At 38.4% G+C, this 121,896-nt stretch overlaps 7 protein-coding genes and 1 pseudogene across 12 annotated transcripts in view; 1 reads left to right on the top strand and 7 right to left on the bottom strand.

Annotated features, from left to right (window-relative positions):
* Positions 1 to 13,604: 13,604 nt before the first annotated feature.
* Positions 13,605 to 15,391, bottom strand: LOC144633570 (adenosine receptor A2a-like). Its single transcript, XM_078492415.1, has 2 exons — positions 15,119 to 15,391; positions 13,605 to 14,297 (listed from the first exon to the last, which is right to left on the bottom strand). The coding sequence occupies exons 1-2, from the start codon at positions 15,389 to 15,391 to the stop codon at positions 13,635 to 13,637; spliced, it is 936 nt and encodes a 311-aa protein (XP_078348541.1). The 3' UTR covers positions 13,605 to 13,634.
* Positions 15,392 to 15,821: 430 nt separating this feature from the next.
* On the bottom strand, positions 15,822 to 19,425 carry LOC144631660 (E3 ubiquitin-protein ligase TRIM45-like). The gene is made up of 2 exons (XM_078490145.1): positions 17,102 to 19,425; positions 15,822 to 16,596 (listed from the first exon to the last, which is right to left on the bottom strand). Exons 1-2 carry the CDS (start codon positions 19,147 to 19,149, stop codon positions 16,428 to 16,430), a joined length of 2,217 nt encoding a protein of 738 aa, XP_078346271.1. The 5' UTR covers positions 19,150 to 19,425; the 3' UTR covers positions 15,822 to 16,427.
* Positions 19,426 to 19,496: 71 nt separating this feature from the next.
* LOC144631652 (putative thiopurine S-methyltransferase) lies at positions 19,497 to 21,172 on the top strand. The gene has a single exon (XM_078490135.1). It carries the CDS (start codon positions 19,759 to 19,761, stop codon positions 20,545 to 20,547), a length of 789 nt encoding a protein of 262 aa, XP_078346261.1. The 5' UTR covers positions 19,497 to 19,758; the 3' UTR covers positions 20,548 to 21,172.
* Positions 21,173 to 23,065: 1,893 nt separating this feature from the next.
* Positions 23,066 to 77,512, bottom strand: LOC144631639 (zinc finger ZZ-type and EF-hand domain-containing protein 1-like). 3 transcript variants are annotated; one of them, XM_078490120.1, is made up of 88 exons: positions 77,381 to 77,512; positions 75,717 to 75,747; positions 75,042 to 75,120; positions 74,754 to 74,835; positions 74,032 to 74,103; positions 73,523 to 73,582; positions 69,479 to 69,566; positions 68,930 to 68,994; positions 68,664 to 68,787; positions 68,361 to 68,469; positions 61,492 to 61,557; positions 61,248 to 61,394; positions 60,755 to 60,807; positions 60,374 to 60,452; positions 59,801 to 59,932; positions 59,296 to 59,412; positions 58,948 to 59,051; positions 58,667 to 58,747; positions 58,114 to 58,212; positions 57,782 to 57,873; positions 57,578 to 57,639; positions 57,327 to 57,428; positions 56,790 to 56,855; positions 56,366 to 56,408; positions 55,965 to 56,087; positions 54,880 to 54,975; positions 54,725 to 54,772; positions 54,540 to 54,610; positions 54,012 to 54,144; positions 53,304 to 53,415; positions 53,006 to 53,184; positions 52,675 to 52,740; positions 52,126 to 52,291; positions 51,831 to 51,952; positions 51,149 to 51,271; positions 50,476 to 50,577; positions 50,159 to 50,226; positions 49,497 to 49,578; positions 49,239 to 49,322; positions 48,959 to 49,070; positions 48,224 to 48,351; positions 47,978 to 48,072; positions 47,436 to 47,557; positions 46,471 to 46,550; positions 46,175 to 46,265; positions 45,985 to 46,061; positions 45,682 to 45,780; positions 45,216 to 45,313; positions 44,643 to 44,751; positions 44,335 to 44,390; positions 43,386 to 43,514; positions 42,840 to 42,906; positions 42,692 to 42,755; positions 42,265 to 42,422; positions 41,482 to 41,623; positions 41,065 to 41,116; positions 40,621 to 40,734; positions 40,117 to 40,160; positions 35,079 to 35,210; positions 34,737 to 34,838; positions 33,982 to 34,427; positions 33,570 to 33,652; positions 33,416 to 33,494; positions 32,915 to 33,051; positions 32,213 to 32,339; positions 32,041 to 32,094; positions 31,721 to 31,852; positions 31,507 to 31,618; positions 31,247 to 31,317; positions 30,716 to 30,833; positions 30,244 to 30,470; positions 30,000 to 30,100; positions 29,619 to 29,675; positions 29,256 to 29,430; positions 28,924 to 29,019; positions 28,337 to 28,510; positions 27,726 to 27,869; positions 27,576 to 27,628; positions 27,049 to 27,164; positions 26,222 to 26,309; positions 25,983 to 26,042; positions 25,679 to 25,795; positions 25,452 to 25,570; positions 25,180 to 25,262; positions 24,776 to 24,847; positions 24,464 to 24,577; positions 24,213 to 24,241; positions 23,066 to 23,836 (listed from the first exon to the last, which is right to left on the bottom strand). In XM_078490120.1, the coding sequence occupies exons 1-88, from the start codon at positions 77,441 to 77,443 to the stop codon at positions 23,710 to 23,712; spliced, it is 8,973 nt and encodes a 2,990-aa protein (XP_078346246.1). In that variant the 5' UTR covers positions 77,444 to 77,512; the 3' UTR covers positions 23,066 to 23,709. The 3 variants fall into 3 exon arrangements, with proteins under 3 accessions (XP_078346246.1, XP_078346248.1, XP_078346247.1); XM_078490122.1 differs by having other exon boundaries at positions 35,079 to 35,198; XM_078490121.1 differs by having other exon boundaries at positions 75,720 to 75,747.
* A 2,252-nt stretch (positions 77,513 to 79,764) lies between these two features.
* On the bottom strand, positions 79,765 to 88,775 carry LOC144631648 (ribosome biogenesis regulatory protein homolog). Its single transcript, XM_078490132.1, is given in 15 exon segments — positions 79,765 to 80,398; positions 80,763 to 80,797; positions 81,747 to 81,842; positions 83,393 to 83,434; positions 83,671 to 83,736; positions 84,408 to 84,457; positions 84,693 to 84,777; positions 84,779 to 84,801; positions 85,097 to 85,175; positions 85,564 to 85,614; positions 85,806 to 85,856; positions 86,230 to 86,268; positions 86,618 to 86,656; positions 87,977 to 88,049; positions 88,586 to 88,775. Coding segments are annotated over 15 exon segments (1,029 nt in total). The 5' UTR covers positions 88,753 to 88,775; the 3' UTR covers positions 79,765 to 80,265.
* An 8,522-nt stretch (positions 88,776 to 97,297) lies between these two features.
* LOC144631641 (uncharacterized) lies at positions 97,298 to 105,278 on the bottom strand. Of its 2 annotated transcripts, none has more exons than XM_078490124.1 (8): positions 105,089 to 105,278; positions 102,908 to 103,248; positions 102,096 to 102,190; positions 101,442 to 101,595; positions 101,018 to 101,081; positions 100,266 to 100,534; positions 99,037 to 99,217; positions 97,298 to 98,222 (listed from the first exon to the last, which is right to left on the bottom strand). In XM_078490124.1, exons 1-8 carry the CDS (start codon positions 105,273 to 105,275, stop codon positions 97,897 to 97,899), a joined length of 1,617 nt encoding a protein of 538 aa, XP_078346250.1. In that variant the 5' UTR covers positions 105,276 to 105,278; the 3' UTR covers positions 97,298 to 97,896. The 2 variants fall into 2 exon arrangements, with proteins under 2 accessions (XP_078346250.1, XP_078346251.1); XM_078490125.1 differs by having other exon boundaries at positions 97,298 to 98,219.
* An 8,255-nt stretch (positions 105,279 to 113,533) lies between these two features.
* LOC144633569 (uncharacterized) lies at positions 113,534 to 115,556 on the bottom strand (annotated as a pseudogene). Its single transcript, XR_013567071.1, has 2 exons — positions 114,707 to 115,556; positions 113,534 to 113,941 (listed from the first exon to the last, which is right to left on the bottom strand). The product of XR_013567071.1 is annotated as an uncharacterized LOC144633569 (transcript).
* Positions 115,557 to 116,485: 929 nt separating this feature from the next.
* Positions 116,486 to 121,896, bottom strand: part of LOC144631644 (neuronal-specific septin-3-like) — an 8,904-nt gene continuing 3,493 nt past the window's right edge. For both annotated transcript variants that reach the window (XM_078490127.1, XM_078490128.1), the window contains 8 exons: positions 121,468 to 121,593; positions 120,616 to 120,697; positions 119,889 to 120,026; positions 119,027 to 119,144; positions 118,531 to 118,629; positions 118,323 to 118,419; positions 117,902 to 117,953; positions 116,486 to 117,727 (listed from right to left, as the gene is read on the bottom strand). In XM_078490127.1, coding sequence (XP_078346253.1) covers positions 117,574 to 117,727; positions 117,902 to 117,953; positions 118,323 to 118,419; positions 118,531 to 118,629; positions 119,027 to 119,144; positions 119,889 to 120,026; positions 120,616 to 120,697; positions 121,468 to 121,593 — 866 coding nt within the window. In that variant the 3' untranslated portion in view covers positions 116,486 to 117,573. The remainder of the gene's footprint in view (positions 117,728 to 117,901; positions 117,954 to 118,322; positions 118,420 to 118,530; positions 118,630 to 119,026; positions 119,145 to 119,888; positions 120,027 to 120,615; positions 120,698 to 121,467; positions 121,594 to 121,896) is intronic.

The following is a 121,896-nucleotide window of genomic DNA, read 5'->3' as shown; positions in this document are numbered from 1 at the left end:
AGAAGCCTTGCTTACCAGTCGCTCGGCTGCAATAGACAAATAGAAACTGTTATTAGCTACACGGATGAAGAGAAAGAGATTCATATGCGAAGATAATTTCACCATCAGTGGTGTTTGATTATACCGTCACACACAAAAAATGCCTCATCATCTCAAATATTCATTGTGCCAATGAAAGTGCCCGACATACTGGAATTGACAAGCCTTGTCCAAATATAAGTTATAAGGTTGAAGTAATATCCCTAATTTTGTGAACGGAAATGTTTTGGTTTTCGGATCTTCCCGTAATTTGTTTGATGGTACTCAACTTTGATCAGTCTTCCGGTCGTTTGACATGTTATTTTTGGGCAAAGAAAACGTTCTTTTTATTTGACGATTTTACTACTTGTAAATATCTTTGGTAAAAATGTCTTGTCGCGATAAAAAAAATGTAAACATATTGCCTTTCTATTTTTTATATAAGGTGAACTCCGGTTTTCATTGTTATGCGCAGAGTTTGTGAGCCAATCAAACTAGAAATGCATAAAATGAGGTTGGGACAAATTATATACGAGTAGTAAGAGGTAAAATTATTTCCTGAAGTACTGTATAGCAAACAGTCATTCCTGGTTTTCAGACATCTCACAGGATTATGTTTTCAGTGATTGTCTGGATTTGTTTTAAAAAAACACTGGAAGTCTTTCTTTCCCTTAAGCTATTATAGGTTAAATCAGCGTGCATATCTAAGAATTCGAGACCTAATATAAATCTTATTTCTCAGATTCCAGTAATAAAATGCTGTTGAAAACGAATTGCCCGAATAAAAATTTCGATGTTCCCTCTAACTTTAATTTTCCGATCTTATTACTGTCAGCATGGCCTACAAGCATTTTTACCTTTCTTAGAAAAGTGTAGACGCTTTCATGAAGAATGATTAGTGTAATTCTTTTTTTTTGTTCTATGTTTACAGAAACGGGGAATTCGTTAAATTAACTCAGTATACAGTCGAATCACGATAACTCGAACCTTCAAGGGAAATCGAAAAAGTTCGAGTTATCGAGAGTAAAATTAGTAAGAAAACAACCAGAAGGGGAATCGGAAAAGGTTCGAGTTAGCGGGAGCTCGAGTTACTGAGGGTTCGAGTTATCGGGATTCAACTGTACCTCAAACCAGAGAACTGAAATTTAATTTAAGGATTTAAACGTATGATGGAGACCCTCCTGTAGTGGAACAGTTATCGACTGGTCATAGAAAACGCTAAATAATGAAAAGGTGAATCCAAACTGGAACACAAAACATCCCCCAAAACGTTTATTATAAATTAAACAATGTTTAGAGAAAAATTGGAATTTATGGCATAAGTACAATATCCTATTGCGAGATTTTAATGGCCGTGAATGGATATTGTTATATCCATGTTTTTAAATTCAAGACTCGACAAGGATGACGATCTTTTATCTCCAGGCTTAATACATACACAGATTTATAAGAATACCATAACAATATCACTCGAAACTCTTTTGAACACCAGGCTTACGCATCCCCTGGTAGATGAATAGTTAGGAGCAGAAGTTGAACTTTTGTTACAGGTCATATTTTTTCATAAAAGAACGGTTCCGTCAATTCTTCATTTCCTTCAGGTTCAGTATCATAAAGTGTGGATACAAGAATGCACATTTTGTCGAATGAGTTTTAGATATTTTTTTTAGTCAAAAACAAACAAAAAATAACTAACGACCACCAATAAAATAGCATCAACTGTATACAAACGTCATATAAGCTGATCATGAAATTTGTAACAGTTCGCTGTGTCACTGAGTATTACATAACCGGTTTAATAGTTCGCCTCAGTAACGACTTAGTTTCTTTTGGAAATATATTTTCGCAGTATGTCTATGATAGCGTGTCGAATGTGTCGCATCTTCCAACAGTAAATAACAGGATTTAAAGATGAATTAGTAAAAACCAGCGTCTGAAAGTAAAGTGAAAGACTCGCATTAACCGTTGTTGTTCCATATATCAAAATGAACATAATATTAAAACCATGTGGCATATAACAAAATAAAAACAACAGATAGACGTAAAATGTTCCGAGCGCAGATTTCTTGATGCTCGCAAAGTTTGCCATTTCACCATTCTGTGCTGTTTGTTCTTGCAGCTGGAAGGCTTGAATTTGATTTGTGTGGCGTCGTATGGCAAAGAAGATCTTGTAATTAAACAGTGTTGTACTTAAGAGACAAAAAAATGCACCACAGGCCATTAACACTCGACTTATGTTCTTTGGGATCCACGTTGTAAAAAGTATTAACGAAAGAAACGGACTGACAAACCATATTAAAATCACCATGGCAACAGCACGCTTGTGAGTCACAAGTTCCTGATATCTGAGATGAAGATGAATAGCTAAGAATCTGTCTACACTCAGGGCCATAACGCCAAAGAACGAAGGAAAGAAGAACACACTTATGGCGATCTTCAAAGCCTTGTCGGTGGAACAATTTGTGTTGTTATGCTGTGACCAGTTGCCTAGTGTTGCGATGTACAAAGGTTGAACCAGTAAACCAACACCAAGATCAGAAACAGCAAGACTCACGAGCAATGTTTTCAAAGGTTTTGGCAAGGACGGAGTTTTTCTCATCGCGTGGATTGTTAAAATATTCAACATGATTGCAGTATACGATAAGAAAGCGTTCAAAACACAATTAGTGACGTATGACCAGTACAAGTCCTCGATATTTGACCCGGTTGACTCGTTTTTCAGCAATTCCTCACAAAATGAATCTTCCATGTCGATTTAACGTGCGAAAGAAGCACTGAACAGATATTGCGTAAAAAAGTAAAAGGTATGAAGCAAACTTTCTGTCCTTTCCCTAATATGTATTCTTCAGTTGAACTAGCACAGCTTCTCAGGTTAGCGAATCAAGATTATGTGTGTTTGGTACTATTCACAATCAGTATGCTGGATACAAAGACAGAAAGGAAGTGATATTCACAAGTGGAGAATGATCTTTTGGGGAAATTTTCTTCCAGAATTGTATGTTTAACAAAAGACAGAACTGTTTGTTTTAAATAGCTGTTATAGGCGCACATTGTTGAAGACGCTAAAGACGAAGACGAAGCTTTTGTTGGTTAAGTTTTAATTATAGCACAATGTTTAGAAAAGAAGAGAATTCGTAGAATTAAGACAATATTTCTTTGCGATGATGTAATTGTCACAAGGCTTCTGTTTACTTCAAAACCGATAGCTTGGATTGAAATATGATTTTTTAATTTAAAGCTAAGCCTAACAAAAACATTTTTTATTTTTAGAAAGTAACAAGTTGACCTCATGCAGTCGAACAGCTACCCATTCAGTGCCCATTATACAGCCTGTGAGGCAAAAAACTTGTAATTACTGCATCTTTTGCAGCTGTCGCCTTTTGAAAGAAAAAACTCGGCTATGATGTCTCCTAAGATACCGCGAATCCACCTCCCTGAAATAACTCTCTTTTAAACCACATTTTCATGATTAAATTTTTGGCACATGCGACAGTTTTGCAAAAAGAAGACTTTATACATATAGAAAAGGCCCTGGTATGTTAGTATTTTAATACTATTTTAGTGCTACCCTCGTTATATAAAGTCTTTACTTACTTACTTACTTGCTTGCTTGCTTTCTTGCTTACTTGCTTGCTTATTTACTTACTTACTTACTTTCAAGTTTAAGACTTGACAAAGACGAAGATCTTTTATCTTCATATACATAAACATAGTTATGAGTATTTTTGTATCACTCAAAACTCTTTCCAAAATCAAGCGTTCACACATCTCCTGGTGGATGAATAGTAAAAGGCAAAAGTTGAACTTCTGTTACAGGTCATATTTTTCATAAAAGTACCATTCCGTCATTTTTTCATATTATTCAGATTCAATATCATGAAGTTTGGATACAAGATAGCGCATTTTGTCGAATGAGTTTTAAACATTTCGTAAGTTAGAAACGAAACTAAGAAAAAACAACCAATAACAAGTAGTTAGCTGCGTGAAGACGTCATATTAGCTGATCATGAAATTTGACACAGTTCGCTGTGTCATTCAGTATTACATAACCTGTTAAAGTAGTTCGCATTAGTTTCACTCTTATTCTTAGGCCATCTTAACTTCAGTAAAGATAGAAAACACACTGCGGTGATATTTTTCCCCCCCCCCCCATTTTTTTTTTTTTTTTTTTTTTTTACCCTTACCAAATTTGCCGTCTATATTTTCCAACATAACAAGACCACGCATGTCGGAAAACATATGGTCAAATATGGTTAGTCGGATTTCGTTTCGCCTTAATTTTTTCTTGGAAATATATTTCGCAGTGTGTCCATCATAGCGTGTCGAATGTGTCGCATCTTCCAGCAGTAAATGACAGGATTTAAAGATGAGTTAAGAAATACCAGCGTTTGTGAATAAAGCGAAAAAGCCTTATTAATGGTTGTTGGTCCATATATCACAACGGAAAGCAAATTACAACCACGCGGCAAATAACAAAACAGAAACACGAGATATACGTAAAATGTACCGAGTGCAGATTTCTTGACGCTCGCAAAGTTTGCCAGTTCCCTATTCGGTGTCGTTTGATCTTGTAGTTGTAGAGCTTGAATTTGATTTTTGTGGCGTCGTACGGTCACATAAATCTTGAAATTAAGTAAAGCTGTAATTATGAGACCTAAAACTGAACAACTGGCTAAACCCGTGGTAGAAATTCTGCCCGGGATCCACGTCGTAAACATAAGTAAGGCAAGAAATGGAGTGGACATCCACATCAAGATCACCACAGCAACAACACGCTTGTGAGTCACAAGTTCCTGATATCTGAGATGAAGATAAATGGCTAAGAACCTGTCTAAAGTTATGGCCATAACTCCAATAAACGATGGAAAGAAAATAACAAATATAATTATGGCAAAAGCCATTTTGGTTAAACAGTTTGGGTTGTTTTGCTGTGACCAGTTGCCCAGCAATACGCTGTAAAAAGGTTGAACCACTAAACCAACACCAAGATCAGAAACAGCAAGACTTAGGAGCAATGTCTTTAAAGTCTCTGGTAACGACGAAGTTTTTCTCATCGCATGGATTGTTAAAATGTTCAACATGATAGTGGTATACGATAAGAAAGCGTTAAAAACACAATTGACGATGTATGACCAGTACAAGTCTTCGATATTAGAAGTGGGTGACTCGATTTTCAGCAATTCCTCACATAATGAATCTTCCATGATGTTTTTACGCATGAAAAGAGCTCTGCACCGCTGTTCCGCAAAAAAGCAAATGTATTAATCAGAATTTCGGTGTTTTTCCTTGATAAGTATTTCTTGCTTCACCCAACTTTCATCAGTTGTGCGAGATTCTACTAATCCGAGCAGCGAGCCGAAAACTTTAAACAATTAGCAAGGACTGATTCAGAAAGTCATATTTACGAGTAGAGAATAATTCTTCGGTGACAATTAGCAGAAATTAGATCTTTACAATAGATACAACTATTGATTCTAGTTTTCTTTGAAACACATCTTTGTTTATAGAAAACTTAAATTAATGAAATAAAAAATTAAATGAGGAGAACACAATATATTCCACGAAGTTTTCATTGGTTTAGGTTTTTATTAATATTGCACAGTGTTTAGAGTCAAAAAGGAAATTGATTAAATTAACAAAATACTCCACCCCAAGGTTTTTATTGCCGCTAACCTTTTGTGTATTCAAAGATAATAACTAGAACTTTTACTTTAATTTAAGGTCAGTAATGGAAATCTTTTGCAAAGATTTAAAGTAATATGTCGATCACAAAGCGTCAATCAGTTACCCATTCAGTGTCTATTATGCTGCCTGTGAGGCAGGCAAGTTATAATTACTTCAGATTCCCCCTCTACCCCAATTGGCATGAAAATACTTGGACGGAATGTTTTCAAGGACTACCGCGAAGGCATCTAACTAAAAAAAATATTCTTTTAGACTACACATTAGTAGTATTTCGGTACATTTGGTTGTTATTAGAAAGGCGACTTCTGTGTAAAACGCGAAGAAAGTAAATTTTTTTTTCTTAAATTCTCCAAATTTACAACTAGGTTTTGCATTGTGTTTTAGTTTGACACTTATCTGGTTTGGAAAATGTTCAATGATGACTTTTATCACCACGATTAATATGAAATGCTACAAATTCAAAGATAAGACCAGTGAAAAGTTTATTTATTAGTATCAGAAACCATACTAAAATTTCTACTGGTCACTAGTTTTTATCTACAAATCTTATCAGGCGCACATATTTTTTTGGTTTACAAGATAGTGTTTGTACTGCCAGCTGTACATGAAAGCAGCCTGTCATTAAAACTTATGCATGGTATTCTTCGTTTATTTTTGTTACTTAATGGAGAACTAGAATCTTTTTCCATGCAAAAGTTCATATTTGATCTATCTTGGATATATATTTCGCAAAACGTCCACGATAGCGTGTCGAATGTCTCTCATCTTCCAACAGTAAATAACAGGATTTAAAGATGAATTAAGAAACATCAGCGTATGTGAGTAAAGCGAAAAAGCCTTTAAAGTATTAGTTGATCCATATAACAGCATGAAAAAGAAATAAAAACTTTGGGGCAAACAACAAATCAAAAACACAATATACACGTAAAATGTACCAAGCGCAGATTTCCTTGTCCTCGAAAAATTAGCGGCTCCACCATTCTGTTCAAGTATTTGCAAAGCTTGAATTTGGTTTGTATGACGCCTTATGGTCAAATATATCTTGAGATTAAGTATTGCTGTAGTTCCAGCACATAAAAGTACACCACAGGCCAAAAATACACGAATTATGCTCCTTGGGATCCACGATGTAAAAACCAAAAACGAAAGTAACGGACTGAACAACCATATTGAGATCACCACAGCAACAACACGCTTGTGAGTCACAAGTTCCTGATATCTGAGATGAAGATGAACGGATAAAAACCTGTCTGCAATCAGGGCCATAACGCCAAAGAACGAAGGAAAGAAAAACACACTTATGGCGATCCTGAATGCAGTTTGGGTGGAACAGTTTGTGTCGTTTTGTTGTGACAAGTTACCCAGCAATACGCTGTAAAAAGGTTGAACCAGTAAGCCAACACCAAGATCAGAAACAGCAAGACTCAGGAGCAATGTTTTTAAAGGTTTTGGCAAGGACGGAGTTTTTCTCATCGCGTGGATTGTCAAAATGTTTAACATGATGGCGGTATACGATAAGAAAGCGTTCAAAACACAATTAGCGACGTATGACCAGTACAAGTCTTCCATATGAGAAGCGGTGGACTCGTTTTCGTGCAATTTCTCGCACATGAAATCTTTCATGATGATTAAACTTGTCAAAGTAGCACTGGATGAACTTTCTGTAAATAAATCAAAGGTATCAAGCAAATTTCTTTGATTTCCCTTGCTTCGTACTTCTCCAGTCAAGCGATCATAGCTTTTGCGATTAAAATAATCATGATTTGCGTCATATTATTAACATTCAGTATGCTGGATACTTTTAAACAATCAAAATGGTTTTCCCAGTAATAGGATTTTCGACAAGGGACTGAACTGTTTGCCTTGATTTTCTTACATGTATATATTTTTTTTTTTTAAAAAAAGAAAAATAAAAAAAAAAAAAAAAAAATTTATAAAAAAAAAGAAAATAAAAAAAAAAAAAAAAAAAAAAATTAACGCAAAAAGCACATCACATCCCACGAGCCTTTGTTGGTTTTAATTGTTCATTTTCATTAATATTATTACACAAAGCTTAGGAAAAAAGGAATCCGCTAAATGTAATACAATATCTTACTGAGGGGATTTATTGCCCAACGCATTTGTGTACATTAAATCTAATAACTAGAATTTATACTTATATTTTTAATTAAAATCAACAACAGCCCTTTGAAACTGATATGACGACACCTCATGCAGTCTAACAGCTACCCATTCATTTCCCATTTTAAAAGCCTGTGAGGCAGGCAAATGTTAATTACTGCATTTTTTTTGGCTGTCGCCATTTGAAAAAAAAAATACTTGGGTAAGTTATCTCTAAAGACTGCCGCGAACAAATCTTCTTGAGAAATATCATTTAAAACAACACGTTACAAGTTTTGGGTACATGTGGAAGTTTTGGGATAAAACGAGCTTATGATAAAATGTGTCAGAACAGATTTGCAACTATACTTTAATTTTCGCACAAATTTATGACCGTTATCCAACTTTGTAAACATCGGTCGCCTTGACGGTGATGTTTTTATCGTCAAGGCTAATGTTACAAAATGAAAGGAAGGAAGCAATGATGAAGTTTGCTTGAATAATATACCACTAGCTATCAGTGTTTTTACCCCCAGCAAATGCAGTTATTGTTTTGTGTTACTGCAAATAGCAAATAATATTATGATAATGATGATGATGATGATGATGATGATATGATGATGATTGTAATGGCTTTATTGAAAGTGCTTACACACGGGGCTCTTTGCCTGTCATTAAAAGTTTCCACCTGATATGGAAAACTTAACATCCAATAAAATACAAAAAATAAATACATGGGATTTTACAGTGACATCCTCCACAAAGTGGCTCTTCCGATCCCACTGTACTGATGGCATGTTTCAAATATTTTTCGTGTGCAAAATGTAAGTCTATATCAACTAGAAACGTGGTGGTCTGTGTCGAGACATCCAAGTTTCTTACCATGATGTTTCGTACAATTTGCTTTTTCACTGAGTATTATACCACCTGTTTGGCAATAAAGCTTGATAGTTCACCTTAGTTCCTCCTTGGAAATATACTTCGCAGCATATCTATGACAGCGTGTCGAATTTGTCTCATTTTCAAGCAGTAAATAACGGGATTTAAAGATGAATTAAGAAACATTAGAGTCCATGAATAAAGTACAAAAGCCTTTGCAGTAGTGGTTGTTCCGTATAACAGAATAAAAGCCAAATTACAACCCCTTGGCAAATAACAAAAGATGAACACAAGATATACGTAAAATGTACCGAGTGCAGATTTCCTGACTCTAGCAAAATTTGTGATTGAACTATTCTGTGTTGTTTGTTCTTGTGATTGTAGTGCCTGAATTTGAATTTTGTGACGTCTTGCGGCCAAATATATCTTGAAATTAAGCACTGCTGTAATTACGAGGCATAAAATTCCAGAACAGGCCACAATCGCGTAAAAGATGTTCCTTTGATCTGTAAAAAGCATTACCAAAATAAGGGGACTGAACAGCCACATTGGGATCACCCCAGCAACAACACGCTTGTGAGTCACAAGTTCCTGATATCTGAGATGAAGATGAATAGCCAAGAATCTGTCTACACTCAGGGCCATAACACTAAAGAACGATGGTATAGAAAACACAGCTGTGGTGATGGCTAAAGCTAGTTTGGTGAAACAATCTATGTTGTTTTGCTGTGACCACTTTCCCATTAATGTGATGTAAAAAGGTTGAGCCAATAAACCAACACCAAGATCAGAAACAGCAAGACTCAGAAGCAATGTTTTTAAAGTCTTTGGCAACGACAAAGAAGTCCTCATTGCGTGGATTGTTAAAATGTTCAACATTATGGCGGTATACGATAGGAAAGCATTAAAGACACAATTAATGATGTACGACCAGTACAAGTCTTCGATATTAGAAGTGGGTGTCTCGATTTCTAGCAATTCCTCACATAATGAATCTTGCATGATGATCGAACGCACGAAAAGAGCTTTGCAAAAAATACTCTGTGAAAAACCAAATGTACTAATCAAAATTTTGGTGCTTTCCCTTGACAGTATTTCTTTGCTGTTCTTTACATTCACCGGTTGTGCGAACTGCTATTATAATCTGAGCAGCGCGCCGGATATTTTTAAATAGTGAAGAACAATTCTTCGTTGACAATTATCAGAAATTAGATCTTTAACAGGAGATATAACTATTGATTACAGTCTTCTTCAGAGCACATCATTGTTTACAGAAAACTTGAATTAATAAAATGAAAAAGTGAATACAGAAAACAAAACATATTTTCATTGGTTTAGGTTTTTATTAATATTGCACAGTGCTTAGAGAAAAAAAGGGCAATTGAAGAAATTAATTAAATACCCAACTTCAAGGATGGTTTTGTCACTAAGCTAATTGTGAGTATTCATAGCTGACAACTAGAACTTATATTTAATTTAAGGTAACGGAAATCTTTTGGCAAAGTTTAAACGTAATAGACCTCATACAGTCCAACATCTAGCTTCCCATTCAGTACCTGTTATACAGCCTGTGAGGCAGGCAAGCTTTAATTACGTACTGCAGCTTTAGCTTCCCCGCCATTTGACAGGAAAAGACTTGGGGGAATGTCTCCCAGGGTGCTGGAAGCTGCTGGGAAGGCATCTACCAAAAAAATATTACTTTAATAAAACTACTCATTAGTAGTTTTTCGGTACATTGGCTGTTATTAGATAAACGACTTTAGTACAAAATGCAAATGTAAAAAAAAAAAAAAAATTAAAGGTGTCTAATTTACAGCTAAGTTTTGCATGTTCAGAGATAAGAAGTAATGAAAAGTTTACTCATTTGCTCGAGAAGTTCATTGATTAATATCGGTGATGATACTAAAACATACCTTATTATAGAAAATTAAAGCTCGTGTTAATTAAGGTATTTGAAATTAACGCGACTTAAAAACGCGAATTGAAAGAAAAATTACTTCTCAGTAATAATGGAAATAAACGCGAAAGAGGGGGTAACATTTTAAAATAAAGGTTATTAACGCAAGGTACACAAAGAAAAACACTTGTTAAACAACAGGAACAAGTCTATTAGGTTAAGCGAAGGTATCTGACCGCCTCGAGCGTTTTTCACAGTTTCAGTGATACCGGCAGATTTCCACCCTGATGAAATAATGCCTTTTCCTAGGATTCAAAAAAATTTGGACTGTATCGAGAATTTGGGGCCAAAATATAATAATGGAAATTAAAGTCATGGAAATTAACGCTCCAATGAATAAACGGCGCGGAAATTAATTGCCTCATTTTCCAGCAGTAAATAACAGGATTTAAAGATGAATTAAGAAACATCAACGTTTGTGAGTAAAGCGAGAAAGCCTTCAAAGCGGTAGTTGATCCATATAACAGATTGGAAAAGAAATAAAAACTTTGGGGCAAACAACAAATCAAAAACACAATATACACGTAAAATGTACCGAGCGCAGATTTCCTTGTCCTCGATAAATTAGCGGCTCCGCCATTCTGTGTCCTACGGTATGTATCAGTATTTGCAAAGCTTGAATTTGGTTTGTGTGACGCTTTACGGTCAAATATATTTTGAGATTAAGTAGTGCTGCTGTAACGGCACATTAAACCATTCCACAGGCCAAAAACACACGACTGCGATGGATCTCGCAATTTCTTGCGATTTAAATCTTTCATGGTATTTCAACTTATACTGAAAGAAGAACTGTATAAACCTTCTGTAAACAAGACAAAACTATAAAGCAAAATTTCTGTGATTTTCCTTGCTGCGTATTTATCAGCTGCGGATTTATGCATTCAAATGATCATAGCTTTTTTAATTAAGATAATCATGATTTGCGTTATATTATTTTCACCCAGAATATGCTGGATACATTAAAACAATCACCAAGGACTGAGGTTATTCTGTGGAAATAGGATCTTTAAAATCTGAAAAGCAAAAGTTGACCCAAAGAGCACAACAATTCCCTCGAACATTTGTTAGTTTAAGATTAAAATTCATCACCACACAAAGTTTGGGAAAACAGAAATTCGCTAAATTAATGCAATATTTTAATGAGAGAATTTAATTGCCCAACGCATTTATAAACTTCAAACCTGATAAATAGAATCGGTACTTCAATCTGTTTATTTAAAATCAATACTAAATGGCCTTTTGTAACTAATGCCCACACCTAGTGTAGTCAGACAGCTACTCATACTGTGCCCATTATACAGCCTGTGAGGCGGATAAATTTTAATTACTGACAACAGCTTCCGCCATTTGATAGAAAAAGACCTGGGTGAAAGGTCTCCATAGATTGCTGGTAAGGAATCTTCCTGAAATCGAAATATCACTCAAAGAACACGTTACAAGTTTTGGGTACATGGAAATCATTAGATAAAGCGACTGTATAATAAAATGTGGCAGGACTGATTTGCAACTCCTGTACTGTATTTATGACTGTTATCCAGTTTTGTAAATATCAGCCGCCTTGATGGTAATGTCGGTAATATCTTTTATCGCCTTCACAAAAGTGAAATATTTTAATTCAAGGCAAAGAAACAGTGAGAAGTTTAATTCTTGCTCGAAACGTCAACTGAATAATACTATTAACTATCAGTGTTTTTACCTGCAAATGCAGTTATTGTTTTGTGCTACTGTTAGCTATAAGCAGCCTGTCATTTAAAGTTTCCATGTTATATATATTCTGCGTTTATTTCTTGTCACTGAATGGAGACCTACGATCTTTTTCTGTGCAAAGTTTCAATCTATATCAACTAGGATGGCCTCCATGTTCCTCAAAAGTATTTCTTCGGTTTTGCAGTTCCCTGTTTTATAAAATATGCAATGGTTCTCAGTTTTATTTTCCTTTTGTTCCCATGTTCCCAGTTTTATTTTCCTTTTGTTCCCATGTTCCCAGTTTTATTTTCCTTTTGTTCCCATGTTCCCAGTTTTATTTTCCTTTTGTTCCCATGTTCCCAGTTTTAGTTTCCTTTTGTTCCCATGTTCCCAGTTTTATTTTCCTTTTGTTCCCATGTTCCCAGTTTTATTTTCCTTTTGTTCCCATGCTCCCAGTTTTATTTTCCTTTTGTTCCCATGTTCCCAGTTTTATTTTCCTTTTGTTCCCGTGTTCCCAGTTTTATTTTCCTTTTGTTCCCGTGTTCCCAGTTTTATTTTCCTTTTGTTCCCGTGTTCCCAGTTTTATTTTCCTTTTGTTCCCGTGTTCCCAGTTTTATTTTCCTTTTGTTCCCGTGTTCCCAGTTTTATTATCCTTTTGTTCCCATGTTCCCAGTTTTATTTTCCTTTTGTTCCCATGTTCCCAGTTTTATTTTCCTTTTGTTCCCATGTTCCCAGTTTTATTTTCCTTTTGTTCCCATGTTCCCAGTTTTATTTTCCTTTTGTTCCCGTGTTCCCAGTTTTACTATCCTTTTGTTCCCGTGTTCCCAGTTTTATTTTCCTTTTGTTCCCGTGTTCCCAGTTTTATTTTCCTTTTGTTCCCGTGTTCCCAGTTTTATTTTCCTTTTGTTCCCATGTTCCCAGTTTTATTTTCCTTTTGTTACCATGTTCCCAGTTTTATTTTCCTTTTGTTACCATGTTCCCAGTTTTATTTTCCTTTTGTTTCCATGTTCCCAGTTTTATTTTCCTTTTGTTCCCATGTTCCCAGTTTTATTTTCCTTTTGTTCCCGTGTTCCCAGTTTTATTTTCCTTTTGTTACCATGTTCCCAGTTTTATTTTCCTTTTGTTACCATGTTCCCAAAGGTTAATGGCCATGTTTCCTTGTTCCCTGATACCCCTGGGAGAGCCTCAAGTAAAAACGGGTCAGTCTGCGTAGAGAAGTGCAAGTTCCTCACCATTAAGTTTTCTACAATTGGCTTTGCCATTGATTATTATCATATAACCTGTTTGGGAATAAAGCTTGATATTCACCTTAGTTCCTCGTTGGAAATATACTTCGTACTATATTCATGATCGAGAGTCGAATTTGTCTTATCTTCCAACAATAAATAACAGGATTTAAAGATGAATTAAGGAACATCAAAGTCCATGAGTAAAGTGAAAAAGCCTTTGCAGTAGTAGTTGTTCCGTATAGCAGAACAAAAGCCCAATTACAAGCCCGTGGAAAATAACACATGATAAATACGAGATATACGTAAAATGTACCGAGCGCAGATTTCCTGATGCTTGCGAAGGTTGTCATTGTACCATCCTGTGTTGTTTGCTCTTGTAATTGTAGTGCTTGAATTTGAATTTTGTGACGTCGTGCGGCCAAATATATCTTGAAATTAAGCAATGCTGTAATTACGAGACATAAAATCCCTAAACAAACTATAACCGCGAGAGAGATGTCCTTCGGAATCCATGTTGTAAAATAAATTAACAAAATAAGGGGACTGGTCAACCACATTGAGATCACCACTGCAACAACACGCTTATGAGTCACAAGTTCCTGATATCTGAGATGAAGATGAACTGCTAAGAATCTGTCTACACTCAGAGCCATGACACCCAAGAAAGATGGTATAGCAAAGACAGCAGCGGTGATGAAAGAAGCAACTATGGTGAAACAATCTACCTTGTTTTTCTTTGACCACTTTCCCATCAATGGTTGAGGTCACACTTAGACTTTTCCTGTGGTTTAGGGCTTTTACTATAGTAAAAAAAAGTAAACAAAAGTTAATTATGGTAAACTGTGCTTGTTGACTTTTACATTTCCCAGATGGCTTCTTGTCCAAATGTTGCCAATCAAACTGCAATTTGATGACTAAAACAAATATGCTCAGACATTCCACTTTCACTCGCTTGCATGTCGCCTGCAGTGAGCCATGGATTCAGAACGCGTGGTCCTTACGATTAATTATTGCTCTTCTTCTATTTATCGCTGCTATCCAGAAAGCTCAGAGATTCAGATTTAGTGTCCTGAACATGTATTTTCTTCTGAGCAGACGACGGCACGACTTACCCACTGCTTACCACTGCTCTCCTCGCAAGGTGAATGCTGAGAAGACAAGCTTCTGCGCGGCGAAGAAGAGCGGATATTTGTCAGACATATTTTCAGCGAATTTTCTAGGACAACTGAAATAAAAGGTCTAGCGTTGCTTCTGTATTGATCCGAACACAAGAATAAAGCACGTAAATGAAAATGGCGCAACCATTTCACGGTTCCGGAGCTTTAAGACATTTCATGTCAAAACTTAGACAATCCATTACTTAAATAAACAAAGTTTAGATAAACGCGCGATAAACCATGCCTTTTCAGGTCGTTTTACAAAAGTAAACTTTGCTTTCATCCTGCCGCCGTTGCTATCGCGACAGACTACGATTACATTTACCATAGTAAACTGAAAAAAGCCGGTCACACTACAAATTGGCTTAACTATAGTAAACTTGACTTTACTATAGTAAAAAAAGCACTAGTGTGACCTCAACCAATGCGCTGTAAAAAGGTTGAGCCAATAAACCAACACCAAGATCAGAAACAGCAAGACTCAGGAGCAATGTTTTTAAAGTCTTTGGCAACGACGAAGAATTTCTCATCGCGTGGATTGTTAAAATGTTCATCATTATGGCGGTATACGAAAAGTAAGCGTTAAAAACACAGTTAGCGATGTATGTCCAGTACAAGTCGTCGATATTTAAAGTGGGTGACTCGACTGACAGCATTGCCTCGCATAACGATTCTTCCATGATGATGTTACTCAGTCACGGAAGGAGGTCTGCACGGATCTTCTGCGAAAACGAAAGGTTTTATCCAAATTTCGCTGCTTTCCCTGGATAACTATTTCTTTGCTTCTTTTAACATTTAATGTGCGCGATGCTATTAACCTGCTAACTTAAAAAATCAGCAAGAAATTCAGGAAATCATATTTTTCAAGGGTGTCTCCATGAATACACATTGTTTACGCCAATTAATGAAATAAAAGGGACCTGCAAAGAACACAACAGGTCACTCACTCTCACTCACTGCCCATTGTGCCCACTGGCACGTAGGGCAGCACAACAGGTCACACCAAGTTTTTATTGGGTAAGATTTTTATTCAGATTACACAATGTTAAGAGATAAAAGGTAATTCATGTAATTAATACAATATTCCACTGTGAGAATTTAATTGCCACGTAGCTTTGTTGTTTAAAATAGAAAACTAGAACTTGCATTTCAGTTTTTAATTAAATATAACGGAGATCTTTGAATAAGTTAAAAGTAATATGTCGACCTCATACAGTCAAACATCTAGCTTCCCATTCAGTGCCCATTATACAGCCTGTGAGGCAGACAAGTTTATAATTACTGCAGCGTTCTCCGCCATTTGACAGAAAGAGACTTGGGTGGAATATCTCCAAAGGCTGGCAGGAAGGCGTTTACCCAAAAAAATATTTTTAATTATCCGAAGTATTCCTTTTTGGCTGTCCCTCGGCTAAAGCAAACAACACATAAATTAAGTTATTATTATTTATTATAATTATTATCATTATTTAGACCACCCATTTGTTGGTTTTTGGTACATTTTTTAGAAAGGTGACTTTCGTATAAAATGTGACGGCAAAGATTTTTTTCGTACTGATCCCGAATCTACGACTTAGTTTCACTCAGTATTTACATGATTAAGCACTGGAAATTGAATGACAGCTGTCCGTCACTTCTTCCCTGTTGTCTTGTGGGACATAGACAGTCCTAAAACTCTAAAATGACGTTACGTATCGGCTCTTAGCCGAGTTTGAGATCTTACTTCAAAATGTAAATTTTCTTAGTGTCTGTGCTAGTCACCAGGATCCGTCCGTCTGGTGTTGTTGCCATGGCAGCGGGTTGAGGTAAGTGAGTAGTAGTTTTGCCTGTAAATCGGCCGTCTAAAGAAAATTGTTGAACTCGGTTGTTTTCCCACAGGTAGCCCAAGCTCGATATATGAGTACAATAAAGATGACCTTTTCATTGTTTCGTAATTCGATCGATTTGCATATTTATAAGGATTTGTATGGGGAAATAAATTTGACCGAAAAGAACGAAAAATTAACCGTTGAATTACAATAAAAATCAGTCACCTTAGCTCCTTTGCTGTTTCCCTTGTGTGCTGTGTGGTTTTTTAGCTGATTGAGCGCGATTCCAGTGAGTTATAGTTCCATTGCCTTCCTCTCTCTATATACCTTTCATAGAGAGAGGAAGGCAATGGAACTATAACTCACTGGAATCGCGCTCAATCGGCTAAAAAACCACACAGCACACAAGGGAAACAGCAAAGGAGCTAAGGTGACTGATTTTTATTGTAATTCAACGGTTAATTTTTCGTTCTTTTCGGTCAAATTTATTTCCCCATACAAATCCTTATAAATATGCAAATCGATCGAATTACGAAACAATGAAAAGGTCATCTTTATTGTACTCATATATCGAGCTTGGGCTACCTGTGGTTTTCCCAGTCACAAACCAGAAGATTATCAGACTTGTCCACAAGCAGACCATGGGGTGTGTTAAATTGTCCGTCTTCTTTCCCTTTTCCTCCAAACTTGTGTAAAAATGTTCCTGTCCGATCAAAAACTTTAACACAATGGTTGCCACTGTCAGAAACAAAGAATAAGTTTTTGTAAGGAATGCAGGATAATGGCTGATTGAGCTTTTCAGTGTCGCTGTCTCCAAACGTGAAAATACTCTCACCGTCCTTTGACATGAAGTGTATCCTATGATTGTTGAACTCGGTTACAACAATGAGGCCTTCATTTAAACACACGGCAACCGGGTTACGCAGCTCTAAAACGCTTCGTTTTCCGAAGCATTTTACACAGTTTCCTGTCTGGGTATCTAACAGTTGTATTCTATGATTCCACTGATCTGCAATAAGAATCTCGTTGTCATTTAAATATGTGACGCCAATTGGACGGTTAAACTGCCCTGCAATTTGTCCTCGGCTGCCAATTTTTCTTAAACAATTGCCTTCTTTGTCGAATATATAAACGCAGTGGCCAGTCTTGTCTGTAATGGCGATTTGTCGTTGCGTGTTCGTAGCGATTCCAGATGGTCCTTGGAGAACTTTTAAGTCTAACACACCATCTACGGTAAGCTCTCGTTCTTTCACTAGCACAGTAACAGGGCACATTGAAAGTTTATCGCCATTTATCTTCACTTCAATGCTGTAGGCTCCCGTGGCTTTGGGTGTAAACTTCACTTTGAATTTCCCGCTTTCTGTCTCGTCCATCATTAAATTAGTTACATCTTTAGTGGGCTCAATAACTACTTCTATACTGTCTTTGATATCAGCCTGGTTATTTATTTCATCTTCGGGTAAATTGGGGCGTAATATCAATTCTGCTTCTACACCGGCCTGAAGAGTTTGCTCTAATCCCTCCAGCGTGTATTGATAAGTGTCTATTTCTTCGAATTTGGTCATAATGTTGCCCAGTTTCAAGCCCACGACGGAAGCTGCAGTAAATTTAATAAAGGAGGTTTGTTGATGTTTAGGAACTTCAACTTCACGCAGCTCTTCAAACCTCTGGTTCAAAGTTCCCTTGTTCTGCATGATATCCGAGCTGGAGCATCTTTGTACCAGGTTATCTGCGAACTCTACCGCTTGGTTCATTTGTTTGATCAGGGAATTCACTTCTTCCTTTGCGCAGTTAATTTTCTCGAGTCGCGTCACCCGTGTCACCTCGAGGGATTGAACCGCGCCTCGCTCGCGCTCTCGGATCTTTGCGATCATTTCTTCGGCTGCTTGCGTGACGTCACATTTAGCAGTTGCGATATTTATTTCCAGGTTACAAATCGTATTCTCAAATTGTCGAATCACCTCACTAAGCTCGCTTGCCTTTCTTTTTATCATATCAACACCCGCCATAATGTTATCTTTTTCGTCATGAGCGGCTTTGTCAAGCAAAACGACCTCATGGTTTCGGTGATCTGTGACGATACAAACATGACACACACAAGACTGGCAGGGAAGACAAAAGAACCTTGTTACCTCTTTCTCGTGGAATTGCTGCGAGCAAAAGGGCTGTCGCTTCAATAAGGCTTCGTAATCTTCTGGTCGAAAATCTTTTACCGACGTTACTTTGTGTCCTTCGAACGTTACTCGAAGCAGTTCGTGTGCGTTGAGACAGTTGGAACACAGGAATCGCCCGCAGTCAAAACAGTAATGGATTTGAGAGCTTGTTTTCTGACAATTAGCACAAGTAATGTTGCTCTTTTCGCCACCAGTTTCTCGAACAGCAATGAGACTTAACAGACTCTTATGGAAAAAACTGCTTGGCAAACTTTCGATGCGATTTCCCTCAGGTAGATTGATTCGTGCCTGGCACTCTGGGCAGCGGAATTTTCCTTGTCTTTGGCTCACTAAAGCGTGTTTCTTCAGACATTCAAAGCAGAACGTGTGTAGACATGATATAGTTTTAGGATCGTTGTAGGTATCCAGACAAATCGAGCAAGTAACTTGCTGGTGGAGGTTCTTCAAAAGCGACTCCATCTCAAACGCCCTCTTGGCGACTATAAAATGTTTTTGTTTGTGGCATCATTCCAAGAAAGCCGAAATGTAATACGATAAGCTATTCGAGTTGACCTCCACCAGGATTCTGTTTCCTAATAAATATTATTACTAGTTGCAAGGTTACGCGTGCGTATGCAGGCTTTAAGAGTGACAATCGGGCTACACGGCTTGGCTAGAGGAGCAGCGCCAAAAAATAGGGGAGTGTTGTCAGCTGATGAAAAGATCGTTTACTACGAACGAATACACAACGGCTCGCGTGATCTGCTTCTCGTGACATCTACTCAAACGCGAATCCAGTTAAGTGCAGTCACGAACGCAGATCACGCAAGTACAACTGAATTTTTTAGAAACGCCTTGTAATATAGAATACATAATTTAAAGCGAATGTGAAAGATGTAGACAGTTTCAAATGTTCAGATAAGCATGCATGTCGCAAGTTGGATAGAAGGGATGCCTTAGAGTAAGCTAAGGTGTTATGTCTGTTTATGCCGACGTTTGTTACCAGTCTTTCTCGGAGTGATTCGTCACGCTATTTGCTTCTTCTGATCCACGCGTAAGATCAGAGTACTGATATTTTGCGGCGTAGAAATGGCCACTCAAGACAACTTAGAACACTTGGCTACACTTGATTTTGAAAGTAAGGAAATATGGGAGCAAGACTGGACTACAGACAAACCGGAATTTCACAGTGACGAGGTAAACGCCATGTTGATAAAACAATACAACGAATTCACACGCGGACGAAAGAATCTCAGAATTCTGGTGCCGCTTTGCGGAAAATCCCTTGACATGAAATGGTTAGCTGATCAAGGACACACTGTTGTAGGCGTAGAACTGATTCGAAAAGGAATCGAAGCTTTCCTTCGCGACAATAAATTGACACATCACGAGAAATCCATCGCACTGTCACCCGAGATCCAAGGCACAGTTTACAAAGCAAAAGAAAAAGATATAACTCTGTTCGAGTGCAGTATCTTCGATTTCTCAGCTGAAGTCGCCGGTGGCCAGTTTGACTGCATCTGGGATCGTGGATCCATGACTGCAATCAACATGATGAAGGATGGTCGAGTTAAGCAGTACATAGAGATCATGCTCGCCTGCCTCAAGCCAGACGGCCGTTATCTCCTCGAGTTTTTCGCCCCTGAGTCACCCGAGAGCATGCCACCATCATTTAAATTCATTTCGGAGAAGGATGTGAATGAGTTGTTTGGCGAGAAGTGTAGCATTCGCTTCCTTGGTAAAGAGAAAATGCCTGATGAATCTGGAGAGTCAGAAGAACACAGCTCCGATAAATCCAAAGACCCGGCAGGGGAAGCGGACGAGGGAACCGAAGGATCAGGCATGCTGATGAATTATTACTTGATGGACTTCAAGTGATCAAAGAAAACAGAGAACCATATATGCATAACTCCTTAGAAATGCTGTAGAGTTTTGCTTCGTTTAGTTAAGTTTTAAATTTCGTGTGCGATAGATTGCGTGACTGATGAGCCGTAGTTTGAATAATTACTATGCGTGCAGCAAAATTAACTTAATAATGAATAATGTGAATCCGTGTCCGATTTTCTAATTTCCTCGGCTTGCCATGCTATCAAGAAGATTGTTAACTATCTTACCCGCTCTTAGAAACACACGTTAGTAAACTCTGAGAGGATGGACTATGTCCGGTGCTGTTTCCTTTAGTACAAATCACCCGGCGTGCTATTACAATTTTAATTATTCGTTCTATACACAATGTACCCTGCCTTGTTATATTTGCATAATAAACATTAAAATAAACATTTATTGTTCTATCTTGTCACAGCCTCCCCACTCAGCGGCAATACATAGTTTGTATGGGAAAATAACGGAGGTGTTTTAGGCTCTAGAACTACAAAAATGTACAATAAAAAAATGTCTTCCCGGCTTGCTTTTGTGTTTACGTGTTTTTGCCTGGTTACTGACTCCGTTTTAGAGCGATTTCAGCGAAGTCTAGGTTCAATGATTTCCTTTCGACACCCAAACACAAGTAATACATGACGCAAAAGGAAGCAAGACAAAGCATCTTCATTCAAGTTTTTTTCGTATTCTACTTCCTAATACTTTCGATATACCGTAAAATTTCGGTTATAAGCCCCTCCGGTTATAGGCCCATCTGCTTGAAAACAAAAAAATACATCCGATTATAAGCCTCCCCGGATATAAGCCCCTCTACTGGATGGCGGTACTGAATAGGGCTAAATGTTGCTTTATTATGCGTTTTTAACTTAAAAACGTATTTCGATCAACACTCCCGTGGCTCTTTTCGAAACGTTTTTTTCATTCCACTTATAAGCCCTCCCGGATATAAGCCCCTCCGTTTAAAAGCCCACTCAAAACCCCTCACGAAGTTGTATAAGCCCAGGGCTTGTATTCCACTTCAAACCCTTATTAATCGGGCGGGGCCTGGGCCCGATTCATAATCTGTGTCAGATTTTTTTGTTTTGTCGGTAAATCGTTCCAGAACCTCGCGGCCCAGCCGATCCTTTGGTCACGGTCACGCAAGATTTAATATTTAATAGCGATCAGCCGATCACTCGCGTTTAACATGAACACTCTGCTCTCTGAAATGTATAATTTTGTTTCATTCCATATTTTATAAGAAGAGAGGGCTGAATATAATCACATAGCGAAAACAAAGACCGCTTGGACATGTCCAAGCTATTTAAAACTACCACTACGTCAGACCCATGTCACGCGATCTCTCGCTTGTAGCTATAAATAACCATTCACCTATTTTCTGTTTGAATACTCTGCGCTCTGTTTGTGTGAAATACATGTATTTATTGTTGTGTTACTCAAGCGTTTGGCTCGGAGCGAGTACAATTCGTACAATTTACCCGTAACGTGTTAAATATTGCAAAACGACGACTTATTTTCTGGATATCCCAATTTTTGTTTTGAGTTTACGGTTATTTTGAGAATCGAAACGTAAGTTGCAAGCTCAGCAAGAATGTGTCAAAGCACGGGATACACGTCATCGCGCCAGGGGGATTACCAAAAGGAAATTCATGTCACATTCACGACGTGACTAATGCAAACACGACTTGTGTGTTTCTCAAGTGACTGCTTTTCTAAAGATTTTACTGTGCGGCGCCGTGCCTTAAAGCCAAAGCACTGAAAGAGGTCAGGTGGTCAAACATTACCCGCACGATTATAAACTGCTTGCAGTTCTTGTTTTTTCAATTGTGTGACGTAACTGACGACGCTCGCACGCAGTGAGCTTGAGGCACTTGTGATCAAGTCTGTCTGTTTGCAGTAATGATTGCAGTAATGAACCATGACCTCAGTAATACAAGTGCAGTGCTCTGAGCTATCACAACAAATTTACGAATTCGTTACATACCCGTAATCACTTTCACATCACAGTTTTCTACGGGTATATAACGAACTCACAGTGACCAGCGCCCAGTTGATAACTCAGTTGGTGTAGCACTGCTGCATGGGTATCGCCAAGTCATGCGTTGGGATTCCATTTAAGGCCTATTTTTGTCAGGTTTTCGTTTTGCAACTGCTTAAGTTGCGTACATGTTCAAAACTGGATGGTGTTTATGTGGGGTAACTGTCTTACAAACACATGAAGGTACTCTTCATTAACGAACCATATTTTTATTCAGAACCTTTCTAATACCGGTATACTAAAGACTTTTAAAGAGCAACTTTCTTCAGCGAAAGAAACAAATATGTTCCTATAGTTCGCACAGCTCTCTTTTTGCATCTGCCTTTCAATTTAATATAATGTCAGTAGCTTCGCCGCCTAATGAGTTGATTAACAAACTATCAACTGAAGTACTAAACACAAGACCCCAGCCTTGCCTTAATCGACCAGTGCAATTTCCTGACAAAGTGTCCTTTGCAATCTATGCTTTAACCCCATCTCCCTGGTGATGATTCTCTTAATTCTCATCACATGTTTGTTCCACAGTGTATAAACATTGTAGGAAGAAGTTAGATGTTGATCATGTTGGGAATTTAGGGCTCAACACACGCAGTAACTTTTGTTAGGTGTATTCATTTTCATATGTTTCCTAAACTTCCACAGAAGCGAATCACTTATAACTATAAAGGTGAAAGCCCTTTCCTTACTGATAACAGCAATCACCGGACTAAATGCACCTCGAAATTCTAAAGCTTAATCTACAAAACTGTCGACAGAAATGGTCGAGAATAACAGAAATGGCTTAAAAGAGGAAACAGCAAAATTTGGATAGGCATTCACTTGAGCTACTAGATAGCTAATATAGTTATTAAATCCAAGAATATTTCTCAAAGGCCAAGCAATACAGACCCATGCTCGCTGGTTTTCAATTGTTAATTAAAAATAAAAATCAAGCGTCGAGTTAATAATGCAGCGATAACTATTCGATGGCTTGATCTGTAGCGTTCTCATTCAATTCACAGACTGCTTCAGTATAAATGCAGTAATAATCCAATCTCTTCAATCTTGAATCACTTCAATTCCCTTGTCACATGACTGCCAAGTGATGTATCAAGTCACATGTTATAACGTCACAGGTCACGTTGTTAGCTCCAGGTGTCAGAGGAGCTGCTGTTGCTGGAGTCATCACTTGACCCATCTCCTGTGGTGTCATCCTCGTTTTCGTCATCGACTCCGATAGCGATGGGAAAAGGAAGCTCGAACTCGGCAGCGCTGCAAAACAAAATGCACAACTTCTAAATCCATTCCTCCAGTATAATGAACAGAAAATGAATATCTTTGATTTTACGTATCTTGGAAGGAAGGAAACCGTGGGCTCGGATTAGCAAGGTAAAGCACTTTTGCATGGAAATACTTCATATTCGCGGGGAAGCTAGAAACGTTCTAAATATAACGGGATTGGTGGCGCCCCTAAGAATCAGGGCGGTACGAACATGGCATTTAGAACTGGTGAAAATATGTATCGGCTTATAAATGTCACCTTCACTACAAAAACAAATCAATCATAAAACACACAAACAAACGAACGGACAAAAGCAAGTGGAGACCATAAACCTGTGATAGTGACACTACAGTTAACGCGACTCACCGTACATTTGTGGCTGACTTGGACTTCTCCTGTTGAGCACGATAAAAAATGTTCTAAGTTATTATACTTGGTCGAATGTTTGCCTTCCTTATTACTAGCTTCAAACTTAAAAATCACTAAAAAATATCAATTTCCTGTGGATAGTCAGTAACACAACAAACTGCTGAGAATCACAGATCTGAAATCAACAAATACGTCAGGTAACCTATTACATGATTGCGTTACAAAATTGCGTGACGAACATGACGGACCTTTTTCGACTCTTCCTTTTGAGGCTTGGGAGTAGAGGCAGCCTTGATCAGAGCCTCTGACGCCTTGTTTGGCTGTCCAATAGCAAGACCGATAAGACCAATCTTCTGAACAGCCTGTAACAAAAAGGAAAATAAATTGTGTTGGTTTGTGAGAACGCGCACTACTTGCCTTCTTCCTTGCCGTTGTTAAGTTCGTTGACGACAATGTACCGTCCGTGCGATTTATACAAAAGACAATCTTGATTGGTAAATCAAAGCATTATGAGTTGACTCATCACTCACAAGCGAGTCCTTGTATAGTTGATTTCTTACCTGCGAGAAGCATCGCTTTAAACTCTCTGTTGTAGTAAAACCAACAACAAGGTCTTCGGCCATGCCCCAGTCCTACATTGGGTAGAAAGTAACGCGAATGTGTGAGAAAGTTAGTAATAACAAAGCAGTCCTCAGTGGTAAAAAAATTCCAGTATCCTAAACAGCCTGCACTTACTTTTCTCTTTTAAAAACATCCACACAAGTGTATTAGTTTTATAACCACTGTCACCCTCTCTAAAATGATTGATTGATTGGGGTCAATGTTAGTCCATTCGAGAATAACTTTAAGATAATTCTAAACTGAATGGAGGATTTCGTCACACTCGGGTTAAAAAATATTGATATTTTTGTAAAAAGTTTAGATTATAGAAAATCATGGAAAGGACGGGAGTTTTGCTACTGACCTGTGCAAGGTTCTCCACTACTAAGAAGAGTTCTGTGAGACCTCTGAGGACAGGAGGAACTAAAGTAGGAGCTGATCCAGAACCTGTGGACAAAAACAGGGAATGGACTTGATGTGCAGTACTAACAATGGTGGGACGGTCTAAAAGCTCTGCGAAAAAAAAAACGCCGCTGTTCTAGCCTGCTTGATACTCGTCAGCAGCGCACAGCTGGTGCTCAGAACAGAGTTAGCGTAGACACTCATGTAAGATACACAGGGTTGTAGTTTTCTCACCTCCTTCCTTTTCAAGCATGCTGGTGTAAAGAGACCACAGAGGCTTTAACAGACTAAGATCTGGTCTGTCACTCGTCTCCATCGGAGCTGAACATGACCCATCTCTATCCATGGCTTGTCTGTATTAAAATAAAAAATTCACGCGTTAATTTTAACATTAGAGCTGAAGACATTTTATAAATTCTACCTATTGAATAGTATTAAAAAAATCCTCCGCCAAAACCTACCCAGATACGACTAACAGAAGTCTTAGCAACAAGCCAGTTGCCATGAGCCGCTGCTGACCAGTCTGACAGCAGGCTACTGATACCAGCCAGACCCATAACTTCTTTAGAGGCAAGGACCTGCAAATGTTATGACAAACGACGAGTTATCAAATCAACCGCTGCAATGAGTCATCACAAGAATACCATCATGTTGGTTAGCTTTAAATTTCGTTTCACATTAAATAACGGTTTAATTTTTGCAAACAAGGACACATTGCTCTGAAAATCGTGTATTTCGGTCAAAATTTGATGCACAAATGAATACCTGGCGACTTGGTTATCCAAGGAGAGCATGGCATTCAGGACGGTAAAACCAGTCTTGAATCTGTTATTTAACAAAGCAATGCAATATTTAGTGACTCAAACTGTAAAAGAAACGTAAAAAACCGGGATATATCTTATTAGTTACTTTACTACAACGTATCCCTGATTAGAGTGCGGTTTTTAAACTACAATAGTTAAGCTAAGCAGTGTTATGTATGGCCATTAGTATAGTCTTGTTACCTGCCAAGCTGACCTCCAGTGACTACAAATTTCCAGCCCCAGTCGTTTGTACTGCTGTCTGATTTGAATATATAATATAGTGTGTCACCTGAAATGAGAGAAGAGATATGATTTGATTCATATTGTTACCGGATGTTTTCTCAAACTGTAACAAATCCACGCACATCTGCGCTTGTTCGAGGAGGCAGCGTGGCCGAGCGGTTAGAGCGTTGGACTTGCAATGCGGAGTTCCCGGGTTCAAGTCCCGCCCTACCGCTAGCTGAATTTGTTCTTGGTAGTTCCAAGTTCAGATTCTCGACCGCGCTTGTAAATAGCCAGCTGGTTTGCCTCCGGCCATCTGGGATTCTTAACGTTGTTATGTTTATTTGATTTATTTGTTTCTTTCATTTGCTCGGCCCCACTAGCCTTTGTGCTATAAATACTGCCGAGGGTAAATAAAGGTTATTATTATTATTATTATTATTATTATTATTATTATTATTATTATTATCGCATTAGTTTTGGTGTACGAAATTTCGATTTTTCTTAAGCTCATGTGTAAGTTGTAATCAGCCTTAAGCATGTGAGTCAGTTTTGATCGGTTTTTGATATTACCAAGTTAGCAAGATGATCTTTGGCTTCGCCAGGAGGGATTCGTTTGGGGGGGGGGGGGGGGGGGGGGGGGGTGAAACTGCGACTTACAGTGTTAAAAATTTCACGTTCATTTGGTTTCCTCAAGTGGTCAGCTATATATGGAATTTAAGCTTTAGGTCTAATATTCTAATTTTTTGTTCCATATTTCAAATCCCTGCCATGTAAGACGATATGGCTTACACTGTCTAACAGACCTGGTATTTCCACATCAATCCATCTACCAGTTGGACCAGAAAACACATGTTTGTTCTGTTCATAATCTGGTGAAGATGCAATCTGAAGCTCATCACATCCTTCTTCAGTTGCACATCTGCAGAGAAAAGGACGATACGATAATTTTAAGTGTTATGATAATAATGTAGTGAGGACGGGCAAAACCATTTTAAAACTGGTAACTTATCGGAAGTCAACATCGTTCCCAGTGTCGGTAAAAAGAAATGTCAAGTAACAAGGTTGCCGAAAGTTTTTAGATGGAACCTTTTTTGTCTTCTGAAAGCAAGGAAAACCCACATGGCCAGTTTTTTCTTCCAATACACATTAACGCTGTATATTTTCTGAAATATCTTTTAATTGTCACTTCATATTTAAGGGCTGCACGTCAAACAAGATAATGGTAGATTAGCCTAAGTGTAAATACATGGTAAAGAAAAAGATTATTTTCAGCATCAAGTGGCGGGGTCTTACATTAGATTAAATGTAACATGAAACTAGGGTGACATACCTGGGATCAAATTTAACAAAGAGTGTTGCAGCCCCAGGAATATGCACTTTACCCTGTAAAAATACCAGTACTTTGTTAGGACCTGTACTGTATGTACCATGCACAAAACACAAAATGAGCACTCCTTGTTTTAGGGTCTCAAACACTTGCCTTGTCGACGGTGTCATTAGGATATTTATGAGCCGACTCCCTTGTCTCTGTTGATAGCGTCACTTCACCCATACAGTGAGCAGCAGCAAGGGACAGCGGATGAACCAGCTTAGGGTCTCCATACCGTACAACTGAACTCACCACCTGATATCACAAACAACGACAGCCAACAGTAAATAACTTTAATAATTACTAATCAGTTACAAAACTTTTCCGTGACTCATAGCTTTAAACTAAAATTTTGTTGTCACTGATAAAAGATATTATAAAATGGGAGTGTAACCTTCTTCGGCAATAATGTAAAAACGGCGTCCAGATGTAAATGAGAGGTTTCTTTTATTTAGAACGCGAGAACCTTCTAAGGATCAGCCACAATCTTTTGAATGTCGGGAATGTCCATGACTAGCTAAGAAGGGCGGACAGAAATACACGGGGATACAGTATATTTGTCTTGAGGTCAGCACATGTGGTGGAAAAAGAAAGTGTGAAGGATGTTAACGAATGATAATTTTTCAGCCGCATTGAAATGAACAGTAAAAGTGATTTGGTATACACACCAACGAGTTAGAAATTTGGGGTATAATTTGGTGTTGCGAGTATGTGTTACTAACCTTTTCAAACAGTTCCTTATTCTCCAGTCTTTGTAAAATGTCAAGCAATCCAATCAGTTGTACTTCATCGCTGTTGTCCAACAGTTCAGAGGTGATCATACGACCTTCTGGCCAATTTCCCAGCAGAAGGGCTATCAAATGCCGCGAGTAGATAACAGACAACGCTAGATTAATCTGAAGCGAGATCAAAACAACAAACATCAGAGGTAAGGATGGAAAAAATAATAATGGAGGCTTAAAAAGTGAAAAAATAACAAAGAAGCAATACGAACAAGGGCGGTTGTTACTTTTCAGAGTGTTATAAACAAACTTGTTTGAACTTGTCTTTGCCAACCTCTTTGGTCGACATTCTTTGGCTCGTCACGCCATCTTTTCAACACTGAGAAGGAGAGATTGCATGACACAGAGAAGTATTGCGTGACAAGGCAGACGAATTTCTGTGCCAGTAACGATAGTGCGTGACCAAAACGTAAAATTGTCCTCTACTTTGTTTTCTTTCTTAGTGTTTTAATATCATTTAGACCGTTGACTAAGCAAGCTACAACAAGCTACAAGCAAAAGCAATCAAAGCAGTCGAAGCTCCTTACTTTAGTAAGATATTCCGTGGATCCCAGGTTTTCCTCATTTTCTAGTTCCTTCTTTAGAAGCTCGGCTGATTTAGTGCGGGCTTGCTTCTCACGAGTCTGAAACACAACAAAAGTCAATTACAACAACACTATAAAACACTTGTTGCAAAATGATATTATCACTTCACAAGTGTAAACCCAGCGCGCGCGACAAGCACAACGGGCCTATCTCATGCCAGTTTGACACCCGGTAACGTGATATAGATAATTTATAATGTCACAATGATTTCAACAAAATAACTAACACACGACTTCTACAACTAGTGACAATGTAATCACACAGCTGAGCCTACCTCTTCTATTTCTGCATCACTGAGTGAAGGAATCAGTTTCTGAGCCATTTCGCTTTCTTCTTGTTTGGCTTGAACGTTCTGTGGTAATATCTCGTTAGTAGTGTAACGAACGACTCCGACATCTACTGCAGGGCACGTGGGTCTTCCAAGTTCAGCTTTTTCAGCAACAGCTTCCCTGGAGAAAGGAAAGGGAAAATTTAGAAAAGAAAATTATAACATAAAACGGACAAATTTAAACAAACAAAAAGGAAAGTCAAACAAATGAGGAACAGAACAACTTTATATAAAACTTCATCATACACTTAGCTTTTGGTTTTTTTAATAATACCTCTAAACATCAATAAAGTACACAAGTTTAATTACCATTTCTTAGCTTGTTCTTTGATCTCATCAGTTACTTGAAAAGATGCTCCATCAAATCTGAAATAAATCAATAACTATAAGACAAGCCAGTCTGCAAAACATATAGACAAGCCTACACCAGCGGATTAATTGTAAATCAGCGAAATTATGATCATGCCTGAACGTTTGATACGTGCCAACAGCAACTTTTCCGTTTACAATCTATTGAGTGCACCCATCCTTATGGCAGTTGAAAGCTAACGCCATGGAGCAGGGGTGGAGAGGAGTAGAATTGAAAAGCTTCAGCAGTTTGTGATTTGGTGTTGACAACTCTTAGCGTCTCCACCACGTACCTGTTTCTCTTTGAAATCTGACTTGGTTCTGAATTAACAAGATACTTACCCTCTCTGCACTTCCACCAACAGTCGGCTCTGATCGTGTTCAACATTCTCAAAGATTGCTCTCAACACTGAACAAGGAACGTTCATTGCCTCGTGGATAGTCTAAACAGAATGGAAAATAACGCACAATTCAACAAAAACGATGCTTAGCTTATACAAATGTAAATAGCGACAGCCAGATATCATTAACATCTATCATAGTTCTCCCACAGCCCTCGGAATATAAACATTCCCAATGTACAAACCTCAAAGCACGTCTTAGTGATATCATCAAGCCCATCAAGCGGATCATGTCCTCCTTCATCTTTTTTCCCTGTAGCAACCTCCTCCGCCGATGTAGCGGTGGCACTAGCTGTAGCTCCAGACTCCTGTGTGGCTTTCTCTTCTGCTTTGCTCTCGTCCTTGTCAGTAGGTTTAGCGGCAGCTGCCGAAGATGGCTGCTCGGACTTGTAAAGTTTGAGAGACAAAACCTGTTTACAAAGATAAATAAATTAATAAATAAATAAACATAAATAATAATCGCAAGTCAAGCGAACCAGCAGTATTAAACAAGATTATGGCTGTTGCTAAGCAAGATGTTAAGCTGACGTTACAAAGTTCAAAGAACCCCTCTTTATAATATTAAGGTCCCGTTCGCGAGTGCAGGTGGACAGGTCACAAAGAAATAAACTAAAATACAAAACACATAGGAAAGAAAAGTTCAGAGTGGTACTCCCTCTAAATCTCGTAAGATCCACTGATTGCTAAATGCAGTTCCTTGGCAAGCAATGTTGACGAGCAGTGACACAATGCCACTTGATACCATCTCTGAATTACTACTCAAACTTGAATTAGCCTGAAAGGAAAAAAACAGCATCAGCACAACTTATACGAGGAATGAACTTATCCTTTAGCTTAATGCTAAAAAAAACGCGTTTGCTCTGGCATCACAGCCTGTAGCACAACCGACTGATAAACAGGTCTACAAGGATCACAAGAGCTGAAGCTGTCTTACACCTCATCTATTGCTTGTTATATAGCGTGCGAACACGTACTCCTTTTTGCCCCCCCCCGGGGGGGGGGGGGGGGGGGGGGGGGGGTGGGCCCCCCCCTCCCCCCCTATTTTTTTCCCCCCTCCCCCACCCCTTTCTCCCCCCCCCCCCCCCCCCCTCCCCCGACCCTACCTCAGTTGCATCTTTCATGAATTAGCAGGGTAAGGAGATATGCGAGACATGCAAAATCACACTTGTATCAACACTTGCACAATACCTTGATGTTGCCAAGGAGCCCCTTCAGTGCAAGATACAGAACCCACATTCTTTCCACTGGTACTGTCTTTTCTGTTAGAAACATAAGATATTCTGTCCGTTAGCATTTTACACTTAATCGGCTCCCACGGCAAAAACTTTGCTGCGATTGGTTGGACACATTGCAACTAAAGAGTTCCGCCAATGTAAAAAAAGAAAGGAAAAGAAAAGAAAAAAGAAACACAATCTTTATCAAGCGGTGTGACTGACACTGGTACTTACTATCTTTTAGAAGTTGAATAATTTTTACAACAATGTCTAGAAGAACCGAAAATCTTGAAGTCTTGAATGTTTCACTCAGCGCTGGAGATTCTTCAAGAAGGTGTTCCTTGACCTGTCAAACAAGACAAGTTTTTGGGACTTATCAACCTTTTGGCCACGTAAAACAATGGTATAAGAGTTTGCTGAGAACTTAAAAATAGGAGGAGTTCGTTACCGTTTTCCTCTTGCGTGACTTGACATCAACAACAGTGACAGATCCTTTGTCAGGGTAATTCTTGAAAACCACAACTCTCCGTTTTTCACCGCTAAGATCCTTCATTTCCGCTACAGACCCCATCCGAACAACCTGAAAATAACCAACACTTATCACACCTAGGCACGTGTCACGTGAAACGCTTGGTTACATTGCATTCTGGAAACGAGGCCAAACAAATCGACCAAACTAGTTTCCAGTCCTGCTCTACTGAAAAGCACACACTCATTCACTCACGATCAACACCTTGTTCTATTGTCATGCAGGCAAGCTATACTTACGTCAGGAAACCTCGCAAAAACAAGAAGCCCAAATACTGCACTCAAGTCTACATTCTGCAAGAAGAACATACATGACAACAACAGTGAGGTATAGAAAGATATAAAACAGAATGTTAAAGGGGAAAATTGTCCTGTCCCTTCGGCAGGAAATACAAGGGCAAGTTAAGAATACCTCGGCTGGCTGAGCCAAGCGTTCTAGACACAGTCCTACATGCTCTGCTATACTGGGTTGCCACTGACATGAGCTGGCCAGTTGTTGTAATGTGGACGCCATGCCTGAAGACGCGTTCAGATCTGATCTGTAACCAAAAAGCAGCAAAGAAATATTAGTTTCACTTTTATTCAAAATGAAAATCCACGTTTTGAGCTGCCCTTCGTTTATTTCCTAAAGTACTACAGACTTTTAATGAACTTTAGATTTTAAGAATTTAGTATTTTTATCCTATTGTAATTTTAAATATTTTTACTTGTAAGGGCATTGAGATTTTTAATGTAATGCACTAGAAATAAATTATTATTATTATTATTATTTTTCTAACGTCTAGACACATAAAAAAATTTGCAAAATAGCTAAGAGGCACTTTGAACAGCATTTTAGGGCGACGGCGCCTGTATGCTATCTTGCACACATATGCAGTGAGCTGATGCAACCAACTCATGGTACCCTCTTAGACGTCTTGCGGCATGTGAGTAAGGCCGTTAACACATATTAGTAGAAACAACGTTTATACCCCCTTCCCCTCGCACATCGCACAAATTGTAATGGTGCCATCGAACAAGGGAAATATTACAGAGACAACATCGCCAATGACTGTTGCAGCCATGGATCTCGATCCTGACACGAGATGAGAGAGTATCCTTAGTTATCACTAACCTTGCCAAGTATTCTGCTCCTAGTTGAAAGAGGAACTCAACAGTTGCCTTTCCAGATGATATCTCTTCATCGCTGCTGCTCTCACTCTCTGTTTTGACAGGTGATGTGTAATATGGAGCAACACCGCGATCAGAAACCTGAAGAGAGTAAGGAATCATGAAGCCAATCGTATCGTTAACAAGTCTCCAAAGGACGTATGCAAGATTTTTCTGAGAGTTTACTCTACAAATAAAGTCACACGAGACATACGAAAATGTAATTCTCATTTGAGTGGCATTTTTGGTTTCTCCTGGGATTAATAAAAATACACAGACAAAAATTCACCTTGGAATCAAAAGCAATCTTATTAAAAATAATGGTTTCCAAAAGGTAGAAAACGGCAAGGAGGGGACAATCAATCAAACAAGAACAAGGATCATTATGGGATTATAAGTTCACTCATCCGTCAGGTCCAAACTAAGCACATCTGAAAACGTCAAATTAAATGAACATAAAACTTACAACAGGACTCGTACACTGCAGAAATTTGCCAAGAACACCAAGAGCAAGACTTTTTGTTTTGTCATCAGTATCTCCATTCCTGTTTAAACAACACGACAATGTCAGTACAACCGTCTCTGTCTACTTGTTGAGATAAATTTACATTTTCCCGTACCTAATAATCTTAAACAAGGAAGGCAGGAATTTGTCCGATATGAATTCTTCAATTCCAGAGCAGTATGTTGTCCAGTGACTGATCTATGATGAAAGAAAAATATACAACGTCAAAAGCGTAATAAATTGGGAAAAGATGCTACAAGAGTCGAAGAGTTTGAAACACGTTTTTTTTTTTGTCCGTTACTATAATATAGACTCTCGCTATTCTAACAGCCGTTGGAGGACAATTAGTCGAAGTAAGTTTTCCTCTTCATACACAAATAGCACAATGAAAATATGTTTTGCTGCAAAGCAAATTCATTGCAAAACACTGCAGGCTAAATCAACTGTTTGAAACTGGATGCCAACAGAAAAAAGCTTATGGTCCCCATCTCTAAGCTGAATTCAATACATGACTTGTTAAGTTGTACCTTGGAGTCCTGTGGAAGAATCGCTCCAAGAAGTCCTAAAAGTCTTTCCTGCGTTTTGCTGGCAAACAGTTTCTCAATATCTTCAGGGCTCTGTACTTTAGTTTCTTCCTGTTTATCAGTCCCGTCAACTTTACTTTCTGACGACGATTCTTCAGTTTTAGCCTCATCTTTGCTTGCATCTTTGCTAGGCTCCTCTACTTCCTTTGTTTCTTTGTCCGTCTGTGCAGTGGTTTCTTCACAAACTTTTCCTTCTTCTGTAGCTGTTTCCTGAGCGTCTTTGGGTTCCTGTTCAGCTCCTTCTGATATGTTCGTCTCCCTATCTGGTGTGGCAGCAGCCTCTCCTTTAGTTTCCTCTGTACTGTCACCCTCAGGAATTGTCTCAGGAGCCGCACTAGTTGAGGCAAGTGCCTCCCCAGAGGACACTCCACCTTCTGCTCCAGTGGCAGCTGAAAAATCATTCAGCAGTTATCCACAATAGTGATTTCAGGAAGGTTTTTACTAACTGAGACTTAGTACAAACATCTAACTTGTATAGAGTAGACTAAGTAGCATTTTAAACTAAGAGCCTATGATAACAGAGCAATTAACAACACAGAAGTCTTACGACTCAGTGAGAATGCTCACAGCCGAATGAACATTCCCCGGACATTCTTCCCTTTAACGTTTTTTTTTAACTAGTGGATGGAGGGGGGGGGGGAGGGGAGGTGGGGAGGGGCAGGATTGGAGGGGCAGTTTCCGCCATAACATTCACCTACCTGTATCTGGTTTACAGGAGGCGTGGCTTAAACATTTGGTGACCAGGCCAAGGCAGTCCATGTGAAGATGTCCAGCGGTGCGCAGGTAGTCGGCGCCAAAGACTATCGATGATAAAAACGGTTAGTATAATTACAGACTCAATACCTTGTACAAGTGCAGGGCACACAGCAGTAACCATAATACCAGGAAAAAGTTTAATCCTATCAACCCCGTCATTCCTCTTTTCCTCACCAAAAATTCCCATTTATTTTTCCCTATTACAGAGTAATCTCGGAAAGCCTACCATTCAGAAATGAAAAAATAAACGAATAAATGTAATGTAAGAATAAGCAAAAAATTACCAGACTTGTTTGGTTCATTGATGGAATTAGCCAGTGCAAGAGCCAAAGCAGCGAACTGAAGCCAGGCATGATGATGTGTGTACATCTGAACACGACTCGTAGGATCATTGGTTGTCGTGTCTAGAAGTGAACCTTAAACACGTTAAGACAGTTATTCATTTACTGGATTGATCAGGATGTCTAAATTAAACCTTGAACACGTTAAAATAATTATATACTTGCAAGACCGATAAATGTCGAAAATTATAAACCAACAGTATTTTTCTACTGATGGTAGCTCTACTTACGACCACCTTCACAAAACCCAGTTTGAATTCCCATATAAACTACGTATTTTCACATTAAGGTGGATTTCCACTGTCGCGTTTTTGTTTACGCACGTTAACGCGCGTAAAAATTATAAACGTACGTAAAATGAAATTTTACGCGCGCGATTACGTGCGTCGAATTTACGTTGTCCAATTTCCAATGCCACGTTTTTTTCCAGGTATTTACGCACGTGACGCGCACGTTTACGCGCGTAGCGATTTTGGGGGTTTTGAAAAAAGTTGAACCGAGTTCAACTTTTTTCGCGGCTGTCTGCGGTTACGCAACGATTTACCCAATCATACTTTTGGATTTCGTCACATGACACCACTTACCATGTGGAAAACCATTTTGTTTTAAATCGCCCATCGATTTACTTGGGAAAACATTCAGACGTAGAAATACTTCTCATCGAGAAAGTCTTAACATTTCAAGAAATAATCTATAGAACTGGCTACAGAACCAAATTACACGAACGCAGTAGTGAAAGAAAACGCCTGGCGTCAGGTCACGTAGGCTTTGAACCGGGAATCCGGGAAGGTCGCCTCAAATCTTCTTTTACTTGATGGTGTCTTTCGGAAGTATTTATAAAATGCCTCTTGGTCATATTCACGCATTTCTTTTTCTAGCGTGTGGTACAAAATGTTTCCTGGCAGCCATGTTGGAAGAGTCAAACAACAAGATATTTGCATAAAAATGTTAATGATTTTTATTACCGAATGGTAATGAGGTTATGTTATGGGCCGCATTTTCTCACTCGAACACTCACTCACTCACTCACTCACTGGATTCTGATATCAAACCGCAATTAATTCATCATTAAACGAGAAACGTGCTGACAGAAAGGTCCTTTAAACGCATTCAGCACATGTCAATCAGAAACAAATTATTCTTCAACCTCGTTCCAGGGCCTCTCTCTTTCAGGGAACTAAATTGAATTTTACAAAACAAATCGAAAGAGGATCACTTACACTTATCCTCTGGTGATAAAAGAGAATAGAATTCGCTCAACGAAGCCTCAGAGCATAGGCTATCAATGACCCATTCACGTAAGAAAACATTCAAAGACGCGCTTTAGTGAAAACAACATTCATGCACGTTTTTGTTTCGCGTCACATCATCTTCGTGTCACGTCATCCGTTCTTGATCTTTTTGAGTCGTGCAGAAACGCGCATCTTTCTCTCAAATTTTATTCGCTGCTAAAAATAACGCTATACGTGCTGGCAGAAAAGTTAACATATTAACAAAACAAATTTACTTAATGCTAAAAAGGATCAAAGGTTACACTTAAATATTTTTGTGATAAAATACGGAATTCGCGCTATGAACTACATATAGTTACGCTTAAACTGTTATAAAAAATTATTACGCTCGCCTTGTGACGTGTTTTAGTCAACATAACATCCACGGCACGTTTTTGTTTCGCGTCACGTCACCTCGTGTCACGTCATCCGTTTTTCGACTTTTTTGCTTGTTTACAAGCGAAAGTAGGAGAATAACAGTTATGTTAGGGAAAATTTCACATTCTTGTAAACTCTCAAGGGATTTTTTTAATTTCTCAAGGGACTGTTTTAATTTCTCAAGGGATTACTTTCAGCTGTGGGTGATCACTTGCGATCTCGTGGAAAAAACGTGACTTGTCACATTTACAAACGTTATATAACAATTTTAAAAGTGACATGTCAGCTTTCTTATCTCAACGCACGTGTGTCTGAAAGGCGATATATAAAAAGCGTTGCACAAACAATGGAATGCGTAACTAACGCTAAAACACGAATAAATAATCACTAGCACTTACATCGTTTTAAAAATTACAAACGTCAAAAATAAACCATACCAAAAAAACTCGCTCTTTTCAAAGATATTTTTGAAGTTAAAACAAATGCAAGAGATGGGGCCTTCTTTTAGCTTAAGAGCGGTTAAAAATTAGGCCAAATTTGGTCGCCACAAGCGCCATTCTATTTCGTCATCAGCCTAGGTCGTTAGGGGCGTGACCTCCCGTTGACAGCAATGTTGCATGCATCGGCTTTACAACATGCCATCGTATCGACGCAGTTCGAGTGGAATTACAGTCAAAGACAGCAAAATTCTTTCGTATTTCATCTTCAAATATAATTCGAAAGCATTCACTGTATATATGGCTTTTGTTTAATCCTTCTTAAGCCCACGAAGATACTGTCTTGATATCCGACCCTCGCAGAGCCTAGACAAAACGCAGCTTGAGTGTATCGATTTGTTTACGCCGCAATTATATGCGCAGTTTTCTCCGACAGTAGTCGGAAATATCCGTATTTTTTTTCGTCGGCTTTTTCGTTGCGAAAACAAAGCGTCGAACGCATATTTTGTTGTTTCATTTGCTAATTTCGCTGCCGTAATCGACTGCCTCGAAAGGTCCTTGCAATTTTAAAGTATAGAATTGTCAGATCTCGGTGAAATTTGCACTGTTTATTGCCAACGAGACAGCCGAGCCAAGAGGCGAGGCTGTCGAGGCGGCAGAATCATAGAGCCGTGTGCGTATGAGTGTATAGGCAGAAAAAATCTTAAGTTCTGCGTAAGGGACTTTTTTTGACCATATTTGGGTGTAAGTAAACCCCATATTTGGGTTGTATTGTTCTTCCCAACTGGTTCCCAGTCTCTCACTCCTTGCTAGAGAGCAAATGACCAAAATGGCGTCCACGCGGCTCGCTGTTAAAATTTTCAATGTGGTCAGTCATCCCTTTACCGATAAATACACCTTTAGGGAATTATAAATCGAAAGAGAATACCCTACAGAATATTCGACCGCCGAAAAAATGAACATCAAGGTCTTCAAAACGATGAAATAATCTTTCGACTTTGGAGTCCTTTGATTTACGATCGAAGAGAGACATGAAAATCAAAAGCGGACTGTTGACTTCAAATAGAGTTTTCTTGACTTATGAGAATGCTGAAGTCGGGTAAATGCTTCCTTTTAATGTTGGTTGTGTTTATAGTAATTGTTTGACCGATGATTCATTCCAAATCAAATACCGTTTATATTTTATTTGGCACGCATTTTCGCTCCGCGTAGGAATAACATCAATACAAAGCGACGCTCACTAAAATTACTGCATGTCATACACACAAGAAAGTCAAAAGTTTTTTGCTTCTAACGGCAAATGTAATGTTAACTTGAATAAAAATTTTGCCTCCAAATAATCCTGACCGTTCAAGTTTTGTTTTCTGTTCAAATTTTTCAAGTTTTGCGTAACTGAACATGACACTTCGCATGCGAGACTGAAATCTGACCCGTGCATTACTGTCTCTGATTACTGAAAATTATTTTTAAAAAAGCATCTTAGCAGTTTTGATTTTGGGATTTGATTTATAAGAAGTTCTTGAAATGCAACTATCAATATTGTGGACGGAAACATTTTAACCATCGCGTGTTGTATTTAACAAACAGTGATTAAACCTCATTTAATAGTTAATTATTGCCTTCATTTTGTGACATTTTAATGTTGAAAAGAATTTAAAGATTTGTCAAGAGTTATCAATCTGTCAAACCCGTAGCCTGCGTAGCAGACATATGTGTACGTTTTTTAGTGTGTTTAAAAAGAGTGCGCGATCGCTAGAATACACGCGCTGGAAACTACGGCGCCTGCTACGCAGGCTATCAAGCCTGTGTCGTTTATTAACACCAGAGAAATAGCACTTTTTTCGCATATTACCTAAAATACAATTTACCATATTTTGGACATTTCAAATATAGTTCTATCAAAAACCATTCAATATCTGTTCTTATGAACAAACATGAGTATTTCGCTCGTTGGCACTTACCGATAGGTACAACTAGTTTGTGTAATGTTGAGGAATATGTGTATAAATACCCGGCGCGGACGAGCCAATTTTTAACAAAATTATATGGCTGCATTTCTTCCGCAAAGATAGGAAATTGTTTAACTAAACTACAAAGCAACTGTAATGATAAGTTCGAAGAACAATGCACAGGATAAACCTTCGACTCATACTTCATGCAACAAAGTCGGTATCTCGAAGAGACTTTGATTCATCTTTTTGAGTCGAGCAGATACACGAAGTGTTCGGGCGTATCTTTTCTCTCAAATTTTTTCCGCTGCTCAAAAATAACGCTATACGTGCTGACAGAAAAGTAAACATATTCACAAAACAAATTTACTTAATGCTTAAAAGGATCAAAGGTAATACACTAACCGGTAAATATTTTGGTTGTGAAAACTGAATAGCGCTACGACCCCTGCGAGCACGAGCCATCAATGACACAACTCACGTGGAAAAATAAAGCAAAGTAAGATTGCTTTACTTTATTGGACACTTATTTAGAAAAAATTCTGAGATCGGCACTTCATTCATCGAGTTACCATGAGGTTGCTCGAAGAGCCTTTGATTTCCCAAAGGAAAAACAATTTATTGTTTCACTCCTCCAATATGGCCGACAATCACGCACTCTATTCACCAACTTGATAATTCAGTATGGCGGGCATTTACGCACGTTCAACGCGCGTAAAAAGGAAACGCTTTTTATTACTTTTTACGCGACAGTGGAAATTTGCCTACGTATCTTTTTTTACGCACGTTTTACGTACGTAAATATTTACGCGTCAGTGGAAATCCACCTTTACTGTAAGCGGACGCGGACCCTTGTGAGGGGAACTGTTTAAACTTTTCTTTTGTTTTTCAGCTCCCATCGGTTATCATTGAAAACAAAAATAGCTACGGCTACGGCTTGTCTCACCTGTCTTGAGAGGAAATTTAGTAACTTTGTGGGACGCAGAGTGTCTAGGAGAAAGATATTAATAAACATACATTTAACATCTGGAAGATGGCTGGTTGTGTGTAAGTTAATTATGGTGGGTGGTTCTCATATGATCGCCCCGATCGTTTCTATCGCATCGATCGTTTGCAAATACTGAGACGATCGTAGGCGATCGACGCGATCGGGCCTTTTCATTTGATCGTCCAAATCGCCTATTATGAGCAAAGACCTACGAAAAACAATCATTTTAGCCTTGTGTTATTGCAGTTTTACAGCGGAAGGAAAGGGAAGCTAGAAGAATCAAACACGGGCGATCCAAGCTCTCGTGATTGCCCCAATCGCCGTAGACGTTAAGCTATCCGGGTGTTGCTAAGCATCATGATTCGATTACCAATTGTTTTGAATACTTGTTTTTTTTTTCAGTCAGAACAAGAACTTGTTTAAAAGGCTGATAAAGTAAACAACTCTCTGCTGGCTGCTTACCTTTCTGGGAACTTGCCAAATGAATGACATCCAAAGCACAAATCAAAGTCCTCACACTCATTGCAGTGGAAGCGTGTACCAACTATAAAACTGCGACACTCATCACATTTAAACCTGAATACAAGTACAAGTACAAGCTGGCTTGTGAGTTAAACACGTGGTAGTCGGTAGCCAAGTTGTTTTTTGAGAAAACAAGCACAATTCAGGAGATTTATTTCTCAAGACAATAAAATTCAGTGAATTTAAAACATTACAGGTTAACTTGGTAAACTTAATAAAATAACACCTGAATTTAATTCAAAGACCTATCGATAAAGTAAGAAAATTTTTTTTTTCCGGTGGAGATTGAGTAATCAATTGATCTTGCTCTGTGGTGCGTATCTTTGGAAGAAGTCACATAGAAAATTGCCAAGATTGGCAGACGGCTTTCTATTCATTACTGACCTCATGTCAATAACATCATGACTCTCCAAGTGACCATCCGGCTTCACTCCATCTAGTACGCAAAAAACAAAAAAACAAAACAAAACGCAAAGCAAAGTTTAACTGATTTCATGAAAAAACAACAACAAACAAACATCAAATTACACCAAAGTTATGATAAGCTGTTGCTGAATGTGTACGTGGAAGTCCCTATGAAACAAAAATAAGTAAGCTGTCCCCCTTCCCTAAGGAAAATCCACTTCCCTTTTACTGTTGTCATTCTTCACGTGAATCTTCCGTAGAACAAGCCGGTGGGAGTGACAATTTGAATTTGGCACGGATTTCACAACTTTCAAAGACAATATGGAATATTTAATCATGTGTGTTTTACTTCTCAGAGTTGAAGTAGATTTCTATTTAGCTGTCAGGGCTACTCACTCAGGTAACATGTGTTGCACAAGTCAACATCCAAGCAGTTAAGGCAGCGGTATCTCCTGCCCGACAGGGTGATATCACAGCCATTACATGTTATCGTCACATCAAGAATGTCCGAGAACCGTGCCACGAATAAATGCATCCGCTGCACAAACACAAGAAATGAAAAAAAAAAAATGTTAAGTCATTGATCTTAAAATAATAGCACATCTTTACTCATAATGGAGTTACACAATTTCTCTTTAAATTACCGAACTTTTCTTACCATAGCCAATCCTTTTCACATTGGTGTTCAAAACTGTCATTTTAGCGTTTTTACCGCAAAACACAAATATATTATGCATTGCATCTTTTAAATAAGCGAAAATAAAAGAAAAAAAACGCCATAAAATTACATCTTTTCCAGGACGAGCATTAGTATTACACTTTACACCTGCACAAGATCTTTGATTGATAAAGGACATCTCTTGGACAACCTTCCGATGGGTTCCCTGTGCTATAACCAAACATTTCTAAGGCGCGTGGGAGTAGAATCTCTGGGAATGATATTTGCCATGTCAACTCTACCCTTACACCTCTGTCTGTGATTTTGATTTATCAAGTCAAATGCAACCCATTCTAAAGTTGGATTCCAAGTAAAACTTTTACAAACTTTTTTACAAACGTATAAATATAAAAGGTTGGGACAGTTGAGTCTAAATTCAATTTTAGCCGGTTAGTCTAATAGAAATATTTTTTCGTGTGAGCAACCAGCTAATGATGCCATTTCCATTTGAGGTCACTAACCCGTCGTTCGTCCACTGTCTGTGCTTCACTCTGCAAGCGATGGATCCAAGCCATGTCTTGCTGAGCCTCTCCCAGCCACACATTGCCTTCTTGATAGTGATCCAGTTCTTGCTGCTCATTCATGTCCTTCATGTCTTTATTGGGCTGCACTACGGTCGCTGGAGAGAAACGTAGGAGCATACTGTCACCAATAACATGAGTTTGCGTTTTGAAGTATAGTTTCTACCAACAGCGTTAACCTCTTTATGAAGGATGAACGAACTAACAAAATACCAGTCAACTTTCGCCTTGCGGACACCCCGCTATTGCGGACGAAATCTAGTTCCCCGGCGAATAAGGTTTTACTGGAAATGACTCCCGCTATTACTGACACTAAACGACGCCCCGAGCGTTTCCGCTTTAACGAGAGTTGACTGTAGTTACTAACCTTTTGCTGTGTCGAGCAGAAACTCGGGCAGATGCACATCAACAACAAATGTGTGATCATATCCCTAGCAAGAAAAAATACAGGAGATTGTAAACATTCCAGTGAAATATGATACACAGATAACTACTCAGGCACTAAATTGACAAACCTTCCATTCGGTATCAAGAAGATGAAGGACGAAGGCTCGCAGGCACTCAAATGCTGCAGAACTAGGTCTAAAATCGAAGAAAGACAATACGAAATGTAAGATACATGACAATCCAACATTTCCAGTAAGTGAGTTGGTAAAGTCCGGTCCATAAGGACATCACACCAACTAACCAAAACAATCAACACAAGAATAATGATAATGCATTTTCCATAGTTTATATTCAAATGCGCTTCCAAATGCGCGAATAGTGTGTGGGTTCTTTAACATCCCCTGCTATAAGACTGAAGATACAGGAGACGGGACCTACGGTTTATCGTCCTTTTCCGAGAAGACTAGAATGCCTAACCATTTGCAGATATCATTACAAAGGCCAGCACATTCTTGTCAGTTATTTTAAGACCCTGAGTGTTAGTCCGGTCTGGGAGTCGAACCCGAGATCTCCCGCACGGTAGTCCGGCGCTCTACCAACTGAGCTAACCGGTCGGTTTTCCAATCTTGAGTCTTTTAATTTTTATTTTCTTCACTGAATTAGCTTCATTATACCTCTGGCTTGAAGCTTGTGAGTGATAAGATTTGACTCCCTCCAGACATCTTCTGACAAGTGCATAGTAAGCACGACGCACTTTACTTTCAAGATTTAAACCACAGCCATCGAGATTGTCAGCATAATGCCTGGAACACACAAGCCAAATAAAGCATTTACAACATACAGTCAACTCTCGTTATAGCGGACACGCTCGGGACTTCGTTTAGTGTCCGTAATAGCGAGAGTCCGTAATAGCGGGGTGTGAGGAAAAAAATGGCGTTAACATAGGTTAAATAATATGGGCTATGACGAGCTTATCAACAGTCGTGAAACAACTCAGTAGTCGTTAGGTATGGAGAATGACAATGGTCGAGGGTTTGAGGGTTTGATCTCTCCAAAGGAGTCGTCTGGAAGAAAAGGGCGCAAGCTGAAGTGAAAAAGCAAAGTCTGGTGTACAGCTACTGAAGCAATTGATGCAAAAATAATTATTGCAGAAGACTTCTGAAGTGTGTTTCGACAAATACTATTTAACACACTGCAATTTTCCGTAATTATGTTATGTGAGAAGTTCATAGTGTCCGCTTTATCGAGAGTCAAAACAATAAAATTGTTCTTTTGGTACCACGAAAGTGTCCGTAATTCCGTAATAGCGAGAGTCCGTAATAGCGGGAGTCATTTCCAGTCAAACCTCTATAACTTTCGCCGGGGATCTGAATTTTGTCCGTAATATCGAGCGTCCGTAATAGCGGGGTGTCCGCAAGGCGAGAGTTGACTGTATTACCAACAAACTCTTATATAAACAGTGATTGCTGAAATAACAATCACTAAATTAAAAGACTTCTTCATTTAGAAACTTAAAGAATCTATTACCACTAACCAGCACATTGAGAAAACGTGTTGACAGTAACGACAAAAAAGGTACATTTGTCAATGTTTGTTTTATTCTTTTAACCATAAAGATTTTACCTTGGAAAGTGCTTTTGAGATGCCAGAAACTGCTGCAAGAAAAGCACAGCTGGGGCCTGTGTGATGTCAAGAACAAACTAGATTAGTAAATCTACGAAATTAAAAGCTGTTCCTACAATGATATGTAAGCGAATGGAATTGCCAACACAACTTTTCCATCGCCCGAGAGAAGGGTTTGAAATAGATTAGAATGTTGTTCTCGTGGTATTCCAAGATGAATCTGCAACTACTGTCAGTCTACAAGGGACTCAAAAAGGAACATGTATAAACAGGAGAAAAGAGATTTAGTAAGGAGATCATCTCATTACCTGGACCAAATCTGTTTCAGAAGAAATTCGTAGAAACTCGGCAGCAAAAAGGTAAATGTCGGCCACAGTGTTGGCATGTTTGACTCTCTGCTGTAACAAGGCTTGGATTCTTGATTAGAAGGCAAAAAGAAAACAATAATATCAATCCGTAAAGCATTTAATGTAATGAATCAACCTTATTAACATCTAGTCATCTTGTCACTTTATTGCCAAAGTTGGAAAACCATGCTAGGACACATTTTGACAAAATGGTCGTACCTGTAGGGACTTAGAAGTGGCAAGATATAGAAATGGTTTTGCATAAGCCATAGATCAGTGGCTTTGCATCTACAAGGTAGTTTAGTCCCTGAAACCAAATGCCCATCTTATATGAAGCCACACATCGTTCTCCTGTGTTTGCATTAAATTGAGCTATGATTGGTTTATTTTCTACTCGTGGCTGCAGCGGTTGATTCCTAAAACACTCTGGTTTAACTTTGAGTCACCCCAGCAGCTTATCATTGACATTACACCTGACTTTTAGACAATTGGTAAGCAGCACAAGAAGACTAATTTGAACCAACTCCAAGTTACCTTTCATGAGAATAAGAATCATTTGTCACAAAGTCCAGAATCAGTTTAAACGCTGGATGCTTGTCGATCGTCCTGATTTCTTCAAGAGACAGCGTTCTCTGTTGAAAATAACAAGAATTAAATAACATTTAATAAAACCGTCAATAGTGACAACAGTTGAGTCCACGTGAAAAAACAAACTAAAGACCTGTATTTTCTTTGAAAGATTGTAAGGCATAAATGTTTTGTCATCTTGTTTTCTTTGTATGAAACGATTCAAAGCTTAAAACTTTTAGACACAATTTTTTTGAAAGCATTTTGCGTTCAAAGTGCTCGCTCCTTTGGCTTCCAAATTGCCCAGACTTGTTAGGTTTAACCATGACGTCACATTGTACCAGAAGCCAAATAAGGAAATACTTTGCAAAAAAATATATTTGATGAAATGAAATAACTTTGAAGAGACTTGACAGTGTGTGGATTATCTCACCTGTCTCGGACCTGATAGTATACTCCCACTATGCTCGGTAGATGATCTTTGCCAAGATGACTTCCTGCTCAACCACTTAGAACGTCTGTTTTCTCTTCCCTATAATAACGCCAAATGAAGATATGGATACAAACTTTTTTTTCACACTGTAAAGACCCCCCTATGTTAACGTGATAAAACAGAATGACTGACAAGAAGCTGTCACTGTATAGAATGTAAGGTACTAAATTTAACATTCTTAGCTGCTGTTTTAATAATCGTCCTTTTACAACTTTATTCAGTAAGGTCGCCGAAAGGAAGTACCTCTGAACTTTTTTCAGTGATTCTCTGCAGCCCAGCAAACTTGAGAAGAAACTGTGCCTTTTCTTTGCAGGCGATTACTAAAAGCAAAACCAAAAACATGAAAAACAAGTCAAACTGTCAGCTTGTTTTATGGAATATTGCTTATAAACAAATTTAACTTGAATTATTATGAGAGGATCTTCACACATACCTGGTGTATCTGGATTGGTTTTCTGAGGAATGTTGCTGTCTTGGTTAGATTCTTCTTCAGCTTGCAGAATTAGACGCTGGCGACGATCAACCTTAAAATGAAGCAACATCAATAACAAAATCAGAAAGACTAAGCTGTAACCTGAACGTTTTTTGGTATTCTACCTCTTACTTTGTAATTATTTGTGTGATCTGGCAGAATAATTGATTGTTTGCGTTCTTCAGTCTTTTTAACCTACTGACTTACTGAAAAGAAACTACTGGATAGAAAAACAAATTTTAGCTGAGAACATTTACCAAGCCACGTCTGAGAGACTCCGCCGTTAAATAAGCATCTTGGACGCCTTCTGGGACAGTTTCTGGGGGAGTGTTGTTGGCTGAAAAAAAAAAAAAGCAAACTCTCACCATACTATTCATTAAAATGACACAAGGCATAATTGGAAACTGTCCATAAGGGGGCTTTGTCGCGGATAAATACCAGATTTTTGAACAGCCAAAATTTATATTTGTGTCGTACATGTAGGAAACCTAAACATACCGGTCCATTTTTGAGTCTAATGCTTGCGTGCGCTTTGCGCTGCGCTCTCTGGCTGTTGCTCCGATGGTTGGGTCGTCCGCGGCATGATCAGCTGCGCACTCGGCGGTGTCTCTCTTCACGAAGGCTCACGGGCGCGGCGAGCGGTGCGTCTCCGCTGCTTTCCGTGCGTGTGGAGTAGTGTCTGGTGATGTGAGTCACCCTGTCTGCTGTACCTTCCTCGGAGAGTCTCCTGTCAGCATTCTGTTCTTCTCCATATTCCCGTCCCCTCCTTCATTTATTACTCCGAACACCTCTAACATTTTAACCCTACGAAACCTTCACTCCATACGGCATACTATCACCCGTGACCTATTTTTATTAACTATTGCTATATCAGAGCAATGAAACTGTTAACAAGAGTCTGGCTGCGGATGGCTCGGATGGAAATGGATTGCAATTTGAAAAATTAACGCCTAACGTTTCAAATTGTGTCCGCGCCTCTTCAAAAAAAAAAAATCGTTATTTATAGCCGTAGCTTGATTTCTACCCGCAAATTAAGGTTACAACTTCTTTAAGATGTTCAAAGATGTTTTTCACGGGTTAAGTTGCCTACCACTTATTTCAGAACAGTTTAGACTAAAAACTTACGAAGTCCCCGTGACCTAGCCCCTTTTAGATTTTACGTCCCCTTGACAGCATTGTTTAACTTGCTCACATTTTTAATTCAAAGAACCTGTTTACTTACAAAACAACACTATTTGGTCCCTTAACTCCTGCGAGTGCCAAATAAGGGCAGCGAAAACAGAGTTGATAGCCTTGTCTACCAGCGGACCTCCAATAAATGGTCCAGGAGCCTTCTCACGACACCTGAAGAGACAATGAACAAACGTTACGATCATCGTGCCAGTTTGTTTATAATTCACCTGCGCATTATAAAGGGCACGACCTATCTTTCTCTCAGTGGGTTGAAGTTATGTGGTATAACAATCCTTGTTATTATAAGTTTATATCAGATGGACGCATGGATGGACAGCGTGTGTAAAAAATAAAACGTATTCAATAAACAAAAGAGCTAACGTGCCATAATAATTACAGATCTGATATTTTCTTCAGTTTTTTTAAATATTATTATGTCTTTGCTCTTTTCACTAAACCTGTTCATAACAGGCAACCGAGGCTTAGTGATGTTACTGACTTGATTTACACTAGTTAAAGTAACTTTTGGCCTAATGAATTGCTCAACGGGATAGCTTTACATTTCTGGTGAAAGGCACAACAGACACCAACCTTTTAATGAGTTCCTCTATGGTCCCATTATCTCCACTGATGATCCCATGCAAAAACGAATTCACAGAACTCTCAACTGGAGAACCTGTTGTTGCCTGTGCAAAAATGACAAACACTCAATTTAAGGTGATAATTCTGTCACCTAATTCAAAGACAAGACTACCTAGGTAGTCCTGATTTATCAATAAGAACTTTCAATGCTCACTACGAGTGGCTGTTAGTATAAAAAGAAACAACATCACTCACATGATGACCAGAAAGAGATCTTTGCAGTTTGCCAGTCACGTATCCTCCTCGAAATAGAGTTGTCCATATTTCACTTTGAAGTAACTTGATTTCCTCCTCATTGTCCACATTTGACAGTGTTGGGGAGGCTAAAAAAAGAAGTAAATTAAGTTTATGTGACATGCCAGTAAAAGCGCTTGGCGTGGCTTAGAGCATCAGCATGAGAAAATATAAAAAGAAAGGAACATTTTTACCGTGAATGTAAAAGCAGACTGACTGAAACTTGAGATTTCTTAGAAGCGACACCTACTACTTCACAGTCTGGTGGAACTCTGACCAGACAATTTTCATTGCGCTACGTCTAAAATTAACAATCACACAATCACAATCTTTAAAGTGGTCGCACGCTAGCTAAAGCAAGGCGCCACGAAAACAAAAAAGAAAAAACCGGAAGTGAAAAAAGAAAGCAAAAAACTTTAACCGGTTTAGTTCACGTGACGCATAACTTAATCAATGCTATCGATTAGATACGGGATATTTGGGGCTCAACTTGTAGAAGGAAGTTTTGTAGAGCCAGCGCAGGTTTTGGCTTCATTCGAAACACAAGTTCCGCAAGAAACCAGAAAAATATATAAAAGCGATGGTTAAAGCTGTGTCTTTTAAGTTGTAATTCGTAGCCAAATCTTACAACGCTAGTTCTTTCGCACACACCTCTCCACAAGAAAGGGGGATGATACACTGGTCGTTTGTATTTACCTTTTCTGCTATCCAAGGCCGAGCTACAGAGCTGACCAAACAGGCGAGCCATGCCAAGCTGAAGATCGAAAATCCACGATAGAGCCACATCTGGGGAACCTTTTGCAGTTACCTGTACACCATACCAAGTTAAGTAACACTGTTTGGTAACATCGTACAGGAATCTTTTGTTTTACAGTTGCGATTGTAATAACGTATAATTTTCACAGCATGTTATCAGAAGAAACGAGAGGAGAAAAGTTCAAGGAGCAAAAAATATGTTTCTCATGATTGTGCTTACTTTAAATTTGTAGCCCCATTCGTTGTTACTGCCATCTGAATGAAAATTGAAAAGCAGGCGATTTCCAGCTTTAAATTCAACGCTCTGCAAGAAAATTCCAACAATGATGCTTTGAAATGAATAGTGCAATTAAAACACCGATGGAAGAACAATTAACCAAGCCCATACATAGTCAAACGTAATGACAGACTGATAAAAAAATGTACAACAATTAATACTACAAAGAAACAAACGTCAATGAGTGAATGTTGCACCTACTTTTGGCCACTTTTCAGTGTCGACCTTTTGATCAAAGCGTTTCTTGCTGCCATTTGAATCTGTAAATTCTAAATAATCATATCTGCAGGAAAATCAAAACAAAGCAATGACCTTGGAATGTATGAATGTTCAAAACTTTATACAAAAAGAAAGAGAAAAAAGGTTTGTAAAGTTATGGAACGCTCATCAAATCTTTCAGATTGCTGAAAGCAGGACTATAGCTAGTAAACAGAGGCGGCGGAGCGTTTTGGAACGTGGGGCAGCTAAGACTGTCCTGAAAATACTCGGCAGGTTTTCATATATTTGGTGCAACTTTTTGTTTTCTGGACAGTTTCTAGACCGAAGATTTCCGAAGATTCTCCGATTGTTGTTCGAAGGCCATACGAACATTTCCGATCATTTTATGGAACTTTTCCGAAGTTAAACGAAGTTTCCCAAATACTTCTAAGAAAGTTTCGAAGATGTTTGAGCTCACTCACGAGACTGAATATCTAGACAACCAGTTTTACGCTGCGCTCGTGATATTTTCGGCACGTCATAAACGTGGGGGGCTAAGCACCCCCTGCCCCCCTGCTCCGCCTCCTATGGTAAAAGCCAACCAGTACATGCTAAGTCAGATAAAATCCATTTACAAACTAAAAAACGTTCGAGTATAACAATACCTCCTTTCTGTTTCACAGCGTGGATCAAAATCAACAGTAAATTCAGAACAGCCAGGACAGTTGAAAACCTGAAAGACACAGGAGCAGCAAAGAGCCCTTTAACCTTCTCAATTCACTACAAAAATGGAACATTAATTAATTACAATTTAAAATTACAGTGATGGTTGTTATAACGTTATGTCACCATGCCATCTTACGCTTCTTTGAAAAGATGTAGCAGAAGACGGAGCCCAGTGAAACGTTTAAAAAAAATCATCCAAACCAAGAGCATTGTTGAGGGGGACAAGTATATTTCACGGCACTGTACAACTGCTTACCATTTTAACGTCTTGGTTGTTCTCATAGTTGTGTGCAGATTCCACGTCCCATGTTCGTAGTACAGTCTGTCCCTGCGTCTTGTTCCACTCTTCAGAATCAATCTGCCAACAAACAAGATAAGTTTACAATAAGCTTAATCCATAAACGCTCTGAAAAAACATCTAGTTTTACGAGTATTCAATACCAAGGATTATCTCTTTCTTGGAAATCTGCAAGGGCAATTTAATCTACCATACCGATACGCTTTAAAAATAAGTACGTAACTAAAGCTGATGGCTCCTTTGCTATGCTTACTGAAACTTCCAAATTTCACTAACACTCTACAATTCCATCAAGGCACTTGCTAAATCTTTTAACGAAATCTTGAAATTTAACAAAAATTTCACAAGCACAAAGCAAACAGGCAACTGTTCACATCTTGCAACATCTGACGTATCTTGCTAGTCTCCATAATTCTAATACTGATCTCGTTGGAGCAATATAGTAAAATCAATATATTTATTACATGTTTAAATTTATAAAATCGAAACTAATGCAAGGGATAAACTATGCTAATCATTTGATGACTTGAACATTAGACTTCTAGAAACAATGCCCGTTTGCGTTACATAACAAACCTATCACTTTGACAAAAGAAAAGAAAATATTTAAAATACGCTAAAATACTCTTACTTTAAAGAAAAGCTCCGGATATTTGTTTGAAAACTTCTTCAACTCCAGGGAGACTGGCTGCAGGCTCCTTAGTACTGGCATACAGATGGTATCCACATTTGTGAACAAGTTAAGAAACAAAACCTAAAAAAAGAACAGGAGAAGGTATGTTAGAAGGTGGCTGGTGTGGGGTGTAGTACAGACGTTCTCCAACCTTCATCTGGTTTGCGTTCATTCCACAACAATATTTCACAAATTTCAATTTGATTTATCCATTATAACAATTTGACACTTACTGCCTGATGATTTTTGAGTGTACAATGTATAACATTCAAGGTCGATTTTAAAGACGATTTGCTAGGATTGGCAAGTTCTTTCAAGCAAATAGCACGTTACTTCCAGGGCTTGTAAAACAGCAAGTTAAATTCGTGAGTATTGCACCATGCTGGAAAGCTGACGTAGGAAAGAAAGGCTCATTTACAGTTGCTAAGGTTAAAAACTACTCAAACTGGCAAACACTGTGTTATGTTAATCCGAGGGTTTTTCTCCGGGTTCTCCAGTTTTCCTCCTTTCACAAAAAGATACACTTCCAAATTCCAATTCGATCAGGAATCATGGGGCCACAGGTTTGTTAGTCGCAAGACTATAAAGTGCAACCCTCGTAAAATGATGTCAATTTATTTATTTATTATTGTGAACCTACCAGCTGCCTCATTGCTGCTGACACATATGAATGTTCAAGCCTATCAATGACAGTTAGTTGGTCCTGTGCGTCATTCACTGCTTGTAGTGACATGAACACTTTGAACGCAAGAATGCTGACATCTGTAACGATAAGACACACAAACAACAACATATCAGAGATAGAATCATTCACTTTAGCTAAGGTCTGAACAGAATGCATACTGAACCTGTGTGGGTTCTAGTGCTGTGCGACCAAATTTTAACCACAAAAATGTACCACAGTTGTACAGAGCTGGATTGTATCATGTACTTACAATCTGTGATAAGAATCGTAGCAACATCCTGACCAAATGAACTTCCACTTTTAATCTGTGTGCTGCACCATGTTAGGAGACTTCTTTGCATCGCACACAATAACTGAACTAGGTTTGATGTTGTATCACTGTGACTTTGATCATCTGCTGTCAAACAGTTAAGGCACTAAACATGAAATAATAGAAATTAAAAAAATGTAAAGTTCAAAGATGCCATTTTTAAGTACGTAAGTATCGAAAGTAATACACATTTTCCTATGGTTTTTCTTTTACTGCATTCAAAGATTGGTTTAAAAAACTCGTGCCAATTTTTCACCTACTCAGAAGTAAAACCAAAACCAATCGTGACTTGCTCACACACGTTTTCCTGCGCTTCGCATCGGCTGCACAGGTACCTGTGTTTGCTAAGAGTTTTGATTGGTTCACTAAACTGTTTGTGTCCTTTGTGATTGGCTAGAGTGACAACTTTGGTTGTTGTTTTACGATACTCAATTGAAACTGGTCTAAAACAAAAAGATTACAAAGTACATTAATTATCACTGCACAAACCTCCTGAAATGCCACAGACAACAGTGTGGCCATGACACCAAGAACAGGCTTACAATCAAACCCGTCCTAAAAAAAAAAACAATTTTGTATACAACTGAATTAGTATCTTATTGAACAATCTGCGTTTTTATAGTTCGATAAAAGGTGGCAGTGCAGTGCCTTGAAAGATGTCAGATAAATCTTCTTGAAAATACTTCCAAACGTATTTGGCTAACTAAATAACATGCAGGACATCTCTCTTAAAAAGTGGCACTATGTGATATACACCAGATCATGATTTAGGCTTTACAACACTCTGATAATATTGCCAATGACTAGATCATACATGTACCTCTGTGACAGCATTAGGAAGTCCAAGAAGACCACTGGCATCTTTATTGCTGAAGAACCTACAAAGTGACTCAAAAGTCAGTCCTAGAGATACTGCTTTCTTTTCTTCCATCACTTGATCCACCATGGACAGCAAATGACTCCGCCTTGTCTGTGAGTCTGGGAAGAAAATCTCTGCACCTGATAGAAAAAAAATTAAACAAGGTGGGGTTCTGTTGTAGTGTCCGCAAATAAAAAGGATGTAAAAATCTAAGACATATGACATTATACAAAATAACCGTTGCCTCTCAGGTTTTTACCTTCCAAGATAATCAACTTTGCAATCTGATGGATTTTTTCATCGTAACACTGTTTGTCATCATCAACAACTTCACACAGGTGGGTGAATACTTTGGAAGACAATTCTTGTTGCTGAAAAAAAAAACCATTCATGATACATGACTGTGTGCAAATATACAAGTTCTGTGAGCCTTTAAGTTAACTGAAAGCAAATGCATCACGAGTGTGGTGTTAAAAGTTGCAAGCGTGGCCAAGTGGTTTAGGGCGCTACTGCTGTAATCAGGAGGTCCCCGGTTCAAGACATGTCCCTGCCACTAGCTGGATTTGTTTCTCAGTAGTCCCGAGTTCAAATCCTCCGTCACGCTTTGTACATAGCCAACTGGCCTGCCTCCTGCCAGTGGGGATTTTTAACCATGTTATGTTCATTTAAAATATTTGTTTCCTCTATTTTCAGTGGCATGCCTGTAAACTAGCTATCTCGAAGCTAAGTGCATGACCACTATAAGCAACATTTACATTACACAACATTTACATTAAAATTATTAATTATACATTTTACATTATATTTATTTGTGAAAAGCAACATTGAGGTTGATACATTTTGGACTTTATGAGATCATAAAACCATCCACGTATTTTTTGGAATTCTGTGATGCTGAGGTGTAATTTTGGAACAAAAACGATAAACAGGTTTTTGATGTTCACCATCCCTGTATGTAGTAGAGTACCTTTTCAAATGCTGCTTTGTCAGTAGTGTCAGCTGCCAGTTCTCTGATGTTGGATTTCAAGTATGGAAGGCTTTGGTGAAACAGACGAAGAAGAAGCAGACTTGACACGATGATCTTCTTATGTGTTACTCCCCTGTAAATAAACCACAATTAATGAGCCATAATAATTAATTTAATACAGTAATCAATGATTCCATTTTTTGTGAAAAATGATAATAAATTCTAAAAAAATAACAATAAGGAAACAATTACAATGTTGATTCATCAGTTAGTTGATGGCATTAATTTTATCATAATAATTAACTAATATGGTTTATTTAAATGAGCTATAAACACAAAATGTTAAAATTAGTAATGCATTCATAGCATACAAGTCGCACTTTGAACTCAGTCTGAAGCCCATTCAAACTCGATTTGACACTGTCAGCTAATTTTCACAATTCCTATCCTTTTGAATTTAAATCTGAAAATCTAATGGACATTACAAATGTACATAATACAGGTATGGATAATATTGTTAAGTTGTACCTGCTTGTAACAAGTGAATAAACATCCCAGATTAGCTCAAGACTGACACTGCTCATCTCCAGCTGACCTTCCTGAAAAACGTACAAACAAAAACAACAACAAACACAATAAACACGATATCATAGAAAAATTGCACAATATCTTAGAAAAAAAGGCAAATTATATTAAAAACAATATGTTTGTACCTTCTCTTTAAAGGATGGAGGATTTTTAGGCCTTGTTTTAAGACGAATCTGGAAAAATAAAGAAAACCAAGAAAATTAAATGCTGCTAATGACAATTTGCTATGAAAAAATCACATTAGGGTTAAGGGTAAACTATGCGTTATTGTGTCCAGTACCTGGTCCTTTGCCATTTCATCAAGAAACGAAAGAACTCTAATAAACAAAGTTGAACCTTCCACTGTATCTCCACAAGGCACAGGGGCAACATCATTCTGGAATAAAAACAACCATTATGATTTATTTGACAACAAATACAGCAGACTTAAAAAAAAACATGTGGTAATCAGGGGCGGATCCAGAATTTCTCAAAGGGGGGTGGCTGTTTACCAATATTTTTGTTTACTATATTGTTCAAGCCCCAGTTTGTATTTTATGGTAGGGGGGGGGGGGGTTCGGGCTTTTAGGCAGTTTTTTGAAAGTGGAGTGCAAATCATTTTGGATCTGCGACGCATATTTAGTGAAGCCAAAGGCTCCTTCCCCCTAGGGGGGTCTGGGGGCATGCCCCCCTCAGAAAATTTTAAAAAGTTGAAGCCTCTTAGACGTGATTTCCGCGATTCTGAGCAGCTTTATACAGCTGTCAATTAAGTTATTAAAACACTGTTTTTCCTTGATAATTTGGCAAAAAATTCTTTCTTCAACTTACTTTGAGTTATATTTCGGAGAAAACGTCTACTTCTTATGAAATGAACAGTGATTGAAATTTAAAGTTGACAAGCCAGGAACTTACAGGAAAGAACAGATATGCGGGTTTTTTTTTGCTCACCCACATGCGTGAAACTTTTCAACCCTTGGCAAAGTGGCCCGGGAACAACTTCATAAAAGCTCATAAAACAGGCCTTTTGAAAATCTCCTATTTTGGAAAAATGGCCTTTCTTAACTTTGAACGGCCGCCTGACTATGAAAGGTGGATGGACATTGTCCTTATTTTCTATTTTAATATGTTTATTTTTATTTTTCTGGTGGATCAAGGGGGGTGGCTAGCCACCCAATCCACCCCCCCCTGGATCCGCCCCTGGTAATTGATACATACGGTATGTAAAACATATAATCTAGAAAATAGTTGAATTAACTAATAAAAATGTTATACATTTGAAGTTTTTCTTCTTACTGGTGCTTCACATAAATAGTTTGATGTGAGTTTAGAGCATTAATATTCATTACTTAATATTGTCAAGCAAGCCAAAAAGGGTCTAAACATTACCAAGTGCAAATCATCATTTAAAGGACAGTTGGGCTTCACTTCGTAGCCAAAAAAGTTCAATCCTAGCACTCCTATTCTTTCAGCGCTTAACTTTCTTGCTCCCAAGAACTTCACCACAACATACTGTAAATAAAAAAAACAGGAATATAAGATAAAAATACAAAATAATATTACTAATATTATTATTAAATAGTTGTGTTTTGTTAAATGTAACTTGTATTTATCAAAGCCAGTTAAATTAGTACTTATCCTTCTCTTATGGTGTATATTAATGTAAGTGTCAATGGCAGCAATATCTAAGCAATTTTTGAAATACCAGAAGCCTTATTAACATTTCTGCTACTTATAACAAGTTTTTGAACATTCATTTAATGATATCATCTATCACAAGACAAGCATACCTTCCCAGTCAAAATCCTATCTACATGAACTTCCACTTCATCCCTGAAAAGCAACATTTACTTGTAGTTACAGAATCATACAAGTTTATATGATGTTCACACTTGAGAAGCAAGACCAAAGAAGGTAAAATAATTATGGAGGTGTATTTAACTTTTTCCAAGGTTGCTGACAGGTCACAATTTACTTGCTTGCACTTGTGCTTCAATTGCATCAGCAATAATTACGCATGAAGCAAGTGCAAATGAAAGTTGTGCGCGCCAGTTTACACATGTTTTTCCTTGCATTTGTGCCTGTATTTGTATTGCTTGTGTGAAGTAAGCTTTGAAAATCTTTCATCTTGATTCCTGCAATGACGTTTACAAGATATACCGTACACTTATTCCTACATGTACACAGTTAAATGTACATTGTAAAAGCACTTACCAGTCTTCCTCTGTGGCAAAAAAGGCCACTGGTTCATCTTGACCAACACTTGATTTTCCCTTGGAGCTAAGCATGGAAACAATGAAAAACAAGAACAATAACCACCCAATTTTTTTTTTTCAAGCAAGTGTCTTTTGCTTGATTTAAAAATTAAATTCATGATGTGTTTGGTTGCTTGGCAGTTTTGTTATACAGTATAAGTTTTCACCAATTTATTTTATTGTGTGAATTCCAGCTATACAAAGTCTGTAAGTTGCAATTAAAAATCCTCAACTTCTTGACTTGTTTGTTAAAGAATAACACTTTTTTTTATCAAATAATTACACATTCAAACTCTCATCTTTAATCATTTTTTTGTTCAAAGAAACCCCAGATTATTAGTTTACTACTAAGAAAGCAGGAAACACCAATTTAGAAAAGGAAGTTTATATAAACCAGCTGAAACAAGGATTTAGAAAAGTGAATGACAAAGTACTTAATTACTATAAACAGATTTAGAATCTTTAGTATCAGGACTTGCTCAGTAACTGAACAGACCTTGCTAAGTAGTCTGTGAATGTAGCTTTGGTCCAGTCATTGTACTTGCTTAATACATCTGTTTCATGTCCATTTCCTTCACGTTCTTTCTCTTTTTCATCTCTGAAATTTCCCTCCTCTATTTGCACAAAATAATATTTAAAGCAGGTATTATTTAAAATGGGTTTGCCTAGGGTTCGCCAAGCTGAACAAAACTCAATGTCTTCAGTCTAACATGAAAGAGCAAAAAGTTAAACAGATTCAACCTGCACCTTTTTAAATCATCCAGAACGAACACCAGGCCATGTGAAGGACCAATCTCCCCCTTAGACACCTGTATAAATGTAAGATAAAAATACAATAAACATTGACCTGGCCTTAGATTTTATTTACCATGAAACAACAACACAAACCTTGCAGTTAAGTCTAAAAAAGACGTACTGCCAGAGATGATACTTCAATATGCTAGTACCAACCTTGATGATTAGCTTTGTCAGTTTCACACGAACAGATGCAGCACTTGAAAACATCATTGATACCCTTGTCTTTCCACTTTCTGATAAGTAAGCTAAACAAAAAAAGACAAAAAAAGAACACATGTTTAAGTTATTATGGACAACTATGTTCTATACACTTTAACAACAACAACACTTTAAAAACTGGAATGCAAAAACATGTACTGTGAAACAACACTGCTAAAACATACATTGTATGTGTCGACTCTAAACAAGACAAAATTTTGACTTGTCAGTTTTATATGTTTACTTGCTAAACTGCTTGGTTTTAGAATGGAGTGAATGAGAAATACCTTCAGATGACCAGTTGTCTGTCAAAACATTTTCTGGTTTGGAGAGGTTATCTTTGTGGCCTCCATCACAAGATGATAAAGACATCTTTAACATTACACCTGACAGTAAGAAAAACAGACACTTACATACTGCAATTCACATGTTATTGTTAACTAACCCTACAAGGCCGCATTTTTGTGCAGCTAGATAACATGTGACAATGCATACATGCATCTATAATATACACATGTATCTTAAGATATGTTCATGGGCTGGTTTAAGTCACACTTTCTATTAAACCATCAAATGCAGTTTATGCAAATGAATGCAGTTTGAGTGCAGTATGTGTTAATTTATAGTTCTGGGGTTTTACAAGCTAAACAAGTCCATCAGCTAGCTCACTTTTGCAGACTAGACAGGATCACCAGAATTTTACCAAAACAAATGTTGATGAAGGGCATGAAAGCCAAAATGTTAAAAAACCCTACAATTCAAGAGGGACCACTAAACATATCTCTGAATTTGAAATCCCCTTAAGGTGTTCCATAAAGTGAGCATGGTAATGTTACCTACCATGTTGCTTTGTAGCTTTAAGTTGAACATCTTCTAATGATTTCACAATTTCAGCAGCAGCAAAATCTTCATGAGCAATTTCTACAGGAAGAATTTTAAGCACTAATTATTCAATAACTGACAAGAACTTTAAAACAATTTCACAAACTACAATAATCTTTAACATCAGAATTTAAGAATTAGTCACCAAAGTCTAAAAATAGGGAGAGTAAGACTTTTAAAGAAACAATTAAGGTCGAAAGATGTTCACTTGCACCACAACTAAATATTGTGCTACTTACCATATAATAATTTTAGAACTTTAAAAATACTTGTTAGATTTCCACGTGCTAAAGTATATTCCAATAAAATCTTTAAGCTCTCTGGCTGAACTGAACCTTCAAATCTGAAAGAAAATTTAAATAAATAGAATGATATGAAATGATTATCCAAATGTTCAATCCAGTGGAAATGACAATGACCCAGCAACACAGAAACAAGAGCATGGGAGATAAAACTAAAGGAAACTACATGTAGGTGTGCTCCACAACTAATAGGAAGAAACAACATATAGATGTTCCTTTGAAAATTAATCAGGCAAACAATGAAACAAGACAAGGACTTACATTAATTTTATAAAAACACCTCACCTCACAACAGAATGAAGGAAATTTTCAATCTCCTCAAGAACATGAAAAGATAGGGATGCTGGCCTGTCTGGCGATGTTAAGGACAGTGACATTGCCTTCATATGGCTTAAGGCTGACCTTTAAAATCAAACAAATGTAATCAATCAATCAATCAATCAATCAATCAATCAATCAATCAACCTCATCAATCAATCAATCAATCAAGAAGTGACATTCTTTGGCACTGCCAAAAACCTTCATACTAGATTACCGGTATAAATGGAAAGTACTAAACAAAATGTATGGATTGCATAGTTTACATGTACACTCTATGTCTGGACCTTGCTTTAATGCACCACAAGCAGTTCATGTAGTTTATTAACATAGCAACATGCCTCTTTAAAAGAGGATTCCTCTGGCCTATGTGAGCTCCCTCCGTCTAAATTTACGTTATTTTTTATTATATTTTTTTTACTGAGCATTCATATTGTTTGTATAGCTCTAGGCTGTATGTAGTGTATTGTACCTTGTATGAGACAGGATAACATCCCTCAGGTGTGGTGCCATAGGCATAGCAGCTGACGCAGTAGCTCCCAGAACAGACAGAAACCACACAGCTGATGCATCACCAACACTCATGCCTTTACTCTTCAAAACTCTAAAACAAAAGTCCAGCAATTACCAAGATATGTACATGTATATTGCTTTTTACCCAGGGGGAGGGGACTCGCATATGAAAGGGGCGAGGATGCTAGTTGTCTTGCTTAGGGTGTTAATTTCGGATTTTTGGTCTTGCTTATGGTGTTCCGGACAAAACGCCAATATTTTTAGCCATAATGGTATCGTTCAGGACTACACACTAAGAAATAAACTTATACAAATATAAACTCTATTCTTAGTTTTTTGGTATCTTTTAGGTCAAGAAAACCTACAGCAACACCCAGATTGGTCTCTGTTAGGGGTTCTTTTCAAAATGTCTGCCCCTTTCATATAGGAGTCCCCCGCCCCAGGGCTTTTGACAAGCAAACCTAGAAACTGTGTAGTGCCAAACAGGCAGACTGGAAAGAAAGAATGATAATTTGATTATTTAGCTGTTCACCTGTAGCCAACAGCTTTGATTCCTCGTATTCTTGTATCACAGCCATCACTGTGACATCTCCTAATGTTGATCTGTATCACTGGAATAAAAGAAAAAAAAATCTGATATCATATATTAAAATTGTAGTTTATCCAACAACACCTCCCAACTTTTCAGGGTTACCTGTTACCCCTATGTACTAAAACTTTGTTTAAGAAGCATATGAACTAAGTTACATTAAAAGAGGTACCCTGCAGACTTTGTACTTGTGACTAGTACTGGTAACTTTCGGGATTTGTGAAATTCAATTAGCTACATAATGTATTGAGGCATACACATGTAGAAATAACCTAACAGTTAACAAAGTTAATTTATTGCACAAACCATTTGCTTGTTACACACCTGGATAAGGAATTTTCACATTCTCCACTAAAACAAAATCTCCATTGAACTGGCTGATAGGATCAAATACACAAGATGTTAAATAATTTAATTGTCATTAATCAAGATGTTAATTTAATCCTGCAAAAGTTACTTTTATTAAAATAATTATGTCAAACAATTGAAATCATTCAAATGTTGATTTAACATCACTAGAAGGAATGTAAGTGACTCAACTTTGTTTAGTGGTTGACGAAAAAACATTCACCACTCCAGCTTAAAGTACACCTAACTATATTTATTGATTTCTCTCTTCAATTCTCTAAACTGGCCAATATCTAATTTCTCCTTGGAAAATAATATACATTGGCAAACAGGCAAGTGATGAGAATAAGAAAGGAATACTATCTTGATGTATCTCCAAATTCTTCAAAGTAACATTTAAAGAAATGTAACGTAAATCAGTAATTTAAAAGGGAATTCAACAAATGATAATTATGTTGAGTGAGGGTACCTGGGTATCCTAGAGTCACTGATTTCCCTGAGATTCTGCTCATCTCGCCCTGCTGTAACAACAACATGTTGTGGCATGTAACTCTGGTCAGATGAACCCACATTGATTGACAGCTGTTTTAAAACAACATTCGGCCGCATTCGTAATCTGAAAGAGATGAAAAGAGAAATATTAACCTGCACCATTTGGTAACCACAAAGAGAATAAAAGTTGCATGAGGTAACACAAAGTAACTGAATAATACCTAATCCAATGAGATCTTGCTGGTCCATCTGACTGCCAGTAAGAACTTGGGTCTCCATTTGTCAACCTAGAACATTCAAACACAGGTATTAATTTATAACCACTAACAAATCACTAATAATATATAGTTAATTATAAGGTTTTGATTTACAGTGACAACCAATGCCCATCTAGGTTTTTTTTTTTTTGGGGGGGGGGATGGGGGAGGAGGGAGTGGCCTTGTCAAATGATGTATCAACTTGAGATATTGAGGTTGAAACTTTTAGTTCTGATGAATCAGATGTGTTGAGCACTATATTCTATTCCTGGACAGTGGCTAGACCTTGCTTGGAGCCGGTCTAGAATGGAGCAGTAAGGCGCCTCCTTCCCTCCACTAGCCTGGGTGGACGCCTTGGGCAAGTGTCAGTACACCCTTAGCCTCCCTTGACCAGGGTTACGGTTCCACTGCCTTGTGGTGGCTAGGGATAGCCAAAGGCTATGGGAGTAAGCCCTGAAAGAAAAAAACCGGAGTGGAGTCCCGTGAGGCGGTTGCATGGCATACTTGTCACCTTCCGGCAACTCCTGCATCCTGGTCCGTCCCCAGTCGTCTCGACCTTGTCTTGCCACTGGATACGGCGCATCAGGACGAGAGAGTGAGGCTGATCCTGCGCAAGTCTCCCTCACTTTAATCCAAGTCACACGCAAGTCATGACATCACCACCACCTATTATTCAAGTCCTGTGGCGATGGGGGATCGGCGAAGCAGCAGGTGAGGATACACTGGGAGCTGTAGTCGTGAACCTGCACACAGGCGGCTCAGGACAAGTGGTCGCCCTTCACTGGACCGAGGCAGCAGTGGAGTCCGGCAGCCTCCTGAGTGACCGAGCAGCCCTCTTTAGGATCGCTCTGCTCACCTCCGTAGCATGAGGACGGGGCTAGAAAAGGTGCCCTAAACATAGCCTGCCTCACCTTGCCCTGGCCAGTATACCGCAACTGGCGGGGATCCCTCTTTCTGCGGTCGAAACCAGAGAAAGAAGAAATCAAAAGTGCTCACCTTAGCATCTTGGAACGTTAGAACTCTACTTGACAACACTAAAGCTGACAGGCCAGAGAGAAGGACAGCTTTAGTGGCTAGGGAACTTGATCGCTACAAAGTTGACATCGCGGCTCTTAGCGAGACTCGCCTCGCCGACAAAGGCCAGCTGACAGAGACTGGTGGCGGCTACACGTTTTTTTGGAGCGGACGCAGCAGCGAAGAGCGGCGGGAGGCAGGAGTGGGATTTGCCATTAAAACAACACTCGTCCGTCAACTTGCCTGCATTCCTGAGGGTCACAACGATCGTCTCATGAAAATGCAGCTGCCACTTGGACAGAAGACAAATGTCACCTTGATTAGTGCCTACGCCCCAACCATGACCAACCCTAATGAGATCAAGGACAGGTTTTATGAAGAGCTCGACTCCCTCATAGCCTCTGTTCCAAAATCAGAGAGGCTTGTCATCCTGGGAGACTTCAATGCACGCGTCGGCACTGACCACCAAGCATGGCACAGAACCATCGGAAAACATGGAGTTGGAAAATGCAACAGCAATGGTCTCCTCCTGCTTAGACTATGTGCCTCACACGACCTGGTTATCACCAACACGATGTTCCGCCTGCCAACCCGCAACAAGACATCGTGGATGCATCCTCGTTCCCGGCACTGGCATCTCATTGACAAAGCAGCTCTTCTACGGAGAACTCTCCTCTGGCAAGCGCACAGTTGGAGGGCAACGAAAGCGCTACAAGGACAGTCTGAAAGTCTGCCTAAAAGACTTTAACATCAGCACTGAGTCCTGGGAGTCTCTTGCCTCCGACAGACCCTCCTGGCGCCAATGCATCACAAAAGGAGCCCAGGCAGCAGAGAAACGCAGGTCCCGTCAAGCCGAGGAGAAGCGAGCAGCACGGAAGGGAAGAGCCGTCAGCACAAACAGCACAGCCCCTACCCACTTCTGCTCCACATGTGGGAGAGGCTTCCTTGCCCAGATTGGCCTTATCAGCCATCTGCGGACTCACCAAAGAATCTAGATGTCTTATGGTCATCTTCGAATACGAAGGACGAACAACAACATATTCTATTCTTGGACAACACATAATTTCACTTCTCATACTGACTCTCTCGATCACAGTTGGGTAATTACAATATCAAATGATGGGCACAGCTGGAATTAGCAGGGTGAGACGAAAATCACTTTCCCTCCCGAACTGCCTGCTGCACACATTATTTTCTGAAGTTTGCCATCAGAAAAAACCAATGTTGCTTGCCCGTCGGGCAATCAATGGTCAAAAGACGCTAGCCCGACCAATCAATCCACTAGCAGCGACGCGGTCAGCGGCATCATGGCGGTCGGTCGGCCATTTCTTTTCTCCGAACTTTTTGTGATTTTGCTTACAGTTATTACTTCGCACTTAGTTGGAAACAATCTTAATGGTTACGGAAGAAACAACTGTATCAATTGGTCACATTTTTGTGGCAACGCCGACGAAAATGCACTGGAAAGTCGGCACATTTGCTTTTGGAAGCATGTCCGCCATATTGGATCCGTAACTCGTGGCAAAGGCTACTTCGCGTCAAGGGTCAACTACTATTCTAATTCAGATTGCAGCTTCCACTTGTTTCGCCTTATCACTAGTGGCGATGTCAATATAAACCCTGGCCCTGAAAAGTGCATTGTTTGCCACAAATCTATTGCTCGAGACCATCGAGCTTTAAGCTGCGACGATTGCGACTCTAGTTGCCATATAAAATGCGGACGTGTCACGCCAAGGCAATACACAAGCCTCAAACAAATGGATACCTTTAACTGGATTTGCCCGCCGTGTTCATTGTCAGGTTTGCCATTCTTTAATACGACACTGAACTCGTCAATCAGCTCTTCTATTGATTCTTCTATGGTCTCCACTGACTTACAAGAAGACGAAATATCTAGCTTCAAGACCAACGTCTTATCTTATTATAAATTCAATATGTCTATAGCTCATATCAACATCAACAGTATTTGGAATAAGATTGATGAAGTTAAACTTCTTCTCAATGAAGGCTTATTTGACATTCTTGCCATCTCGGAAACTAAACTTGACTCTACATATGATAGTACTCTTCTACAGCACCCTTGTTACAGAATCATGAGGAAAGATCAGAAAAAGGGAGGTGGTGGTCTGTTGGTATACATCAGGAATGGTGTGTCTGCTTATAGGAGACTGAAATTGGAGCCACCCAACATGGAGTCAATTTGTATTGATGTGAAGGGTCACAACAACTCAAGATTCCTTGTCCTGGCATGCTATAGATCTCCCACAAAAAATAAGCCAGCAGATTTTTTGCCATCAATATACTCTGCAGCTGAGTCACTGTTTAACATCAGAAATGAACTGCTCATTATTGGCGATCTCAACTTTAACATGTATGTCGATGGCAATACTGAGGCAGATTCTCAGTTAACTGAGTTCTGTGATTGTTTTTGTATGTCTAATACAATTACTGAACCAACGCGTGTAACCAACAACTCTGCATCCTTGATTGATGTCATCCTCACCAGCAACCCTGAGCGGTTTGCCTTAAGTGGAACAATGAAACTGGGTATAAGTGATCATGATCTAATCTACCGGTACACCATACGAAAGCAGAAAATTCAACGACCTCCACCAAAGCTCATCGAATATCGAAGTATGAAAAACTTGGAAAGAGAGGAATATCTAGATGATCTCAGTAAAATCCCGTGGGATTCAGCCTACGTCTACGACAATGTTGATGATATCTGTGAACACTGGTATCAGCTGTTGTACGATGTTGTAGACCAACACATGCCACACAAAAAGAAATTTATTAGGGGGGATCAGCTACCATGGATCACGCCTGAAATATCCTCTGCAATCTCAAAGCGTAACATCCTATTGAGGAAATTTAAGAAAAATAGAACTCAAGATAACTGGGAGAATTACAAGAAACAAAGAAACATTGTTACTACCCTAAAGCGCAAATCTATGAAATCATATTTCATTCGCACCTCAACTGAATGTGCCCATCCAGGCGAATTCTGGAAAAAATTCAAACCCTTATTGCCTTCTAAATGTGCTCCACAACAAAATATACAACTATTGGAGGAAGGCAGATTGATTACGGATAACACTGAGGTTGCCAATGTATTTAATAAATACTTTACAGACGGTGTTTCTGCACACATACCAAATATGTGCGAGAGTAACTTTGTTAACCATGCTAGTAACCTGAGTATCAGGCCTTCCTAAGGGGAGGGGGGAGGGTAGGGAAGGAAAGAGGAGAGGAAGGCCTGACACAAACGCTTTGATTGGGTCATGTCAAACATCCAGATTCTGGATGTGGCGCTGATTGGGTAATTCACAATGGGCCCTGACGTCACACCACCGGAAATAAAACGAATTCAAAACGGCTCATAAAGGCGCTCTACAGTTTTTCCTGGAATTAGACGTAATAGAGGACAGAAATTATGCCTCGAAAGCTGCTTGTGAAACGGAAAGTCGACGTCCTCGGAGTTTTAGCAAAATAAAGGTGACGGGCCTACGTTTGTGACATTTGTACCCTTTGCCGTTCTGTGTTAAATTCGGTTTTTCGACGTAATTTGCTTCTCACTTCTTTCTGAGGGGCACTGTTTTATTTAGAGGCATTATGTATTAAATAGAGCCGTAAGATTGTGGCCAAGGAAATGTCTAGAGGTCATTGCATAATTGTCTGCGCTGCGTGGTTTCCTGTTTGTTTCACACTTCTTTGCCACATGTTTTGCTAGCTTGTTTTTGCTCAATTCTATTTGTAAGATATACTTTAAACTCTCGAAATTTTCGCCGTGTAAGGACAAGATATATGTTCCGTGAAAACGTTGATTACTTGCATTTTATTGATGCCGGGATCGGCATTATAAATATTGTTGCAAGATGTATTGTGTCTTTTGACAACCGGAAATGAATTTGATTGGTTGACGCTTATCACGCCGTGAGGGGTGGAAGACTGGAATTAAAGCGTCTGTGTCAGGCTTTTCTTTCCGTCCGCGCTCCTTCCTTTTCCCCCTACCCCTTAGAAAAGCCTGATACTCAGGCTACCATGCTAGTGTCAATGAAATCAGACGGAGACATAACTGCAAGCATTTCTCCTTTTCCAGCGTTAATGTGGGCTATATCAAGGATCTTCTATTCTCTCTCAAACCTAACAAGGCCACCGGATCTGACAACATATCACCGCGGGTCCTTGCAGTGTCATCTGAGGCTCTGGCAGTTCCTCTTACCAATCTGATTAACCACTGTATATCAGCTAATATGTGGCCAAGTCTGTGGAAATGTAGCAATGTGACTCCACTCTTTAAGAAGGACAGCCCAGCGGACAAAATCAATTATCGCCCAGTGTCTGTTCTGACATCCTTGTCTAAAATCTTTGAAAGGGTCCAACATGATCAAATGCTGGTGTTTTCCAAGTCAGTGCTAAGTGATAAATTATCTGGCTTCCTAAAGGGTCACTCCTGTACAACCGCTCTTCTTAAAATGACGGAAGATTTTAGAGCCACGCTTGATAACAAAGAACATTGCGCTGCAGTTGCAGTGGATTTATCAAAAGCATTCGACTCCGTGTCCCACAGCTTTCTTCTTTCAAAGTTGAGAGCCTATGGTTTTTCTGACAGTGCCTTGTGTCTCACTCGCTCATATTTGTGTGGAAGAAAGCAACGTGTTAAGATTGGAAATTCATACTCAGATTGGAGAACAATCAAGCATGGAGTTCCTCAGGGATCAATCTTGGGACCACTTCTATTTAATTTATTTATTAATGATCTCACTTACTTTGTTGTTGATGCTAATTTGAGATTATATGCTGATGATACAACTCAATACTTATCAAACCGCAATCCAAATGTTCTAGAATTCACTTCACAGAATAGCTTTGATATGCTTCATTCATGGTTTGAGGATAATTACTTAAGTGTAAATGAGGCAAAAACGCAAGTGTTACCATTGGGCGACAATCCAACCCATATCCAGCTTTTTGCAGATCGTACCAAGCCACCCTTGGATGTAGTTAAAGAATTAAAACTCTTGGGCTTAACTATAGACAGCTCATTAACTTACAAGGCCCATGTTAAATCTGTATGTGATAAAGTCAATGCTAAGGTTGCTGCTCTTAGGAGGGTACGGAAGTTTATACCTGCTGATGTGATGATCAATATTTACAAGGCCTTCATCTTACCACATTTGGAATACTGCGCACCTGTTTTAGTGGGACTTTCATCTGGACTTTCTAACAAACTAGAATTTACTAATCAGTTTGCTATCAGAACATTAATGAATCTGCCCAAGACAACTCCATATGGCGATCTACTTAAGATGGTAAACATTAAGTCCCTGGAGCATCGCAGATACACGCAAGCCCTAATCCTCCTTTATAAATCTTCATTTATTACGGGGCCAAGCTACATCAAGGAATTGTTCTCATTGCGTTCTAGCAATTATGATGTAAGAGGCTATTGTAAGCTTAATCAGCCTACCTTTAAATCAAAGTTTTTGCATAAATCTTATCGCTACATAACTTCACGTTTATGGAACAACCTATTTTTAAAAATTTACTGAACAATATTAACCTGACTACCGAAGCCAACTGTTCCTGTAATCTTTGTATCGATTAGTTTACATTTTTAAATCTTATTGTCTACGTAGTTTTTAAATTTTTATAGTCTAGTTTTAAATTTTAAATTTTATAGTCTAATTTTTGTATTTTTATTGAATAGATTTAGCCCCGGGCTATCGGACAGCACTTTTGTCGCGCCCTGAATTAGATTTCATTTTACATAAGCAAAGTTCTTTTAAAAGTTAAGATTTGCAGTCATACTAAAGCACCTGGAAATGTCTCCCTTGCTGCTTGAAACTTCAAGTGCTGTGTAACATTTCATCAAAGGCTTGAGCACTTCACCTTCTTCCACTGATGGTACCTGCTTCTGTACTTCAGCTGATAAGGAAATTAATAAGTACAGCTGTAGTACTTAGAAATATGTGGGATATCTTGGGATAGAACAGAGTGACTCACTGAGATTATAAATTTGTGGGGTGGCAATTTTTGTGGCTAGCAAAAGTTATTTTTGTTGTCATTCACTGTTAGTTGCATGTAACGGGACGGCAACTGGATCCTGAGATTATGATTACCTTTCTCTTTTAGTGCATCCATGTATGCCTGTAAAACTTTTAGTCTCATCTCAGAAGTGTTGCAGAATCCTTCCAAGGCAGGCAAAGGAAGAGATGTACTACTGGCTCTGTTTCTCAGCAAAAACTACAAAGTACAGTAACAGGATGTACAATGTTACCATCAGAGAAGAGAGCAAGGGTACAGCAAGGTTATAAACCAAACAGATCCAGTAACTAAAGCTAGATGTATTTAAAAAGAAATGCAGCAGTTTCTGTGGAATACGCACCTTGAGCAGTTTACGACCATGATTCACAACTGCTTCCTTGTTGTCAGCAAAGGTGTCCACAAATCCTGTAAATTAAAAGTTATTTGTCTTGTTAATGAAGCAAAACTGTGAAATACTGAACAAGTGCACCTGCAACTGAGTTTACTGAGAAATAACACATGCCATGCTTTGTTATCTATAGTGTATGAGGCCTTCCAAGGGGTAAAAGCGACATGTTACTTGACTCTGAATACTGGGGACACAGGAACATTTTAACAGTGACAAGCAACATCATAATATTATGGCACTAAAATGTGACAGTGACACAGTTCGACAGCAACACAATAGCGGGAAAAATGACAGTGACATTTACAGCTGTTGGCTAGGCGACATCGAAACATGCGGCATTGCGACACGGCTACCCCCTTTGGAAGGCCTTGTGTACATGTATGTACATACATAATTATGTATGTACAGTGTATGCTAGTATCTGCATCTCAGAACAGTTGCCTTTAAATTATGCTACATATAACTTAGTTTGTTGCAGTGGACACTGGTTATTTGTTGTACCTGGTGTAAGACAGCAGTTTTGTAGTGTCTTGATGGAAGTCCTTAAGTCCCCTTTAGCACTTATCCCACCTCCAAGTGTTTGTAAAGTCTATATTAACAGAGAAGGAACATCAGCCAATAGCCTGATAAATTTTAATTATAATTATTGTGAAAACATGGTAAACAGGCTTGAGATCATTCATAGGTGAAGTCTGGTCATTGTACACGTACATATGTACCAGGTCCTCATGAAAATTTGATAATTCAGTGTCCTTTTCTGTCCAGGTGTATTTCTAAACAAACTCGTCTGGTGATTAGTTACTATAGACAGTACAACACTGTCATACGCAGTACTGCTCAAACATAAGCAAATAATCTAGAATGCATTTTACACCTTGAACAAATTTAGAGCTCAATACATTATAATATGTTTGCATCCCAACACAGATACATGTACAAATGGTTTTCATGTGCTGGTGGTTGGAAACTGCCATTTACATGTATAGTCCAGTCATTTTACTAAAAATAATGGGTCAACCTGCAACTAATTGCAACAGAAGAAATTCCAACGGTTTTTGACCGAGAAACTTATCGTTAATAACATATCAAAAGTCCCAGAAAATCCCGGAAGGGAAATTTATTAAAAAATGGGCTTTTTAAGAAGCTCCTCTTTTGAGATGCATGGAAACGAGGCTGAATAAAGCTTTTACAAAAACGCGCGTGTTTATGCCTTAAAAGTCAAATAAACAACAAAATTTGAAACGATATCTCAAGGGGAAGGTTTTTTTATTTTAGAAATCAAGTTAATTTGGGACATTTCATATGTACACAGCTTTAATTTTAAGTGTATTTCAGGTGCTTTTCATGTTAAAACTCGCAACCCTGTGTATAGGACTAAATGACATTAAGTTGGTTTTTATCTGGAGCGATTTTTTATTTCTTTATTTTTTAATGAAACTTGTTGAACTGTTTAAACCTTTATTCAAAAACAGTGATACAATTCAAGAAAGCTTAATTTTCGTGCGGAAAGAGTAAGAAAAGCGTGAGTTGGCGTGAGATCGAATTTTTTGTACTCGGAGCCGAGACTCACACCCAAAGCGGGAGAGTTCGCAGGTGTAGTGTGCTGTGCTTGACGCCTGCAGAAATTTTAATCTCTGTCGAACAAAATGGCTTGAGAACTTCAACGTTCTGTGCTCCGACCAGGTAAGTGTATTCTGAGTTCTCTTCAAGAGTTATTTTTCTTTCAAAATGGAGAAGTTTCCGTTTGCTGAATCATAGTGTATCACATCCAAAGCATTGTTTCTAAAGCGATTCTAGCAAGTTTCTGCGGCTACAGTATTTCTTTGAGTCTTTCAACGCAGTTGAAATGCAACGTATTACATTCTGGCTTCGAAAATATAAACTAAAAAGCGAGATCACTGCATACGATGCTGCAGTGAGTTAAAATAAGAACAATGTTATCCTTTTTCTACTTATAAAGAATGATATGTTTCCGAAAGGTTTTAAACCCGATTGCTGAAATTTATTGGACTAAACATAGAGCTTCTATGATTCTATTGCGCGTTTTGACACAGTCTAATTTGTATCCTGGTAATTTTTAGACCAGCAAGAGCCTAAAATGGATGAAATGTGTTGTGCCATTTGCCAAAAATCGCTTGAAGATGACATAGATGACACTTATTGATAGTATCTCTCCGTTTGAAGGGAAGTGAGGATTTAAACCGCGCAAGCGCAGAGTGCAATGAGAACATCCAAACTGTTCCCGGTTAAAAGGTACACAAGACATGTCGCCGCGCGTATTCCCACACTACAGTGGAACCCCGATATAACGATCTTCGATATAACGATATTCCCGATATAACGATGAATATGTTATGTCCCGGCAATAGTAAAATGTATGGGACGGAACCCCGATATAACGATTCCTCGATATAACGATATAGTTTTACTGCCCCCTTGGCATATCGTTATATCGGGGTTCCACTGTAGTAACATTGCCCAAGAAACAAGAAATTGCAAGCTCGCAAACCTCAAGCCAACGTCGTTCATTGGATCGCAAGAGTGAAACATTCTTTAGCTTTAATACGGACTGTTTTTTTTTTTATTTTGAGGAGCGAAAGAAAAAGCCAGGAGAAGTGTTCCGTGTGACAACCCTCGAGACAAGAGAGACTGTACTAGAGGCATGTTCTGAAAGGGGGGATTTTTGGGCTGAAGTAGTACAGGCGAGAATTTCAAATGTCTATGATTTGCCGGCCGCCGGTGCTGTTTACCATCAGCTATGCAGCGTCAACTTCAGGACCAAAAAACAAATGCCAAAAGTATTCAGTGCCTCAGATCAGCCTGATAGTAAGAAAAGAAAAATCGGACGTCCACAAGATGAAGAAAAAAACGAAGCGTTTCTCAAAGTGGCGAGCTTTCTTAAGGAGAACGACGACGAACAAATTACTGTCATTGATCTAATGGATAAAATGGAGGAGTATCTTGGTGACTCTACTACTGCCGCATAGCCGCACCCATATGAAAGCAAGACTTCACGAAAACTTTAAAAGTACGTACTGCATCAGCTATTCTGCACAAATTTCACTCACAACAAAAGGATGTTGATCTGGATATGGAAAAATTAAGTATAATCTGAACTGCCTCAAGGTTGATCAAGAATGACATCAAATTGCATAAAACATCCATCGAAATCTACCTTTTGATCGAAAAAGAAGCTGAGAAAAGCGCTGAATTCCTCCCAGCCATGCTAAAGATGTTTTTGGAGGGTATTCTGGTTGGTAAAGATAACGGGAATTTAGCATCAATTGGACGGGCTATCGTTTAGGTGGCGCGACCAAGAGTGATTCTTGCGCCTTTACAAGTTGGTTTAGCAACGCAACTCCATCACAACTTCGCATCGCGATTTCTAATAGACACCCTTCATCGCCATGGCTTCTGGATTATGACAGAGAGTTTGTTCAGTATGTAGCTGACAATGTGGAACATAATCTACGAACCCTTGACGGTAACGACACCTTTCATGGCATGGGCATTATTTGTACCATCATTCCTGGCACTAACCGAAAAAGAAGCGTCCCGTCGAGTCCCGACACGAAAGATTAGTCCTCAAGACATCTCAGCAGCTGGAAAAAAGAAATACTGATACGCCCGCCATCTGAGCCAAGGCAATCACAAGTGGAAATAGAGTACAATAACGTAGTTGTTGCAAATGTAGTAGTAGATCCCACAGCGAATTTGGACATACTTTGGAAGACGTTTCTGCTCTTTAACACCACACGCCCAGCATGGGCTGGAATGATGCAAGCTGTCCACCGGGGTAACCATCAGGGGACCTGAACCCAAGCGACGTCACATGTATTTCCTCCACTCCAAAAATTTGTGTCTGAACATGCGCGGCGCCACAACATCGCTAACCCCATCGTCACATTTGACCAGCCCCTTTGGTGGAAGGTGTTCCACATCATCAGCACCGAACCAGCTAACAGTGACTTAAGCAAAGTTATTTTGCAATTAGGAGCCTTTCACACGCAAATAAGCTTCCTTGGTAGCATTGGTCATCCTATAGAAGGATCAGGGTAGAGGGAAGTTCTGGAGTTAATATATGCGTCAAACGCAGTTGACCATATACTGACCGGCAAAATCATTGCACGCGCAGTCCGCGCGCACCTCATATACAGTGTAATGAGATTTATTTTGCTTACAGACCACTTTTTGATCAATTTTTCCTTCGGATGAAAGCTTTCAGGCATATTTGAAGTACATTTCATGGTTTTTGGATGAAATGAATGAAATTCTGGCCATAAACAAGCATAATAACAGAATTTCTGTTTTTGAGCCTCGTTTTCATGTTACGCAAAGGCACGACTTAGAATCCGTTAAATTTTCGAGATGTTCCCATGCATGGATCCTTTGGGAATTTTAGTATGTTGATCTAGGGACTTATTCGAAATGATTTGCGGTAAGAAAGCTTCTGTTGCAATAAGTTGCAGGTCCAACCACAAAATGACTGGACTAGTACTACATGGTGCAAGTATATAAAAAAATTATTAGCAATTTAATTCAAACCTCCAAAAAAGTTTCTACATCTGCAAAACCTTCTCCATCAGCATCAAATTGATTGAATAACTGGACAAAAGACAAAAAGAAAGAAAAACACACACAAATGTTATGTTCATTATCAATGGTTATTACTGACAGAAGTCCAATGTACATGTTTCAACGTATTCTGGACCTTACTAGTTAAGCTACATTTTCATGTACATACATACATGTTCCTGAGGAATGATGTCAGTAACAAATAATTATTGTCAGTGACTTGGAGACCTTGGAAAAAAGTTTGCTACAGTGATAATTTGTCTTTTCCTGAAGGTTTGAGTTCTTCTTCATTTTGAAATGACTTAAAATGTAATGACATTGCTCCTTTAAGAAGTGAAAAACATTTTTAAAGTAAATTACTGATAAGTTTTCAATTGGCTGCATGCAAAATAAACCTGACTAATCCAAGAGACTACACAGATCTTTCAATTCTGAACAGCAATGTTTAAATCCTGCCCAGCTATAGCTTCATCACAAACCTCTAAACAATCTTCCTTGCTGGCTCCTCTCCCTGTTAGCATGTCAGTGAACTGTGAAAGACCAACATATTCCTACAACAGGGATAACAAATTAATAAGTTATTTCTTCACAGACTGCCCTGCTTGCATTTCTTAGTGATCCAAAGGGCGTTAAAGTCTGTGAATTCCTCTAGCAGGTTTTACCATACCACACCAGTCAGATCAGTGAGCTGGTGAACAGACTTGTAAACAGCTGAAACTTTCTAGCCCTAGAGGTTAGGTAAAAGTCAAGTCTTTGTTTGGGCCTATACAAATGTAGTGGCCCATCAGGCCGGACCTTATCCTGGTTTCCGTAGCATTAAGCAACTCGAGTACTCCTCCCTGGATCGATGGGATGCTAGTCCATCACAGGGTTACCCCCAGCATTAAATTTGCTTATAATAAACTCATTTATACACTTGGGTGGAGAGAGGCACTTAGTAAGTGTCTTGCCTTCAAACAATGTAGTTATAACCAAAGCCTGGGCTCAAATCTAGAATCCCTGATTTGGAGTCCAATGGGCTGACCATTAGGCCACCTCCCCCCCCCCCCCCCCCCCAACAAAAAAAAAATTACCAGAGAAGATTGTAATTGTGATCCATACTATGCAGGTACATGCAAGGTCCAGTTGTAATAATAATGATCAATAGCTAATTTCTCTTTTAAGCCAATTTTAAAAGGGGACCTCATGTTACTGAACAGACCTCATGTCTGGCATGTCTTTCTTCCAGCCATCGTACAATGCTGCTTGAATGCTGCTGCATAAAAGACTCATTTGCTTCCTCTCTAAAAAGAAAAACACAACAAAAATTCTATTTTATTGCAAAATTATTTTCCTAGGCTTTTACACCAGTTCTCCACCTTCACTGTACAGGCTATTACAGTTTTAGACAAGTATCTTTATTGGATTTAACATAGATTGAAAAGATCAGAGTTTCAGCACAGTAAGTGTTCTTGCACTGTGGCTGTACAAAACTGCATTAAATTCTTACTTGATCTTTGAGGCTGCATCTCGTAGTAAGCCATGATCAAATAGTACAGCAAGGTCTAAAGCTCCTTCATTGATATCTCCTGAAACAGTTAGTTTGAAACAATCAACATTTCGAAGCAGATAATGTACAGAGAGGGTGAATAGATTCACAGATTGATGGATTTGGCCTTAAAACATGCCCAGATTACGGATTTTCTGAGCAGATTCCCGGACTCCTAAAATACAGCAGATTGCAGATTAGCTGAGAATTTTGGCCATATTCTGGACTCTTCAAGTCAAGAAGCTCTGATTGTGGCAGTACTAAATGAAGCTCAGATCACTTTGGTTGGTCTTTGTCAGTAAGTTGATAAAATTGTTGCAAAAACAAGCAAAAAAAATGAATTTCTTAAAAAAATTGGCATGAAAAACACCTTCTACCATCAGTCGCAGTGAAACTGTACCACACAAAGTTCTGAAGTAATTTGGATTCTGATTTCAACAAAACTGATAGTGGATTTATGGATTTGGCCAAAAAATAGCATGGATTAGCAGATTTGTGTGCCCCTTTACACCCCAGTCTGTATTTGTACTTCATGTATATCAGTGAAAATGATGCACTGAGGGACCAACTGAATAACGGATTACACACAAAACGAAACAAAGTAATACAAACAGTTTGGATTAGAATTAACACAACTACCTGAAGATGGACTGGTCTCTGTTCCATCCTAAAAAAATTAAAAAAGAAGCATCAATTTACTTGAAACACTAAAATATTTTATTATTTACAGTCGAAGCTCTTTTAACGGACACTCTCGTAAGCGGAGAGCTCTACTTAAGGCCGCCTTGTTGGAAACCCTGTTTTAACTCCTATACAAACACTGTATTTTTACATTCTCGTAGGCGGACATTCCCGTAAGCGGCCGCGGACACTTTCAGAGATTACAACTTGGACTTTTTCTTTGTTTTTAAGCTCCCGTAAGTGGGCAACCCAAAGAAAACCTATTTACAACCTCTTCATCTTATTTTTATCAATGAACTTTACATCATCGTTCGTCACAATGATTTTACAGTAATTACAGTACCATATTTCAGTGCTTGTTTAGTCGTCATCTACTTCTGTCCCGTTATTGTTATCTGGACAAGCTCCCTTAAGCAGTCATTAATCCCCCACACCTCTAGTGGCCGCTTAAGAGAACCATTCTCGTAAGCGGCCAACTCAAGTTACGGACACTTTTTTCGTGTCCCTAGGGTGTCCACTTACGAAAGCTTTGACTGTATTTTGAAAATAAAGACGGTGCAAATATGTAATCCGATATCTTTTAACATCTTTTAACATCTTTTGCACTTTTTAATACAACATGCCAATTCTCAATCAACTGTTGTGTTTTTTTCTGTCGTCAATCATCTTAGATGACTTCTAAGGTTTCAGGAAAGAGGAGTTAAATTCCCCAATAAATGACTTCAAAGTCATCTGTGAGTTGTAGTTGGTAGGTTAAAGATCAATTTTACATTTGTAACTGGTGCCATAATTATGACTGACATACCAATTGCACCTTATTGATACATTTGAAGTAATGCAAACTTAACTTCACAACTTGATGATCATTTTATTTTTTGCCCCTCCCTCCCATGATCCCTTACTCTACTCTTTAGATAAGATTCTCTGAGAGAGACCATCAAAGTCATAAGAGACAGGTCAAAATAAGATGTAAATATTTTTTCCAAGATGGTTCAATTAATCAAAAGCATTCTTTCAAAAGAGAAAAGGAAACAGATAATTATGTTCAGGGGAGGTATTTTGTTGGCACTTTGATATGTTGTTTTACTTTGATGGATTGAAATAAACCTATTTTGCAACAAGGAGACATGGAAGAGACCATAAACTATCCAACATTTTAATTTCGAGCCAGGATTTGAGGAAACGATCACACAGGAAGACCTGATGAATGAAAGTCAAACTGTAGTAATAACGCAGGCTTTGTAAAAAGACAATGGAATTAGAGAGCTGCTGGAATGCTAAAATAGTCCGAGAAGAATCATTAAGCCACCTGCTTTAAACAGCTTCTCGCACAGCTATAGTAAAAAGCTGTAACAAGTCACACTCATTATTTATAAGCTCAAAATGCTGGCGAGGCTCGTTAACCTTCCATCTGCTAAATATTCAGTGAAGCACAATACGTTTGTGTAGTTAACACTTAAAACAGTGGCCATGAGAATTTTAATCAAATAAATCCTGCAAATTCACAGAAAGCCAAAATATGTATTAGGCACGATTGGTGTAACTTAGTCAGGGTCATTTAGCCCCAGACAGACTTCCCACATTTATTGACGGAAAAACGCCTTAAATTAAATGAATACCTCATAGAATTCGTTTTCATCATCTTCTCCATCGTTAATGCCTCCAGCTGTTACGTTTCCCATGCTTTAAAGGTGTTTCAAACGAGCTTTTTTCCTGGTTTTGCACATTTTATGAGCTTCGCCATATTGAATCGAAAGTGAAGTACCCAGTCTTCATGGGTTCGCCAACTTATTGGTCGGGACTGGGGCGAGCTAAAAGTTCTCCTTTCTCTTTCTTTTTTCAATTTAGAAGTTCGCGCAATTCTCAGGAAACAAATCATTTCACTCTGCTCACGTCTAAACTCTCCTCCTCGTCTATGTGTTATGGTAAAACACAACAGGACATTTAGATTATGGTGGAATGCAGCAAAAAGGGATTAGATTATCCCCGAGGGTAATTATACTAAAAAGAACGACCAAACGCCCTTGTTGCCGTGCTCCAAGCCTGTCGTCTTTCATTTTTTTCTTTTTTCATTTTCATTTAGTCGAATTTAGCATAGCATGTAGTCCCGTCCCTGAGAGCAGTAAAATTATATCGTCATATCGAGGAATCGTTATATCGAAACTCCTGATATAACAATATGGCCGAAAAATAACCGAAAATATCGTTATATCGGGGTAAACCCAACGTACTTTTTTACTGCATATTATTTAATTAAATTTGTAACGAGTATCAAATGATTCACAAATGCAATGTCCTTAAACAGTTTGCAAAGCACTAGAAGTTTTCAAAGTTTACACAGGAATTTCTGTGGTGTGAATTGCCTAAGTGCAACAAAACTAAACTTAAAAAAATTGCGACTGTTATCGTCTTTACTTATCGAGTTCGCGTGTTCATTGTTTTTGTTTCCAGGTAGATGGGCCTATAACCAAGAGGGCTTATAAGAGGGGAGCTTATAACCGGAATTTTACGGTATGGTTTTGGAAACGGCCAGGCGCAGGTGACGATTTCAACAATGTGACCATGTATTAATAGGCCTTTCTCGATTATGCTAGTAAAACTGGCATTTAATGCTACTAGAAATTCTCGCATAAAGCCAAAAAAATGCTAAAATAATGCCTGATTTCCTTAAAAAATGCCACTTAAATTCTAAAAAATGCTTTGTTTTATTTCAAACAAAACGTACAAACTCTCACATTATATGCTCATATCAACAACAGGTGATACTTAAAAATTGTTTGTTTATAAAAAAAAAATAAATAAAAATATTTATTTTTTAAAAAAAATAAAAAATAAAAAAACACACACAAGTAACACAACACAAGTACACAAGTAACACACCGCACAAACAGTCGAAACAGACAGAAAACAATCAAATTATGTAACCAAAATTGTGAAACTTTAGGATTATTTATCCTTCTGAGTTCTGAGTGCTGAAAATCTGGATCACAGTCATGAAAAGTGACAGAAAATGCTAGCAATTCTTTTTTGAAGAAAAAACGAAAAAAATGCTCGTTTTCCCAAAAAATGCCGAAAAAAATGCTAGCATAATCGAGAAAGGCCTATGTATTAAACCAGGAACACCAGAATAACTTATTAAAAAATTTAATCTAGCCACTATCCTTACGGCAAAAACCAATAAACACTAGCCGCCAATCATAGACTGTCCACAGCCTCTCGATTTTGCGCTGGCGTCCAGTTCTCTCGCCTTTCTCACCGCGTGCTCATCGATCAAAAAAAAAAAAAAAAAAAAAAACACGCAAAAAATGAGGGCTGTGGACAGTCTAGCCAATAACAGATCGCGTAATTAATGCTGAAAAATTCTCATTTGTTTTTAATTACTCGAAAGTACAGGCTACTCGAAAGTTCATAACATACAATAATTTTTTTCTTCGACTTCCCTTTTACGCTCACTCGCTCACTCAAATGAAGAATTTTTCGTGCGTGAACTTCGCCGTCCATAGTACTATAGTTAGTTTATTTTTTAGCAGTTAGTGTTATAACTTGAACTTTTAAATTTTGTTATTTCGCCAATATCCAGACATCACAACACAACCTCACGTTTGGTCAATACCGTAAAATTCCGGTAATAAGCCCTCCCGTTTATAATCCCCCCCCCCCCCGGTTATAGGCCCATCTATCTGGAAACAAAAAAATACAACCGATTATAAGCCCTTCCGGATATAAGCCTCCTCTGTCAGACTGAACAGGGCTAAATGTTGCTTTATTATGCGTTTTTAACTTAAAAACGTATTTCGATCAACACTCCCGTTGCTCTTTTCGAAACGTATTCTTTATTCCGCTTATAAGCCCTCCCGGATATAAGCCCCTCCGTTTATAAGCCCACCCAAAACCCCTTACAAAGTTGTATAAGCCCAGGGCTTATAACCGGAATTTTACGGTAACCCATTTATACAATGGTACATTATTGACTAGTAGATACGTGTAAATGAACAATACGATATTATTTCATCAAAGTGTTTATTAATAGTTTTTCAATCCATATTTAGTAATCTCCTGTTAGCTCAGTAACGAGCGTCACTAGATGCTTGTGAAGGACGGAAGTCTAAGTCGTCCCTTTTGTCTTTCGTATTATGGGCGGAAAAATCGCCCAATTCATAAGTCGGACTCAACTTCAGGTTTCCCCGGCAACACTTAGGTCAGGTGTGTTTGTCTGCTCTGGCACGTCATTCTTTGTATTACCGCTGACTACACTGGTCGCATAGTGCAGGGAACATGTAACGCCACTTCTCTGGCAACTGGGAAAACCTCGCTAAAATGATAAATTTATAGATCCACTGAGTAAATGATATACTACGTCGAAGACTCGTGATTAAAATGTCCACAAAACATGTTCTTTTAAGCAACCACGTAATATAAACCATTTCATATAAACCATTAGCTATCAGAGTATTGTTATTTTCACTTCATTGTCAGCATTGTCTCTGAAACAAACTCAGAGCGATTAGATTTTCGTTTTTTTCTTTCCCGATTTTCGTGCAGATTTTCCAGCTGGTTTCTTGTTTTTTCCTTGTACACCAGGCTTGCCTTTTCCTTTCTTTCCTTTCCCAGTTCCTTTCCTGTTTGACTCGCCTGCCCTACAAAGTTGCAAAAAAAAAAAAAAAAAAATGAATAAGTCAACAATAAAACGTGGACCTTCACTCGCTTTAGATTTTTCGTTCAAAGTCCGCGCGCGTTCGTAAAGAATACGACTGTTTCGTTGTCTAACCTTTAGCGTTGACCCTTCATAGTCATCATACAAAGATATCAAACAACCACAGCAGAAGCGTAGAGTGACTAACTAAATTTGGGCTGCTACTATACTTAAATTAGGGGCAGGGGGGCAGGATTAGAGGGGTTTGAACCTCCCGCTTTCCGTACCTTGCAAGGACTTCATCGTATCATATTAGTTTCTGTATATTACTTAACACGGCAGTGCACCGCCTTCATCGTATCACACACCTTTTTTGTGTTTCCGTTATGTGCTGGCTGACGGCCTGAAAAAGTCAACAAAATAATAAGAAAATTCTTTAGCTTAGGCATAGCTTAGGCATTTGAAGTTATTTGTAGAAATTCTACAAGAATATAATAAATATTATAAGCTCGAGCGTTCTGTTGATAGCATCCTAATAACTAAATGTTTAACCGGCATACAGTCAACTGTCCCTTAACGGATACCTCTATAAGACGGTCATCTGGTGATAGTCCCTGCAGTTTTCCAGTCATTTTACTATAACTAAATTCCCTATAAGACGGACACCTCTCTAAGACGGACAACGGACACTTTGAAACCGTCAACAGACACTTGAGAATTGTGTTTTAGTTAATAATACTTCAAAACTTCGAATCGACATAAATGAAAAAACATCTGCTATAACGAATTACTTCTCTGCTGAAGTGTTTGGGCACAGAGGTCGTATCCTTCTTACAGTATTACAGTTTGTAGATGCTGCAAACTTTTTCTTCAACAAACGAATACGGTCTTTTTTTTTTAATCTTGTTCCAGTTTGAAAAGAATACAGTAGAGTTTTGAGACTAGAAGCCGTGAACGTTTGCTTGAACAAGCAAATACACAGAGATATGTTTCAGTCTGCAACATAAACGTACTGCTCGCTTTTCAGAAGCATGAGCAAACGAGTCAACTTCCTAATACTATTTTTTTCCCAGTTTGTAGGTTTCGCTAAATTAAAACAGACTAGTGAGTCACTACGTGTATTCACTGTGCATAGCCATTCAACTTTACTATCTCAGAATTACTGATGTCACGCCACCTCGACTCTCTATAAGGCTGAAACCTCTCTTAGACGGACAGCCGGTTGAGGCCGGTCCCGAAGAAGTCCGTCTTAGAGATGACTTTAAATTAAACGTGACATTATGCTAGCTGAGACATGCTTTATCTAAACACGTAAAAATACGTGTAAATATTTCTACTTGCTCAGTAAGCACCTTATTAACATCCAGAGGTTCTCTTTTAGCGATTTTTTCGGCCATCTCTCTACTCCGGCTTCGTTCACTTGACATGTCACCCGCAACTGGCTCAAACTGAAAGTTAAAAAAATAGAATAAATAAGAAAGAGCCGAAGACTTCGCGCAATTATCATTCGTAGAACAATTGGGAACAATTAACCCTTGAACACTTATACCGTAAAATTCTGATTGTATAAGCCCTTATACAACTTTGTAAGGGTTTTGGGTGGGTCTTATAAGAGAAAAAAAAAACGTTTCGAAACGAACCACGGCAGTATCGATCGAAATACGTTTTTAAGTTAAAAAGTCATAATAAAGCAACATGTAGCCCTGTTCAGTACTGTCATCCGGCGAAGGGGGCCAATATCTGGAGGGGCTTATAACCGAATGTACATAAATTGTCACCAGGTAGATGGGCTTGTAACCAGAGGGGCTTATAATCGTGGATGATTAAGGTGAAGGTAGAGCAAAGTCAAGATTGGACGGCTTGGTTTCGACTTTGTCACTTTGAGAGTGCATTATCCAAGACCTAAGAAAACAACATGAGTTATTTTAATATTTATTAAAATTTTGTTTTGAACATTTGGTTGTTTCTCAAAAAATTAAATAAGCGCCCTGTCTCGAATAAGCGCCTTGTCTCGAATAAGCGCCCTCCCTTAAGACATGAAGTGTTGCACAGTGTTTGTTAGTACGTTCTACAGAGCTGTATTCACGGCACCAACAGACATGAAGTGTTGCACAGTGTTTGTTAGTACGTTCTACAGAGCTGTATTCACGGCACCAACAGACATGAAGTGTTGCACAGTGTTTGTTAGTACGTTCTACAGAGCTGTATTCACGGCTCCAACAGACATGAAGTGTTGCACAGTGTTTGTTAGTACGTTCTACAGAGCTGTATTCACGGCACCAACAGACATGAAGTGTTGCACAGTGTTTGTTAGTACGTTCTACAGAGCTGTATTCACGGCACCAACAGACATGAAGTGTTGCACAGTGTTTGTTAGTACGTTCTACAGAGCTGTATTCACGGCACCAACAGACATGAAGTGTTGCACAGTGTTTGTTAGTACGTTCTACAGAGCTGTATTCACGGCTCCAACAGACATGAAGTGTTGCACAGTGTTTGTTAGTACGTTCTACAGAGCTGTATTCACGGCACCAACAGACATGAAGTGTTGCACAGTGTTTGTTAGTACGTTCTACAGAGCTGTATTCACGGCACCAACAGACATGAAGTGTTGCACAGTGTTTGTTAGTACGTTCTACAGAGCTGTATTCACGGCACCAACAGACATGAAGTGTTGCACAGTGTTTGTTAGTACGTTCTACAGAGCTGTATTCACGGCTCCAACAGACATGAAGTGTTGCACAGTGTTTGTTAGTACGTTCTACAGAGCTGTATTCACGGCACCAACAGACATGAAGTGTTGCACAGTGTTTGTTAGTACGTTCTACAGAGCTGTATTCACGGCTCCAACAGACATGAAGTGTTGCACAGTGTTTGTTAGTACGTTCTACAGAGCTGTATTCACGGCACCAACAGACATGAAGTGTTGCACAGTGTTTGTTAGTACGTTCTACAGAGCTGTATTCACGGCACCAACAGCCAAAACCTTTTGCCTTACCTTTCTTTTCTTTCCAGTTTTTCTAGAAATCTTTTCCTTAGGCTGAAAATGAAATAAAACGAAATTATCAGCCATGGCTAAATACAGTACACTGTAGACTTATAGACATGGGCTACCGATAAAAAGTAGTTAATCTGAATTTTAAATACTCCTACATGAAGGTACAAAAGATAGCTGATCAATCAAGTGCTGATGGATGGCGTTACCATCCTTAGGTTGCATCACTTTCTCTACTTTATTTGCAGTAAACAATCTAATTAGCAATATAAAAGACTTACCAGTTTTTCAGTAAATTTTCCCAATGATGCAGTTGAGAGTCTGCTGACATTTATCTTCGTTGAGATCTGGAATTATAACACAACAATACTTTTAAAAAAGGGATACTGTCACAGCTGATAGCTTGATTTTGAAGTGCAACCGTATTAATGTACAAATGATGTGTAGTACTTGTCCAGATTACGATAATAATGGATTTACACTTGGGAAAACAAATTATAAACTTTGAGTTTTCAAACTTTGATAAGATTATTTGAAATTTTGTAAAATTTGTGTTGCAAGAAGGTGCTAGCAGTATTCAAAGAAATTACCATTGACAAAGCATACTACAACGTAGACGATCAATGATGAATTTCTGAATTCTGTACAATCATGTATTCTAAATATTTTTTTAACAAATTCAAGTACATGTAGGCAGGTCAGAAGGAATAAAACACTTGTTTATGTACTGTACATCAAACTTCTCCCAGCAATGATTATAAAACACATAAATACAGTCACTAAATGAGATGGCTGGGACATGTCCTATGGATGAGAGCAGATTCAGTGCAAAAGGTTGCATTGAGATGGACACCCCAAGGAAAGCGTAGCAGAGGTAGGCCTAAGGAGACCTGGAGAAGAACCGTGCAGCAAGATTTGTTGGAGCTTGGCCTCACAATCGAAACAGCCAGACAACAGGCAGAGGACCAGCAAAAGTGGAGATCCCTGACCGAAGAAGAAGACAAATACAGTCACTAACCTGTTCTTTACTTTGTCGTCCAGATGTTGGTGCTAGGTCCTTATTTGAAACTGAAAGACAAAAAAAAAATACTAGGATTATTGAAAATTGCTTGAACCAAAGCGCATTGCTGGGCAGTGGCATCTGGTCAGTATCTGCAAGGCTTTAGCCAGGCCGCCTGTTAATCTATCTTGGAGGCATGACCTGAAAATGGATTGGTTGTGGTAAAATTGATTGTGGCCTAGAAATTAGGCAAAATTATATTTTTGTATGTATAAACAATAGAACACACAATTTCATACTTACCAGGAATCTTTCTGTTTTTGGCTATGTTTCTCAGTCGTTGATATTCATTTTTGGCAACTCTTTCCTTTTTAGCTTGATTTTTTTTTCTCAAACTGGTCTTCATAGGGATCTAAGCAAAAACAATTTAATGCTTTTTGAATATTACTTCCCAGGAAATATTATTATTCTAAATTTAATTATGTTACATGTACATACCAGTATATTCTTTACAATTTTTTTCTCAAAATATGCAAAAGGCACTGTCAAACAAAAAACATCAACAAGACAATATTACTGTGTTGATGTACAACATTTCTCAGTCTATTTAATCAGCTGGAAGGAAATAATCGTTACTGTTTTGACAAGGGGGCTGAAATGATTTAATGTCTAACTTAAGCAAATTTCATTGAGTTAACACAAGATACCTGCATTCTGAGGAACCTCCAGCAGCCAGTCCTGAGTTACGTCATTTGCTCTCTTGTATCCATAACGTGGCTTCCATTCCTAATTATCATAATTGCAAAAAATATCACATACAGTATAATATTCCCTTAAAAAACTATGTGCATGTCTTACAATTTATTCATGTTGGTACAATTCCAAGGACTTGCTTAGTTTGAAACTTGTACTACTGCAACAAGTACGGAGGAATCTCGATTTCTTGAGCCCTTGATTTCTCAACCCCCCCCCCCCCCGATAACTTGAGCCAGCACTGGTTTCCCTTAAGCTTACTTACCAAGTCAAAAACAACAATTAGTATTTTACCCCTGATTTCTCAAAATCTTGAATTTTCATTCAATACCAGTTTGTAATACAGAAACACCTAAAACAGACTGCCCATGCTGTAGCCTATTCTATAATAAATGCTCATTTTTTATGTAATTCTACTAACCTGGGTGTTTTTGTCCAAAATCATTCTCTCGCGCTTCTTTTTGGTGATGCCCTGCACAATAAAATAAATAAATAAACAAACCAAGCACTAAATTTTGATGCTGACCAGTTCATTCTTGTTTATTATTAAAAATACAATTTACAAATTAAAGACATAAAAAGCATGAAATCCTAAGATACTAATTCAAAATAAAATAACACAGCCACACATATTTACTGTACTGTAAACATCTTTGACATTACCTTTCTTTTTGCAAACTCCTCCCATTTTGAAGGTTGTTTTGGTTTTGGGATCTGCCATATAAAGATAATCTTAATGGAAATCTTCCTCCCTTAAAATAGCATTACTTTTCAACAAACTGTGTATTGCAATGTTAATTACAATGGATTACAAGTATAAACCTCATTTGTAGTTATTGTAAAACTGCTGTGTCCACTTTAAAAGCTCCAAATTACTACTCCCTCACATGATTCACAATTTTACATACACTTTAAAGAATAGCTAATGCTGATTGTTAGTTTGAAATGCTGTACAATGCAGCAATGTAGCAACATGTACATAGGTACAACTCTCTAAAAAGTAATGTGAATTTGCAAGTTTCATTGATTTGTCTTATCTTCTCCCATTTGTTTACTTTTTTTACATTTAAATTTATTTTGTACTTACTGGTTTCTCTCTTGGAATAACTGTACGAGGCTCTGGTAACTGAAATAAAATTCAAAATCTATGATGGTATACAGGACTTGTGTGTGCAATGCATTTTAATTCATCAATAAATAAACACTTCTTTCATTTACATGCAACACTGAACAGAAACAACAACTTAATGAGAAGCTGACAGACTTGTTGATATAAGATATGATTCCAGTTTACAGAAAGATTGCAGAAAATGGTTCAGTTACATGTATTGCAAATGTTAGATGGGAAACTAATATGGCACATGCAGTAATTTATGTCTAACTCACTATTTTCATTAAATTAATTAATCTAATTAAGTTTGCTTGGTGTATGGTACATGTATATACCGTAGGTTGATAAAAAGCATTCAAGTTACCTTTGCAAGGACAAGACCTTCAGATCTCTCACTTGGAAGCTGGCAAAAAGAAAAACACAATATACTTTTATGCAGAGACAGCAGGGATCCATATTCGTTTTTTCTCCAAGTCGTCAGCCGGGCAAGTATTTAAGACGACATACTTGCCCTGGCAAAATTTTACTTGCCCGCTCAAAAGTGAAGAATGGTGACCGTACAACAAGTTAATGAAAAGTTGACTTTTTTATGGTTATTACATGTAACACTGTATACAATTGTCATGAAATCTACGAGACAACGTGTCAGTTATAATAAAGTTTGATGCTCAAGTATTTGTTAATGAGACTTTCTACTAATGTCTACTTTGGCTGCTGACCTATAAAATTTCACTAAACATCGTGCCCCCAAGCGGCTTGTGATGTGGAGCTGGTGGAAGCGGACGATGCAGGCACAAATGAAAGCCAGGGCCTCTTTGACTGCCATGACGAAAGAAAAGAACACTTTCACTCTTCTTGTTCTATTGGTTTGCTTTTCTGAAGCGTTAACATTACTTTTTTCTTTGCTGGCGGTGCCACACCAAGATAAACAGCGCATTTTGATCACAACATCAGCTGATGCGATCGCCTCGTGTTTTCACGGATGCAGCTGCAGTACAAAATATCAGCGGTTGACAGCTTGAACATTGAGCCTGCAATGATTTCATTCATGGAAAATACCGCATCATCCAAGATGGCGGCCAAAATTATGATTTTATCGCGACAGAAAATTGCAAATTATTCTCTGTTTTATAAAAGTTACGAATGAACGACAAGTGGTCAGAACGCAGGTAACTCATAAGAAAATTTAATAAATGTTTTTTTTTTCCATTAAGTCAAACTTAAGTCGTCCAGCGGACGAGTTTTCGTAATGTTTTGGTCGTCCGTACGATTTTTTAGTCGTCTCGGACGACCGGACGACTGTGAATATGGATCCCTAATGATGTACGTACTGTGGATAACAGATTCCATCCCAAGGCTAAGAACAATAATTGACAAGAATACACAATTAAGCTGGGAGAAAGTCATACTGTTATGCATTTTAAAAATTATTATGAAATGTTACAATCAATCAAAATCACCTGATTCTGAGCCTTCAACAGGATAAGTTCTTCTTGAAGGGTTTCAGTTTAGGCTGGCTATATTAGGATTTTTTATGTAGTATGAGCATTGCTTACTCAACTCCTGCCAAATTCACTATAATTACTGTCAAGGTTGTGAGAACATGTTAGTTGCCGAATTTTACCCTGGCAAGGCCTTGTCATTTGAAAGCTTCTGACCTTGGAAAATCACTTCACCATTTTTTATCAGATGTTCATCTTAATGCAATACATGTACACTGTACCTTCCATATGGCATTAAATAGCAACTGGGTGCTGTCTCTAGCAAGATTCCTAAGGAATTCCTCTTTGTTCTTTCTGCAAAAAAGGATGTTAAGTTTTTTTTTATACCTTGTCCCAGAAATCGGCTCACATGGAGAAAATGTTCCTTGACAAAACAATGAGAACATACTGAGAGAAATAAAATTGGAGCCGGGTACATCTCACTGCCTCGAGAAATTCCTGAGAAGCTCATGTGACTAGACTAGTACTGCAAGCAGTCTCTCTCGTTCGTGGAGACGAACGCCTTAGCGTGCGAGCAGGATAGCCACGAGCTACGAGTAGGGCTGGCGGTATTCAGGCAGGCGCTGGAAAGAGAGCGTTAAGAGATACTTCCCTGGTTTCATACAGCATTCATTTCTTTCTAATTCTTACAATGTTTGATGTATGAAAAACCACTAGAATGAGAAATTTCTTCAATAAACCTTTTTGAAAGAGTGGTAGCTTTCTCTTTATTTGTATCTGAATATGGAAAACTGGGATGAAGTCTTCTACTGCATTTTGTGTTTTTGTTTGTTGATGTAAACTTGCACGTGTAAGCTCAGTATAAAGCCCACTGTTCAGTTATAACTTACCTGAATTGTCGTATATCAATAGGCTGAAGATCTGTAGCTAATAAATTCCCAATGTCTAGATCTGGATCTATATCTTTTATCACCTCTGTTGATTTAAATTTTTCTTTAGCGTCCTTTTCTGCTGCGAATAAAACCGAATCCACATCAATCTCCATGCCGTCCGCCATGTTGAAATATACACTCAAGAGCATGATGGGAATTGATCCTTAGCGAGGTTACACAGCCCTCGCACTTTAGAGTGGAACTGGGAACAAGTTTTTTTATCCCGGCACAGGCAGACCACCCTATGTGTTCGTGGTTAATAATTGTTGACATGAGGTTTAATCAAATCAATGGCGCATATAGAAGATATATAGAGAAACATTACGTCGGCTTCGATTTACTACAAAATATAAAATTTACTCTAAATGATTCAATAAAAGTTAAGATGAAATGCTGAATGTGTCTTGTGTCGTGTCTTTTTGCCGCCCCGAGCCCTTTAAAGCTTTGAGACATTTATTTCTAACGGTCGCTAAATGATCTCGCAAAATAAACGTCTTAAAGGGCTCGGGGCGGCAAAAAAACACGACACAAGACACATTCAGCATTTCATATTAACTTTTATTGAATCATTTAGAGTAAATTTTATATTTTGTAGTAAATCGAAGCCGACGTAATGTTTCTCTATATATCTTCTATATGCGCCATTGATTTCAACATAACCTTATGTCAACAATTATTAACCACGAACACATAGGGTGGTCTGCCTGTGATCCCGGTTTCCGACTTTCCGTCCAGCATAAGCAAGTAGGAATATTTCTATTTTTCTTGGATGGGATGCTAATTCATCACTTGGTTACCCCTAGCATTAATTTGCCGGTACCCAATTATACACCCGATTGAAGAGAAGCACTACATGAGTAAATTGTCTTGCCCAAGAACACAACGCAGTGCCTCGGCCAGGGCTTGAAGACCTTGAAGACCTTGAACATGGACCGCTCGATCCGGAGTCCAGCGCGCTGACCATCAGACCACTGCGCCTTTCCTGCAAGAACATAGACCATGGCCACGGTAATATGTGGTTTTATTATATGGTCAGGGCTGTTTTTACGTTGTATATCAGCCGTGCAGTTTTGCTTGTATTCCAGTTGATTTTTTTGGCTGATAAGGCCTCTATATGGCCTCCTCCGTATAAAGCTTACGAATTTATCGGCAGTCTTTTGGTGAGTGATAGACTTGTTTATCACAATTAAATACCGCGGCGGAAATTCCACGCCACGTCTAGGCAGTAAAATGACGGCGAGTCCCATGCCTCTATTCATTTCCAATTCCTAAGCGATCAGCGAGCAAACAGCATAAGTAGCGTGTTAGCGAATCAATTTTTTTTTTTTGAGGAAATACCGCGGGCAGGCTTTCGCACAGTCAACCACAGCTACCTATAAATCTCAACTTCGTGCCTAACATGCTACTTATGCTGTTTGCTCGCTGATCGCTTAGGAATTAGAAATGAATAGAGGCATGGGACTCGCCGTCTTTTACTGCCTAGGCGTGGCGTGGTATTTCCGCCGCGGTATTTAATTGTGATAAACAAGTCTATCACTCACGGAGTTCTGGCAAAAATATCTTCCCTCAAAGCAACACTCCACGAAATTAAAGTTTTTTTAACAGCATAGCCAACAGATTTACGAGTCTGTGTTTCGTCGCAAGTAATCTGGCTTCAGGAACTAGCTGCTTGAACAAAAGCAAATGCGATGTGCGCTAATTTACTTTCATGTGTACTTTGTTAAGACATAAATGTGCGCGCTGTGATTAACCCGGATTTTTCCGTTATGCTCAGGCGAATCATGAGCGATGTTAATGTTCGCGTGGCGGGAAAACAGGGTCCCCTATACCTCTCTGCGAAATGGAATCACGTAAAAATATTTGGCTTTTCACGCGTCACGAATAATTCTAAAATTGTTTTCACGTTCACGCAAAAATCATGGCGATCCTTGTTTCGGGCTTTCCACAAGTTGCCCGGCAATTTTTTGGCAACTTTTCATATTTCGAGCAACTTTTTCCCTTTCGAGCAACTTTTTTCTCACGAGCAACTTGTTGCATTTTGAGCAATTTCTAGACCGAAGATTTCAGTAGATAATCCGAGTGTTGTTCAAAGGCCATGCGAACGTTTCCGAAGATTTACAAAGTTTGCTGAAGATTTTCGAGAAACATCTGAAGACGTTTCAACTTTCGGCTCATTCTTCATTAAAATATCACAAAACTCGTCAGCAAACATGACGTCATCCATATCTTCACGATTTTCTCAGTTAACGAAATCCTTGTTATTTTACAAATTTCCCCTTAAAATGTTATCTAGATTACTTCTTTTGCTGTAAAATAACATAAAACTGCTTAGAAATCTTACCTTCACAGGGAAATTAGCATATATTTAGAGGCACTTTTTAATCGGGCGTGGCCGATTTAAGGTTTACCCTTTGGTCGTCCTAGAGCGTAGTCTCCTGGCGCGGCCAAAAAGACGGGGATAGCTCGGGGTTGCTACAAAACCGCTACGGGTGACGCATACCGCAATGGTTTTCATTTTAGTTTTGACAGGAAATCGTTGCAGGCACACTTGGTCGACTTTTGGGTTAATGTGTAATCAGGTTGTGTTTTTTTGCTTCGGCGGAAGGACAGAGAAAAAAGCTTACGGGGCAAAGTACAGTATGGGGCCCAGTTCTCGGCCACTTTTGACGTAAACTTGTATTTCTTACCTCAGAAGAATCGAAGGAACTTAAAATTTCTCCCAGAGCTAGCTACATTATTCAGCTTTTTGGTGTAAAGCTATCGACCGGTCAAAAATTAATTTGCCCGAGCAATAATAAAAATAAAAGCTCCATTTGTGGGCCCAGTTCTCGGCCACCTTGGCCCAGTTCTCGGCCACTTTTGACGTAAACTTGTATTTCTTACCTCAGAAGAACTGCAGGAACTTGAAATTTCTCCCAGAGCTAGCTACATTATTCAGCTTTTTGGTGTAAAGCTATCGACCGGTCAAAAATTAATTTGCCCGAGCAATAATAAAAATAAAAGCTCCATTTGTGGGCCCAGTTCTTGGCCACCTTGGCCCAGTTCTCGGCCACTTTTGACGTAAACTTGTATTTCTTACCTCAGAAGAACTGCAGGAACTTGAAATTTCTCCCAGAGCTAGCTACATTATTCAGCTTTTTGGTGTAAAGCTATCGACCGGTCAAAAATTAATTTGCCCGAGCAATAATAAAAATAAAAGCTCCATTTGTGGGCCCAGTTCTCGGCCACCTTGGCCCAGTTCTCGGCCACTTTTGACGTAAACTTGTATTTCTTACCTCAGAAGAACTGCAGGAACTTGAAATTTCTCCCAGAGCTAGCTACATTATTCAGCTTTTTGGTGTAAAGCTATCGACCGGTCAAAAATTAATTTGCCCGAGCAATAATAAAAATAAAAGCTCCATTTGTGGGCCCAGTTCTCGGCCACCTTGGCCCAGTTCTCGGCCACTAAAAAGCTTGTCCGTAATTATCTGTAAAAAATGCTCAATTAATTTTCACAGTCATAAAATCACTCTGTAAACCTATTTATACTATATCGATCCCAAATTATTTTTATGATGCTTTGTTTTACTTTAGAAAAGAAGGATTTTAACGCGCCTAGTTGCCTATGTGCAGGTTCTGGCAAAACCGCATTGTGTGACCCGTGCATTTAGATGGTTTATTTTGCAGTGAAAAGGTCTTGAAAGATTTAGGTGTTGTAGAAATAATAGACAAGACAAGAGTCAGCTCAAAACTTAGAGATAAGATTGAACTTTATTTTTAAAACATTTATTTCTTTCATTCTGGCAGCAGCAGATGAAATTATATTAAAAACCAAGCGCTAAGCTGTGATAGCGAGCAGGGTGGCCGAGAACTGGCAAATACGCAAACGTCGCAAGAAAAAATTTCGAAGTAAATTAAGACCAAAAAATACAACGGTTCAACGAAAAGTTAACTAAAGCAGAAAGCTGAATTATTCTACGTTTCACATGCCAAAAATTAGCTCGTATGGTGGGGGCTTTTGGATAAAATACGAATTTAACTACATCCATGAATTTGGAGCCGTAAACAAACAACTTTTTTGGGAATGCAAATTCACCTACCTCCGCGTAAACTCGACGTGTGAGCTTTCTATATCGAATTGAACGATCAAACTCAAGATACTTAAAGCACATGAATCAGTCTATCGTTTGAAGGAAATACCTTTTTCTTTTGATTCAACTGGAGTGTGAAAAAACGCGTTAAACACAAAGTGGCCGAGAACTGGGCCCCATACTGTACTGATATTCACCATTGTGAAATTGCACTTACTTTGACAAGTTAAAGTTATTTTTGTAAATGAAAAAGGTAACGTCATTGATGTCACGCAGTGTTTTTTTTTTTAGCAAACTAGATGGTTTGCTGGTTTCTGACTATGAATGGGGGTGTGATCTTGCGGTATATTTTTTGAGCCTGACTCCGCCGTAAAACTTTTTTTTTATTTAGCAAGAACTGTGTCGATTTTCATTTCTGAACAATTGGTCGTCAAGTCGTTTGTCACAAAGAGTAGAATGTTTGTACAGCATGTTTTGGAATTATTTTAGATTTGGTTAGTAAGACGCTTCTGAAGACCTGAGCAAAACATTGGGAATGTACAGTATTAATAGGAACTTGAATGGAATTTTTCACAAGTTGGATAAAGGTATCAACTGAAAAAAATGGAATTCAAAATGAGAACTTGGATTTTGTTGTAATTAAATTTTATCGCGGATTGGATGCATAATATCACGGCTTTGAAAGTCTTCAAATAATTAGAAAGGTTCCTTTCTTCCTTTTGATCTTATTGTTATTTTCATGTATTGATTATTCGAAAGTGGTTTTCGTTGATACGAAAAAAAAAACGGGTTTTCACTGAATTGCTTGAAGTATTTTTAGACGTGATAATATTGGCTTAATCAAATTACATTGTGCACGAAATATTTGTTATTCTTTTGTCTTGAAACTTTGAGGAAATTGAAATTTTTGTTTGACAGTAGTGTATGAAAGGCATTTTATAGAACTGAATAAAAAATTAGAAACTTTGATAAAGGTTATTTCAAAGATTTATTTTGCCTGATTTTGAAGGGTTTCAGGAGTTTTAAAGAGTGCTGGTAAACGGCTGTATGTTGTTTGTGATTACGGATCTTATTTAGTTTCGAACGCTCTAATTTTTGAAAGGTTAAAACAGGTTAAAACCGGGCGGTTTCATGAGTTTTTTGGGTAGAAAGGTACGGTGGTGGTCAAAAAAAAAATGTTTAGAAAGGAATGACTGTAGTAGCACGTAAGTCGGAGGTTTGCGTGAGTCACGGGGTATAGTATGCGTGAGCTGGATTTCCGGCGTCACAACGGCATGTCTTGTTTACTGAAAGATACACTCGACGTTTAGTTAGCTTAGTCGGCTTGGGAAACTATTTTAAAAATGAATGTTGTAATAGTTAATTAATAGTAATCTAGAATTAACCCACTCTCGATTGGAGTCTGTTCTGGATTCGCGCTACCTTTTCGCTGCGAAGGAATTTTATAAAATTTCGCTAGTGGAAAGAGGTACTGTAAGAACAGTATCAATAACTCAAAAGGAGGAACTTCTTTGTAGCTCTGAATTAAGACGTATGATAAAATTTTAGAATAAGAAACTTTCGATATATGGTTTTCATATTGTTTTTGTCAATTTCCTTTTGTGGCAGATTTTTTGAGAATCAGCTTTTCTTTCGTGTGATGACAGACACAGGACAGAACGAGAGGTGGATGAGAAAGATGCCGAAGATGAATATATAGGCACCGAAAAACGACAAGAACCGTCAAGGACTTATCTTTAGAGGGCGGGGAGTTTTGGCATACTGTATTTTGAGGACTGGACTGGACTAGTAAAACGCGGACTAGTAAAACGCGGAATTGTAAGACGCGGACTAGTATAACGCGGACTAGTAAAACGCGGACTTGTAAAACGCGGACTAGTAAAACGCGGACTCAGGTAAAACGCGGACTTGTAAAAGGCGGACTAGTAAAACGCGGACTAGTAAAACGCGGACTTGTAAAACGCGGACTTGTAAAACGAGGGCTTGTTAAGCACGGACTTGTAGAGCGCGGACTTGTAAAACAAGCGCTTGTAAATCGGATAAAACTAAACGGTTTAGCGAGTGAAACAATTTGTGTTTGAAGCTCTTGTGTGTTTCTTCGACGGCATATTTCTAGCTTTTTTGAGCACTCTATGGTCTGTTTTAGCGTGGAGATGTTTTTGCAGTATAGCACATGTTCGTTCTGCAAACCCCTACTAAAACAACGGGATTGATGCTATGAGTTGTGTGCATATGTTTCTTTCTTTCCACTACTTGACGTCTGTTGAGTGCAGTCGTTTTTATTGCTCGCACGAGGTAGAACGGGGCCCGTCCAGAAATCAACAGTCAATCGTAAATAAAGGTGACGGGCCTACACGACTCCTACGTTCGTGACATTAGAATATTTGCCGTTAAATGTTTAAATTCGGTTTTTCGACCTTATTTGCTTCTGACTTCTTTCTGAGGGTACTGTTTTAATTTGGGGGCAGTATGTGGTAAATAAAGGTGACGGGCCTACACGACTCCTACGTTCGTGACATTAGAACATTTGCCGTTATATGTTCAAATTCGGTCTTTCGACCTTATTTGCTTCTGACTTCTTTCTGAGGTTACTGTTTTTTTGAGACATTATGTATTGAAGAGAGCCGTAAGATGATTGTGGCCAAGGAATTCGAAGTGTCTAGAGGCGTTTTACAAGTCCGCGTTTTACTAGTCCGCGTTTTACTAGTCCAGTCCAGTCTACAAGTTAAAGACACATCAAGACCACCCCACTGTGAATTGCCATAGCACAGACAAAATTATAGTCAATATCTTATGTGTTTTTAAGAGAATTACATAAGAACCAAGGCATGTCTTGTCTTGCCTTACATTGACATGCAATAATTTGGAAATACTAAGCTCGTAACAGTTTAAGACAGAATCCATCAGGAATTTGAGTAACATTAATTTTAGTTACGCAAAAATTGAGCACCAGAATAATTTAAATCCTTGTGTTCTTTCATACCTTGTTAAAGGCTTGACATGTGATAACACCAACATAACACCAACAACAGTTCTTTATCAGTGGGGATTGAAGAAAAAAATGGAAACATCATCACACAGTTGACCCCCATGCAAAAACACTCCAGGATGTCACGGGGCTGTTTGGTGTCCGTCTGCCAATTTCTAACTTCAAATTCCAATGTTAAATTCACATTAAATTTTCAATATTTCTTAGTTGTCTAAATTTTACTAATTCTTTTAAAAAAAACTATCACCTGCCAAACATCCCCAAAAATCACTCAAAAAATTACAAAATACCGCAATACATAGATACATGGGATGAGTGAAGTTTCCTTGGATTCCTTGAAACACCAACAAGATATTTCCGTTTAAGGTGGCTGATAATGGGTTTCAGTATTTCCCAGTCCTTATACTTTGGTTCAGGACTAAAAGCCTTCATCAATTGCTATTACAGTAATGGTATGAAACAAATGTTCAATCATTCATCAACAAGTTGTGATCATTTTCTTGACAATAGTAGTTCCCCGGTAAACAGTTGTAGTACTGTCCCATCAAAGTGCAATGCCTGGAAAATACCGAAAAGCACACGACCTTCAGGTGAAACCGCACCTTACAGTATTACCAATACACTGCACTTTGCTAAGTCTTAAAACTTTACATTGTCTATTCGTCTACTTCAATCGTTTATTTGTATTGTGTGAGATACATTTATAAATTGAAACCATCATGTCTTTAAGTAATAATGCAATCTCGACAACGTTCTAGATATAATATTATGCACACTAATACAGCTCATGCAAGCCCTGTGACTTACACAAACACAGTCGGACTGAGTGCTTAACTTAAGTAACTGCTTCGTGGTTTCTGCTGTACTGAACCCTGCCTTTCAAGGCAAAGCGCCCGATTTTAAGCTTCTCAAGCTTCTCAATGTTCTTGTTTAAATTAGAAACAGCGTTTTGGATTTTTATTGGGCAACTTTCGAGCAACCTTTTTTAATCTAAGCAACATTTTAGAATTTTTGGAGCAACTTTTGAGCAACTTTTTGAGAAATAACGGGAAACTTTTGGGAAATCTCGAGCAACTTGTGGAAAAGCCCTATTTACGGGTCACGTTTAAGCTAAAAATTGTGTTCACGCGCACGTAAAAAGATCTTAAAATTGGGAATCACGAATCACGGAAAAAATAAAAGCCAAAATCACGTTTCACGGCAAATTAATAGCCTCAATCACGCTTCACGTAAAAACTATAGAGGACCCTGGGAAAAAGGTGGTCTGTACTGGAAAAATTTTGTTTTCGGTTTTTCTCGTATGGACCCCACAGACCTCAATCGATGTTTTCCCAGAACAGCCCTCGCAGTCGGTTTATAACAAGTAACTGACAACCTTATTAAGTTTTTACGCACTTGTAATACGTTTACGACACGTGCATTACAAATAAAACAAATATTATATTTATCTGTGTGCTATAATAAAATATTATAAATAATGAAATGTTAATTTATCCAGCACAAACAGGTTTTTTTTAAAAAAAGGAAAGTGGTCGCATTTATAAATATACAAAATACACTAGTGTATAGCAAAAATACAGATCTCTTATTAGCCTCAATGTTTCTTTGTCCTGCTATTAATTGTTTAATCAAGACTCCTTGTTGTAGTTTCCTATTGACTGTCACGAGTAGCCATTGTAACCAAATGTTTCTTTTGCCTCGTGGAACGTTCTCCTCTTAATAATAAAAGGAAGTCTTATCGTTTTCAAACGCGTCTTACAAGCGCTGTCTCGCGCTTGCTTATTCTGATTGGTTCATGATTACTTTATTTCCGTTGTTTGTGATTGGCCCAATGTGATTAACTTGGACAGCCAATAGAAAATAAGGTTCTATCTTGCTAACCACAACAGGGCTACCTGAATTTATTAACAAAATAAAGAAAATGGCAAATAGATCACATAGGCGCAATACATAGGCGCAATGCACTTTGTAGCACTGTTTCAAGCCAAATATTTCCTATTTATCACCGAAAATGGACTTAAATCCGCAGTGTTGTGTTCAAGTGATAACGTGATTATTTATGGTGTACATATCTAAGTATGTTTCCTCGAAGACGGCTAATTCATCGTGTACAAGTTATTTGGCCTTAATTGGTCTGGCCTTGGTCCTCCTCTCATAACTGAAGCAAATGCAATTCCTGGAATTGTGTGCCTACGTATAGACAACTCTTTTTACGTGGGTGATGTCTGCTGTCCATCCACTTGTCTGTTCTTTTTGGATTTTCTCGTTAAGTTTTGAACATTGTAAGGCAGCTCAGAGCCAATCTTCCTGATAGAAGAAACTCCAGGGATGGAGCTAAGCTGATTGCCGATAATAGAGAACCCGTCAAACGGGCTTATCACAGTCTGCATGCTCTGTAGTCGTTGTTTGCCTTCCTCCTTCATAATGTTCTCTACTTTAGCCCTGCACTCCTCGCACAAATCTTCTACCTCGTTTGACAAAAGAATCGCTTTGTCTGAATCCTTATTTCCGTCAACTCCTTGCATTTCAAAGTCTTCTGCGTTGTATGAAAAAAGAGAATAAGAAGCAAAAAGACATTATTGGTTATTACAGTGTATAATATCAGAAGCAGTTTTTTGCAGTTCTGCTTCTTGCTCTATTTCAAACAATTTGTTCAACTAACCAAAGGCGTGCATTTAAAAATACTTCAACGCGATTGGTTACAAGTTCGCGGAAAAAGCAGTCTAAAAATAGCCTACCCACGAAACTGATGCACGAGACCAATTACCAGAGGCGTAGACTTTTACAATTATGAACTTCTGCAGGTATTCACTCGCAAAATGAAGTTGTTCAAATTGGTTTTCTGTAATAGGCCTTATCAAGTGGCTTTACTGTAAGTTTTTGGACCTCTAATCGTATCATTTCTATGCTATGTAAGATTATTAAACCACGGATTTTTTAGGGTAGATGTAGAAGCTATCCTGAGAAAGAGATTAAGTAACACTGACATATACAACCCCAAAGATTGTAGGCTTTGGACGGATGTTGTTAGTTTTTTTTGCAATGACATCGATAGAAAAACTCAGAAATTTCGCCCCAAAAGTGAAAATTGCATTTTTCAACACTGCTAAACATACATCGTAAAGTAGCGATAATAATTTCGAATAGAAAAACGTTTTCTGAGGGGGGGCTCTTTTCTATATTCGAGAAAGAATAAGACTGACTTGATTTCCCGGTGCTAAGCGGAACAGAGTTTAAGAATTGTCTATAAACTCGACGACCACCGCTCTCGACCAATCAACACCATGCCACAAGTTGTAAAACGACTAAAAGAGGTAAAACTTAGCGCGGAAAGAAACCAAAACACTCACCATTCGAATTGACTTTATTCAGACGTTCCATCTTTGGCTTGTAGTAAAAATATTCCCATATAAGGCCACCACCGACCAGAACGGCGAACAATGCGAGAAGAATAATGAGAAATTCATAATCATCGAATAAACTTGTACTCTCGCTCTTGTTTTCCACCACAGAAACGGAGACAGACAAAACCTACAATAAGAACATGACACAACGAATTGTGAATCAGTTGTGAACAAAACGCGTGCAAACGTTTGCACTTTCTCAATCTGCGGGCACTAGGTCTCGGACAGTATATTTGTTGGACACCAATGGAAAAACCAAACAATTTCTTAGAAGTAGAAATGCAAATTTACCTATTCGTCTTTTTTTAGTTTCCTTTTTGTTAGTTTTGATCACGAGAAAAAAATACATTTTCTCGGGGGAAGACCGCTGTTTAGTTTCAAGTGCTAATGAAAAGAAAGATTAAGTAACTCGTTTTATTTCCCCCGACCTCTTTTTTTTAAGGAAAGACGTGGAAATGAGGTGGTGTTTGCCTTGTAACTAACAAGCAGAGTGGAATTTTTTTTTAAGGAAAGACGTGGAAATGAGGTGGTGTTTGCCTTGTAACTAACAAGCAGAGTGGAAGAGCGTCCGTTTCTCCAGTTAAACAGGATTTACAGTGAAGAATAGGTAACAGAAAAAATTCTCGAAAGGTCTTTTTAACTGTGGAAGTTTTTCGTGTTCAATGCGAAGCACATCACGAGAGATTTTTGTCACACGGAAAACAGTCATTGTCACGGTAGCCATTTGTCGCTCAATCATAAGCTAAGTGTTAACCTCCCAGCGGAAAAAAGTTCCGACGGTTTGCTCTTCCCTGTCCTAACATCAACTAATAGAGCAGTTATCAATTGAGTGTCGTAAAACCAAAACCAAAATTATCACTCTGGCCAATCACAAAGGACGCAAACTATCCAGTGAACCAATCAAAACTCGAAGCAAATACATGAAGTCGGCACGAAGCGCGGGAAAACGTGTGCGAGCGAGTCACGATTGGTTTTGGTTTCACTTCTGATTGGTTAAAAAAGTGGCGCGAGTTTTTTAAACCAATCACAAAGCGTAGTAATGCAAAACCAAAGCAAACGCGAATTACTTTCGACACTCAAGTGAAAACCGCTCTAAGAGCATGCATAATACTACTACAGCGGCTCTGACATGTGTTCCCGGATGTTTGTACCCGTGTTTGTTTTCGGAAACTCACCTTCAATGCTGTTAATTCAAAGGCTTCGCTATGCACAACGTCATCTGCGCATTTCTTTATCATCTCACAAATATGAGTTGAGTTGTGTGGAGGTATGATGCTCATTCCAATGTAATAATCGTAGTCCACAGTCCTTCCTATCTCCAGCGAGTTATCTTTAAACTTTTTGAGTGACGAAACGGCCACGTGTCTGTCTAGCAGAAATCCGTTTATAACTGGGTTCTTTACTCCAGCCAGTGCAGTGATCATGGCATCAATGTCGCTAAATGCTAATAGGAAAGAAATTAGACGCCAAAGAATCGTGAACTATAAAAGAAACATAACTACTGATGTATATAAAAAAAGGTCAAGCCTTTTCTTTTTTAGGGAATCGGTGCAACTTGAAAACTCTCTGTTTTTCCGTATCAAGAAGCGACACTCTCTAGCCCAGAGCATCTGCGGCCACTCCCTACTGGGGTGTTACACAATTGGAGGTTACTAACGGGTATTTTGTTGTTGTTTACATGATGGTACGTATACATCGTATCACTACCCGCGCGATACTAACATTTTGTCATGTGGCCAAGCAGTGTCCGTGTAAATACCGTACAGCTACTTGTTGTTGATGTCATCTCGTCAAGTAAATTCTAGAGTTGTATTATTAAAATTGTAAGCGTTTTATTAAGTAAATTTCTTGAGTTTTATTAACAGAGATCTCTGTACATTTTGCTCAGTAATTATTAAACAAACTAGAAACTGGTTGGTAATCTTACCCTTGTACTTTGCACCCTCTGCAACAGCTGCTTGTCTGGCCAAACTCCCATTTAATACTGCAACCTGACAGAAAAATAACTGATTCGTTATCACGGAACTACCAGATGACGGCGGGGTGATCTATACTGCGAAAAAGGTGGGAGGAGGCGGGAGGCAGCGTGGCCTAGTGGTTAGTGTAGTGTACTCAACTTGTAATCCAGAGGCCCCGGGTTCAAATTCACCTCCCCGCCACTAGATGGATTTGTCTTCGGTGGTTTGTATATAGCCAATTTGTCAGCCCCTGCCAGTTGGAGGTTTAAATAAAGTGATTTCTTTCTTTCTTTCTTTTATTTTATTTTATTTTATTTTTATATATCTCTTTCGTGAACTAAGTGTCACACGAGGCCAAGACTTGGGCTTTGAACCGTATAAAAGTTAACTCACCGTTTTACCAAAGAGATTCAAATCTGATTCAATCTCATAATTCAAGGAACTTGTGAAGTTGGCTGTGAGAACTGAGAAAGCCACCATTCCTAACAACATCCACAGAATGCTGTACAACCGTGCAGGGATAGACTTGGGAGCAGTATCTCCATAACTACAAAAAAAACCTTTACAGTTACAACACAAGTCCATATAATTGGTTTATAATTTTAAACGCAACATTAACAATAACAATGTTTAAAGGAACTGTGTCACGGCTGAGTTAGGTTTATTTTCCCATTAAGTTTTGCCGAATACTTGTTATGAAGCTCAATGTTTGCTAAGAAATTACCTTATAGCTTCATTGCAACCAAATGTGCCTCCCATTTCCCTTCTGGGCGTTATAATTTAAAGATACTAGCAAACGAGATTAACTTTAAAAACTGTTCATCCCACCAATATTTCAAAAATCCCTATTGCAATCCATTTTAATCTTCGTCGGTTTTTGCCATCCGTACTAATTCTTTTGTATTTGCTGTGTAATTGAAGTGTTACTTCACCGTTTTAAAAGTTTTTTTTTTTATATTTTACCGAATTTGATGGTTATTTCCCATGCCTAAATTTGGCTAGAATCCGTGACACAGTCCCTTTAAGGTAGTAGAGACTACTACTCACCCAACAGTTGTCATAGTAACGAAAGCCCACCAAAAGCCTTGCCACGTACCGCGTATAAAGGAAGGCGGGAAATCCACAGGGTTTTTGTTGCTATCCTGTAACAAACCGACGATTGTCTTAATTTCGATTATCAAAAGGTAAAGACTGCACGGGCCAAGTGTCCCATAGGCATTGGTGTTTAAGCCAGTTTCTGTAGAATGAAGCGTGTTTCTACTCCACCCTGGATGGGATGCTCATCCATCGCTGTGTTACCCCCAGCTTTAAATACGCCGGTACCCATCACAATATATATGGGTGGGGAGGGGCGCTGTGAGAATGTCTTGCCCAAGAGAACAATGTAATAACCCTAGCAGTAGCTAGGACTAGCACCCAGTCCGCCCGATCCAGCGCACTACCATTAGGCCACCTCCCATTTCTATTTTTAAGCAAAATGTTAAAAGACGACAAACATTACAGTTCTATTTCTGGGCAACAAGGTAACACATAATTTTATATTACTGACACAAACTTTTTAATACACGTTTAAAGAAAATTCGTTGTTTGCAAAATTATGACCATGTACCAGTACAGCCTCGATTTTAAATAACCAGTTCTTGTTCCACTAAGGTGGAAACAGGATTTAATAAACTGAACTACAGAAATATAGTCAACTCTCATTATCGCGGACACGCTCGGGGCGTCGTTCAGTGTCCGTTATAGCGAAAGTCCGTAATAGCGGGGCGGCAGTGTCCGCAAGGCGAGAGTTGACTGTATATGGTGGAAACATGATTTAATGACCTGAACTACAAAAATAGTCATCTTGTTATACTCACCAGTATCCAAATAAATACCCCGGATATAACTGTTAAGATGAGTGTCAAGCCGATGATCTGACCGCCATTAATAAACGAAAGCCCAAGCTGTGTTAACGGCTTCATCTGGTTCCTTTTAGCAATGTAGGCCGGTCCCTTGGAGAGATAAACTTTTATCTCACATGGATCATCCTCATTCGTCCTCACATTCGTTTTTATCATGACAGGCAAGGAAATAGTTACGTTCCCAGAGCTGTTTGATGGCTGAGTTGAAGCTTTTACGAACTTCTTCACCTCTGTCAGTTTGTAGGAAATCCTGGAGTGAGGTTTGATCATACTTTGAAGTAGTTCGTACAGAAGGCCTGTTATAGAATTTAAGTTGTATGAGTAAGTACGTTAAATGTGACTGAGAAAGACTACTTCAGAGAATTTGAGAAGGCGTGTTCTAAAAGTCTTGGCTTGTCCCAAACGTCTATTTATGAAGTGTCTTCCTCCGCAAACAGTCATGCCCGCCATCCAGCTTGTGTTATATAACAATATAGCTGGGGAGCGACTTTTACATTTGGCTCGAGAGATTTCTTATTTTTTTGTTTTTGAAGTCTGTAATTTTAGTTTGATTTGAACCAAACAGAGCAGGGGTCCTGCGAATGAGGTTGATATTTTCTGAGCCAGTCTCCATCTCAAGATGACATTGTATAATCACCTTTCGTCCCTCCTGGTGGGACAGTGGTGGGGAGGATTGCGGGCGCACTAAAAAACCCACGGCTGAAAACTGAGCCTATCATTTATATTGCTTAATTTATATCTTCAGACATTAATAATGTATTAATAAGAGTTTCTGCTGTTAATCGACTTCACTGACTGGTTTTGGAACCCTTGCAGACGATGTTTGAAGGAGAAAGATCTTAAAAAGCTCTGGTCATTTCCGGCAGAAAATGCTAGATTTAGGGTTAAAATCTAGTTAGGGTTTAAAATCAACGTTCTCATCATGTTTTCACTTTTTTAATTTTAAATATTTAATTTTGAGTGTATTGCTTATTTCGGGACAGGAGTAGAAATTGTGAAACATAATTAACATCTTATGCAGGTAGTTGTGTCTGCATTGAACAATGTGATGTGTCAAAACACACCAATACCACATGCAATACCAGCCTTTTTTGGCTTCTGATCAGTCCACTGTCTAACGATCTTCTAAATTTATGAAAAATCTTTTCATGAATCCCGTTAAAAGGCCAGTTTCTATAGAAATATCTTCTGAGAGCCTGAAGCTTAATTGAACTGTCAATTTTTGTTTAACAAAACATGTCTCTTAGTCAAAACAAAACAAAACATGTTTCTCAGTAAAAACAAAGACTGTTTTTTGAATATTAGCCACCTTTGTGTTGCAGTCAGATTAAATCGAAAAACATATTACTATAAAGTGACAATTTTAACAGTTTTTCTTGTTTTAAGTCGTATTTATCGTCAGTTTGAAATCGTTAAGTTTTGATGGACAGTGTATTTTTAATCTTACTGTAAACCTCACACATAAAAATCTTATAATAAGTGCTGTTTAGGCCATAAATTTGGCGTCCAAACAATTTGTAACCGGCTTGCTGCTGCGAGAAACAGAGCTATTTTGTAAAATATCGAAGAAATATTTGCATAATTGAGCCTTTTGTTTTTAAAGTCGCTGGGCAAGCCCACCGATTGCCAGCATGTATCTTAAAGGTTTCACAGACTCGCAGGAAGACCGAACTTTGCGATTACTGACTATTTTTACGCTTTGAGTTTACCGCTGAGAACAATTAACTTCAGTCGCAAAACTGTCGTTTAAGTCAAGGTTGTTAAACGAAATACATCATGGCAAACATGGGGAGATGTAAATATGAAAATTAACTACTTAAGCCATATCTGGGGTGCGGAAAGTAACGATCGTAAAGATATAGCAAGGAGTTCTTGAAATTATTTAAAATCCCCAGTAGGATGCCAAAAGTGATTTATCTTTTGGCTCAGTGAATTAATGCCAAGCTAAGTTTTCACAGGGTTTAGGAAAATTTCCGCAATGTCAAGGTGAATATTCACATGTCAGTGTAGCTGACGACTAAAAGCAATGATGTTTTGGCTTGATGTCTGTTACGGCAACATCTGGTAAAAGAATCGGATGTTACAAACTGAAACTAAAATAATAGGTTATCTAGAATATACAAACGCATACTAGACCTTTCGTTGGCTGCTTGCTCGAATCGTCCGTAGGGTTGTTTATGTAAGGATCTATTCCCCACCATTCCACGACAAAACTTAACTTGGAAGAAGAAATTTGGTCGCATCTTGGCGAGGAAAATTGCAAATTTGCAGAGGCCGCCGTTCCCAGTAGAAGGAAAATCAACGTTCTCATCATGTTGAGCATTGTAAACAATACAAAGGGCGAGTCGCTAGACGGTTGTGCTCTCAAATAAAGTTGAAGTGCCCAGACCAAACATCCATGCCAGCTTAAGTTTAAGTCACATCCTCTTCAGCTAGCATCTCTATGCTGAGTTTTTGGTTCCGTGATAGCTACACACACCAAGCGTTTCTCGTTGCCATAGGCGAAAAAATAGGTTGAAACATAACAAGCCCTAACAAGCTAACTTTCTACCCAGGAAAGTGGCACAGGGTAAATTATTAATGTGGGGTAAATAAAGCTAGTCTTTGTGTCGAAACAGGTGGTAACGAGCTAACGAGCTCACGAGAAATATCACTTATCTTACACCTGGGCCGTAACTGTGTGATATTAGCCCGTTACCAAGCAGCATTTTGTGAAATTGAAGTCGCAATAACACGATCGATTCTAAAATGCTAGCTTCTGGTCAACACGAAACGTCATAAATATGTAATGTTTGAGCAGGTCGGTTTGGGAAAACAAAGGGACGCCCCTCTTGCTATGTGGCGGTTTTATTTTGGCGTTTTTTCTTTTCCTTTTTTATTCTCAAGTTTCATTGTTTAGTCCTCTTTGATGACTTAGAAACAACACATGCTTAAAACTGTTGAAGCGATCGAAATCCCTGAAGTCGAAATTAACAAATATTAATTATTTACTCTCTTAATTATTTTTTGGCTATATGTATTTATTCTGTTAGCGGATCGGGGAAAAGTTTGCTTAATTTCACTGATACAAAAAACCGCATAAAGTTGGAAATCTTCTCTCAAAGACGACCTTGGGCGATCTACATTTAAACAATAACCGACAGACGGAAATTTCTTTACCACAAGTAAATAATTCTCATAACAACAACTGTATTGCACTGATGGATTCACAATATGTTTATGCTGTACGCTAATTATGCATACACGGTAAATAAAGACTGGGCACCAGGAATGACGGAAGAATCATGTCAAGGATCAAGCTAAGCGGACTACGCTGAGTGTTCTTCTTTCTAGTTCGGTTTGCCGCCGAACCACCAATAGTAATTTCTCAGCAGAGATGATCAGTAAGGCTGGGCGAGTCAGTTAACAGTCGTATTAATTATTTGCAGCACAGACAATTATGTACTTTTCTGGATAAAAAGGTTTTCGCTGAAGATGAGACCGCAGAATTATTGTGGGTGACAGAAAATCAAATTAAATCAAGGGATATGAGACGCCAGCTGAGAAAATGCAAAGTTCATCTGCGAATTCATAAGCGTATGAGTTATTCGTTTTGACTGCGGTTTGGGAATGCGCCGAGCGATTTTGCTTCAATAAATGATGCTCCTTTCACGCTCAATAGTTGAAAATGTTGACTTTAATCATGTTTAATGACTTTATAAAAAAGTACAAATTAAAATATTAACATTTATTGCAAGATATTTGTGAGCTTCGTTTCTCTGTCGATATTCTGAGCATACAACTGGTTTTAGAGTATAAAAATATTCTCAATCTGCTTAGAAGGAATTGTTGAAGAAGAACTTTTTGTTGTTTCCCTTGCCAAGAGTTCTGACTTTCAAACCCTTCGTTCTATACAAGCTGTTTACAGCTGTTATGGATATTTACACCAGACGAAAGCTTATTTCATCACCACCAACCCTCTCCCACCAATCCTCGCTTAAGAAGTTAAATCTTGTAAACTTTATTGTGAGCGAATTCCCAAAGAATTAAAGATAAAAGAATACCCACATGACAACAGTATGAATGTGTCAGAGATTTGAGAAGAATTTCATGTAAACGAGACCTGAGTGTGGGTAGCATACGTAACATGTAAAGGCCTTGTTACTTCTCCTTACTAATTACCCGGAAAAAAGGAACTGCATTTCTTTTAATGCTTTGTTTAAGTAACTTGTTTTTACTTGACAATATCTTTTAGGATTTGCCGGTGTAGTAATGCTAGTCACAATTTAGAGTAACATGCTAATGTAATAAGAGTTTATTAGGAAAATGTAAATCTTGGCTACAATTACTAGCTAACAAAAGTGAATTCATCGGATTGAACCAGGCACGTTGATTTATAGTGATAGTCGAGCTGCCACTCGCATTCCAATCTGCAACGTCATAACGCTGCTGGGTAACCTGGGTGTCATTCGTCACCAGATTCTTGTGCGTTTTGTAGTGTGTGGTCAGCGTAGAGTGTCGGTTAAATGCTTTTTCACAGATTTGACATTTGAATGGTCGCTGATTGGTGTGGGTAATCTTGTGTCGACACAGCGTGCTGGACAGTCGAAAACCTTTTCCACAAGTTGGACAAGCAAATGGTCGCTCACTTGTATGTTCGGGCATTCTCATATGCTTCTCAAAAGTGTACTTAGTTTTGAAGACTTTTCCACAATAAGGGCAGTCGTATTTTGTAGGATCATTGGCCTTTTCGAGCTTTTCTCCGTGAACACGTTTCCTGTCAGGGGTGGTGGGCAATGCCAGAATTTTGCTGACGGAAAAAGGAAGATCATCGGCGCATTCGTAAGTGATTACTTCCGGCAACTGCTCTCTAAAGTCTGTCTCCTTAATTGGACTGACTGCTCCTCTGAGAGCCTCGACGCTTGATTCACGTGAGGCTTTTTCTTCTGAAGTCATTGCATTTCGCTTAGTTTCAGTCTTCCCTGCATTCAGAAAAAGAACTGAAGTAATGTTGCCATTTGCAAGCAGTCGCAAGCTGATCACTTGCGTCTACTTGTGTCCAAGTGAAATCTAGATAAATATAGCGATCTAAGTTTAGAATCGAGCTGAGAAACTGAGGCTGCTCAGTCCCTGAATAACTGCATGGAAGCGAAAACAAATTCAACGATGTTATAGATTACAGTAGAGCGTTTGATTTTTCAGATTTTTCACAAATTACTGTTCCGCACTCGTGCGGAAATTATATATAAGAAAATACAATTTACTGCTTTGCTTTATGATGGAAACAGTTGATTTTCAGGCTCGACTTACTCAGTAAAACCTTTATTATGGCTTGGACGGATCACAAATCAAACTGCGAGTGCCAAATACTTCGTAAGCCATGCATAGTCTTGTGTTATTTGGGTTACTACTTTGATTTGAATCTCAAGATATATGAAATTAATCCGGTGTTGCAAACTCTTTAACAGTTTCGAACGGCTCCCTCTATACTACCACAGCTTAACTTGAATGATAGGGTACACAAACACTTAAGGAAATTAAACCCTTACCTATAGTTTTTGATACATCTGGATACTTTCTGATATTTCTCCTGATAGTAAATGATCGAGGCATTGTTAGAGAACTGATGCTTTTCTCTTTCTGTTCCAGCCCAAAACTAACACAAGACGAAGGTCGCGTTACAACTGAACAACGGTCTGCAAAAATTCCAATGTATTACTGATATTCAACGGCTTTTTTATACTTATGAAACCAACAGTACCTGTCGGTAAACATGACATTTTATCGATCTATGAATGGATGGTTAATAGGGTTAATCGATGGGTCTAATCCCTCGTTTTTTTGTAGGTTCACAAACTATAATCCTGTATACTTTTGTTACAATAAAGGTCTTCTTGTATCACCTGTCTTTATTGAAAAGGATCGACAGGCAATTTAGTGTAACCTTTACTAGGTTGCTAACTGGTGGTAAAAGTTATTCGCAGTAAAAGAATTAACTTTGACGTAGTTTTTAACAATAGACTCATGCATGTGCTACGGACACATATAGTGATATCCACGTGATGTATTGAAATCTTACTGGTAGTAAGATCGGTTTAAAATACGTTTACGTAAAAGATTTTGCAATCGCTTCTTACGTTGCGTGGGCCCCGTTATACGATAATTAGTTACAGTGCAATTGACTAAAATTGCAGACTTGCTAATTAGAAAAGTGAATCCTGCAAAAGGACTCTATGGTCTGTGTGTAATATAAATTGAAAAATAGAAGATAACTGCAAGTGAAGAAATGAATGTAAATAAGTAGATAACAAGCGACTTTTTTAAAGAGTTAAGTTATGTGAATAACGTCGCGTGATAGTCTGTTTGCACGTTCAAAGTTTAAAGTTGGTTTAAGTTGAACTGCAGGCGCTCAAGATCGTTACGAACTATATCGTAATCGAAAACATTACACAGTATCTGTCTTAATCTTTAGAGCATTTTACTGGGAATGGGTGCGAGGATGCTGTAAGAGCTCGATAATGGCCAATTGGTAGGAATATTCACTTACGAAATGAGGGATATCTCACCGATTTGCGTATTATTTTTTCGCCCACTTCAAGATAGCGGCGTAAGGACTTGAGCCACCAGCAACAGAAGAAAACAATACATGGCTTAGAAAAAAAGAAAGAAACATGTGGCGAGTTTTCTTCATGCCCCACAACATCGCTGGTTGCCTACTTGTTATTTATGTTATTTACTTTTCCAGTTAACAATATGTATATAAGTGCTATTACTGACATGCGAATTCTAAGTAACTTTTAATCCTGATTCTAACCCATACAGTATACAGTTGCCTTACGATCCAAGATTAAATTATTTTTCATAACTTCAAACATTTTTAAAGATACCGAAACGTACGTTTATGGTTGGCGTTTAAAGAAATTTTCGCAGATTGGAGGACGATCATGGGGCGGAATCCGGCTGAAGTAAAGCCTGCAATTAATTCATCGCTTTCTTTACACGCTCAAACGTTGTTTAACTAAATTAATGTACTGCCATTTGCAAAAAAGAATAAAAATCTTCGGATATAGATTCACTATGTAACTAAAGTACAAGGCTTATTAACAGGTAAGTATAAAAAGCCTTTTCATCAGCTGTTTTGTTTTTATTGTAGCGTACTGAGCTCTAAAACACCTGTCAATAACCCTTTAATAAATCTGAAAGAAATCAATTCTCAAGCTTAGCACATAATTTGTACATGCAACTATTTCAGTGGCTTTTAATTTATGACATTTTTAACTATTTTTAATTGTAACCTTTTTAAAACAGTTTCTTCAGTGCAATGCTAATACTGTTCTCACTCATTGCTGTAACTGAGAACTTTACTTTATCACCCTTCTGTGATTCTCAGAAACGTTGAAGCCAAATGAAATCAAAAGCTTAACTCTTAAATGCAATATATTTTAACCTGCTCTCTGACTAGAGAGAATAAATAGCCGGATTGAATGGTAGACGGGAAACTGATCGCATGATAGTAATATCAAAATGCAAAATGTAAGCAAAGGCTTCTGTTGTCTCAACAGCTCGTGATTCCGCATTGCCTTGGTGAACAGATCAGGAAGTTCTATTTTTTCCTGTAGAAATGTCCCAAAAAAAATCTCACCTATTCCAATATAAAACTAATCTCCAACTGTTTCTCGAGCAGACTGATTTCCCAATAACAAAATAACAGGTTAAAAAGACCTCACAAATTGCAACCAGAAAGATTGCAACATATCACGAGTAACAAAGAACGAGTACGTCATAGAAAAACCTAAATAACCCCATGTTTAAAACTACTCTTAAGATATTTCAATTGTTTCACCTTTTCGATAACGCTGTGAATTTTTTGTTCCTCATAACAGGTACAGTGAACAGGAATAGCAAAAGTTCAGACCATTATAAAAGCCCGTTCACAGTCACAACAGAGAACATTGGGTACGGACCCGTCAAAAAATAGTCCAGACCTGAGCACTTTTGTAGAGAAACAGTTAAATCAAAACGGGGCCATATAGGCGCGTTTAGACGACTAAAAAATTAGGGTACGGACCGGTCTTTAGAATATTATTAAACCATCAGATTTTTTAAAAACAAAACTTAACGAATTTACAAATTAAAGAATAAAATAAAAACTTCGAAAACAATATTTCGATCTAAACAGTGATACTTCTATTGGCAACAGACGCTTTACAGTCATTCTCCTGTATGAATATAGAACAGAATGAATGGCTGTAAAGCAAATGATGACAGTAGTTGAATATACAGCAGAATGACTGTATAGTCCGTCTGCACAGAAGATTGGAAGATGGCTTGTTAACTCTAGTAGCCATGTACTATGTTCTTCCACTAATAGTTAAGTATTATTCCTTCCCAGCGTATTATTCTAAAGTCACTTTTGAACCATGTACTGGGAATGATTTATCCACTTAACAAACACTCTGAAGGAAAGCTTGCTTGCTGGAACGAGGACGCTAAATCGGGTCATTAAGGTATTGTTTAAGATAAATAGAGCTTAAAATATGCAAGTGCTTGTTTCCTTTAAAATATGAGAAATGGTTATTCTACAATTTAAATAAAAGATAAAATGCGGAAGAAAAATATTATCAAGAGCCCTTTTTTGTAACAACATCGCTCTTTGTTATTTCTCGAAATACTTTATATTATTACAAAAAGATAGAATAAAAGCCCTTTTTGTATTTACATCGCTCTTTATTATTTCTCGAAAAACTTAATATTATTACAAAAAGATAAATGAAAACTTCGAAAAAATATTTTTCACTGATCCTCCTATTGGGAACAGTCATTTTGAAAACTAATTAATGATGCTGTGCCGTATGCTCAGCATCAGATTCCTAGTGCCGTTAAAAAAAACTAATGTACAAAAAAAAAATGAATTGGGAACAGTTGTTTTACAACCAGTCATTTTCGACATCCTCCAAATCCATATTGAAGTCCTCGGTCGTCTGTTTGCACAGAGGATAAGGAGACGACTTGTAAATCCTGCTTGCTCTGCACCAGGTGGCAGGTTCTTCCATTTTACCATCATCCTCTCGGAAGGGAAAATCCACATTCAAAACACTTTTTCGAGGAGTTTGACATATTTCTGACTTTCTTGGGAAAATAACATCTTGTTCCTCATCTCGACTGTTCCACTCTAAAAGATTTAAATATAAAATGACCTGAAATAAGTTCCCCGAACAAGGCAAATCAGTATGATTTGGTGAAATTATAATATGTGCGTACCTTCAGAAGAGGAATGTGACAAGAAACTTCTTTCAGGTTTCTTCTCATTAACTCCTAAACAATATCCTTGCCCACCCCTCTCATGGGGTCTTTCGTTGTGAAGTGGATCCCAGTGTGCTGGGTAGCGGGGACGTTGTGCTGAAATGGGTTTCTCCAATAAGCGTGTCAACTGCTCAGGCTCTGGTTCACCCCAGCCTTCAAAATCTTTTTTTAATTCCACTTCCTTCTTTCTTTTGTGTTTTGAAAGAAAGTCCTCCACCATTTGCTTCTTTTCCTGCTTGATAGAAGGCAAGCATGGTCCCGCGTCGTGCCATTTTGGCTTGGTATCGGGAAGAGGAGGTAGAAGGTCACTACTGGTGCCTGGTAACCAGTCATTATAAGTAAGCGCCTGGAACTGTTGAATATAAGTAGAAAGCTTTTTTTCAGGCCTGCTATGCGCTGTGGAAGACACCGGACAGTTTGTACCAATCTCTGGTTTGCCCCCCACAGCTCCTTGATCCAGGTTAAATCTAACTTTCTTTTTTGGTTTACATTTACTTTGAAAGTTCTTTTCGCTGTCCTGCGACTCCGCTTCTCGCTGCAGGCTTTCCTTGTAATCAAACATCCTTGATCCTTCGAGTTCTTTCTCCGCAATAGAGCGCTCTTGTTCTGTAAGCTTTGTGTCGTCTGCTAGCGGTGCATGGGTCCTTTTTAATGGCTGCTGCACCGATACCGGTTTGCCGGGCTGAGAAGTAAAAGTCTTTTTGAAAACAGTGGGAGGCTCAAAATTGCCATTTCTCATGTCCAATGTAATCAACTGCTTCCTTCTTGGAGCATATTTCTGGCCACGCCCTTCTGCCTCAGAAGTTGAACATTGCTCAGCTCTCACTGATGACGAGTCCCAATGGTCGTCCATTACATCTCGTTCTCTCGCAATTCCCATGGAGACATGAGCTGATGTGTTATCAGGACAATCTTGACTTGTCTGAGCTTCAGATGTTGCATTCTCAAATGGTAACTCTTTTTCTTTTTTATCCGCTGAACTTACGATTGTCGACGATGGTGCCCGCTTTTGTTTGTGTTCTGATGAAACCTTCCTTGTTGCAGTGTCGTGTTCAACTTCTCTATCTAATTTCTTAACACCTTTGTAAGGTGCAAAAGCAGGCTCTTTTTCACCATTTGCATTCCCTTCCATCGTCAACACAGAGACATTCTCCCCCTCGTTTTCGTATCCAGGTGTAACAGTCCTTCTTGTGCCGTGTTCAGCTTCATTATCCAGCATATTAACAACATTTCCGTTATTTCCGTTATTTCCAGTGAGTTCTTTTTCATGTGTGTCGTGTGACCATTGCATTCAGTGGTTTATTCTTTTTCATCATTAGCATCTCTTGTCATTGTCAACACATTGACATTCTCCTTTTTCTCAGTCACCAGAATCGTCCTGCAAGATCTTACAAAAGGCTCATTACCTTCTAATGACGTAATCTTCTTCTCCTCAGTCTCTTTTGATGAATTGTTGTCGAGGGTATCTTTCTTCGTTGGCATTGAGCCATCATCACATGGGTCAGTGGTCAAATCATCAAATGGTGCTGGTGCAACAGAGTTGCTTTGCTTCTTTATCCACCTTCCCAGTGCAGTTCCGGGTCGCTGTCGTCTCTGTACATGTTTTGTTTCATTGCTGATGTTCTTTCTACATTCAGCTCCAATGGTCTTTTCCTCTGATGACTTGTCGTCTGCCTTAACTGCACATTCGGGCTCCACGGCGCAAACCTTTTCACAAGATAAGATAACAACATAACATAAGATTTATTCAAGATTAGGTGAGGGACGGACCATTATTTTCTTGGAGGGGGGGGGGGGGTGAAAAATTTACCTCTACAAACATTTCTTTAAGTTGATGCACCTCTGCATCATTTTTTTCGAAATGCAAACTATGTTTTGTTATACATATGTTGTTTGCAAACAATTAATTTTGTCTTTTTAGGTCCTGCAAATATTTCTTTTAGTATTTTTATACCCTCCCCCTCGAAAAAAACAATGGCCCGTCAGTAACACTATACAAAGAAATTCTATAAAACGAATCTTGAAAAGCGAAACACGACGTCGACTCTCTGACGTTTTTCTAAATAAAAATGAAAAATTGGGATATACTAGATACAGTTAAAAAATATCAAAAACTATGCACTGTATATTTAAAACCATTTTAAAAACTATGGATTTTCAATAGAGGCCCTAGTAAAAAGTAAAAAGTCGCTAAAAGCCTTACAGTGTACCTAAAATGGAAGTTAAAAAGATTAAAATATATAAGAGTAATATATGTGAGTAAATAAACGCCTTAGCCTACTTTTGAACCGGTCCAGGCTACCAGCCTTAACAACAGTCGCGAACGATTCGGATTAAAAAGGGTTAAATGTGGAGTCCCGGAACCCTCCTTAAAAGACCAATAATAGCCAGTGAGGGATTTTGCACTTTTCAGAAGGACTCCAGGAATCCTGCTCCTGGTTTCCTAATCCGAATTTGGTGCCGGTAACTAACCTCAGCTTTCTTCTTCTTTTTGGATTTTCTCTTTAACTTTGGAAATTTCAGACGAGTTTTCTTATCTTCCTTTTCAGGGGGGATCCAGTCTTTGGCTAAATGTTCCACGCTACGATTGTCTGCCACAAGACAACTGGTTGTTCGCTTGGCGGGTACGTAGCCAGGAATAGATCTTTGTTTAACTTGAATCAGCGGCTTGCCTTCGGTTGAAAAAATATCGGGCAAATCCCTGTTCCCTGGGTATTTCCTACTCTGGCCTTGATTTTGTTGATTTGATGTTCCAGGCAACAATTCCTGGGCAGCGGTATGCCTGAGAAAACGAGTCTTTTTGTTTACCTCGGACTGTTTCAGCTTTTCAGGACTTGCCGCTGAAGTTTCACGTTGTGCAGCCTTGGCGCCACTGCTAGATATGTTGTGTGCTGTATTTAAGTTAAATGTAGAAGCCGCCTCAACAGGCGGTAATACCGCTTGACTTCTACAATTGTCAGTCTCCTCGGCGAATCTCTTCGCTTGTTCCTTCTGGACGAACACTTTGGGTCGCAGGCACCTTGCCTCCTCGACTTCACCGCGTAGTAACTTTCTATCCTGTTCCATTGAGTCATCACTTTCGCCCATTTCCTCTCCAGAAGGGCCGCCATTGTTGTTCAGTTTGGGCCTAGCTTGAGTCTCATCCTGCGGAAGATGATCTTTGCTTTTCGCATGTCTCTAGCACGTTCAGTGCTTCCATTTCGTCTAGAAGGTACGACATAATTTTGTACATAGCCCATAAAAGTTATGAACTTATCCATTGTAACGAAATTTTCCTGAAAACTAACACGCGGTTTTTCCCGTGTTGGTTCACAGAAAATTACTGTCGTTATGAGTGTTTCCTTTATCGCGTCATTAATTGCTATTACATGACAGATTGAGAACGGCGACGTGCATTAATTGGTTTAGAACGGTGTAGATGATGATTCGATCAAGAAGGAAGGCGTTGTTTACCCCTGAACTCGTAAAAGAAATGAATAATCCACATAGCGCAAAGGCTTTATTTCGGGATAGTTCTCTGCTCCTGATTGGTTAGTTCTCTTTTTCAGCACGCGCGCACTTTTCAATTCAGGCCTACCTTTTGCGCGCGCGCGTCGCGAAGTTTACTAAAAGTTAGGATATCATGACAGTTTATTAAGCAGAAAAATCGAAGAAAAAGACTAAAGCATTTTTACGAGACTTTTCGCTCAATAACTTGCGAAAAATAGAGCTAATGAATTGTTTTCTATACACCATTTCAACTTTTCAATCACTCTAATCTTGCGCTCGGTTAGGATCAGGCGACCACTGGAAAATGTTTGCACATTCTCGCTGCATTCTCAAACTTCATTTACACCAGAGGAAATTTTTCTGACGAGTCTCGGATGTTTCTGCAGTTTAATTACACACAGATAAGCGAATCGATCGAAACAAAAATGTCCTGGTTTTGATGCGGTTTCGGTAGATTCTGATTCCAAATTCTAAAGTGAACAGTTTTTATATGAATATAAAGTCAGCAAGCTTTTGTATTTCTTCAAGCATGCTTGTGCTTCAAATGAATCCATGTATTTTTCCGCTTGCGTACCAACCGTTGCCACATGAATATCCCCGGCTATTAATGTTGCAATGATTGAGAATTCAATTTTTTTTTTTCAAATGCTTACGACTGGAATATATCATCCTCGAAGTATAAACGTAGTAGACAAAATATATAGGGAAGTGAAGAATAAAATAAAGTCGCGGCCTCAAATAACCAGTCAGGGGGATTTTTCGAGGTTGCATTTTTATTTCAATAAGAACTTTGAGTTTAACTTATTTTACAAATTCATACCATAAGCCTAAAGGGAAAAAGATAAATTTGTTTCATGTAATATTATGTAATACATTTTACGCCCCGAAAAAGCGTAGCACTTTATACATTTTTTCCAATAACCGTACTTCAATGGCCGCGTTTTTATTTTGCCGTCAAATGTTTTGTTAGTCTTAAACATTACACCATTCCGACTGCAAGCGAAAAGCCTTGTCCTTTTGTACCATGTTTAATTCCATTTGTTTTCTTAAAAAATTACGTCACGGGAATTTGCTTTTTTGGTTTCCTCGTTGTACCGGTTGTTTTAACGGCTACACCTCTAACCACAACTTAGACAAGGCACAGTTCACGTCAACTGCTCACAGTGTGGTCATGGGTTTGACTCTGGATTGGATCATGACTCCTGAAACGCTGTTTGAACGTCCACTGACTCTCACGAAACTTAAATCCTGCAGTCGTGTTTGTGCAGGTAATACTGATATTGTTACCTATTGTTAGATGTAGGTATACACCAGATAACGAGGTTTGTTTTTCACACACGGTCACGAGGACATCCAAAACAATCTTTTCAAGAAACCCTTTCAGTTCCTAGAAGAAATTCTCCAAAATAAATGCGGTACACTTTTCTTTTGTTAGTTCTTAGAATTTGGTGGTACATCAAGACAATATCCTCTAGCAGCCTGATGATTGTCTTTATTCTCGTCACCTGTCTGCTTGACAATGTATTGAGATTGTAAGGAGAAATTATCCACTTGAGAATCTGGGTTCGAAAAAAGGAAAACCAAACTATTCACTGGTTTTGCGCAGATCTCCGAGTTTAGCAAATTGGTTGAGAATTTACATGTATCTTACTACGAATTTCTTAAACACATTATATAAAAACTTTCAAGCTATAAATGTCTGTTATTCAAAATTGCAACAAAAGTCTAAATTGTTATCATATAGAATAGCAAGTATTTTACGTCAATTGTTAATATTCCTCGACCTCACTCGGTTTGAAATGACCGAGGCGCCCTGGTGCAGAGGTCATTCTGTTCTTCTCTGTTTGCATTTAAATTTTACTTTCTTGGCAATTTATGTCATCCATGTTTACAACATTGTTTTGTAGAACGATTTGTTCATGTTTGTCCTCGGTCAAGCGCTTGCGGCGATAACTTTCATAGTGAATAGTGTCTGTAACTTCCTTTAAGTCTTGCATGTGTGTCCTGCAGAGAGAATTAACACATGCGCCATTAAACATCATAGAAACTCTGACAAGAGCTTTGTCTATATTAGACAGGTACTAGGGTAGAAATAAATTATGTTTGAATAAATTATGCACGAATTGTTAATTTTGCATGTAATGTTGGTAGAATAATACTGAGTTATCTCACACTTACTTGATTAACATGTCCCTTAACTGCGAGAATTCACAATGGTTCTTGTTTTCAACTGAAATACAACAGGCAAAGTGGTAAATTATAAATTTAGCTACAGACATGTAATAATATTAAACAGATGCAAAATTGCGTTTATTGCATTAACCCCAAAGGCGAACTACAGTATAAACTAAGGGAGGAGACATAGTACAGTAGGTAAATTCGTCATATATTACTCTAAACAACAACAATAAAAATATATTAATGGAAGTTCTTTGTGCCTCTTATTTCAGCACAAATTTGCAAGTTAAAGAAACTTGACCAAATCTTCAGCCTGGACGTTTAGCTTGCAGAAAAACTTCAAAAGCACACGGAAGATTAATCTGATTAAATCGCCAAATCCACACACTTCCCTGTTTAAGCATGCTCAAATTCATCTTACCTTCAATAAGGCCCCATTTTGTCTTCCTTCCAAGAACAGGTTTTCCCGACACTGTGACGTAACGATCACTACCAATCACGGCAAAGGGGAGCTGATCCTGAAACAAGACATCACAAAATAATTCACTCTTAAAGAGTTGTAAATACTATTGAAAAGATATAATATAACAGATAACGGTTGTTTTTAGCATTCACTTAGCTTCACTTACCCTGATTCTTGAAGTTGTCCTGGCTTCTTCTTCATCAAGGTCATGTCGATTTAGAACTGGGTAAATATTGATGTTGTTTTTCTCTATATCCTCACGTAACTGCAAATGCAAAGTAATAAAATCTCACCATGAAGTTTTTTTTTTGTCTCGGTAACATAAAAATGAAACTGACAAATGAACTGTCATATTTTTAGTCAACACTTGACTAACAAATAAGCTAACGTATACACTATTCGTAAATTTACAGTTTCCGTCATTAGAAATCCAAGTACCATCAATATTGTATTAATGCAGAGACGGTAATTTTAAAGAATGCACTTTCAAAATTGACTTCCTGAAAAACGATAATATTGAAATAAATTAATAATAAACCGGCGTTCTATAGTTTGATCAAAATGCAGGTGAGATTTTTCGATAATTCTCTTGCATTCAACTCACAACAAAATGGTTGACAACTTTGTTAGCTTTATGCAGATCAGACTAGATGCCACCTTACCCGCCTTCTGAAGGCTTCACGCTCTTCAACAGTTAATGTATCTGCCTTGGCAATCACTGGTACAATATTTACACACTTGTCTAGTCTTTTCATGAATTCCACATCAATGGGTCTCAGTCTACACAAAAATAAAATATTTGATATTATTTGGTAGCTGAACAACAGAGAGAGTTGTTGTAAATCAGAACTTTGTCTGACATACAAAATGTAACAGCCTCTAAATCTGTCACAAAAGCCGTACATGTAGGTGGGAGAATTTGACTAGAAAAAAAACTGCAAACCAAAGTAGCAGTTAACCTGAATAGCTTCATTTACATAAAAAAAATGCACACTACAGTGGGTTAACCTTTTCTTATGAAAATAAATAAGAAAAAAATTCCTCTACATAAAGGTGCTCCAGTTGTTAACGTGTTTTATTTGAGAGCTTCTGCACACCTGCAACAACTTTATTACGGGTAATTATACGATTAAGACAGTTGAGGGGGCAATAACTAAAATCAACCAATCAGAGTGCTTTACTACCAGCCCAATATTTTCTAGGTACTATATAACAAATTATGTTGACAGGGCAAAGTCCTTACACCTCTTTTCAATAATAAAGTCATGTGATAAATTATTAACCCAACTTGCTCAGGACCTTGCTAGGTGGGTCCACTGTCTCTTCTGTTCAGACCTTGCTTTGCTGGATCAATACTGTCATGACAATGGGTAGATATTCTACCAGTATGGCCCTTGTGCTTTGTTAATAAGATGTACATATGGTTTTCCTGCCAATTCTTATGGCCTGTGAGCTGATCTTTCATAATCATCATGATGATATTTTAAAAGAAAAAAATCCCAGTAAACATCACCCATCACTCACCTGTGTCCTGTTGGTGCGATAAAATAAAGACAACAGTGAACTCTGCTGTCAGGAACTCTAGGCTTCCTCTTGATGCTTGTTTCTTCTACTAAATATTTGTCATACTGTTCATTTATGTATCTCAAGATTGGCTCCCAGCTGTGCAAAAACAATAAACAAATACAAGCAAGTTTGAAGATTATGTGCATGAATAGGCCTTAAGCATGATAACCTCATATGCTCAAAATTCACCACCAAGCCTCATTTACGGGAACTATTCTCAACCCTCTGCCACCTTCATGCAGTTTTCACGTGGGTATTCTTTTCTTATTTGCTGCTTTGGGAATTGGTTCATGATAAAATTTACAAGTTTGCACTTCTAAAGCAAGGCTTGGTGGTGAAACTAGCCAGTCTGACGTAAACATGCATAAGGGCTATTGATCAAACAAATACATTCTAAGGATTTACATTTTATTTTCAGAATTGGCTTTTAGAGGCTGGGATCTCAATATCCCCTTAGTCAAAATTTACTGTGCTTACTGTATGTTCAGATTGTAGAGCATTTATTAATCATTATACCAACTAAGAAGGTAGTTTTTTGTGGTTTTCCCGATTAGCACAGGGACTCAGCAGTGCTTCAGGCACTCTACAAATGTACAAATAAGATCTAAATTTCCATGTATATAGAAAACAGATTAAGCTAATTAATGTAGTGATTGGAACACATCATTAATAATGGGAGTCTTACCAGCTTTCATTATTAATTTGATCACCAAATCCAGGTGTGTCGGTGATCGTTAGCTTTAGCCTGACACCTTTTTCTTCAATAACTGACAAAGGAAATTTAAAAATTAATATTATTACCCAGACTGAATCATAGGCATGCAATGCATGGAGACAGCTATTTAACTGAAGCTTTATACATACATGCGTGGGAGGAGCAGTGGCTTAATGGTTAGACTCTGGATCAAGTGGTCTGGGTTCCAGCCCTGCAGACCAGGCAATTGAGAATCTACAGCTGTACTCCGAACCACAATGACACTCTCCACCCAGGTGTAATAAAATAGGTACCAGGAAATTGATTGTTTGGGGTAACCTTAAAATGAACTAGCACTGAACCCATTCATGGGGGAGTAGAAATACCCCTTAGTACACTTCATGCGAAAGAAACTAAAAATTATTACTATAGCATTGGCTCCATGGACCAATAGGCTTGAGCACAGACTTAACCTGTTTTTAGCATTGCAATCATGGTCATCACTTGGTAATACGAATGATCATTGCCCTGTTATTTAAAGTCAGTTATCCTGACAATTTAATTAAAGTCTGACTAAAATTTGCCAGTCAGAACATGGTATTACATGTAAACTGTGATTGTCTCAGTAAATATTTCAATAATGTCTCTCAACTGGACAGGGCCATTTAACTGAAAAACTATTTCTTGAACCAACCAATCAACTTAGCAAGCAAGCAACAGCAACAGCAACAACAATAACAACAACAAGCAAAACACACAATCAGGTTCAACAGGAGTTTAAGTCACAGCCAATCACAACAATTATTAATAGAAAAAGAAGGTTATAAAATAATGTCATCATACCATGACTAACTGATTTGACCTCAACTGTTTTGGGAATAGCGGCAGCAGCCCCAGTCGAAGACATTCTACTCAATCTTCCTTTGAACAAGGTGTTTACCATGGTTGACTTGCCCAGGCCTGTTGCACCTGAAATTATTGAGGGAAATACTTCAGTTACAACTTTTTATCCAATCAAACCAACGGCTTATTAACTCATATGCAGTAACATGAAGTGATACAATAAACACTAACATAAGATTATATAAATTGGGCCATTCAAAAATTGACAACAACAACAACAATAACAATACTTTATTTAACCACGCGACACCTAGGAGCGCAAGTGCTCGTTAAAATGTGTGCGTGAACGCAAAATTGTATAAAAGAAAAAATTATATATTAATTATCTATGTAAATATGTATTATACAATAGGTGCCTAAAAAGAGTTA

This window comes from Oculina patagonica, chromosome 12 (assembly GCF_052425735.1).
Source record: "Oculina patagonica isolate OP01 chromosome 12, crgOcupat, whole genome shotgun sequence".
Lineage (NCBI taxonomy): Eukaryota > Metazoa > Cnidaria > Anthozoa > Scleractinia > Oculinidae > Oculina > Oculina patagonica.
The sequence above is the reverse complement of the archived record's forward strand: the minus strand, read 5'-3'. Positions and strand labels throughout refer to the sequence as shown.

Bases quoted from the DNA above. Each gene is read 5' to 3' on its own strand.
- LOC144633570 (XM_078492415.1), bottom strand. From the start codon at position 15,391: ATGGAAGAATCGTTATGCGAGGCAATGCTGTCAGTCGAGTCACCCACT. The intron at 14,298-15,118 runs GTGCTTTTTTTA...TTGATGGGAAAG, and splicing joins CATTGGTTGAGGTCACACTA to TGGTCAAAGAAAAACAAGGT.
- LOC144631660 (XM_078490145.1), bottom strand. From the start codon at position 19,149: ATGGAGTCGCTTTTGAAGAACCTCCACCAGCAAGTTACTTGCTCGATT. The intron at 16,597-17,101 runs GTAGCCCAAGCT...TCATATATCGAG, and splicing joins TGTGACTGGGAAAACCACAG to CTTGGGCTACCTGTGGGAAA.
- LOC144631652 (XM_078490135.1), top strand. From the start codon at position 19,759: ATGGCCACTCAAGACAACTTAGAACACTTGGCTACACTTGATTTTGAA.
- LOC144631639 (XM_078490120.1), bottom strand. From the start codon at position 77,443: ATGGGAAACGTAACAGCTGGAGGCATTAACGATGGAGAAGATGATGAA. The intron at 52,292-52,674 runs GTTTGTGCAGTG...TTTCATGTTTAG, and splicing joins TGTCTGTGGCATTTCAGGAG to TGCCTTAACTGTTTGACAGC. The intron at 24,578-24,775 runs GTAAGAAATCAA...TTTTTGTTACAG, and splicing joins TAAAGCGATGCTTCTCGCAG to GCTGTTCAGAAGATTGGTCT.
- LOC144631641 (XM_078490124.1), bottom strand. From the start codon at position 105,275: ATGCTCAACATGATGAGAACGTTGATTTTCCTTCTACTGGGAACGGCG. The intron at 101,596-102,095 runs GTGAGTAGTAGT...TTTTTTTTGTAG, and splicing joins GTTACTATGACAACTGTTGG to TTATGGAGATACTGCTCCCA. The intron at 98,223-99,036 runs GTGAGTGTTTTG...CATACAACGCAG, and splicing joins GAATAAAGTCAATTCGAATG to AAGACTTTGAAATGCAAGGA.